Source organism: Ctenopharyngodon idella, chromosome 5 (assembly GCF_019924925.1).
Source record: "Ctenopharyngodon idella isolate HZGC_01 chromosome 5, HZGC01, whole genome shotgun sequence".
Classification (NCBI taxonomy): Eukaryota; Metazoa; Chordata; class Actinopteri; order Cypriniformes; family Xenocyprididae; genus Ctenopharyngodon; species Ctenopharyngodon idella.
Genome location: NC_067224.1, coordinates 41,508,315 through 41,628,350, shown reverse-complemented (window position 1 = coordinate 41,628,350; position 120,036 = coordinate 41,508,315). Strand labels below are relative to the sequence as shown.

The following is a 120,036-nucleotide window of genomic DNA, read 5'->3' as shown; positions in this document are numbered from 1 at the left end:
CACTTCATTTTGATGATTTTTTCAGTCTTAATATCTTCAGTCATTTCTCTTCTCCAGTAAATGTATCTTGATTTAAGAATGTTTAGATATTTGTGCTGGAAAACAAGACAGAAACACTGAGGAAGAACATGATTTTTCCTGTTTATTGCTGACAGTTTTGGTTACTGATTTCTGCTCTTTCTGTAGTTTTAATAAATGTTTTTTAGTTTTATTAGTTCGATGTAAACAGTTCTCAGTCAGAAATTGCTTGTAAATTTCACAAATAATTACAACGAATCTGCAAGTATTAACAGTGAAATTTTGAAGTAGAAAAACTAAACTAGTATTTTCTTGTAAAACGAACTCCAATAATCATGTTTGATTGACAACAATATTTGAGTTTGTCAGCCTAATTGAGACTCCTTGTTATTTATTAGTAATTTTATCACTAGATAATTATCTGATTATAGGTAACACTTTGTAATAATGGTCCGTCATTAATAAGTAACTATGCAGGAAGTAATACAAGACTAATGAGTAACACTACTTTAACACTACTACTATTAACTAATATACAAACAAGCTTAACTGATCAGTAATCAAATTAAAGAGATATATTAGGTAATCAATAATTACTAAATGAGATTAGCCTCATTAATAACTATTAACTAACTGACAAATTATAAAGAACATCATCGTGTGTCTGAGATGTAATCATTCATCATTTTTACTCTGAATATAGTCATACACTGCAAAAAAATGCTTTTCTTAATGAGTATTTTTGTCTTATTTCAAGTACAAATATCTAAAAATTCTTAAATCAAGATATTTAGTCGTTTCCTGGGGGAAAAATCCTAAATTATGTACATTTTGCATAAAACTTGTAAAATTATCTGCCAATGGGGTAGGAAAAATAATCTTAATGCGAACAGAAAACATGATTTATTTTCTTTTTTTCGTCATATGTTATTTTTCTCTAAAATGCATTTAAGAATTTTAGATATTTTGACTGGAAACAAGACAAAAATACCAAGTAAGAAAAGCATTTTTGCAGTGTAAAATGCATCACTAATTACTCAAGTGTTACCTATAGTGCAACACTTATACATGTTTCACTTTAAAATAATGTTCCAGATCACTTCCTGCATAGTAACACTTGAGTAATTAGGGATGGATTTTATGACCACGTCGAGAGTAAAAAAAGGCAATTGCTCACTTCTCAGACACGGTAATATTGTGATTAGTAATCAATTAGTAATTCTTTATAATTTGTCATAGTTACCTATTAGTTCTTAATGATGCCAATCTCATTCAGTAATTATTGATTACCTAATAATGAACTATCTCTTAAAATTGATTACTGATCGGTTAAGCTAGTTTGTATATTAGTTAATAGTAGTAGTGTTAAAGTAGTGTTACTCATTAGTCCTGCATTACTTCCTGCACAGGACCATTATTCTGAAGTGATACCAGATTATATTGTCTGCTTAAATATCTCCCATATACTTGTTAGTAATTTAATTAGTTAATAATGCATTTAGCAATTACTTTAAACTTAAGTTGTTTTGATTTCTGTCTCTTTCACAATCTGTCTTCATGTTCTTATTAACCGATACAATATGTGCCAAATAAATCAGCGAATGAGGAACATTAAAGATGAATTCAGCCTTTCCTGTCTGTATCTCTCAGAGCTCAACATCCGCAGAAGGAAAGAGCGCTGAAACCTGAGAAACACACGCATGAATAAACGAGGCATGTTTCTATAAAGTGTACATCTTAAAGGATTAGTTCACTCCAGAATGAAAATTTCCTGATAATTTACCCCCATGTCATCCAAGATGTTCATGTCTTTCTTTCTTCAGTGGAAAAGAAATGAAGGTTTTTGAGGAAAACATTCCAGGATTTTTCTCCATATAGTGGACTTCACTGGGGTTCAACGGGTTGAAGGTCCAAATGTCAGTTTCAGTGCAGCTTCAAAGAGCTCTACATGATCCCAGACGAGGAATAAGAGTCTTATCTAGAGAAACCATCTGACATTTTCTAAAAAATAATAAAAATTAAGCACAAATGCTCGTCTTGCACTGCTCTGTGATGCTCCACTCATTACGTAATCACGTTGGAAAGGTCACGCGTGACGTAGGTGGAAGTACTGATCCAAAGTGAACGTCAAAGACTAAGTCAAACGGCCTTTACAAAAAAAGGTAAAACAACGATGTTGGACGATTTTGAAGTTGGAGGAGAAAATGAGTTTTTCGCTCTACCGCGGTACTTCAGCCTACGTCACGCGTGACCTTTCCAACGTGATCACGTAATGCGTAAATTATCAGGAAATTTTAATTCTGAACTGAACTAATCCTTTAATCAAATGTATAATATTTTGTAAACCAGGTGAGGAGATATTATGATATGAAATGACCAAAGGCTAAAAACGCAGATGTGTCACTAAACATGAGTTTTGTGGAGCCTGAGCGATTCAGATCATCTGGTAAGAGTGTCCAGAAATACTGTGTGACCCTTCACCTCCTGATAATTAAAGCATCTCGGGCGGCCGGAAAGTGGGGGAAGTGATGCGTAGACCGTGATATCATTCACTGATGTCATCAGTCCACTGGTCTCCGTGGCAATGATGACATCTGCTAATATGTCTGTTGGATAAAATACTGAACCCACGTTGAGCACCAATCACTGGACGTTTTTCTTTGAAAAGTATTGTGAAACATAATATAATTTAGCAGAAATGTCACCAGCGTTATGTTTTGTCCAGTGAGCCGGGGTTGTTTCTTTCCAAGTGTAAATGAAGTTATTTCCGTGGCTGAATCTCGTCGTGTTTTGACGCAGCATGAGGGATATGAAGACTTATTTTAACATTAGTTGGAGTAAATCAATGCAATGCGACCCACTAAACTCTTACATCACATCTGCCGTATGATATTCCGTTCTGCTAAGCAGATGAAAATAATAATCAAAAAGCCTTCCAGACAAACGTTGCTCTGGGCCTTCAAAGATAACATTTGACAGCAGGGATTTATCTCGAAGGCTTCAGCAGAAGCAGAAAGCAGAAGAATAGAGCGGCGTTTCTAAAATAGAAGCACACCAGGGACACGCCGGGGTTGAGGTCGGGGATTCTGGGATTGTGAATTGCTCAGAGCACATTTATGCTGCCACTGATGTTTGTATTAAACCCATAAATGATGAGCGTCTGTCCTGCCTGTTTATTCTCAAACACAGTATAATGCGGCCACGAGAACACTCAGACATTTTGACATGAGGGAGGTTTTTCCTTCCCTTCTGTCCTCACGTGTGTGTGAATCTGTCACGGCCCCCGTAGATCAGTGTTTGTGTCTTACAGTGTTTGTCTGGCTCATCTTCCTCTGGAACGGCTGATTGAAGGAGGAACACGAAACACAGAGAGCAGAAGAGACTCTTTCTGGAGGAAAACACCCGCGTTCGGCCCGTGAGTTCTGCACGTTTTCTTCAGATCTAGTGAAGTTCTCAGGGTCATGAGATCATTTGATTTATACACTCTTAAAAATAAAGGTTCTTTGGGGAACTGAAAATGATTCTTCTGTTGCTTCGCTGCAAAACAAATAGATTTACAACAGTTGCTTTGTTCAGTGTAAGAGTGTATATAACTGAAATCCTGCTGATTTCAGTTTGTCTTCATGGACACACACACAGATTAATAAACGTAAATCATGTTTAACTAGAAATTACCAATACCTGTAAGAAGCATCTCCGTGTCTTTATGCCACATCACGTCCCATAATACCCTGCAGTCCAGATTCTCTGCCACTTTCTTTCTAATTTTCATGAAATCAAAGTCTTGGGCTGAAGGATTTTGACCTCTTTGTGCAAGGCAAGTTTATTTATACAGCACATTTCATACACAATGGTAATTCAAAGTGCTTTACATAGAAAGGAAACAAACACATAAGAATTAAAAGGTTGATATAAAATGCATTAAAACAGTTAAGAAAATACAGTGCAGTTCATAAAAATAGAAATAGCAATAAAAGTGGAGAATAAAAATTGATATTGATAAAAAAATTGATAAAAAACATACATAAATAAAATACAGTGCAGTCAGTTGGGATGTAGCACAGCGTAAACAGAAGTGTTTTGAGTCTGGATGTGAATGTGACTGCTGTTGGAGCACATCTGATCTCTTCTGGAAGCTGGTTCAGCTGCGGCTGGCGTAACAGATAAAAGAAAACTCTTGTTTAGAGCGAACCCTTGATATTTCTGAGTGATCTGTTAGCTTTATATTCTATGAGCATATCTGCAATGTATTGAGGTCCTAGGCCATTGAGTGATTTATACACAAGTAACAGTACTTTAAAATCAATTCTAAATGCAACTGGAAGCCAGTGCAGGGACCTGAGGACTGGTGTGATGTGTTCATGTTTTCTGCTTCTGCTCAGCGTTCTGTACGAGCTGCAGATGTCTTACGGTGTTTTTGGGAAGGCCAGTGAGGAGTCCATCACAATAATCCACCCTGCTGGTGATGAAAGCATGAACAAGTTTCTCTAAGTCTTGACTGGAGACAAAGCATCTAATTCTTGCAATATTTTTGAGATGATAATATGCTGATTTAGTTATTGTCTTTACGTGGCTACTGAAACTCAGGTCTGACTCCAGAATCACACCAAGATTCCTGACTTGATTTTTAGTTTAGATTTTCATTCAAGCTTAAGAATTTGTTCAGCTGATTGAAAACAACTTTTTCAATGATCACACTCTTGAAAAAAGATGTGGGAAGTGTGTCACAGTGTTGTGTGTCCAAACATCCCCACAAAGAGAGTAAAACCTGAAATCGCCTACATTGTGGGGAGCAGCCAGCAGTCCGCATGGGGGAAATGGATTAATAATCATACTAAATTAAGTTTTTTTGAAAATGTAAAAATGCAGACAGTTTCCTGTGATGGGCAGGGTTAGGGGTAGTGTAGGGGGAGAGAATGTACAGTTTGTACAGTATAAAAACCATTACGCCTATGGAGAGTCCCTACAAGGATAGTGAACCAGACGTGTGTGTGTGTGTTTGTGCGTGTGTGTGTGGAGGTGTGGAGGTGTGGTCCTCTAGATGAGTCTATACTCATTTTCAGCCGTGACTAAGTTGGGCAGCGTGACTCAAACGCGCCGTGACATGTTCGGTCTGCACTTGTCTGTCCTCTTTAGCCTGGACATGCGGACAGATACACAAAGAGCAAATACAAACAGCAACACTGAATCACACTCACACACACACACACAGAGAGAGATGAGAACAATTCACAAGTGTGTTTATAGTTTTTCTAGTGCAGAACTCAGACGGGGCTGAAACACACTTCACACTCCATCACATATAAACACAATCTTTGGCTTCTGACAGTCACGAGACGATGATAAAAACAATCTGAAACTCTGTGCCATGAGTGTTGATAGAGTTAATAGAGTTTATCTCTATAAAGCAGCTCAATCTAGTGCTCGCTCACACACACACACATTTCTACTTACTATTAGATTCGTATTAAACTTTTATGTGAATCACACTGCAAAATGTTGTTCTTCCTCAGTGTTTCTGTCTTGTTTTCCAGCACAAATATCTAAACATTCTTAAATCAAAATACATTTACTGGAGAAGAAAAATGACTGAAGATATTAAGACTTGATTAATGAACAATTCATCAAAATGAAGTGAGTTTGTGCTTAAAACAAGAACAAATATCTGCCAATGGAGTCAGAAAAATTCATTTTAATTCAAAGTAAAAACAAGATTATTTTTCAGAGATTTTGATTTGATATACTCTCATGTCATTTCTCTTCTCCAGTAAATGTATCTTGATTTAAGAATGTTTAGATATTTGTGCTGGAAAACAAGACAGAAACACTGAGGAAGAACATCATTTTTGCAGCGCAGTCACTTCTGCAAATGTAAGACATTTTATGGATCAAAACACTGCGGTTAAACGGCACGTTCATCAGATCACTTTCATAATGAGACGGACGACTGCCCTTCCGTGTCTTAATTAGATTTTCTCAGCTGTCATGTGACTAATCATGTGAGGCACGTAAAGGCCATCCGAAGCTCTTCCTCCCTGCAGCACAAACATCTCATCAGAACGCCACAGATTCAGTTTAAATCGCTGTAAAACGACCGTCTGATGTACATTTACAGTCGAAAATCTATATTGAAACGCTTTTAGGATTTAGAAAAATGCGCTATTCTAGGTGCTGTAAATGAGTGTCATTGATCATGTGACTCTTTGTTCGGACGGTCAGAGGTTGTCCTTCATTGAGGCTCAAGATGCTCTTCGATGATGTCATATCCTGCTGGAGAACATGAGCATCAGAGAGACACAAACCAAACACTGACTCATTGATCTTCATCAGTCACTCACATCATCTGTATCATTAACTGCTGAACTGTCAATTAAACAAGAAGAATTCGTTTTTATTGGTTCTGACTGTCTGAATGATTTTGAAGTTGTTACTTCAAGAGACACATAAAGATCAACAAAGTATTAAATGTCCAGATGTCCATTTCACACATTTTGGAACTGTGTAATAAATTAGATGTGTAATGCAAATTAATCTTTTGGAGTTCAATATTTAGCATACTAAATTAAACTTTCTGTGTTTCTATTTTTTATCATTTGTTAATGTTAAACTCATTTAAATTTTCTGACTCCATTGGCAGATATTTGTTCTTGTTTTAAGCACAAACTCACTTAATTTTGATGAATTGTTCATTAATCAAGTCTTAATATCTTCAGTCATTTCTCTTCTCCAGTAAATGTATCTTGATTTAAGAATGTTTAGATATTTGTGCTGGAAAACAAGACAGAAACACTGAGGAAGAACATCATTTTTTGCAGCGCAGCAAGAACGACTCTTTAGTTTCACATCATGCTTTGACTGGTATATATGCACAAATTTAATCATTTAAATTATTCAATGCAATTATACTAAACCTTTCCAGAATACCATCATTTTACATTATTTTTTGGTATAAAAATCTAAAATAATAATAAAAAAACCCCATCAAACACTAATACAGATGTGCATTGAACATAATAGTGAACTATCAAAAACACACAGTGTGCCATAAAATAAATAAGTGTAAAAAATTATAGAAGTTTGTTTACTGTAAAGCAAACGTTTTTTGATTCACACAAAATCTATATTTTATAAAATAATTCGGCTCTAAAATTGCAAGACAATCAAAGCCATGTCTCACCAAATATGAAGTTTATATCACAAAAATTGGATGAATTTTGAGTGTTCAAGCTTTCGAATGAAACCTACTTCATTAAGATGACTAATTTGGGTACGGCTGCTGCTCTCTGAATCTCTCTCACCTTCAGCTCCTCACAGCGGCCCGGAGCTCAGTGTGACAGTGATTGACAGCTCCGCTGATGCCCGCAGCCGTCCCACCGCAGGCCTAAATGCAGCACGACGTCTGCTGGCAAAAAAATTGGCATGTCGCAAACACTTCACAGTGACAAGCTAGTTATCCGCGCTCCCGCGGGCCGCAGACGGATGCCAGATAACGCATCCGGAGCAGAGAGACTTCTGCATGAACAGGTAAAACAGCCGAGGTCACAGATGTGTGTGTTCTGTCAGAGTGAGGGTTAACGGAGTTTATTGATGATTAGCTGAATATGAAAAATAATAGCTACCTCACTGGGATATACCAGAAACGTGTTGTGTGTTTAATTGTTTAACAGCTGGAGGTTTATGTGCTGGAAAAGATGCATCTTTATTTCTTTAGAGATGATCTGAAAGGTTTTCTCCTCTTTAACTCTTGTGGTCAACAGTTAATGTGTTGCATATGAAACACTGGAGAAGGTTTGGAGACTGTACTATTACACATATGGAAAAGGTTACGTAAGAAGTGCTGTTACACCGTCTGCTCACGAGGAGCCGATACCAACACAAACCTGACTGATAAATACTTTTACAGCCACATTACACTGAGTTTAAATGAAGTGAGTTTGTGCTTAAAACAAGAACAAATATCTGCCAGTGGAGACAGAAAAATAATCTTGTTTTCTCTTTGAATTAAGATTATTTTTCTGACTCCATTGGCAGATATTTGTTCTTGTTTTAAGCACAAACTCACTTCATTTTGATGCATTTTTCATTAATCAAGTCTTAATATCTTCAGTCATTTCTCTTCTCCAGTAAATGTATCTTGATTTAAGAATGTTTAGATGTTTGTGCTGGAAAACAAGACAGAAACACTGAGGAAGAACAACATATTTGCAGTGTATTTTATAATTAGGATTTTAAATGGATTTTGAAATTTTTGAGATTTTACATTCAAGACTTTGTTCAAAAGAATTTACACTAATGTACATTTGCAAGAAAAAGTATGTGAACCACTTGCAGAATCTGTGAAAATGTTGATAATTTTAACAAAATAAGGGAGATAATACAAAATGCATGTTATTTTTTATTTAGTACTGTCCTGAGTAAGATATTTTACTTAAAAGATGTTTACATATAATCCACAAGACAAAAAAAAATAGCTGAATTTATTAAAATAACCCCATTCATAAGTATGTGAACCATTGATTCTTAATACTGTGTGTGGTTACCTGGATGATCTACGACTGTTTGTTTGTTTTGTGATGTTGTTCATGAGTCTCTTGTTTGTTCTGAGCAGTTAAACTGAGCTCTGTTCTTCAGAAAAATCCTCCAGCTCCTGCAGATTCTTCAGTTTTCCACCATCTTTTGCATATTTGAACCCTTTCCAGCAGTGACTGAATGATTTTGAGATCCATCTTTTCACACTGAGAACAACTGAGGACTCAAACACAACTATTAAAAAAGGTTCAAACATTCACTGATGCTCCAGAAGGAAACACGACGCATTAAGAGTCAGGGGGTGAAAACTTTTGGAATTTGAAGATCAAGGTAAATTGTATTTAATTTGTCTTCCGGGAAACATGCAAGTATTTTCTGTTGCTTCCGAAAGGCAGTACTAAATGAAAAAAAAATGATATTCAAGCGAAATAAAAATGTGGACCTCTTCATCCTGTTCAAAAGTTTTCACCCCCCGACTCTTAATGCATCGTGTTTCCTTCTGGAGCATCAATGAATGTCTGAACCTTTTTTAATAGTTGTGTTTGAGTCCCTCAGTTGTCCTCAGTGTGAAAAGATGGATCTCAAAATCATTCAGTCACTGCTGGAAAGGGTTCAAATATGCAAAAAATGCTGGAAAACTGAAGAATCTGCAGGACCTGGAGGATTTTTCTGAAGAACAGAGCTCAGTTTAACTGCTCAGAACAAACAAGAGACTCATGAACAACATCACAAAACAAACAAACAGTCGTAGATCATCCAGGTAACCACACACAGTATTAAGAATCAATGGTTCACATACTTATGAACTGGGTCATTTTAATAAATTCAGCTGTCTTATGGATTTTATGTAAACATCTTTTATGTAAAATATCTTGCTCAGGACAGTACTAAATAAAAAATAACATGCATTTTGTATGATCTCTCTTATTTTGTTAAAATTTTGCACATTTTCACAGATTCTGCAAGTGGTTCACATACTTTTTCTTGCAACTGTACATCTGATGATGATATGTCTTTTAGCTAAAATAATTAATGCAATATGATAAAAAAAACAAAACACACACACACACTCGAGCAGTTTGCGTGTCATCGTAACATCATTCAGCACCGGTCGATGACTAACTACTGCTGTTCACAGATTAACCATTCAGCCGTCTAAACAAAACCATTTATAGCAGAGAGCAGCTCTAAAAATACTGCGCTTTTGTTTTAGCGTCATGAAGTGTGTGCTGATGCTCTCAAACACTGATGTGTCACTGCTTTCACAGCAGATGAGCAACTGGTCAAACACACACACACACACACTCAAATCACATGAGTCGGATATGGCCTTACTGATTACAGTATATACACTGTAAAATCTAATTAGCTTAACCTAACCTAACCTTAAACCTTACTTAAAAAAAAACTGCAAACCGATTTACATTAAAAAAAATTAAGTAAAGTGAAATAGCAATAGAATGAGTTCTAGTAACTAAAAAAGACCTTTACAGAGTAGAGTTACTCTTATATAGAAGAGTTATAGCTACTCAGAATTACTTAATCCCAGTGTGCATTGCGGTATGAATAAATTAAGCAAATCCAAATAAAATTGTTATTGTTACAATTAAATAAATAATAAATGAAATGTAATTGTTACCATTGTTGTGTTTTGCATGCTGAATGTTGACATCTGTGTGACTCAAGCGAGATCAGTTGCAAGATATTGTCAATACAGGTGGATTATATGAACCCAATTAAAAGTTTGCTGTTTCACAAAGTGTGTATGACAAGTTTTAGCAATACAATTTTGATCGATCATAATTACATGAAAAGTAGACTAGTCAATGATCTACTTAGAAGTTAGGTCACATTTTAAAAGCAACCTATTTATTACTTCTCGTCTTTTGAAACCACAAATAACTGTGATGTCTTGCTGCATCAATAGGAAGAGAATTCTAGAAACATAATCAAAGCCCAACCAAAATGAACACTGATCACCATAATAGTGATTTCAAACAAAACCATTTTAGGAAAACTACATCAAATTATAAAGTTAACTTATGTGATGTTCTCTCAAAAAAATGTGTTGCATTGACAATTCCACATTCAAGATGACTGGAAAATGAGTGAAGGAGAAGGAAAACTGCAGAAGTGGAGGGAATGAGTGAAAAGTCTATTGAGAATCGCCTCACCTCAAAAACTCTGTTTTGCTTGACAAAATGGTGCTCAAACCAATCAATCTTAACTCTCAGAAATACATTCAGCCGTTTTGCATTTGAATTCTGTGTAAAAACAGTGTGGCCGCAATTAAACCAGTTTAATGACATTTATTATGAGTGTGCATGTGCAGTCATTGAGGCTTTTGTTGCAGAAGTGAGAACATGAAAAAGTGCCGCTCTTCGATCTTGTATGCTGCACTTGATGATAATCGCTCAGGACTGTGTTGGAGTTTCTAAACGGAACGGTTGAGTAATTAAAAGAGATTAAGTGAAATGTGAGAACGTGTTTTACTGCAATCAGCACACAATGTCATCTCCACACACTCATGCACTAACCTGATTACCGTAATCGGATTTGTAATCTGGCTGCAAAAACTGTGTTGTTAAAGAAACCATCTTGGAGGATTTGAAGATGTAAAACAGCTTGTACTACATTTCTTCTGGTTTTACTTTTGCTGATCCAGAGATGGTAACAGGCAGTTTAGACTCTGGTTTGTGATTCGGCCAAAATGACGCTCACGGACCGGCAGATGTGAATACAGGAACTCCAGCCGTTAGCACACTAATTAACGGCTGTTTAATGGAAACACTAGGAAACAGAAGAGCATCCTCATCTTCTCCCTTCCATCCGCGCTTCTCCTGCCAGCCTTTATTTTCAGGCTGCTGTATGAAATTTGAATAAGCCTCTCATATAAATCCAAAAACATCAGTCTGGAGACGCGCGCGGACCGGATTAAACTCAACGTGATGAAAGCGTCACTAATGTGACTGACACAGACAGACAGACCAACATTTCCTTCCTAATTCTAGAATATCTTCACTTTGTTTGAACCTTCTCTGCTGAAAGACGTGCGACGGATCAAACGCAGTGAGACGGTCACATGATCTTCATTCCAGAGAGACAGACAGATGCTGACAGGGAACATTCTTTTTTAATGAAACACTTTAGTTGGATGTTTATGTAATGTTTTATAAATGTTACTACTTGTTTCAGAACGTTCAGAGAACATTCAAAAGTAACGTTCCCATAATGTTTGAAGAATAATACAATCCCTTAACGTTCACATAACTAAGAGAAAACGTTTTTAGAGACAGCGTGTGATGTGATGAACGCAAGCAGCGCTTCACATGTGCCGGTGATTTTTTTCATAGGGTTCGATCAGGATATTTGTTGTGATGTTGCCATAGTATTTTCACAAACAAAGCAACATCTGCTCGCCAGCGTTCAGACAGAGCGACATTGTGTCGGGTTTGTTGGACAGACACTACAGAGCTGCTGATGTCAGATATTTATCTAAAGCTCTCCGTCCTCTGGAGATGCTAGAAGACGCACAGAAACTTGAATTTATTTCATAACAGTTTGAATAACTGTGTGTAATGAAAGTGAGCTGAGACTGAGGTGAGCAGTGATGAACACTCGACATCAGCCTCTGCCAGAGCGTCTGAACACTGTATAAAATACAGCAAAAACAACAGACAGTTAAATCACAGGCTGCCTCTTTCCTGTAAAGATGATGTGATTTTGTTTTCTGGTAACAAAATACAATGATTAGAAAACACTTCTTTGTATTGAATATTGATAGATCAACGTAAACACACACTCTCTCTCTCTCTCTCTCACACACACACACACACACACACACAGATGCTGCAGCGGTGATGGATGGTACGACAGGTGATGTGATGTGATGTCAGTCTGAATCACGGCGTCTGCTGAAGATCGGAGCTGATTGTGTTTGTCAGTGGGCAGTATTTACACACTGAAATCATTCAGGTGTAATATCTGAATGTCATTCATTAAATCACAAAATATCAAATCAAGTCCTATTGAGCTAAAACTATAGATGAGTGATGCAGAAGATGAAGACGGTGTTGTTTGTGGTTAGTGGATCATGATGATAGTTTTGACGTTAGTGAAGATCCTGCAGATTCAGATTCTGATCGATCACATTCACACATTTCTGTTACATGTGTACATTAAAGTGGACCTATAATGACCCTTTCACAAGATGTAATATAAGTCTCTGGTGTCTCCAGAATGTGTCTGTGAAGTTTCAGCTCAAAATACCCCACAGATCATTTATTATAGCTTGTCAAATTTGCCCTTATTTGAGTGTGAGCAAAAACACGCCGTTTTTGTGTGTGTCCCTTTAAATGCAAATGAGCTGCTGCTCCCGGCCCCCTTTCCAGAAGAGGGCGGAGCTTTAACAGCTCGCGCTTCTGTCGCTCAACAACAACAAAGCTGGAGAATCTCACGCAGCAAAATGAGGATTGTCAGTAACGGTGTTCAGCCTTACATTGTTCAAACCGGAGTCGACACTGATGGAGAGACTCAGGAAGAAGTTACAACTTTTAGACGTTTCTGAATGGTTAGTGGATAAATTTATGTAGTTGCTGTGGAGTTGATTCAGCTCATCCACTAGCATGTGCCGTCATGTTAATCTTTTGTGTTGAATTGACCCTCGTTTGTGAAGCAGTCCGGTGTAAAATGACAGCATGTCAACAACACTCTACTACAACAACTCTTCCTCTTCTCTAAAGCAGCCCAACATGGCCCCGCCCCCTTTGTTGTGTGTTCTCGGGGGCGGGGTTTATGTAAATTTTAGATTTAGTGATGTCACCCGGGAAGAAGCTCATTGTAGTCCCTACCAGCCATTTGTTGTAGTCCTTAAAAGAAAATATCTCCCTTTGCATTGAACTTTGAGTGTCGTAACTTTGCAGATGTTGTTTATGATCAAACAGCAACATTACACACTAACTAAAGTTAAAAAAGTCAAACCATAATCAAGGACCCCTTTAACTTGTGTTCACAGCGAACAGGAAACTTGATGTTCTGGCAAGGTTCTCTCAAAGTTACAAACAAACATTCTTCCAGTAACGTTAATAGAAAGTTTGTTCAAAGTTATCTGGTCTTTAATAACGTTCTCAAAGATTTAGCACAAAAACATTATTTATACATTGTTCCTGAGCGTGTTTTTCCTGAAATGTTTTAGTTGGATGTTCATCTAACGTTTTTTAAACGTTACTACTTGTTTCAGGACATTCAGAGAACATTCAAAAGTAACGTTCCCATAATGTTTGAAGAATAATACAATGTAATGTTCCTTTAACGTTCACATAACATTTTTAAAACGTTTAAAAACTGGATGTTTTATATTTTAAGAACTTAATGGGAATGTTAGCAAAACATTCTTAGAACATAATTTTTGTTTGCTGGTTCAAGCAGGAAGATTATTAGGATTAAATTAAGATGATTCATGGATGTGAGCAAATTAAAATAATGCTCAGTAATGTTCTCTGACAGCCCGTTTTCACCGCTGTGTGTCTTTTGTGAAAGCAAACGTATTTACAGTAACAGCAGTGTACAATCTGCTTCTTCTAATGGGGAAATTAGTAGAATGAAGTTACGTAACTTTATAACCATTTTGTCATTTCATAAAGCCATGAGTGCTGGTGTCCATGACAACCACGAAAACACAGGCAAACATTTCCCTCCAAAAGAAAAAAGAAGGAGAGAAAGAAGCAGGATTATGTTGTGTTCTTCACTGCGCTCTCTCAAGGGCAGTTCATCGCTGAACACACTCACGTTTCATGATGTTTGCAACTAATGCAAGGGAGTCATTTGTAACAGTTCAGTCTGATGTGTAAGAGAAGAAATAGAACAGCTCGGATATCTAATGTGTGTGTTTTCAGGGTCAGTGGCTGCCGGACGCTCGTCTTTCTCTCTCTCTCTGTGTCTCTTCTGCATGTGATTCTGTGCCGGAATGATGTGGAAGTGCCTGAGGCTTAAACCAGGCCAAACGAATGATAAACAAACCATTAAAGTGAGTGTGTGTGTGTGTGTGTAATAAGGGTCAAAATGAGACTAATGTGTTTCTTCAGTCTCACCACAGAAACACTCACATGAAGCACGACTTCAGAGGAATTGACACAGTGCAGGTCATACGGACGCCTGTTATAATATTAGCATGGATCTTTTTGGAGATTATGTAAAAGAGCAGCGTGAACATTCTGCTCAGTGACACTGAAAGTAAGTCATACGGGTTTGAACAACATGAGGGCGAGTAAATAATGACAGAATATTTTATTGTGGCTGAACTATCACTGTTGTTGTAGGACGTGATTCCAGCGGCCGTGTTTGTCCGTCTCATTCTGACGTGAGCTTGTAAGCAGGTACGCCTCACCAAAGTCCGGCCATGAAAGTTTCTGCTGTGTTTATTTCATTTCTCACCTCAGACGGATTCTGGCTATTCTCTTTCTCAGGTTCAGTATGTAGGGAACAGCACTAATGAGTGAAGATCATCATGACTCATCAGCAGCTCTGGGGGAGGAACACCAGGCTCATGACAAAACCTCAGCACTGCCAAAACACTCTCCGCCCGCCCGTCCCACAATCACACCACCGACACACACGCTTACTTATGAAACACACACACAATCATTATTAGTTCAAAGTTACTGTCGTCATTGGGTGAAACTCAACGCAGGGTGTGAGGCTCATAATCACACACACACACATGGACGGACGAATGCTGCTTGTGTTTATTCTCTTGTAAAATCAACAGTATTGTGTTGTGCCAAACTCAGCGTTCGTTCGCTCTTCTCAGAGGACATTACCATGGCTGTGCCGCCCAAAACAAAAACACAGCTGACAGCTCCGACTGTATGAGCGCTGTGTGTGTTGAGTGTGTGTGTGTGTGTGAGGGTGTGTTAAGTGTGTAGTCGCTCCAGGATGGTCCCAGATCAACTTCAGTGCATTAGTGGCATGTGTGTGTGTGTGTGTGTGTGCTACAGACACGAGTGTTTCAGCCTCCTCATGAAGACCATCTGAGATGGTTTAAAGTCACCATGAAAGCATGTTTTTTATGGAGTATTGTAGTGTTTATTATAAATGAATTATCCGTGCACATCATTATTGTTTTAAATTTGTGTGCCTCGTAATCTTGAATCAGAATAACTTCCCCTCTTACGTAATTGTGTCCCAAACTCACTGCACTGGCTATTGATATTTTGTTGATATATGGCAAAAAAGTTTCTGATTTTCTATCTCAGTTAGTACTAGCTGCAGATAAATCTTAATTGTTGGTGATTTTAATATCTATGTAGATAATAATAGAGACGCATTGGGATTGGCATTTATAGACATTCTAAACTCTATTGGAGTTATACAACACGTGTCAGGACCCACTCATTGTCGTAATCATATTTTAGATCTAATATTGACACATGGAATCGATGTTGATAGCGTTGAAATTCTGCAGCAGAGCGATGACATCTCAGATATGGATCTCATAAACATGGTAGAACTATCACTTCTACCACTAAAGATTAATAATCAGAAGGATTAAATAATCTTCCTGATCAGTTTTATCTTCTTCGCATACCAGATAGCTTAGAAGAACTCAGTATTGCAACAGAAACTATTGACTCTTTTCCAGCACACTAGAATCAATTGCTCCTTTGCGCTTTAAAGAAAATTAAGAAAATAGGTCCAACACCGTGGTACAACGAACACACCCAGGCCCTTAAGAGAGCAGCCAGAAAAATGGAGTGCAGCTGGAAGAAAACAAAACTAGAGGTTTTTCGCATTTCATGGAAGGACAGTGTTACTGCATACAGAAAGGCTTTAAAAACTGCTAGATCTGCTTACTTTTTGGCTCTCTTTGAAGAAAATAAACACAACCCTAGGTATTTATTTGATACAGTGGCTAAATTAACAAGAAATAAAGCTTCAACTTCTGACGTTTCCAAACAGCACAGCAGTAATGACTTTATGAACTTCTTTACTTGCAAGATTGATAATATTAGAGAGAAAATTATAACCATGCAACCGTCTACTACACTATTGCGTCAGACAGTGCATTGTAGTGTCCCTGAGGAAAAATTCATTTCATTCGCTGCTTTAGGAGAGGAAGAATTGTCTAAACTTGTTAAATCATCAAAGTCAACAACATGTATGTTAGACCCTATACCGACTAAGCTATTAAAAGAGATGCTTCCAGAGGTCATAGATCCTCTTCTTAAAATCATTAATTCATCTTTATCACTAGGATACTTGCCGAAAACTTTTAAGCTGGCTTTTATTAAACCTCTTACTAAAAAAACACAACTTGATCCTAGAGAATTAGTCAATTACAGGCCAATCTCGAATCTACCTTTTCTGTCAAAGATACTAGAAAAGGCAGTATCATCACAGCTATGTTCCTTTTTAGAAAGAAATAGTATCTGTGAGGATTTCCAGTTTCAGGATTTCAGGATTTAGACTGTACCATAGTACTGAGACTGCTCTCATTAGAGTTACTAATGATTTGCTCTTATCATCAGATCGTGGTTGTATCTCTCTATTAGTGTTACTGGATCTTAGTGCTGCATTTGACACTATTGATCACAATATTCTTTTAAATAGACTCGAAAATGATGTTGGCATTAGTGGAATTGCACTGTCATGGTTCAAATCATACTTATCTGACCGTTATCAGTTTGTAGTAGTAAACGAAGACATGTCATATCGATCACAAGTTCAATATGGAGTACCGCAAGGCTCAGTACTAGGACCGTTGCTGTTCACTCTGTACATGCTACCCTTGGGAGATATCATTAGGAAGCATGGCGTTAGTTTTCACTGTTACGCTGATGATACTCAGCTCTATATTTCTTCACGCCCTGATGAAACTTACCAATTCACAAAATTAACGGAATGCATAGCTGACATAAAAAATTGGATGACTAGTAATTTCCTACTACTAAATTCAGAAAAAACAGAGATTCTAATTATTGGACCAAAAACTTCTTCACGTAATAACCTAGAATACTGTCTAACACTTGAAGTCTTCGTCGTCAGTTAGGAACCTGGGTGTGCTCTTTGATACCAATCTTTCATTTGAAGGCCATGTTACTAGCATCTGTAAAACCGCATTCTTCCATCTTAAAAATATATCTAAACTACGACATATGCTCTCAATGAAAAATGCAGAACAGTTAGTTCATGCGTTCATGACCTCAAGGCTAGATTACTGTAACGCTCTACTGGGTGGTTGTTCTGCTCGCCTGATAAATAAACTACAGCTCGTACAAAATGCAGCAGCTAGAGTTCTTACTAGAACCAGGAAGTATGACCATATTAGCCCAGTTCTGTCAACACTGCATTGGCTTCCTGTTAAACATCGTATAGATTTTAAAATCTTGCTAATTACTTACAAAGCACTAAATGGTTTAGCTCCCCAGTACCTGAGCGAGCTCTTAATTCATTATAGTCCTTCACGTCGATTGCGATCTCAGAATTCCCAGCTGATAATACCTGGAATATCAAAATCAACTGCAGATCCTTCTCCTATTTAGCACCTAAACTTTGGAACAGTCTGGAACAGTCTTCCTAGCATTGTTCAGGAAGCAGACACACTCTGTCAGTTTAAATCTAGACTAAAAACACATCTGTTTAACCTGACATACACATAACACGTTATCTACTTCTATAATTCAAATCTGTTAAAGGATTGTTAGACTGCTTGTTTTAAGCATAAACTGACTTAATTTGGATGCATTTTTCTTAATATCTTCAGTCATTTCTCTTCTCCAGTAAATGTATCTCAATTTAAGAATGTTTAGATATTTGTGCTTGAAAACAAGACAGAAATACTGAGGAGGAACATCATTTTTGCAGTGCAGCAGCACACGCTCCTCAACAATACACACGATTTGACTGATGCTTAAAAGACTGATGTGTTTCTCCGTGTGTCGTGTTTGGAGGGACTTCTGTTTAGCATTAAATGCCTCGATGCATTTCATCATATGAGTGCACTGCGAGGGCTTACTTAAAACGTCTTGGTTCCGGCGCTGAAATTACATGCGGTATTAGACGCACGCGTTCGGCCTGCAGTCGCTGGTCTGCTCTCCGCCTGTCCGTCCGCGGGGCTGAATATTGGTGGCGGTTATTAAAATGCCCTCAGAACCTTCATGTCTTCTGACATTCGGCTGGGCTCAAGAAATTATTCGCTTCTGACCCACTTTTGTGTTTTTCAGACCTGCGATGCTGAATACAAAGCAGGAGAATGAATTGTGTGAACAGTGAGGAAAATTTTTGAAGGAAAAGCTGGAAAATCTCAGTTGAGACCAAACGTCAATGTTTGAGAATCGGCCATCGCTGGAGGTCGTGACCCGCTGACGGCCCGGTGAGGAGACATCAACATGAAACATCATTAATGTTATCTAAACCTCAGTTATTAATACTCTCGCAGTGTCGTCTCATCATCCAAAACAGAGCAGCCGGTGCTAATGAATAATTAATTGATATAACACACAGAGTGTTGTGCCAATGTTAATATAACACTGATGTGAAGCGCTCACGCTAAACCACATGACCCACACGCATCACTTTACAGCCCAGAACATAATTTCAGTAAGATCATCATATTAACACAAGAACAGCAGAAACATGCTCTCTTACCTGGCCGTCTCTAAAGAAGAGCAAGCAAAGACTTTTAAACATGCTTTGAGTGAAGCTCAAGCGTCAGTGTGTGAAGCTTCAGCGTTCAGCGGCTCTGTGTGTCTCGCTGCTGCTGATGCCTCTATTTATCTAAATGACTCAGGTGAATCTCACTGGTGATTCAGCAGGTGTCACGTCTTGGCTTTAGAGACAGTAGAGCATGTGTGGGCACACACACACACACACACACACACACTATACACACTCACATTATACACACTCACTCACACTCACTCACACACACACACACACACACTATACACACTCACATTATACACACTCACTCACACACACTCACACACACACACACACACACACACTATACACACTCACATTATACACACTCACTCACACACACTCACACACACACACACACACACAGGTTTGTTTTGCTATCTTAGTGAGGACTCTCCATAGGCGTAATGGTTTTTATACTGTACAAACTGTACATTCTCTCGCCCTACACTACCCCTAACTCTACCCATCACAGGAAACTGTCTGCTTTTTTACATTTTTAATAAAACACTGTTTAGTATGTTTTTAAAGCTATTTTAAATGAGGACTCATGAAATGTCCTCATATTTCATGTTTACGTCGTAATACCAGTGTAATACCAATGTCATTATACACATTTGTGTCCTCATAAATCACAAAAACACGCACACCTGCAAGCACATACACACACACACACACACACACACACTATACACACTCACACACACACATACATTATACACACTCACACATACATACATACACACTTACTCACTATACACACACACATGATTCAGAGCTCTGTCGTCTTGCACTAATTAAAGAGAAATCTCCTCACAATCAGCTGTTCTCCTCATGCTGATCATTTGCACATCATCGCTGTGATTCACAGACGTTCACCAGTTCATCAAGAGTTCAAGGAGTCGATCAGCCTGATGAACATGAGGAAGCGCTCATACCGGCATCACAAACCCTCTGCAAACCCTCTTCAGATCATGTATGACATTATGATTAAAAAAAACTACAAAAGAGGAATGTGTAAAACCATCCGACCCTCTTCATGTGTTTTATGTTGATTTCTAAACATAGATTCAGCTTCTGTAGAACTGAATCATCATGAGAGCGAACAATCGCCCGTAACTCCAGAGTTAATGATAAACTAACATTAACCACTTTGCGTGTGAATTCATCCGAACGCAGAGCTGAGAATGTGTCGATCCGACTCTAAAACAGACCACAAAAGTCAAAACACAGTAATACTGGGAACAGTGTGAGCACGTCCGGTAAGGGCTTCGTCTGCGCTCTAATATCTGCGGTTTAATCTGTGGGAGTTTAGTGCTGACAAACACACTGCTGAAGGTCACTGGGTTAAAGACAAACAGGCTGAATCTCACAAACATGGCCTAAAATAAAAGAAAAAATATCTAACATTATATTTTACTCAAAGACAGTGAGGGGGAAACAGTGAAGAAGCTTCCCGTCTGACGCTTGTTCTTCCCGTGTTTCTGCAACACCAATTTCATAAAAAACTCCTTGTACTACATGCTGACAAAAATCATGTTCTTCCTCAGTGTTTCTGTCTTGTTTTCAGCACAAAAATCTAAACATTCTTAAATCAAGATACATTTACTGGAGAAGAGAAATGACTGAAGATATTAAGACTTTATCTGCCAATGAGGTCAGAAAAATAAACTTAATTTAAAGGGGACCTATAATGCCCCTTTCACAAGATGTAACATAAGTCTCTGGTGTCCCAGAATGTGTCTGTGAAGTTTCAGCTCAAAATACCCCACAGATCATTTATTATAGCTTGTCAAATTTGGGTGTGAGCAAAAACACGCAGTTTATAGTTAATTATTATTACTCAGTACTTATTTGAGTAAGTAAAATGTAAGTACGTCACCTTAATATAAAGTGTTACTGCAGACTGACGGGGTCACAGGGTCACGGCACACGTATGAACCCGAGAGATCTGATGTCTCACACTCATCCGGATTATGTTCATCAGTCATTTTATTCTCTTTGAAAGAAGACTTGACATCAATCATAAATACAGGATAATAAGTAAAGTGACACTTCTAATCTATCACTTCTCATCAAAGACAAAACACACATAAAGCTCTTTGATTGTGACACATGATAATCTGAGAATGAGTAAACGATGATGATGATGATGATGTTTTCTTTGGGAAACTGAGTGACTCTCACTACCACTGAAGAGATCTTTTAGTAGAAAAGTGACAAATGATGATTTATAATGTTTCTTACAAGCACCTGATGGACGTCTCGAGCTGAAGAATTAATATTCTGTCATGATTTTGTTTCAGTGCAGAGCAAGAAAATCTACTGAATGCAATGCAGCTCATTGCTGGTTTTATTAATCAAAATTACTCATTTAGTTTTATGCTGTTGTTAAACCCATTTTCTGTGAAACAAGAAGGAGAAAATGATCAATGAATTGATCAAATGTGTACGTCTCTTAATACATTTAAATAGATGTGGAATATTTAAGAATCTTCTCGCTGATGATGGTCTCCTTCGCTGAGCATTTCTTTCACAAACACGAGAAACAGCTGTTTTTGCATCAAACTTGGTGCTGCAGGTAAATAATGACAGAATGTCTCTCAGAAATTACCCATCAGTCAGTGCTGGAACCACACACTTGTGTCTGAATGAGCTCAACCACTCGTCTGCGGCCTCGACTGGAGGAAGTTACTAGAAAACATTCATTACCTTACAACTGTTGGCCAGAAATGAACTTTCATTTGACCAAACGGATCTGTTTATGTTCCAGAAAATATCATCTAAATTGTGCCAATTGGTTCAGAAAAATAATCTTGTTTTCCCTTTGAATTCCATTGGCAGATATTTGTTCTTGTTTTAAGCAGGAAGTCACTTAATTTTTTTGACACATTCTTCAGAAAACAAGTCTTAATATCTTCAGTCATTTTGCTTCTCCAGTAAATGTATTTTAATTTAAGATATTTACTGGAAAACAAAATATTGAGGAAGAACATCTTTTTTTTTGCGTCATCCTAGCCCTCCTTCATTTTTGCAGACAACACATTTTTGGTTTATTTCTGTTTTTATCTTGTTGCTCCCATCACTCGCCTGGTAATAATGAAAGGTTAAACTTTCACTTTGATGCTCTAATCTTTGTGTTATTATTAGATAATCTGTCAAACTGTTAGAAAATGAAAAGCCCACACGGCATCGCTGCTGAAGTAAACAGAAAGAAAGATGAAAAGTGCCGGACCAGCAGCGAGATGGAGAAATGAAAACGAGTAGCACGCGTCACACAGAAGCGTTTATTGTAAAACTCATCAGTGTTTTCTGTGACTCATCATCAGAATGTTTGCTGTACAGACGTGATTCTCAGAATGAGTTCATATCATCCCGTCTCTGCTGCAGCGCCGCTTCTGGTGAGACTGTGTAACTGACACCGAATACACTCAGAACCTGCAGATGTGTGGACAGAAAAACAAGTGCTTTTAGCTAATGACTGAAGATATGTTTAATGACAAATGTGTTAAAAATAAGTGAGTTTGTGCTTAAAACAAGAACAAATATTGGATCAGAAAAATAATCACGTTTCCCTTTGAATTAAGATTATTTTTCTGACTCCACTGGCAGATTATTTGTTCTTGTTTTAAGCACAGATTCATTTCATTTTGATGATATTTTCAGTCATTTCTCTTCTCCAGTAAATGTATCTCGATTTAAGAATGTTTAGATATTTGTGCTGGAAAACAAGACAGAAATAACATCATTTTTTGCAGTGTAATTTACAGAAATATTTGTGATTGCAAAGTATTTAAGTATTTTATTTTGTTAGAGTACACACATAATTCTGAATGGCTGTGAATGAAAAATGAAGCTTGTCTTTGTTCTTCTCTTGATTTTAAGCCGCTCCACTGCAGAGAAAATTAAAACCATTATTGAGGACGAATTTTCCTCAATAATTTGAACAAACAAATCATCTTGTAAATGAAAACGTGTTTGTTTATCTAAGTAAAACAAGCTGGAAAATGTGGAGATGGACAAAAAGAGCATTTGTCAAATATAAAGAAGTTTGAATGGATTGGACTTTTAATCAGTTTCCATGATGGAAAGTTTTGCAGTGTTTATTAGTGTATGTCTCTAAAGATAATGATCGCGTTGCACTTTTCATCTTACTCTCATTCTTACTTTTATTCTTTTTTGCATGCCTCGTATCTTCCTTTTAACGTATGTCTTCATTTCATGTTAATTGATTTTTTTCAAATGTTGTATTTTTGATTTCTTATGTTGCTTTTTATGGCTACTGTTTTTTCATCGTGTTTATCTAAATCACTGACACAGTCTCGCGCACACACACACACACACACTCACACACACACACGCTCACACACACACACATGCACGCACACACATGCACACACACACACACACACACACACACTCACACACACACACACACACACACACAGGTGTTATTATTGGTGATGTCACTCTGCTCAGCTGTGTTCCAGTGACTGAAGTGTTTCTCATGCTGTTCTGAGCAACGGCTTGATTTTTTTCTCACTGTGTCTTTCTGCTTGATCTTTCAAAATCACCCACTCACACAGAGAAACATGCTGCATTTTCCTACGGCTCCACCCACCTGTGTGTGTGTGTGTGTGTGTGTGTGCGTGTGTATGTGTGTGTGTGTGTGCGTGTGTGTGTGTAAAGTGTAAGTGTGTATAGTGTGTGTGTGTGTGTGTGTGTGTGTGGTGTTTGTGTGTGGTGTGTGTGCATGAGGATTCATCTGGAGTTTGGCTCATGTAAAGTGTAAAGCTCTTGATACAAACAGCTACAGCTCTGTTTAAAACCTAGTTTGCTCCCTATCTAGACAGCAGTTTCGTAGCGTCTCACTAGTGTGCACATCAATCTCCACTGGAATCTATTGTGACTTGAGTCAATAGTATGGGAGGCTGTTCAGGAAGTAATACATATGCATATGTATTGGTTCACTGGTTGAAAGTATGGTTTAATGACAAATGTATTGGTTTATAATACATTGATATAACCAGAATATTCTGGTTTAGATAGAGTGGTTTGATCAAGCACACATGGGTTTGCTTGTTCAAGTAAACATTGGTTTCCTCATCTATGTATTGGTTTAGATGCATTGGTTAGCTCAAGTATATATTGGTCTGATCAAGTATACATTGCTTTGTTCAATTATAGATTGGCTTGATTAATTTTATATTTGTTTGTTCTCTAGGTTTAGATATATCAGTTGACTCAACTATATATTGGTTTGTTTAAATATATATTGGTTTAGATACATCGGTTAGCTCAAGTTTATTGGTTCGTTCAACTATATTTTGGTTTGTTCAACTATATATTGGTTTAGATACATCGGTTGGTTCAAGTATATTGGTTCATCTATATATTGGTTTAGATACATCGGTTGGCTCAAGTATATTGGTTTGTTCAACTATATATTGGTTTAGATACATCGGTTGGCTCAAGTATATTGGTTTGTTCAACTATATATTGGTTTGTTCAACTATATATTGGTTTAGATACATCGGTTGGCTCAAGTATATTGGTTTGTTCAACTGTATATTGGTTTAGATACATCGGTCGGCTCAAGTATATTGGTTTGTTCAACTATATATTGGTTTGTTCAACTATATATTGGTTTAGATACATTGTTGGCTCAAGTATATTGGCTTGTTCAACTATATATTGGTTTGTTCAACTATATATTAGTTTAGATACATTGTTGGCTCAAGTATATTGTTTGTTCAACTATATTTTGGTTTGTTCAACTATATATTGGTTTAGATACATCGGTTGGCTCAAATATATTGGTTTCTTCAACTATATATTGATTTAGATACATAGTTTGGCTCAAGTATATTGGTTTGTTCAACTATATATTGGTTTGTTCAACTATACATTGGTTTAGCTACATTGGTTATCTCAAGCATATATTGGTTTGTTCAACTATATATTGGTTTAGCTACATTGGTTATCTCAAGCATATATTGGTTTGTTCAACTATACATTGGTTTAGCTACATTGGTTATCTCAAGCATATATTGGTTTGTTCAACTATATATTGGTTTAGCTACATTGGTTATCTCAAGCATATATTGGTTTGTTCAACTATACATTGGTTTAGCTACATTGGTTATCTCAAGCATATATTGGTTTGTTCAACTATACATTGGTTTAGCTACATTGGTTATCTCAAGCATATATTGGTTTGTTCAACTATATATTGGTTTAGCTACATTGGTTATCTCAAGTATATATTCGTTTGTTCAACTATATATTGATTTGTTCAAGTATATTGGTTTAGATACATCGGCTGGCTTAAGTATATTGGTTTGTTCAACTATATATTGGTTTGTTCATCTATATATTGGTTTGTTCATCTATATATTGGTTTGTTCAACTATACATTGGTTTAGCTACATTGGTTATCTCAAGCATATATTGGTTTGTTCAACTATATATTGATTTGTTCAAGTATATTGGTTTAGATACATAGGCTGGCTTAAGTATATTGGTTTGTTCAACTATATATTGGTTTGTTCATCTATATATTGGTTTGGATACATTGGTTATCTCAAGTATATATAGGTTTGTTTAAGTATATATTGGTTTGCCCAATTATATATTGGTTTGTTCATCTATATATTGGTTTAGATACATTGGTTATCTCAAGTATATATTGGTTTGTTCAACTATATATTGGTTTGTTCATCTATATATTGGTTTAGATACATTGGTTATCTCAAGTATATATTGGTTTGTTCAACTATATATTGATTTGTTCAAGTATATTGGTTTAGATACATAGGCTGGCTTAAGTATATTGGTTTGTTCAACTATATATTGGTTTGTTCATCTATATATTGGTTTGGATACATTGGTTATCTCAAGTATATATAGGTTTGTTTAAGTATATATTGGTTTGCCCAATTATATATTGGTTTGTTCATCTATATATTGGTTTAGATACATTGGTTATCTCAAGTATATATTGGTTTGTTCAACTATATATTGGTTTGTTCATCTATATATTGGTTTGGATACATTGGTTATCTCAAGTATATATAGGTTTGTTTAAGTATATATTGGTTTGCCCAATTATATATTGGTTTGTTCATCTATATATTGGTTTGGATACATTGGTTATCTCAAGTATATATAGGTTTGTTTAAGTATATATTGGTTTGCCCAATTATATATTGGTTTGTTCATCTATATATTGGTTTAGATACATTGGTTATCTCAAGCATACATTGGTTTGTTCAACTATATATTGATTTGTTCAAGTATATTGGTTTAGATACATAGGCTGGCTTAAGTATATTGGTTTGTTCAACTATATATTGGTTTGTTCATCTATATATTGGTTTGGATACATTGGTTATCTCAAGTATATATAGGTTTGTTTAAGTATATATTGGTTTGCCCAATTATATATTGGTTTGTTCATCTATATATTGGTTTAGATACATTGGTTATCTCAAGTATATATTGGTTTGTTCAACTATATATTGGTTTGTTCATCTATATATTGGTTTAGATACATTGGTTATCTCAAGTATATATTGGTTTGTTCAACTATATATTGATTTGTTCAAGTATATTGGTTTAGATACATCGGCTGGCTTAAGTATATTGGTTTGTTCAACTATATATTGGTTTGTTCATCTATATATTGGTTTGGATACATTGGTTATCTCAAGCATACATTGGTTTGTTCAACTATATATTGATTTGTTCAAGTATATTGGTTTAGATACATAGGCTGGCTTAAGTATATTGGTTTGTTCAACTATATATTGGTTTGTTCATCTATATATTGGTTTGGATACATTGGTTATCTCAAGTATATATAGGTTTGTTTAAGTATATATTGGTTTGCCCAATTATATATTGGTTTGTTCATCTATATATTGGTTTAGATACATTGGTTATCTCAAGTATATATTGGTTTGTTCAACTATATATTGGTTTGTTCATCTATATATTGGTTTAGATACATTGGTTATCTCAAGTATATATTGGTTTGTTCAACTATATATTGATTTGTTCAAGTATATTGGTTTAGATACATCGGCTGGCTTAAGTATATTGGTTTGTTCAACTATATATTGGTTTGTTCATCTATATATTGGTTTAGATACATTGGTTATCTCAAGCATACATTGGTTTGTTCAACTATATATTGATTTGTTCAAGTATATTGGTTTAGATACATAGGCTGGCTTAAGTATATTGGTTTGTTCAACTATATATTGGTTTGTTCATCTATATATTGGTTTGGATACATTGGTTATCTCAAGTATATATAGGTTTGTTTAAGTATATATTGGTTTGCCCAATTATATATTGGTTTGTTCATCTATATATTGGTTTAGATACATTGGTTATCTCAAGTATATATTGGTTTGTTCAACTATATATTGGTTTGTTCATCTATATATTGGTTTGGATACATTGGTTATCTCAAGTATATATAGGTTTGTTTAAGTATATATTGGTTTGCCCAATTATATATTGGTTTGTTCATCTATATATTGGTTTGGATACATTGGTTATCTCAAGTATATATAGGTTTGTTTAAGTATATATTGGTTTGCCCAATTATATATTGGTTTGTTCATCTATATATTGGTTTAGATACATTGGTTATCTTAAGCATATATTGGTTTGTTCAACTATATATTGATTTGTTCAAGTATATTGGTTTAGATACATAGGCTGGCTTAAGTATATTGGTTTGTTCAACTATATATTGGTTTGTTCATCTATATATTGGTTTGGATACATTGGTTATCTCAAGTATATATAGGTTTGTTTAAGTATATATTGGTTTGCCCAATTATATATTGGTTTGTTCATCTATATATTGGTTTAGATACATTGGTTATCTCAAGTATATATTGGTTTGTTCAACTATATATTGGTATATAGTACCAATATCAATACATATTAGAGCCAACCAATGTATTTAAACCAAACTATAGGTGAACAAATAAATATAAAGTTAATCAAGCCAATCTATAATTGAACAAAGCAATGTATACTTGATCAGACTAACATATACTTGAGCTAACCAATGCATCTAAATCAATACATAGTTGAGGAAACCAATGTTTACTTGAACAAACCAATGTATCTAAACCAGAATATATCTGGTTATACCAGTGTTTTATAAACCAATACATTTGTCATTAAACCATACTTTCAACCAGTGAACCAATCCATATTCACACAATACATATGTATTATTTCCTAAAAGGCTTCCCATACAATGGGATCTGTCAGTCTGATGATTGACTGACTGATTCCACACGTGAAAGACTTCATATACTTTATAATGAATCGTGAAATGTTGACTTTGACCCACAATGCACAGCAGAGTTTGTCGCACCCTTGTTAGAGGGCTGCGGTTCATTACATGGGTCAGCATCACAGGAGGTGTCACATATATGACATTACATGCAGATTTACATTCAGTATGCCATTAAAATGCAGATGCATGAACACCCACGAGTCCACGACTGAACGAAGGCTGCGTCTCCATGAACAAACACTAACACACACACATAGTGAGGCATTTGATTAACATAAAAGAAGCCAAATATCGTATAATAATTCAGTGTGTGTGAGACACCAGACAACCCCGATGAGCGATTTCTTGATATGATGTTTATTGGTGTTTACATGAATCAGACATTGGATGCCCAGTGTGAAGACGCACCGTCTGAAATCGATCCCTGTAGCTTCTGTTCTATTTAACCTACTTAGCCGTGACTGTGTGCAAAGCCCCGCGGATTTAACATTTCCAACTGTCACAATGAATTAAGCATCACAAATACTCGTTAAGTCCCCGTGAGTCACTGCTTCTGCCGTACTGTGAAAAGTTTCACTGTTTGATTTTCTGGGTCTCAGTGGCAGGAGGAATGGAGGAAATCCCACGGGAACGACACAGATTTTCTGAAAACGTTTTTGACACTGTTAGACTCACCTGATGTGTGTGTGAGAGAGAGAGAGAGAGAGTGTGTGTGTGTGTGTGTGTGTGTGTGTGTGTGAGTAAGAGAGAGAGAGATTTAAATCTTAAATCAGATATTTGTTCTAGTTTTAAGCACAAACTCACTTCATTTTGACAGTTAAAATTGAAAAAGTCTTAATATCTTCCGTCATTTTGCTTCTTCAGTAAATGTATCTTAATTTGTAACAAAATGTTTAGGTAATTGTGTTTTTTCGCAAAGCTTGTGTTGCACTAATGAATTCAAATTTTTGTATTGTAAATCAGCAAATTCCTCCTTCTTTTATTCCAAGTCGACATAAAGTGTGTCACGGCCAATTCGATTCAAATTTACACTTATGAACTGCTGGATTCTTCAGTTCTATATTTGACTCAGATCCTCATATAGAAATGAACTGAACGAAGGTTCACCCAACTCAAGTTGTTTGAGATGAATTATTAATTTCCCTTTCGGCCCGAGGCTCTTGTGTCTCGAATCAATGAAGCCTGACATTTCATTATTATCAATGGTTGCCTAGGGACGAGGATGGAAGCGCACCAATTGGCGGAGCGCGAATGTGAAACGGGCCTTATGTCAGGCCAGCAGAATGTGACCGTATTAGTTATTTTGTGTTTCTTCTGTAAACATTGGCCTGTTGAGCAATCTCCTTCCTTGAATCACACGTCTTTGCTTTTCACTTCACAGTCTTCACTGGAGTCGATGACGATTGGCCGACGCTTTTACAGACGCCAGCCTTTAATCAAGACATGGCATTGCAGTGCTGTGAGAAAGACTGGCATCTTTAAAGAAAACGATGGAGGAAACCGGCGTTCCAGAGATGTGCTGCTGTTTGACAAACCCTGCAAACGATTCTTCCAGTCATGTGACTCTAACCATCACGGCAGCAACATTTATGAAGGAAAGGAAGGTGTTTTTTCTGCTGACCTGTGCTGGTTGCGTTAGTTCACACGAGCATCTAAAACACAAGATGTGCTGCTCTTTTCTCTCTCGCTCTTTCACTCTTTCCATCTTTAATTCTTTGTTTGCTCACATTCGTCTTCAGATCTGAATTGTTCTCTCTCAGCTATTGTGCAGTCTCTGCTCGTTCTGAAGCTCTTGATGGCTCTAAACCGGCGCAGTGTCCAAACTTGACATTCAACCGATGTTTCTGTGGCAACCAGAAGAGAGTGAATCATGTGGATGATGAGGAGGCCGACTGAACCGAGGAGCCGCTCCACAAGCTGCTTCATCATCTCAGAACGCAAAGATTACACATTTACTCCAGATCCTTCACAGCGTATGTGAAAAATAAGGTAAAAGATATGTTTTTAAAAAGCCTTTGATGAAAAGATATTGATGAACCATTCTTGTAAATTTAATAATGTCAATATATAACAAAATAAATTAAAATAAACACATTTCCTGACTAAAATCTACATAAATGTGTAAATATCTGTGTATTTAAGGCTATATCTAAACATGTCTTGTTTTCCAGCACAAATATCTAAACATTCTTAAATCAAGATACATTTACTGGAGAAGAGAAATGACTGAAGATATTAAGACTTGATTAATGAAAAATACATCAAAATGAAGTGAGTTTGTGTTTAAAACAAGAACAAATATCTGCAGATGGAGTCAGAAAAATATTCTTGTTTTCCTTTTGAATAAAGTTTATTTTTCTGACTCCATTGGCAGATATTAGTTCTTGATTTACATTTTTTCTCGATTGCTTAAACACATTTCTTGAAATTATGCCTCCTTTTCTTAAAACTCTAAACACAAATCCATACACTGGGTTAAAAATAATCCAAGTTGGGTTGAAAATGGACAAACCCAGCTATTGGGTTGTTTTAACCCAGTGGTTGGGTTAAATGTTTGACCAACCTGCTGGTCAGTTTTATTTAACCCAACTATTGATTAAAAATGACTAAATGTCTGGCTTAAAATGAACCCAAAATATGTTGGAAATTAAAATCAGACACATAATTACTAGAGGCAACAATAATAATCAAAAGGTGAACATTTAATAATAAGCAATTTAATGTTTATTGTTTAATTGTTATTCATTAAACTTATTAATAAATGTTCATTTATTAAACATATTAATAAATGTTAATTTCCAACCTATTTTGGGTTCAGTTTAAGCCGGCCATATAGTAATTTTTAAAGAATAGTTGAGTTAAATAAAACTACCCAGCAGGCTGGGCAAACATTTAACCCAACCGCTGGGTTAAAACAACTCAATCTCTGGGTTTGTCCATTTTCAACCCAACTTTGTTTTTAACCCAGCATTTTTAGAGTGTATCTTCTTACCCAATTCCACAAACTTCCAATTTTCATGTCAAAATGAAGCTCTCCATTCAAAACCATTCAATCTTGCTGAAAAACCAAACTTCGCCCTCACACACACACACACACACACACACACACACACACTACAATATAGTCTTACACTCTAGTGAATCAAAACACTGTTACAAAAACCTGCTTTTGCCAATCAGGGATCATTTTACAGCTCACTGTCTATGACATACAACATAAATAGAGCAGATATATGTTTAATATTTCGTCACACAACTGTAAAGACATCTTGCAGTAGATGAAAAGCACTAGAAAAGAAAAGTTGAAATACCCAAACAACTGACCATGAACTTGGAGTTGCTATACAATAGAGTATACTGTCACAGTACAGTAAAAAAATAAATAAATTCAGCATCCTCAGCCAAATAGCATTACATTACAGTAATGACCATATTTGCCATACTATAACAGTTTCTTAGTCTTCTGATAAAAGACTTTCTCTCCCCTCAGTTCTGCAAAAATACCAACTGCAAGAAGGACTTGGCTACAAATCAGTTTAACAATTATGAGTTTGAGGGCGTACGACGTGTGCTACTGTATTTACTGTACACAGAATAGTGAAAGTTCTGTGATGTGAAGTACTGTATGCAGCGGCGCAGCCATCATTTCAGAAGTGAGGGGGACAGAAATGTCAGGTGTAATACCGATTTTTATCTGACCTTTGTCTAATTGACAGATTTTATTTTTTATCTCATCTCTTGCTTTTAATTTGTAAGAAATCAAATACACTGCCGAACAATAACCACTAATGTCAATAATATTTTTTCCCTATATTTTATGACAATTTTATGATTGGTTTATGTACTAAAAAACACTTGTGCGTTACAGTAAGTCCTCATGGATTATATACAATGTAAAAAATGATCACAGAAAATATACAGTACCTGTCAAAAGTTTGGAATTGGAAACATTACAATTGTTTAATGTTTTTGAAAGAGTCTCTTCTGCTCACCAAGACTGTGTTTATTTAATCTAAAATACAGTAAATACAGTAATATTGTGAAATATTATTCCAATGTAAATCAGCTGTTTTCTATGTGAATATATAGTAAAGTGTAATTTATTCCTCTGAATTTTCAGCATCATTACTCCAGTCTTCAGTGTCACATGATCCTTCAGAAATCATTCTGATATGATGATTTGATGCTCAACAAACATTTATGATTATTATCAATGTTGAAAACAGTTGTGCTGCTTCATATTTTTGTGGAAACTGAGATACAATTCAAACATTTGTGGTAAGATTAAAAAAGAGAGAGAAATTAATACTTTTATTCAGCATAAATTGATCAAAAGTGACAGTGAAGACATTTATAATGTTACAAAAGATTATATTTAATAAATGCGTTAATAAATATAATAAATGAATTTAATAAATACAAATAAATGCTGTTCATTGAACTTTCTATTCATCAAAGAATCCTGAAAAATCAAATGTATGACGGTTTCCACAGAAACATGAACTGTTTTCAACATTGATAATAATCATGAATGTTTCTTGAGCAGCAAATCATCATATCAGAATGATTTCTGAAGGATCATGTGACACTGAAGACTGGAGTAATGATGCTGAAAATTCAGAGGAATAAATTACACTTTACTATATATTCACATAGAAAACAGCTGATTTACATTGGAATAATATTTCTCAATATTACTGTATTTACTGTATTTTAGATTAAATAAATACAGTCTTGGTGAGCAGAAGAGACTCTTTCAAAAACATTAAAAAGGCTCTCAATTAGCACTGCATTATTCATATACTTTATTATCATTAAAAAACCTTTGATAGCTTGAAAAACATATATTGTCGCAATATATAGTTTTTTTTTTGTTTGTTTATTTATTTATTTATTTTTGACCCTGTCCCTCTTCATTTTTCTTTTTCTCTCCTCTTCCTCTTTCTCTTTGTCTCCCACCACAACAATTCATTTTCCAAAGCTCATAATCACCTGTAGCCATATTTATATTATCCTGAGATTCTGATCAGTGTGACGTCAGTTTACACACGGATAAACGTGTGCAGTTTGAGTTCACAGTGTGACATTATGTGTTTGTGTTTTCTGAATGAGAACACAGTTAAACCTGTGTAAAACGAGGAAAATGTGTGTGAAAACAGGTGAAATGTGTTTGTTTCTAGAACTGAATGAATGGTTTGGGAAATTGGGCCAACTGAACCAGTTATAGTGAGTTAACAATCGAGAAAAACTGTAAGCACAAACTCGCTTCATTTTAATTAAACAAGTCTTAATATCTTCAGTCATTTTTCTTCTCCAGTAAATGAGAATGTTTAGATATTTGTGCTGGAAAACAAGACGAAATCTCTTCTCACAGAATAAATTCATTTACACTCAGTATGTCCATTGATTGCTTGATAATACTAGATAAACTGGTTAATTTTGCCATTTAAACTGGTTAGAATGCTCGTTTGTGTGACATCCGTTACTCCGTTCATCCATTTCTGAAAGCAAGTGATCGAATGAAGCCCTGCCTGTTCTCACATCCACACATACTGATACCAAGAGCTCTGATCAATGGATCTCTTCCACTGCTGGTTTGACAGATAAATGAAATGAAAAAGACCACAAAGTATGAAATAACACTGCCGCTCTGATTACACCTCAGTCATGTGAATCATCCTGTGACACTTAATGATGAGTCTCAAGAAATTATTACCTACAACCAAAATCTCCCTTCTGCTCTTTAGATCCAGTCAAAACAGGAGAAATTACTGGCAGTTTGAGTCAGCAGCTCTGATCCTATAGTGAGCGTTTGACACCGTGAAGGCAGCGCCATTTGCTTTTGGAGGTCAAGTCAGCTTTATTTCTACAGCACTTTCTACAGTACAGATCGTTTCACAGCAGCTTCACAGTAATAAACAGAATCAATGATGCAAACTTCATCAGATATGAGACAAATTGCTCATGCTGTGAGGTTTAATTTTCATGGTGTTGCCTGAGAAGACTAACAGAGCCGATTAACATGATATTCTTCAGTCAGTAAAACAGCACAAACTACAGGGACAGACCTGCGACTCACACACACACACGGCTGCTCAGAGCTCGACACAAACACATGTTTATTCTGCCGCGTCAGACGCTACATCATGGGCTGTTTGTTCAAAAGACTCTCGCACTGAACACACTCATTTATTCCACTCGAATCTGTGGCGAGCCAAACTGGTAAATAAATACAGGCTGTGAACTGTTTTCCTTTTCCATTATTATTTATGTTGTTATAGCTTGATAGACGTGCTGTAATGGATCTGTGTGGTTACGTTCAGGACACTGAAGTCCTGCTGATGTTTTACTGTGACGACAAACGCCTGATTCTTCTGATGGTCAGGACGATCTGATAACATCAACATCAAAAGTAGTTAACGAATCCCCGGTGTGCGTTTAGTGTCTCTGATGGAAAGAAGCTCATTTGCAGCATTTGAATGTGGTTTTTATGCCCTTTCAAGAACGTCTGCTTTCATTTGAGCCTTTCTGAGGTGGACAACAACATCAAAACATTCGTGATGGTGAAAAGCCGTAGGAGGAAGGGTGAGATATTTTACATGGACTCAAACTGCAAGTTTCAGAGCTCTTTTCACATCAGACGTAAATGGGCCGAAAGATTATTTCATTACGGCTTCACAGCCAATTTATTAGTTTGTGTGTGCCTTTGAAATGCTAAATTTGTGTTCCAAATTTTTTCCTCACATGATTTGGTTAACCAGTTCCTCCCTTTTGCTCTAATCCAGCCAAACAATATCTCATTTTATGGTGACTTAATTTTGCAACACACATAGAAATGAAATATAAAAGCAAAACAGCATTTTTAAAAACATTTGAAACTGAAAACCCAGAGCAGTGGCTGCAAGCATTATTGCCGAAATGAATCAAATGAAACCAAACGAATTGAAAACGAGTTGAACGCTGCAGTTTGACTGCGACACAACACACAGATATAAGATAAAAACTCTTGAAGAATGTATGCATATGCAATCGTTCCTTTTTAAATGAATCCAGGAAAGGTTTGGGTTTAATCTGATGACCTTGAAGCGAACTGCTGTTACACACACACTCTCTCTCTCTCACACACACACACACACACACACACACTCACAAACCCCCTAAACAATCGTCATTAAAAATGCAGTTGTGTGTTTGGTACCCTGGAGCAGATCACCTTTGGACCGGATAACTAATACAGACGGGGAAACGACACTGGAAGTGAAGAGTGGAGTCTGGAGAGCAGGACCAGGCCAAACATGTCAGCGCTCCGGGCTCCGATTCCCTTCGGACCCGCGGCCGAGCTCTTATATCTGGACCTGCAGCAGCCGGAGGCAAACCGACCTACGCTAGAACCGACCTGATCGCTGTAACCTCCCACCGACTTACCTGAGAGCACAGAGAGCGCTAAAAACAGACGTGTGGAGGTCGTGTTATCTGTGTAGGACAGCAGTGTGTGTGTGTGTGTGTGTGTGTGTGTAAATTTACAGTGCCTACACTCTAAAAAATGCTAAATGCTGGGTTAAAACAACCCAAGTTGGGTTGAAAATGGACAAACCCAGCGATTGGGTTGTTTTAACCCAGCAGTTGGGTTAAATGTTTGGGTTAAGTTTTATTTAATTCAACTGTTGTTTAAAAATGACTAAATGTCTGGCTTAAAATGAACCCAAAATATGTTGGAAATTAAAAATCAGAAACATAATTACTAGAGGCAACAATAATAATCAAAAGGTGAACATTTATTAATAAACAATTTGATAAATGTTTATTGTTTCATTATTATTCATTAAACTTATTAATAAATGTTCATTTATTAAACATATTAATAAATATTCATTTCCAACATACTTTGGGTTCATTTTAAGAATTTTAAACAATAGTTGATTTAATAAAACTAAAATAAAACAGACCAATCGCTGACTTTGTCCATTTTCAACCCAACTTGGGCTGTTTTTAACCCAGCACTTTTTAGAGTGTAAGTACCTTAAATTTGATTGATGAATATAATTGGTGTGAAGGAGAACGTTAAAACAGAATATTAAGCAGATGAAGGATTGCCTACGTGTTCTTACAGTGTTTGTTGTTTCAATAAAGAAGAATACTTAACTAGAAAATCAATTTCTGTAGCTACTGAGCAGATGACATCCCGGCTGCCATCTAACAAACCTAAACGTAACATTTACCTTAAAGCGTATATTTGAATAAAACAGCACATATTCTATACCAATCACGTGATCCTTTAACGAAGCGCGCACGGGCTGCGACAGTCGGCGGCGCTCCACCGGCCAATAAACGCGACGCTTCGAGCGGGAGGAGGCGTGTCTGCCTGTCATGTTAGTTTCAGGAACTGAAGAGAACAGAAGGGCGTGTGTTATTAATAATCAGCCGAGCAGAAAGTCCCACAGTCGTTCTGACAGCGAGCAGACGAGGAAACGCAGCGCTCCAGAGAGGACGCGGACGCGCAGTGTGGAGACGCGCGCTGTACATGAGCTGTCTTTGATTCATCGCGTGTCACAGAGCGGTGCGTGGGTAACAGATCCGCGCTCGATGCTGTTTTATGCCGTGACTAATCGGAGCTTTGACGCAGTGGATTGTGTCGTGGGAACCTTCTTTATCGATCTTTTCTTCACAATATATCGACCTACACACAAGTAAGTGACGCTTCTGCCTGTTTATTCACGGGACGCTTCTGTGTGCTTTGGGATTTTGACGGGGGATTTTTCTAAAAGACCATGTGCTGAAATGAATAAGAAAGTGTAAGAGAAGCGCTCAGCTGTGTTTGGATGAAGCCCAGGAAAGTCAACAGTGACGGGAAGAAGGCGAACTGTAACGAAGCTTCCTGGTTTCATCATTTTAATGACAGACTAATCATTTATGTTTGTGTGAACGACTGAAACGGTATGGTTAGTGTTTGTTGAATGTTGTTCAGTGTCCCTATGGAGATCAGTGACGCTGGCTCAGTTGTTGGTCACATCAACTTACCAAGATTGGCTTCATTACAAATTATACAGTGATTGTTTACTTCAAAATCCATTGATTTAATTTCCCTCATCTTTCGTCTCTGTATCTCTACTCTTTTGTAGGTTTACTGACTTTGAACAACTCTCGTTTTTTCAATTGTGGACCGAGCAGATGGCTGAAAACCTACAGCTCTAGCCGTATTATGTCTTGTGAGGAATCTGTCTTGCTGTTTCAATGACGGGTAAGATGGAAACGCCCTTCTATCACGATGATAGCGTTCCAAACTTTGGGCAAATTCCAGATTACGATCGATACCAAGGCCACAAGATAATGAGCAAGAAGAACAACATGCCGCATAATTTCTCCAACAGCGTGGGAAATGCCTCCAGCCTGAAACTGTTGCAGGGACAAGCTGGGAACAACAGCAGCATCAGTCCCAACAGCCTGGCGATGAGCGGCAATCCCAACAGCTCGCTGATGTCCTCGCCGGACATGAACCTGCTCAAGCTGTCCTCTCCGGATCTGGAGCACCTGATTATCCAGTCCAACCAGGGACTGGTTACTACAAGCCCAGCTCCCAACGCGTCTGCTAATCCCTTCATGTACAGAAACCAGGCCACCAACGAGCAGGAAGGATTTGCCGACGGCTTCGTCAAAGCTCTGGCCGACCTGCACAAGCAGAACCAGCTGGTCGGCGCTCCCATGTCTCCGCCGCCGTCCTCCTACCAGAGGAACCTCATGCCTGGCGCGGACATGCCCATCTACACCAACCTGAGCAGCTACAACCCCAACCAGCTGTCGTCCAGCTACCCCGGCGGGCAGATCGCCTACACGTCTGCGGCCCACGCCTCGGTTCACGCCGGTCACCACCCGCAGACACGGGGCCTGGACGCTCCGCAGACGGTGCCCGAGGTCCCGCACCCTCCCGGCGGGGACCCGGCCAGCTCGCCGCCCTCGCTCTCGCCCATCGACCTGGAGACGCAGGAGAGGATCAAGGCAGAGCGCAAGAAGCTCCGGAACCGCATCGCCGCCTCCAAGTGCCGCAAGAGGAAGCTGGAGCGGATCTCGCGGCTGGAGGAGAAGGTGAAGGTGCTGAAGACGCAGAACTCGGACCTGGCCTCCACTGCCAGCATCCTGAGGGAGCAGGTGGCTCAGCTCAAACAGAAAGTTATGAATCACGTCACTAACGGCTGCCAGATTGCCGTCAGCTCAGCCAGTATGGCCAAAAGCGGGGAGAGCACCAGCTGCTGAAACGCTATGACTTTCTCTTTATCTCCTGCCCGCACTCTCTGTCTCTCTCAGCCCCGTCTTACTTCTGCTCTGATGTGAAGAAATGAGACGGGGAAGACCCGTGTGAGAGCGACGCTGTCTGGATCTCCGACTCTTCAGGAATGTCCTCCTGCACGTGTGTTCTTTGACCATTGTTTGGACGCCTGAGAAAAAAGGCCAAAGTGATAGGGATGCAAATGCACTGCGGTTGGGATGATCGTAAAGGGAACAAAAACTCGGAATTCTGCACTTGAATACTTGCGACTTTTCTCTTCAAGAGGATGGAAACTTTGCTCCAAGGATTTTTTCTTTACAATCAGTGTCTCGTTCAACCGCTGGACGAACTTTATATGTTTTAAGGGTTTGTGTTTATATAATTGTTGAACAATATGCAAACATTTTCCAAAGCACCTGACAGAATCGTGCACAAGTGGAATTGAACAAATCCCTTTATACACCTGTGTTTCAAGTGGAAATCTCACCGTGTCTCAATAACAACATTACCGGATATTGTTTGTTTGTTTGTTGGTTGGTTTGATATTGTGCAATTTGTGAATATGAGGAAAAAAATTTTTTTTTATACAAACCAAGACTTTTTAAGAAGTATTACATTACTGCGTAATATCAAAACATTATAAGCAAAGAGACAGGATTGTGGTACTGTGCAAAACTTTAACTGGTACCTTTTGCCGTTTTCGAGTTGGGAAATTTCTGAGCATTCCGAGACCTTTTGCACTGTAATCTCCCATCGGGAGATACGTTCTAATAATGGGTTGATCGTGTGTTTTTGCCATTGTCTAATGAGTATTGATGCTGTGTTAACCTAGAGTAACGGTGTGGAAAAGCTACTCTTGACTGCGACATGTTGATTCAGCCCAAATGCACCAAGTCAAGAGTCAAAACTGACCTGAATTTCAGAACGACACCAAAAGGGCTTTTGATCAATAGTATTTTGCTCTCTTTTTTTCTTTTCTCTTTTTTTTTAGTATTTTATTTTTTGTATGAATTAATTTTATTTATACAGAATTTGTATTTATGTTGTTTTCTGAGGAGAGGAAGAATACTGGTTGGAATACTAGTGTCTTGTTGACACGTTATTGTTTTTTTGGAAACTACACAATTGCACATAAATCAGAAACATTAAATGATGTGTAATATTTATCCTCTGTGTATAGCATGATGGTTTGAATTATAACTACAACTATGCTTTTAGTAGATGAAAAAATAATAAATGATGGAGATTTTGAGAGATTAAGAAGCGTTCAGAAGTCAGCGCTCTACTACAGACGTCGAATCGAATCTACTCGATGAATCGCGGTGATGAAGGCCTTAGAGAATCCTGTACATCTGCTTCTCAGAATTGCTGCCTTTCTTATAGTCGGTGGAGATGCAGATTATTTTATTTATATATCTATATCCATTCATAGGGATACCTGAGACAGGTACTAGAGCTGTCAAATAACCTTGTGCAACAAGAAGATATTTATTTTTTGAAACTTGAATAAGGTTTTTGATGTCATAAACGTAATGTATTTTTGTACAAAATTGTTTGTTTAGAAATAGTGTGTGTACTTTTTATCATTCCCAATGCTTTATTTATTGAAGTGCTTTTACTGAGCAGTGTGGTGTTGTTTTATTTGAGCTTCGCTCCAAGCGTTTCTGTGTCGCTGGTTTGTGTTTCGGACGCACCTGCTGTTGGTACATTCGTTTTTTTCCACTGGCATCAAGTGAAGGTCCTTGGTTTGTTTTGTAACGTGTGTACCTCTATTTTAACCGTAAGCCCGTTCTGATCGCGCTCGTGTTTTTTGTTGTTTCATGGAACTGTGTTTTGATCCAACTCTAAAGACTGATTGCAACGTTCATTTTAAAACGAAGAAAACTTATTTACCACGTGTCATATATACATATACTGAACAATTGTTGAATGAGTTTACCTTGCGTGTACAGAAGGCGGTTTGTACGATTATCTCGCTCATCAAGCCAGTTCTCGGCCTTGATCCCAACAAGTTTGAATATGAATATGTTTCAGCAGAACGGTGCGTCTGGATGTGTATCAGTGTCCGATTTTGACGGCCAGTTCTGGAGACTCATGTACCATTTTTCTAAAGCGACTGGTGGTCAAACTCGGGCCGAAGGAAACGTGTGACTAAGGGGCGACTTGCCTCGTTGTGTTACAAGCTGGTTTATTTGCTTCTAAATAATAGAGTTGTTCGTTGTTCCCTTGTTTTCTTTTATATCAACAATAAAGAAGAGTAGGTTTCTGAACGCTTGTCTTGCTCATGTCAAAACTCATTTCAACAATGTGCTTTTCTTGAGTATCTGAATTCAGGAGTCTCTAACACACTCCAGACATCAAACTAAGTGAGAATTAACGCTGATCAAAGGGAATCTGCTGATTAACAAACCACTTCACACATAATTCTGGCATTTGAGAAATGACAATACAGTCTGAGCAAAAGCCATCAGTCAGTTGTCTTAACAAGGGTCATAAACATCCCTTTGGGCTCGTATGAGACGCTCGGTCGTCCAGTCATCCGCCCACCCTCCAACTCTGAGGCTTTCCCATAAAGATGAGCAGCACTTCCAGTAAAGCACAAGGAACGGCTGTCTGGGTCATTGTGAAAGTAAAAGTTACAGCTGAAGGGTTGAAGGGGAATCTGTACTACTAATGTGAGCGTTTACAGAAAACACTGACCAGGGGCATAAACTCAGTCTCTGTGTCTGAACTAGTCTGAACTAGTCTAGCAGTTAGTCTTGTTTTTCAGATTCAAATGAGAGCAATCTACGTTTTTATGCAACTGACTTAAAAAAGTTAGAAAATTAGATGACTAACTTGTATAGGCCTAACCAGTCTAAGCAGGTTATGTGTCTCCGATGGGAAGGTCAGCCGGTGTCGTTCCAGTGTGTTAGTGTTCGGGGAAATAAAATGGCTGAAAACTATGACAAACTCTCTGATAAAACACCAACGAAAGAAGCAAACCTCAACGGAGAGCTGAAGAGTTGAGCGGCTTCTAAACATCATTTATATATTTATATTTGCTGAAACTTTACAAACTTATGTCTTCAGGCTCTGAGTGAGCAAAATAAGTTTTGTTCTCAGGTTTGCGGATGTGTGTGTGTGTGTGTGTGTGTGTGTGTGTGTGTGTGTGTTCTTCTGTGAGTTATGCGGATGCTCAGTCTTTTGGGAATGACTAACTCTCTCTACTTCCGCCCACCTTGCTTCCCACACACACACACCAGCAGGAAAAGCCAGTTTGGGTCAAAGACTTCCGTCCGTTCTCGGCATGATCGAGCCTCATCGTTCGTCCATCATCACAGACGAGACGCCGTCCCAAAAGAGGGACAATCCTTTCGTGAAAATACCCAAACTTTCTATGCAGTCATCTCTTATGTAATGGTATTGTTGCTTTTATTTATTTATTTCTAAAATAGCAATCCTACAAAGAAATGACTGCTTGTTGACACAAGATTGGTGTGTTCGTGCTCTGCGTAACGTCTGACATCATTCAGTGGTTTGGCAGCTGGAAGTGTGAAGAATTCCAGGGAGGAACTGTGGATTTTTTAACACATTCTGATCACGAGTCATTATCACTGGAACTACAGAAAGAAAGAAAGAAGGAAAGAAAAGATTAGTGTTGTCCTGAAATATTTGCTTTGGGAGGGTCTGGGTGTGTAATCAAGGTTGCAACATGTGAGTAGGAGGGACACACCCCCTCTTATGTGTGTGTGTCTGTGTGTCTGTGTGTGTGTGTGTTGCAGTACTGCTCCGAGAGTCCTTTAATAAAAGATGAGAATGAAACAGAGAGCCATTAGATACACACACACACACACACACACTCACGCGCGCGCAATGGCCGTGATCGCGCCGCACGCACGCGCTGCTATTTCAGGTGAAACTCCCCGCATCACCTAGGCAACAGCCGCTCTCTTTACACACTCCGATCCGCGGAAGATCTGTGAACCGTGAACTCTAGCGAGGAGGAAATTACCTCGACAACACTGTCCTACACACACATCTCTGCTTCTGATTGTACAGTCACAGGCGTGTTAGGAACGTCCTCCTGTAAATATGACTTCCTGTAACTGCTAGATGAAACCATGATTACAGCATCTGCAGGTATTTCCCCTCCCATATCCCACTTCTCTGAGAAATTCTGTTTTTCTTCGTATCATTAATCACAGTTCAGAAGAAGGATGAGCGCGCGTGCTGTATGTCGTGTCATTCTGAAATAGTTCTGATGCGTGAAATCATCCTTTACTTCCCCATCGCGAGCGCTGATCTCAGATAAGTTAGTAGATTATTATAGATCTGGTGAGAGGTTTATGATCGCGTGTTCATCACAGTGACCGATAAGAGCAGCGGTTCTGCGCCTCCTGACCTGTACTCGAAGTCCCGCGGAGTGTCCAAAACTACATTCAAACGCCCCGCAAAGACTGATATTCGCTGTTTCTGCTGTAATTATGACGAAGCGGATTGTTCCCAACAGTTCAAAAGAACAGCATTTATTTGAAACAGAATCTTTTGTAACGTTATTAATGTCTTTACTGACACTTTTGATCAATTTAATGCGTCCTTGATGAAAGTATTCATTTTAATATATATATATATATATATATATAAACTCTAAAAAATGCTGGGTTAAAAACAACCCAAGTTGGGTTGAAAATAGACAAACCCAGCAGTTGGGTAGTTTTATTTAACTCAACTGTTGTTTAAAAATTACTGTATTGCTTGATTAAAATGAACCCAAAATATGTTGGAAATTAACATTTATTAATATGTACAATAAATGAACAGTTATTAATACGTTCAATGAATAATAATTTTAACAATAAACATTTATTCAATTGCTTATTAATAAATGTTCACCTTTTGATTATTATCGTTGCCTCTAGTAATTATGTGTCTGATTTTTAATTTCCAACATATTTTTGTAATTTTTTAACTATAGTAATTTAAACTATAGTTGAGTTAAATAAAACTGCCCAACTGGGTTAAAACAATCCAACTGCTGGGTTTGTCCATTTTTGTTTTTAACCTGGCATTTTTTACAGTACATGCACACAAGCATTATATTTATATGAATAATAATGGATTATTAATAATATATTAATGTAAATAGCTTTAGTAATCCTGTGGCTCAAGTTTCCCTCATGGTTGAGAAGTTGCTTTACATTTCTGAAGCACATACTCACAACACTTCAAATGACAAATGACAGGTAACCTGATACAATATGATTATGATAGTAACCTAAAGAGTTCATCTCCTCATCTTTACAGTATCTTCGTTCCTAAGGCTGAAGATATGAGATGCTCTCATTGAATTGCCATCTTTATCATTCCAACCCCTCTCTGAAATGACTTCTTTTCTGAACAGCTTTTTGTTGCCAGTGTTTTTCCAGCACCAGCTCTCGACACACATCATCCACAGTGATTTCCAGCATGGTGCCGTGGGGCTTCGGAGAGCAGCGGGACAGACTAAACTCAGGGAAAGAGGCAGAAGAAGCTGGAGCTGGCGGCGGAGAAGCCGTCATCTAATGAGAGCTGAAGAGTTCAGAGACTGAGTTCATCCGGGCGACACGCAGCATCAGAGACTTCTGCAGATATACTTCATCTCAAGAAGTCCTTTGAAAGGTAGAGGTAACATTAAAGTTATCTCCAAATATTCACTGCTGAATTATATAATGAAATATTGATATGCTACTTTGTCTTTTACTGCAATTACATTTTAAATTCTTGTAAAAATATATCAAATGTTTTTCTCCCAAATGATACAAAAGTCTCTCTGACTGATTCTGTAATTAAATCCATATTTACGTTCCTGTAGTTCAAACAGTAGAGCAACACAAAGTCATGGGTTCGATTACCAACATGTATAGTTTAAGAAGATAATAAATGATCAATTCAAGCGTAACCTGTGGAGTGTGTTGTATGGTTCATCAGAACTCAATCTCAGGCTGTTTTTGACCTCTGATCCTCACTTGTGGATCTAATTATTCTGATGCGCGTCTCATTTGGTCCAATAGCTGTTCTACGGATCACGTTTCTCACTTTGCTTTCTTTGTTATTGATGGGGAAAGTGATTATATGGAGCTCAAATATCCTCTAAGGTGAACCAGACCTCGAAACTCTCGCTGCAGTTCTGCGTCAGTCATATTCAAATAATGGACCACGGCTTTGGATAATTTTAAACCAATTGACCAATTTGTTTTAATTTGACATGATTTAATTTAAAGGGGTGGTTGATTATAATTTCACTTTTTTAACTTTAGTTAGTGTGTAATGTTGCTGTTTGATCATAAACAACATCTGCAAAGTTACGACGCTCAAAGATCAATGCAAAGAGAGATATTTTCTTTTACAGAAATCCCCATTTAAGGACTACAACAAACGGCTGGTAGGGACTACAACAAGCCTCTTCCTGGGTTAGTGACATCACAAACCAAATTTTTTTTTACATAAACCCCACCCCCAAGAACACACAACAAAGGGGGCGGGGCCATGTTGGGCTGCTTTAGAGAAGAGGAAGAGTTGTTGTAGTAGAGAGTTGTTGTCATGCCGTCATTTTACACCGGACTGCTTCACAAACGAGGGTCAATTCAACACAAAAGATTAACATGACGGCACATGCTAGTGGATGAGCTGAATCAACTCCACAGCAACTACATAAATTTATCCACTAACCATTCAGAAACGTCTAAAAGTTGTAACTCATTCCTGAGTCTCTCCATCAGTGTCGACTCCGGTTTGAACAATGTAAGGCTGAACACCGTTACTGACAATCCTCATTTTGGCTGCGTGAGATTCTCCAGCTTTGTTGTTGTCGAGCGACCGAAGCGCGAGCTGTTAAAGCTCCGCCTTCCTCTGGAAAGGGGGCGGGAGCAGCAGCTCATTTGCATTTAAAGGGACACACACAAAAACGGCGTGTTTTTGCTCACACCCAAATAGGGGCAAATTTGACAAGCTATAATAAATGATCTGTGGGGGATTTTGAGCTGAAACTTCACAGACACATTCTGGGGACACCAGAGACTTATATTACATCTTGTGATATAGGTCCCCTTTAATAGACTGCAATTTAAGGCTTCTCCTTCCCAGATTGTCCATACGGCCGTGTTTACCGCCTCGTTCACTGTGTTTGACCGTCAGCGCAGGAGCGAGAGGTTTCTCTGGAGGATCTGGGAGAGGCTGAATGAAATGATAACAATGAGGACAGCAGTCTGGAGAGGCAATGTTCCTAAGCAGCTCTAATCTAAGATCTAATCCGATTGGTCATGCTGAAAAGTATTAGCCTATGCAAAAGCATCCTGAAGGAAATGCAAAGATAAATCAAGGTCACTGAAGCTCTCGTCTGGTTTCGGCTTGGTTCCACCCAAAGCATTTCACATCAAATCACAGCCAGGCTTGTGCACATATAACAGGGCTTTCCGTTAAACTAGAAAAACCTGTTGGATTAATGAGGGCAACAAGCACAAACTCATTAACATCTTTCTGCATCATGTTTTTAAGTAGGACAGGCTTTACAGAGTCAAACACAATCAATCTTCTGCTCCATCAGAATGAACTGATGATCCATCATCTGCGCTAATATACATCATACCGTTCGCTTTATGTTCATGTTCGAACCAAGAGCTTTCAAAAACCTGATCCTGCTAACAGGACGTGGTGTTTTGGAAAGTAAGCTTGGAAAATGTTTTAAATCACGGAGCCGTGGCAGCAGAACCTCTTTGAAATGTGAAGCACTTCCATTTGTTTGTACAGTATTGATTTGATCGGGTCTCCAGCGATTACCTCACACCGGAGGGTCGCGCTCTCCTGATGAGAGCATCGCCTCTAATGCGAGCGCAGCCCCGTGTCACACTTATCCAAATATTTTCCCGGTATCCATGAGAACGAGTCTGACGAAAGATGAGATTCAGTTTAACAGAAAGATGCTTAGAGCCACTTATTCTATTAAAGAAAGCCTAACAGTAAATAAATCAAGGAATACACTCTTAAAAATAAAGTTTTCACAGCGATGCCATAGAAGAACCATTACTGGTTCCTCAAAAAGAACCTTTCACGAACCTTTTCTCATTTAAAAGAACATTTTAATCTAGAAATTCTTTAAATCTTACGAACCCTTTCCCTCTATAGAGAAGCTTTAGTGTGATGGAAAGATTCCATGGATGTTAAAGGTTCTTCATGGAACCATCGATGCCAAAAAAGAAGCTTTATTATTATTACTACTGTGAAGGCTTATTTGACATCAAACAACAATTGAAAATGATTGTGTTTCTGATGGAAAAGCCACCATAAACAACAGCAGCTGAAATTGAAAGTGATTTTGAAATGTTATCTTGGCAATGAATATCTGTAATGTGATGCACACGTCCTTCTCTTTATGCCGTTTACTCTGTGCTCTTAGTAAAGCGTGTCGGCGGGCGACTCCTTGGCACGGCCTCGCGCTGCTCCACGGCGTCCCGTATAACCCCACACATCCACTGTGACATCACTGCGCGATTATTTGGCACAGGCCTTGATGCCTGTGTAATGTGTAATGGAATAAATCGCCCTTGTGCTGGCCGCAGCGCGCAGAAACACATCTGAAAGCTGTTATCAGCAACAATGACATCAGCCGGCTTGGCCTGGACTGAGCTGAGATCATTCTCTGAGTGTGTGTGTGTGTGTGTGTGTGTGTGGCACGAGTAGCGTAAAGGGAATCGTTTCACAAGGGAAACATCCATCCCACTGGGTGACAAAGAAATCATGATAAAATCATTCTGTATGTTATTTATCCTCTGCGCTGTTATTGTTACTCACACAAACATCATCAGAGCTCGTAAAACACTGTCTGATCTGCAGGTTTTTCAGTTCAGAGAGCAGGAGCGCCGCAAGATTTTGAGCTCATTTTAATTGTTCAGTAAAGTTCAATATTGAGGCATTCGAGAATACAGATTTTGTTGAAAATATTTTCTCTTTAGGAAGCTTATATCATCGCCTCGCTGGACTGGAAAGAAAAGACAGTAAATGATGACCTTCTGGCAAATCCTTGCGATTAGAAGATTGCAGCATGTACTGAAGCTCATGACAGAAACCACAGACAGAGCAGGTGCTCATTACAGCTGATCAGAAGAGCTGCTTTACCTTCAGAACCTCAGTTTGTTTAACATACAGAACCCTGCTTGTTTAACAAAACTCTTTTCCTTTCTAATTTCTTTTATTCTAATTTGAAATGCGTTTGCCTTGAAGCCAGGGGAATGTTGTTGCTAATCAAATTAAGCATTTGTAAATTCTCTGCCAGCCTCGAATGAGCCGCGAGCGCAGGGAATCATTACAGCACCGTGTGTCTGGATCCGCTCAGCCGTTTCTCCAGCAGCGGTTCAGAGGGATTTGTGGCCCGGCGTGTCAGCGCGTGTTTCAGCCTCCATTATCATTCATCACATTCGGTGGCTTCTCATGCAGATGAAGGGTAAAACCCTGTTCCCACAACCCAGACAAAATGACTGTCTTCGTATAGAGTTGCTCGCTTAGTCAATCATCACTATAGTAGTGATAGTGATGAACAATCCAAATATTTTCTCAGATTCACAAATTTACTTTGCACACATGCATGTGTCATAATGTTTATGTCGATCACTGGAGGAGACTCAATATTTACTAAATGTTTGCTAAAAACCTCTTCTGCTTTAGTCATCAAAATATAAATCATACTCACGGTCAGAGTATGAAGTCTTGTTCACAACACATCTAATGCACATGAAATGAATGTGTGAATCAGATTGAAACATTAAGGGTTAATATAAACAACTTTATATTGAGGAAAATTGATGCATGTAAACAAACCTACAGAGACACAACACTATTAAAAATTCTGGGTTAAAAACAACCCAAGTTGGGTTAAATATGGACAAACACAGTGACTGGGTTGTTTTGACCCTGCAGTTGGGTTAAATCTTTGACCCAACCTGCTGGGCAGTTTTCAACTATTGTTTAAAAATGACTATATGTCTGGCTTAAAATGAACCTAAAATAGGTCGGAAATTAAAAATCAGACACATAATTACTAGAGGCAACAATAATAATCAAAAGGTGAACATTTATTAATAATCAATGTAATAAATGTTTATTGTTTAATTATTATTCATTAAACTTATGATTGCATGTTCATTTATAAAAACGTATTAATGAATGTTAATATTTTGGGTTCATTTTAAGCCAACAATACAGTCATTTTTAAACAATAGTTGAGTTAAATAAAACTATCTAGCAGGTTTGGCAAACATTTAACCCAACTGCTGAGTTAAAACAACCCAATCACTGGATTTGTCCATTTTTAGCCCAGCATTTTTTAGCGTGAAGGAGGAAAAACGCCAAACTGGCAACATCCAGAACACCCTAGCAACTGCTAAACCACTCCAAACCCTTAGCAACTGCAGTTCAGATGCAACAGTTTTATATTTTATATTTTTTAAAAAATTGTAGAAATGTAGTTAGGTGACACACTACACAGACAGAACAGGCAATGACCTCTTGAAATAATGCGCGCAGTATGGAGAACCTTAAGAAAACCTTGAGGTTGATACAATAGCAGTCATATATATAATGTCGTCAAATCAAATGCAGCTGACAGAAGCAATGAAACCCCAGAGATCTGTTTTATCTCGACACAATTCCTCTCGCGGATCTGAGCGCGTCTTCAGATGCAGGGAAGCAGTTAAAGCAGTGGGCGTCTGACAAGAGCTTCTGGATCCCAGCGAGCGCATCTCCATGGCCACGGGCCAATCAATCAAACCTCAGCCTCACACACACACACACTGCAACTTCTGCATGCATTTGATAGAGGCCCAGAACACCATCAAACATGTCTGTTTTCCCCTCGTGCTTCATGTAGATCTTGTAATCGAGTGTTTCTGAGAACTGAGCTCGGCTCTATATCTGCACACCAACACGGCGGTTCTGCTCGAGCGTCTGACAGTAATAGCTGCCATCTGAACGCGTTATCTGCTGTAATTCCTGGTGTAGGTGGGTATTACTGTAATTAGATGTCAATAGCGACGTGCATATATATGAGACACCTGAAATAGCCCCGGTGAGAAGCCAAGCGTCCTAATTTCCACACTTTGATTTCAAACGATGTGGATTTGGAGACTTTGTACATTTTTAGTTCAGATTAAAAACTGAAGTACTTGGAAAGAAACCGGTTTTCTGAGCGTGTGTTTATGCCCGCAGGAAACAGACTTCTGTGTGTCACGAATGTTGGATCTGGTTAGAGTGACACTTCTTATGTCATGCCACTTCTTTGACTTAGTGCTCTAGGTCTAGCGTGTATAAATGTTAGAAATGATATAAATTAAATATACATCACATTTAACGAGCTATAAATTCTATACCATATTAACTTTCCTGGTGTCATGAACCACAGTCTGGAGATCTGAACAGGCCGACAGTGCTAGATCAGAGGAACATACAGGCTTTACTGCCCTCTTCTGGTACAACAACAGACCACATCTGATCATATCATGACAGTTCACACTCATTTAAGTATTTTTATCAAGTGTATAAAAGCCTTTCAGAAATATTGCATGTAAATAAAAAGCCAAAAGTTCCTCATGAACAACTTTGTCTTCATTCTCATATTTTAACCATCTCTGGAAATGCTGATATTATAGACAGTGTGTTCAGGACACACATATAATCATGAGACACACTGCAAGAGAATTTTTCATTCACTTGACACACACACACACACACACACACACACACACACAGAGAGTGTTGGGGAAAGTTTATTTTAAAAGTAACGCATTACAATCATGGACCCTATTTTAACTTTCATGGTCTGAAGCTCACGGCGCAGGTGCACTTAGAGCATGTCCGAATCCACTTTTGCTAGTCTAACGACAGGAAGAAAGGTCATCGCCAGGCACATGGTCTAAAAGGGTTGTCCCTGTTCTCTTAATGAGTCATGGGTGTGTTTTGGGTGTAACGTGCAATAAACCCATCAGAGTCTCGTCTCTCATTCCCTTTAAAAGCCAGTTCGCTATTTACATGGCAGAATTTGTAAGCGGAAAAACTGAACGCTTCTCTAGCGAGGAAACAGATCTGCTCGTGCACAAGGTTAAAGCGTGCGAACAGATCATCTACAGGACAAGCCGGATTCCACCAAAGCATTTTTTTCTTTATGCACACAATAATAATCTTTTACATTGTAATCCTTTTATTTTTTAATATTTGGCATGTTTGTGTGCTGCTGCACATATCTTTTGTGTGTAATAAGCAGAGTGTGCACTTGTTGTGCACCCGCCTATAGGCGCATATCACTAACGGTTTCAGTTGGTCAATGCCGCAGTCGTTTTCAGCTCCTCTAAATAGCAATACGCCAACAATGCACCTGAACACACCTCGTTTTCAGACCAGCACACCCATGGGCGAACAGATGGCCAGGAATGCATTTGATATTTAAACAACGTGGCGCTGGACGTGAAAATGATAACTGCGTCAGGCTGAAACTAGCAAAAAACACTTGAGTCACACCTGGCGTCGCATTGCGCCGAGTGTATGATAAGGCACATTGAGTTACTCCCTAAAAAAGTAACTAATTGCATTACTTAGTTACTTTTTTATGAAAAGTAATGCGTTACATTACTTTTGCATTATTTTTTCTCACCTGGGTTTGCTTGTTTGTTTTTGGAAAATGTTAAGGCCCTTTTACACCAACAGTGAAATGAATAAGCCTCAGGCTGAAGGAAACGTATATTTACACCTGTACAGTAGAGGGCGCAGCTCAAACAAACCTTTCAGCTGTGCTGCCATTCTGGATTAAAGAAGACCAGAATACAGAAGAAGGAAGTTCAACACTCTTATTTCTAAATCTAATCTAAAGTAATTTTTGCTCATTAGTTTGGTTGAATTAGATCATTGAAGGTCAGCAGCAAGGACATTGGTTAATAAAGTGAGATTAAATACATAAAGTATATTTGTGTAATTTAATATAGTTAATTATTACAGGTTTGCATGTAAATCTGAGATTGCATTTCACAGTTTTTTATTAATTCTGAGGAATACTGAATGTTTTCGTGCAAGCGAGATGAGTAAATGCATGTTCACATTTGGTCTAGAACTACAATAACCATCATGTTCACACACAGCGCACAACACCTCTGTGCTTTATTTCTCTCAACATGGAGACAGAAGAGCTGTCCGTCAATAAATGTGAAAAAGTAACTTTAAAAGTAATATTATATTTTATAATATAAAAATATAAAGTAATATTTTGTTCAGCCGTTACTTTGCGTTACTTTACTAGTTACTTGAAAAAGTAATTCGATTACATAACTCAAGTTACTTGTAATGCGTTAACCCCAACACTGTTCACACACACACACACACACACACACACATACATTAAACTGCATTGTGACAACAAACACACACTCATTTGTGTCAAAGCACTGAAACAAATTGTTGAATTTAAATACTCGTCATGCCTGTGAATCAAGTTGTTTGATAGAAACGCTGACGTACCTTACAGACGGGTTGATTCAGACAGCTAGCGTGTGTTTCACTCGTTCCATGTGAGTAAACAAAGCGTCTGCTATCTGTCACATGCATCGTAACTCACCAGGTTTCCTGTTCTAGTGTGTATCTGTATTTCCTGTTTACACCACAAACACAAACCCACCACGTATGATGCAGAGTAAATACAAGACAACAAGCTTTGAATCCAAATGATGTTCAAGGCCGATGAGATTAATGAAGGTTAATGAAATACAAATTAATGGAGTGTCTGAACTACAGGGACATTTATAAATGTGCCATAATGATGGATTTGACTGCGGCTCTTCATTCATGATTAAACGCTTATAATGATTACAGTCTATATGAGATTTTTACATTGACTTACTATATTGGCAAATCAATGTTTGTGTCTGGAAAGATAACACGTCATTAATTATCAATACTATTTTAAGATATCCAGGAAATATCATCTGTGTATAGGAGCATAATTATTAGTATATATAAAAAATGAAACCTAATGCAAAGTTTGGTTCAATCAATATTATGTCAGTAATCAAACAGATCTCATAGCCCATTGACTTCCACAGTATTTATTTTCCTACTATTGTAGTCAATGGGGGACGAGATCTGTTTGGTTACTGACATTCTTCCAAATCTTCCTTTGTGTTCAGCAGAACAAAGACATTCATACAGGTTTGGAAAAACCTGAGGGTGAGTAAATGATGACAGAATTTTCACTTTTGGGTGAACTAACCCTTCTCTCGGAATTGTCGTAAATACGAGTTTCCTAGGTAAAAAACTGCACACGAACGCCCTGCCATTTCGAAACTTGAATGCGATGAGCTCGTATTTACGACTTCAGAAGTGGGAATTATCAAATTTCCGATAGCACGTGAAGGCTGCATAATTTACATATCAGCGCCACAGCATCATCAGATACGTGCATTTATTTACAATCGCAGCCAATGACCTGACGAGCTCCTGGTGTCGTCATAGAAAGAGGCGTGCCTCTTTACCATCAACAGCCAATCAGATTTGAAGAATTCTCACGTAGCCTCAGCACCGAAATAAAACAAGCGTGTTGAACTTGAATGGAAACGATCGTGAAGTAGATTTGGAAAGGGCGGGGCTTGGCGGCCCAGGTAAGATAGGTCTAAATAATAATGATCTTATTTTGAATTTCTGTTTTAAATTATTACTGTGTGTAAAGTAGGAATTATAAAGTATAAAGTATTAATAATGTGTAAATTACTGTCCAGACCGCACACATGGGCAGCGCTGTCACCTGATACCTGTTACTTTTCTCAGCGCTCCTCAGGATCGCTCAATCACAGTCGACTGCGATCACTGGATATGGAGTTCTAAAAAGAATCTCACAGCGATTGCTGGGGAAGATTTGCGTGTCTTTTTTTAGGTACTGGGCTTCATATATTTAAAAGATGATAGCATTTTGAGTCTAAATGTCTACAGCGAGATGGAAGCCGCCGTGAGATGTGAATGTCTCTCAATGGAAACGTCTACTCTATGAGCCGCTGAGCGCCTCCTGCCGGACAAACACAGAATCACACAGACACACAGTCATCGAGCGCGTCTGTCTGTCAGCCATGAGAAGCGTAGATCTGCTTCCCACAGAAGATCGAGAGTGAATATTATTCCTGATCATCATATTTCAGATCGCAGCTAAACATGGTTCAGTCCTGCTCGGCGTACGGATGCAAAAACAGATACCAGAAAGATAAAAACATCTCCTTTCATAAGTGAGCTGAACTGTTTCGATCGAGTCACAACTGAAGCACGATGTTGTTTTATTTCCACAGTTCTCTGATCGCGTGGCTTGTGTTTGTGTGTTAATGTGCGACTTTAGTCGATCAGCTGCAGCTTCAGACAGTGTTTGTTTACTTTAGTTCAGTTCTGTTCTCATTCTGCTGGCACTGCAAACTTTACAGCAACACTGATTTGTTTGTTTTTTAGTAAAGATTAGTTGTGAAACAGTCAGTTTGAGGAACAGGAATTTTCATTGATATGCTGATGATGTAAATGATCATCATGTCGTTCAAACCTGCATGACTTTCTTTCTTCTGTAGAAAATAAAAGAAGATATTTTGAGAAATATCTCTCAGTGCTTTTGTCAATAAAACTCTTCAGAATAGCATCTTTTTTGTTTCACAGAGCAACTAAAGTCATACAGGTTTGACAGAATGATCATTTCTGGGTGACCTTTTCAATGACAACAGAAGTGAACTCTTATTTTACACAACATTTACTTTGATGTAATTAAAAACACAATAATTATTGCTGTTATTTGTGTTGTTTCCGCAGGTTTCCTCTGGCCCGGCCGGACGTCTGTGGGAAATGGGTGGCCGCCATGAAGAGAAGAAACTTCAAACCCACCAAGTACAGTAACATCTGCTCTCAGCACTTCACCAGAGACTGTTTCAAGCGCGAGTGCAACAACCGCGTGCTGAAGGACAACGCCGTGCCCTCGCTCTTCAGCTTCAGCAAAATACAGATGCAGGTGACTTCAGTGACCTCATTGAATCCACTGGTGTCTTTCTCTTTCCCACACAGCGAGGCCAGAAAAAAATCCCATCCTCTAATGTTCATTCAATATATGTGTGTTAAATTTGACGGCGCATAATAGAATGTGCTTTTGATACTAAAAAAACAAACACCAGGAGATTCACACCTGATTTATGATGTCATGTCATCGTTTCAGTCATTTCCAGTTTACCAAAACATCAACATCTATCACTAGGGGTGTGACGAGACACGAGAATGTGAGAATTTTACACAGTATTTTTAAGAAATCCTCATATATGACGAAATACATGACTAGAAAAATTGTCTGCAGGTGCATTTGAAATGGTTTAACTAATCATCTTGTAATGAATGTCATTTCAGTTCTACTTTCTGAGTATGAATTATCATATAAAAGAAAACAGTACTCAAAAGGTTTTGCCACAAACTCAACTGACTGGCTTCTCTTCATTTGAGTCTCTTCAGACCTTACTGTACATGACTTATGAACTTTCTCCTAGTCTTAATAAGTTCAAACAAGTGCAACCATAATCAAAGTACTTTATTCAGTGCAAACAGAGACCAAATTTTTCTTCAAGCATGATAAAGAGCCCCGCCTGAGATCGCTTTCATATTGAGAGATATTAGAATTATTGAAATCACGTTTGAATGCGTTTTACTTTCACAACCGTGCGTACTCTGTGAAGGGTGAGCACACGTTCTACAAGATCAGACATTTATCAGACACTTAGGATCTGTTGTGCAACGAATCCTCCGCCATGGTCTCGTCACGTGATCAGTGAACTCTGATTCCTGCTGCGCTGTACGGCGCTGCTGCTCGTGTCGGATGAGCTGGATGGGATTGAAGCGACCGTTATCCAACTGAATTAAATGTTTTTATTTCTATAAAAAGCAAAATGAAAGTGGAGGCGTAATGTAAATGCAGTGGTGGATATTCTATCCTAATTTCACCCTCACACTCCGTCAATATGGCAATATCGTGAGGCAGCTTTTTCTTTTTTGAGTTGGGCCGTTCACTGCTGCAGCAAAGGCTCTTCTGAAAGTAGTTGAGAATGTTTTCAAAGTATTTCAAGCTCTTTTCTTTTCAAAGTTCAGGAAATATATGGCCCTGTCCCGACTGCATTCATTTAGGACAGGGCTTTGATTTCTCCTCATGTGACCCGTGTCCATCCGTTGTTCACAGGCAGCGTCTCTGGAGGACGCCTTCAGCCCGGACATGGACTTTCCTCTGAGTCTCCCTCTCTCTGATGCCGAAGAGACGGCAGTGGTGCGGCCGTCTGAAACGGAGCCGGAGCCGAACCCGGACCTCCACGCCAGCGCCTGCGTGTCCTGCGACCACAACTACACGGTGGAGGACACGGTGCAGCAGAAGAGACGCATCGAGCAGCTGCAGGAACAGCTGGAGAAGCTGCGCAAGAGACTGAAGACGGTGCAGCAGAAGTGCCGGCGTCAGGAGCGGCAGCTGGAGCGCTACAGAGCCATGAGCCAGATCCGGAAGACCGGGAAGAAGGACGTGACGCCGGGAGAGAGCTACGTTATCTTGCCCAGAGAGATCTACGACGTGCTGAAAGGAATAGAGACCATCGGCGCATTGTGAGGGTTTACGCCTGTCTTAGGTAGTCGATTCGAGCTTCTCTTTCTCTTTTTCTTCTGTCAATCATGACTTGTGTTCTGAATGTCAGACGTCTGCTGACTTACACTGGGCTTTATACTGCTGACGTGTGTTCGGTGTCTGACGGATCGCAGAACACAATGTGCTTTCAGGAGCTGAACGTGCAGTAACGTCTGAGAGGATTCTGGACCGTTTACTTCTGAGTAACTAAACCCTTTAGCACTTGTTAAGATGAGAAACAACTCAACGAACACTGGAGAAAGATACTGACAGATGTGTTGGAATGGCTGCAGATCAGTGTTTGTTCAGTTATTAAATGTTTTTCTAATTTAAACGTCTGGAATTTTATTGAATAGTTTATTTTTATTTGATTTAATGTACTAAGATGACCAAACTGGACTTGACTAAACTCATTTTCAGTAGCCATATAGTCACGTATCAAAGGGCTTTGAGATTGTTTTGTGTTTGTTTGTGTTTTGATTCTTGCTGATTAATTTATTGCTCACAAAACAGTAATAATTGTGGAATCAATTTAAGCCATATTTGGGGGGAAAGTTCGATCATAGTTGCCTTACGCTGCAGTTCTTCATGTGGTTTGACTGTTTTAATTCACGATTCATTTATAATCAGGCTTCTAAATGATGAATGTCACTGTCTTGTACGTGTACGAAACACATCCTTACAAAACTTTACCACAGTACAGAAAGTTTCCAATGTGAATTACTACAGTCATATAGTAATAAATGAATATGGTATATGCTTCAAACCATGGAAGAGGCTTTCAGAATCTGTTATTTTAATTTCTTTGTCATTTGATTTGTTATGAAAGGGTGGCTAATAATAAGTTTATCACAGTATTACTGTAGTAACTACTATGGTAAATGTTTGTATGGGTAAACTGGGAACAGACAGCATAAACTCACGTATGTTCACATGCTCTGTTTCTTGTAACCTTGAAAGTCCATGTAAAATGCAAATCCAGTTTGTCCGATGTTTTTCCACCATCAGATCAAACTAATATCCCCATCACCACCTTTTTTAATAAAAACTGAGAAACCAGTATGCATAGCGTTTTTACATTAGGGTAATTTCATTTAAATTGATAGATCTGTTCAAAATTATATTTTAAAAGGATTTAAATGCAATTAAAATGGATTCGAATTCAAATTATGTTATTCAATTTTTAATTTGATCAAGTTACCTTTACTTATGTATCGCAGCTTTACAGTAATAAACTTTATTTCATTTAAAGGTGAGTGCACTAAAACAGAATATAGGCCTCAGTGTATCATAAACCCTGAACTGATCCTGAAGCGGCCACTAGAGGGCAGCGCTGCTGTTATTCACCTGCGTTACTTGTTGCAAAAAAGACATTTGTATTTCATGAAGATATTCCATATAGGAAATTCATATTGCTGAGAGTATGTGTGCATATTTCGTGAGCAGATACGATCGATCAAAGTACTGTAATGTGACAGATTGTGATGTCAGCGGCAGTGTGAATCTCCGTGTGACCGCTAGATGTCGCCGCTGCTCGCGTATTAATCTGCCTTTGGCTGCTTAAGCCGCTTTTCTTTTTGCATCAGTAAAATCACTCGCACACGTATTTGAGTTCACGAACATCATGTGTAGAGAATATGAGTAAAGCGATTTGACTTTGTTTTGATCAGTAATATGTAGTGAATCTGTTGTTGTCTCTCTTGCGGCCTGTGTGTGTTTGAGTGGGAGGAGAAGCGGGACTCTCTCTCTCTCTATCTCTCTCTCTCTCACACACACACACACACACACATTACATGAGGACATTAGGATCAACAGCACTGGTGAGTGCGACTCAATATTGTTTTGGTTTATGGTTTATGGTTTGTTTCCTCAGTGCCGTTTTGTTTTGTGTTCATCTCGTTTAAAGTGTGTTGGGATAGTGTTGGGATAGTGGGATCCTCACTAACGGCATCTGGATTACACGAATGTAACATTTGCTCACATGAAACAGTTAACAAGTTCTGTATGCTGGATGTATTATGATTCAATGTGATTATCTGCTAGAGTTACCTTTGAAGAGCTTTGCTCTATTGAGAATTTTGATTGACATTCGTAAAAAAAAGTGTGAATATAACTGTAGTAACAAGTCTCTAATATGCGAAACTGTGTGGATAGCTCAGTTTAATAGTTAATCTAGTCAGACTATAAACATGGCTTTTATATGCCGATTTTGCATTGGTTAGTGTGCAATTCATGACTAGAGGAATGAGTTTAGATGTAGATGGTTGTTTTGGGTTTGTTTTGCACAAATGAGCAGAAGTAAGACTGAAGGACAGAGCAGCTGTAGCCGAGACCAGTTTACAGCAGACAGACTGATAGATGTTGTGTTTATGTAACCTGGTCCTGGGTTCAGAAGAAGAACCGTCTCTGATGAGATAGATCAGGAGAAGAAATCAGTATTAAAGGCCTGGTTTGATTGAAGAGTGTGTTAGTTATTGACTGTCAAACACTGAGAAAGACAGAAACCAAACTGTAAAGACAATGTAAAACTAAAATATTTTAAACGGGACATATAATGCCCCTTTTCAGAAGATGTAATATAAAGAGGCTTTCGCACCGAATAGTTTTAGGAACTCAGTTATAGGAGCTAGCCACTACGATAGTTCCCAGAGAACTACTTTCTCCCCCGGGCCATGTTCCTGGTGACATTCGCACCGGCAATAAGAACTCTGAAGCGTCCGACAGCAGCATCTTTACAAATGCTAAAAACCGGTGGATGGAGGACGCCGTGATCGGAGCTGTGTTTGTTGTGTGTCGTGGGTTTCGTGATAACGGAGATGGAATGAAAACGCATAATTTATGCGACTTGGGCTAAGAGACAAAATCTCTTACGACAACTTTCAGTATTACATATCATCGAGGCGGAGAAAAGAACATAACCCTGCAGACAACAGGTAAATGCTGTTATCACTGTTTTCCATGTTCATGAAGTAAATATGTTTACATGAAAAATGTCGGGTGCCGGTGTTTGACATGCATTTCACCAATCAACGTACACTCATGTCACTGATAGTTCCTATAGTGCTGGTTTAGACCCTACTCTGAAGTAGGAGTCAATTTAGTTCCCCCAAAAAGAGTTCCTAGAACTAAAATTGTTCCTAGTTTCTGCGGTGCGAACACGGCAAAATCCGGGTACTTCCGTAGGAACTATAAAAAGGTTCTTTGGTGCAAAAGCCCCTTAAGTCTCTGGTGTCCCCAGAATGTGACGGCATGACAACAACACTCTACTACAACAACTCTTCCTCTTCTCTAAAGCAGCCCAACATGGCCCCGCCCCCTTTGTTGTGTGTTCTCGGGGGCGGGGTTTATGTACATTTTAGGGTTTGTGATGTCACAAACCCAGGAAGAAGCTCGTTGTAGTCCCTACCAGCCGTTTGTTGTAGTCCTTAAAAAGTGATTTCTGTAAAAGAAAATATCTCTCTTTGCATTGAACTTTGAGCGTTGTAACTTTGCAGATGTTGTTTATGATCAAACAGCAACATTACACACTAACTAAAGTTAAAAAAAAGTCAAATCATAATCAACCACACCTTTAATTCCGCCTGTGTACTGTTTAAAATCTGCATGTTTTTTGGCCGACACAATTAATGGTACTTCTAACTAATTTTGTACGATAAATCTCCCGGTGTTGAGTCTCTGCTTGATGTCCATCGTAAATCTTGGTCCTGAAGCAAAACCAGTTGAGATCCACTGAAACAGGCCGTGATGTTCATGTTCTGACATGCGTGTGATCTTGTAGGAAAAGAGCTGCATGTTTTTCTGCTCACACATGCCTCTTCATGAATCACTGTCAGACTATCTTCTGTTCTTTTTCCCCTAGAAAACAATCGTTATGCATTTTTACTGATCATAACTGATTGATATTACACCCTTTTCATAATGTATTTCCTTTTCTTGATCATGCCGTTATTCCACACATCAGATTAGATTAGATGATACACACACACACACTCGTAGATCTGACCGTCTGTCATAGCACTTGAAACACGAAGGCCTGAACTGATAAAACATTTATCTTGAATGTAGTGTGTATAAAAGCATCTGCAATTGCATTAAACTGAGTATTTATGGATACTTTTTATCCAAAGGTATTAACCCTCGATAGATCTAATTGTCTGATGTGTTGTTCTTTCTGCACAGTGACTCAGATCAGAAGAATGTGCCGTTAGTTATCTGCTGTTTGAAAACTAGGGCACATATTGAGAGTTAAACATTGACTAGATAGAAAACTGACTGACTCATTCGTAACAAAGATTTACAGGTAAAACCCAAAACCATCCCGCTTGAAGCCAACGCCTTCTCTTCTCGATGTAAAAGCTGCGTTGAGCGACAGCAGTTACAGCGCTGTGATATTCTGCTGAGGGCCGAAAGGTCAGTGTGATTTTACTTTCCTCCTCTTTGTAAAACAGCGGCGGAGTGATGATCTGACACAGCGTGATGCTTCTGTCCCTGTGGAAGCGCAGAGTTTGTGGAGTTTGGATGCGTTCGGCTCTGTGTCCAGGACCTTCTGTGGCTCCGGTCGTCTTGGGTAGAAACTGGACCATTTGTTTCTCCAGCGTTTTAACAGGCTGGTTTCAGAAACAGACGGTTCCTTTTTTTTGTAAGAAATGACTGAATCCCATCATTTCTTCTACTTTATAATGTCCTGTTGGAAGACTATTGAGCTTATGAAATGTGGTGTGAAGGACTGAGTCTTGAGTCAGAATGTTAATGATGGACAACTAATTGTAAAATTGCAGTGTGTTTGGGATTACAGCCACATGAGCTTTAAATTTGATGTCAAAGCAATATGACTTTTGGTGTAAAAGTCTCAAACCCTTTCACACCTCAAGACATCCAGATGTGTGGTTTGGTTTAGATCGACTGGATGTTTTACAGGGTGTTAAACATGAGAGTCTCTTCAGAATGATGTCACTACACAGCTATTGGCCTCGTGCGAAGCAGATGCAACAGATTCACTGGCGCTCATGATTTATGTCTGCAGTGTTATATAGTGTTGTTAGGATTATATCTGCAGTACTAGTCTAGTCTTTCACCCGCGTTTAAAGGATTAGTTCACTTTGAAATGAAAATTACCCCAAGCTTTACTCACCCTCAAGCCATCCTAGGTATAAATGACTTTCTTTTTTCTGATGAACACAATCAGAATTAGCTTTATTAATAAATATCCTGACGCATCCAAGCTTTATAATGGCAGTGAATTGGAAACAACGAGTATAAAGAAAGCGCCTCCATCCATCATGAATGGCTCCGGGGGTTAATAAAGGCCTTCTGAAGCGAAACGATGCGTTTGTGTTAAAAATATCCATTTTTAACAAGTTATGAAGTAAAATATCTAGCTTCCGCCAGACCGTCTTCCGTATTCAAGTTACGAAGAAAGTGTAAAACTCTTGCAGTTCCAAAAGCTTATTCTACGTCCTACGCCTTCCCTGTTCAACTTACGAAACAAGCGTAACTGACGTTCCAAAATTAGTTTCAAGCTTTTAAGCATAAGAGTTTTTAGGACCACAAGAAACACAAATTCAGTCAAGTGTGTCCAAACGTTTGACTAACCGTGGTTCATTTGTTTTCCAGGAGAGCATGTGATAACGCAGAGGAGCGAGACTCTTCCTCAGTGCTTGATTCTCTCACCTGACTGAAAGTCTGTTCTCCTAGACATCATGTCCATCGCACTCAAACAAGTGTTTAACAAAGACAAGACGTTCCGGCCCAAGCGCAGGTTCGAGCCGGGCACTCAGCGTTTCGAGCTGCACAAGCGGGCGCAGGCGTCACTCAACTCCGCCGTGGACCTGAAAGCGTCCGTCCAGCTGCCGCTCGGCGAGGATATGAACGACTGGGTGGCCGTGCACGTGGTGGACTTCTTCAACCGGATCAACCTCATCTATGGGACGGTGTGCGAGTTCTGCACGGAGAAGAGCTGCCCGGTGATGTCTGGCGGCCCGCGGTACGAGTACCGATGGCAAGACGAGCACAAATATAAGAAGCCCACGCCGCTGCCTGCGCCGCAGTACATGAACCTGCTGATGGACTGGATCGAGATGCAGATCAATAACGAGCACATTTTCCCCACCAGCATCGGTGAGTGTTTCCGTGTTTCTGTTACACACTCATGGTCAGTTTGTGAGTTTGGAATAATTACAGGCTTTTTAATTGGGATTTTTGTTATGTTTTTGAAAGAATTCTCTTTTGCTCAATGTATCATTATATTAGACAATATATTCACTTAGAAAACAGCTATTTAAAAGGCACCTATAATGCCCCTTTCACAAGATGTAATATAAGTCTCTGGTGTCTCCAGAATGTGTCTGTGAAGTTTCAGCTCAAAATACCCCACAGATCATTTATTATAGCTTGTCAAATTTGTCCCTATTTGGGTGTGAGCCGTTCTTGTGTGTGTCCCTTTAAATGCAAATGAGCTGCTGCTCCCGCCCCCCTTTCCAGAAGAGGGCGGAGCTTTAACAGCTCAACAACAACAAAGCTGGAGAATCTCACGCAGCCAAAATGAGGATTGTCAGTAACGGTGTTCAGCCTTACATTGTTCAAACCGGAGTCGACACTGATGGAGAGACTCAGGAAGAAGTTACAACTTTTAGAATTAATCTGGACGTTTCTGAATGGTTAGTGGATAAATTTATGTAGTTGCTGTGGAGTTGATTCAACTCATCCACTAGCATGTGCCGTCATGTTAATCTTTTGTGTTGAATTGACCCTCGTTTGTGAAGCAGTCCGGCGTAAAATGACGGCATGACAACAACACTCTACTACAACAACTCTTCCTCTTCTCTAAAGCAGCCCAACATGGCCCCGCCCCCTTTGTTGTGTGTTCTTGGGGGCGGAGTTTATGTAAATGTTAGGGTTAGTGATGTCACCAACCCAAGAAGAAGCTCGTTGTAGTCCCTACCAGCCGTTTGTTGTAGTCCTTAAAAAGTGATTTCTGTAAAAGAAAATATCTCTCTTTGCATTGAACTTTGAGTGTTGTAACTTTGCAGATGTTGTTTATGATCAAACAGCAACATTACACACTAACTAAAGTGAAAAAAAGTCAAATCATAATCAAGGACCCCTTTAAAATTGTAATAATATTTTACTGCTTTAACTGTATTTTTGATCAAATAAATGTAGATTTGGTGAACAGAAGAGACTTCTTTCAAAAACATTACAAAAATCTTAATTATTCCAAACTTTTGACCACCAGTGTGTGTGTGTGTGTGTGTGTGTGTGTGTGTGTGTGTGTGTTTGTTTGATTTGACTCACAGTTTTGCTGAAAATGTAGTTTTCTGCATGCAGCAGATTTGTCTACACACGCCTAAACCGCTCCCATTACAATCGGTGAAACGGCTTCTTGTTTCTGATGGTGTCAGATTTGTTAATGTACCAGCACATGGCTTAGTTATAGTTTCATCTCGTTGATGAGTTAACATTACTTTAAAAGTTAGTTTTACTAAACTTTGGTTTGTACGTGACCAGATTGAGTTGTTAACTCTGTAATTAGTCCATTTATTTCCATTGAGTTTTCTGAGGGGCCGCTGCCTCCCTTTCCCTCCATGGCTTTCATCATCACTCATCTCAGCGAGATGGTCTCGTTCACTGGGAACTAGGGGTGGGCGATATGAGCTAAAATTCATATCACGATATTTTCCACTGTCCAGACGATATCGATATTATATCGCGATATGAGAAAAAAAAATTGGAATCACATTTTAGTAGACTTTAGTTAAATTACAGACAATATATGTATCTTATCTAGGGGGTGGGAAATGGAATCTTTAGGCACCTCACGATCCGATCCAATTCCGATTCAAGGAGTCACGATCCGATTCCAAAAGGATTCTTGATACTTTTTTTCCCTTATTAATTAATTTGCTTATTAATTTTTTTTTAATTACATATGGAATTATAAGTAGCTTACTTTGTAAATAATTAAAAGTTAAAAAATACATTAATACAACTGTATGTTAAGAATTTTATATAGGGACATATATAAAGTTACAAAACAAGCAAGTCGCCTAGTAAATAATAAAGAGGAACAACGAAACATTACAAGCAATAAACAAAGAGTGCTTTCAGAACATTTTCCTTTCAAGAGCTGTGAGTGATTTTTCACTTTCTCTGCTTTACGTTGTTTGATTATTGATGCCATAGCGGGAGGTCTAATAAGCTGCATCCAGACTATGCACAGATCTCTTTTGAAATATAAGAAGTTTCTGTCCTGTATGTTTAATACTTTAAGACAGAACTGACTGTGTTTATATCAATTTCGCATCATAAAAGCATTTTGAGAAGCCAGTACATTTAAGCACTAGTCGCACACAGCCGCACGCGCGAGCGCGCTTCACAAAGCGAACGTGAGAATTTGAAATCGAAAGCAGCCTTCTGTCAGTGAATTTCATATTTTAATATATAAGCCAACAGCATTCCAAACAACATAAATGATGCCTTCATAGAGCATTAGTAAGGAAAATAGGCCTACTGGCGGCGAAACCACAAACCGCAAACGTAACATCAAGCAAAGTGCGCGTTTCTCACAGCTCTCTCATACCCTGTGCTTGCAATGAATCCCAAAAGATCTCAAAAGATGCTCTAGTGACTGATGCTAGAGGTTGCAGCCTTTAGTCTCCTTGTTATAGCGTCCGACTCCCACGCCGGAGACCCGGGTTCGAGGCCCACGCAGAGCAGGGTGAGTAGGACTAGAGGGGTTACATTGGTGCCGTGACACGGATGGGAGTGAGGTTTAGGGGGGTGAGTGTAACGGAGGCCAGCTAGTAGTCGCTGTGAAAGTAAACCTCACTCCTCTGATCTCAAGAGATGCTCTAGCGACTGATGCCGGTTGTCACTTTCATCGGTATAGCGCCCACCTCTACAGGGAACACTATCACCTACATGCGGTCAATAATTCAAGGCCGTCAGATGCCCTGAAGGCCGGTCAGCTCTCAGTGTAGCGCGATCTGCCTGTAACCGAACCCCGTCGAGCTCCATGAAACCCTGAAACACAGAAATACTGAGATCCTCTCAGCGCGCAGCTTCACTGTTCTTTACTGGCATGATAGACATTCATATTGCTGAAGCGTTTATACTGATTCAGACAGATAAAACAGTTCAGAACTGATGATGTTAAATAATGAAGATGAAGTTACACATAAAAGAAAAAAGGAAACACTACTAATAAAAGAAGAAGAGGAAAGAGTGGTGGTGAAGTGTGGCACACACATGCTCTCTGATACCGAAGCAAATGTGTGCCGTCTCGTGTTCATCTCAAAAGAACAGCAGCTTGGACTCACCTCCAGAATCTGAAGGCCCATTTCTACTCTGCGTGAATGATTTGTTGTGTGTCTGTGGATATTTTGCAGAATTCAGCATGTTTGATGGTGAATTCTTGATTTGGATTTATCATTCCTCACTGCCATACAGGCAATCGCCTCAAACACTCAATGTAATATTTCCAGTCAGATTCAGTCGGGATCTCTGTGGGACATTGTGGTTTTAGCTTCATTCACTTCAGTGTTAAAGTTTACCGTGGATGTGATGTTTAGTCATGAGTGAGTTATCTGGTTAGTGAATATGCGCTGTGTTCCCTGCAATCTAGATCTTTTCTGGAAGCTTGTGATCATAGTTTTCTTCAGGTTGTGTGTCAGGGTTCAGGTCTGACCGCATTGATCCAGCAGGTCCAGTTCTAGTTCCTCCAGTTGTTTGCTTGTTTTTGCTTTCAATCTGTGCCAGTTGCTTCTTCATTAAATATTGTTTGGAAATAAGTTTCTCATATTTCTCCATCTTGGTTTGCCTGTTTTTTATGGCCTTTTTTTAAATAGTTTGTTCTAATTCTGACTGATTTCTCAATTATTGTCCATTGATTTAGGGTTTACTGTGGTTTTTTGTAAAGAAGGCGAATCTCTGTGTTCTTCAGGTCTCGTTCTGATGTGCTTGTGAGTTGTGCTGTTTGTGCTGTTGAGATAAAGATGTAAGGAGCTTAATATTTTACAACTGTTTTACAAAAAAAAATTGTCAAACACCCATATCCAGTGATGAAAACTACTTGAAGTTTTTGTCAAATTTTGCCATTTTGAATTGGAAATTAAGGCTGTAATTTGCATGATTCATGTAATTCATAACTGAATGTGGCAACACAAGAAACATGAACGAGCTGTTTGCATAAAGTTAGTGATCATGTTTGCATATTTTAAAATACTAATAGTTCAAATTGATTACTCCATTGTCTGTACACCATGTTTCCCTGCCACTTTGCTGGCTTGTTCGTTACCATGGACACTCATTGGCCACGCCCCCTTGTTAGCTTGTTACCTCATTAGCTCATCAGCCTTGTTAATTCTGCCTATATAAGCCTGGTTCACTCATCCTTTTGCTGCGAAGTATTGTTTAGTGTAACAGCTGCAATTCTGAGCGTTTTCCCGGTTTTCGGTATCTTGGTTTCTTGTTCTCTGCCCGTTTGTAGGATTTGCCTGTTTTGCCTGGTTGTTTGTTTGGACTGCCTTTCTGTGTTTTTGACCTGTTGCCTGTACTTTGGTTTTTGTTTGTGGATTATCCCTCAATAAAACTGCGTTTGGATCTTCAACCTTCGAGTCTCGGAGCAGTTACGTTACAGCAATATGTTCAATTTATTTGGACTTTTCTTCTTTCTTTACCCTTAAATCCTTTTAAATGTTTAACTCCTTTAAATAAAGAGACCAGTTTGTGCTCATTGTTGTCTCTGTTTGTCCTCCTCACTCTCTGATTTGACATACATTGTTTTAGTGATTATATTCTGTATGATTGTTGGGACGGTGAGTTAGGGATTGGGAACGTCGCTCCACATCCAGAGAGAAGCCTCTTTGAGTTTGAGGTAGAGGGAGGAAGAGGAAGATCCTGTCCACAGCATTTGACATCCTGTGTCAGATTTTATGGTCATTTGCTCTTTTATAATCTACTGGATTATAATGTGTTATGATGGGAAGCTGAGGGCTGGACAATTGATTGAAATAAAATCACGACTAGTATTCAGACAGTGTAAAGGGAGTATTTTTGGCACTAAACCCAGATTATGTTGTAAACCCATTTGGCACTTTCGTCCATATATTTTGCGTCCGCTAGAATTATTAGTACAGTAAAGCAGCTCAGGGATGAAGGTTCATCGAGCCACTGCACATGAATGTTCAGGGTTCTTTGTTTTTCAGGCCGTATTATGAGCAGATTAAGATGGCGATGATCTACAGTACAAACACAGTCTGATCACATGACTAAGAGACTAAACAGGTCAGCAGCTCCACTAATCCTGCGTCCGCCGGGCTGTACGGACAGTCTTATGAAGACATCATCGTTCTGTGGATAATTAAATGACACACAGCCGTACACATACTGGACAGCAGCTTTAAAGATGACTCATATCATTTCCAGAATTTTCCACAATTTCCAGCTCAAATACCTATATTATGATCCAGTATATGATTGTTAGTGTTATATGGAATGACAGGTGTCTGTGTGACCATCTTGAAAACAGGGACGTGACTGAAAAGAGGATCATGGGAACTCAGACTCGGCTCTTCAGAGCACTGAATGCTTGTGCGAGTCTGTTGTAACACTGTATTCATTCACATTGATTCATAAGAGCCGCTCATCTGTGATCTGAATGCTGTTCGGCAGTTTGAACACAAGAGCGTTTCATTCGGCCATCAGCAGAACAGAATGAGCTTTTGTTAGGAAACAAAGACTCTAATTCAGTCTCTCACACACAAACTCATTTACGCTTACACAACACACACACTCAGTCTTTACACAAATACACATACATTCTTTCACAGAAGAATAACTGCCACAAATGCAAAATTAATTGATCTCATGAGGCCTGAACCCATTCACACCCTCGAAAGGGCTTTTTATTTTTAATTTGTTCAGCTGCTGTAGAGAAGGGCACTTCCTGTAGGTGTTCAGGTGATTTCCTGTTTTGCAGACAGATATGTGTGTGTGACAGCTTGTGATGTTTCATGTTCATTCTTCCTCTTTGCTCTTGTTGTCTTTCAGGAATTCCCTTCCCTAAGAACTTCATCCAGATCTGTAAGAAGATCCTGTGTCGTCTCTTCCGCGTGTTTGTGCACGTCTACATTCATCATTTCGATCGGATCCTGCTGATGGGAGCTGAAGCTCACGTCAACACCTGCTACAAGCACTTCTACTACTTTGCCACTGAACTCAACCTGATAGACCGCAAAGAGCTGGAGCCGCTGGTGAGACACACAACACACACAACGACTGCACGAAAACAGCATCAAATGTCCAGGATGTGAGGCAGATTTACTCGGATCTCTCTCATTCACACACACATTTGATCAGTTCGACTCTGCTCCAGTCAGCGCTCAGTAATCTCTAACGGCTGAATGTGATTACAGCTTCACTGTTACTCACTGAACTCGCTCCTGCCCCCTGCTGTCTGTCCTTTACTGTCGCAGCAGCCGTTAGTTCAGTGGTCTTTAGCGTGATGATTCTGAGCAGCAGATGCAACTTCTTCAGTCACATCTGACTTTTAAAACTCATGTTTTCCAGATTTTTCTGTCCGCTAGACATTTTTGTAAAGATGTATTTTCAGTATTTTGTTGGTCGTCAAGATACACAACAGAACAACCCACTGAACACGTATACGTCTGTCCCACACAATCTTGCTTTCACTCATGTCAAATTAAACAGCGCTGACTCAAACTGAAGCCCATAAATACAATAAAACGTCAATTTTTCCCACAGCTTTCCTTCTGAAACACTGAGACCTGAGAGAAACCACCTCACAATGTTCTTGATGATGATTGTTTTTTGTTTGTAGTTTTGATGATGTTGTTCCGAAGGGTGTGTGTGTGTGTGTGTGTGTGTGTGTGTGTTTGTGTGAGGGTGTGTGTTTGTGTGTGTGTGAGGGTGTGTTTGTGTGTGTGTTTGTGTTTGTGTGTGTTTTTTTGTGACATATTAGGACACAAATGTGTATAATGTCATGGGTATTACACTGGTATTACAAGGAGAGGGTGACTTATGAGGACATTACTCCATGTCCCCATTTTTCAAAAGGCTTATAAATCACAGAGTTTTTTTGAGAAAGTAAAAATGTGCACAGTTTCCTGTGATGGGTAGGTTTAGGGGTAGTGTATGGGGAGAGAAAATACGGTTTGTACAGTATAAAAACCATTACGCCTATGGAACGTCCCCACAATTCACAAAAACAAACCTGTGTGTGTGTGTGTGTGTGTGTGTGTGTGTGATAATCTACTGATGTAATTCTCTCTGGGTTTTCAGAAAGAAATGAGCTCAAGAATGTGTCTGTGAGCAGCAGACGTCTGAACGTTTCCAAACACTCACACCTGAGAGGCTTTTCTGAGGAGCTTTAATCCCATGAACTGGACGTTGCCGTGGAGATGAGGTCGTCACCGGGGTGATTCCAGAGCCTCGTGACATCATCACCGCAGCAGACCGAACTCTAAGGATGATGCTGAGAGAAACTGACAGTGAGCGCTAATGCTGCGCTAGCAGTCGCACTGTGCTAACAGAGGTCAAGAGGTCAAATCCATCACTCAGTAGTGTTTCATACAGACATCAGCTCACACACTATGAAGTGGGCGCCTAAATAACTTTCTGCTGCGTGAGGTTTGGATGAGCTGCTTTCATTTACTGTCTCTACAACGTTTATTTTTGCAATGAAATTTTGGGTTTAGATTGACTCAGTGGATCATTTCATGAAGTTGTTTTATGTCTGATGCAGCGACAGTAATGAACGGGAGTTAGTGCGAACACAGAACTGAACTCAAACGCTGAATCTGTTCAAGTCTCTGGTCAGCATCATGAGTTACTAAACTACTAATACAAATTAAGTTTACTTGATGTGTGAGTTCCATTTTCCAGCTCCCGTCCATCTTGTTTGTTTGAATCTTGTACATCCTACCCTGTGAATTACACAATTAAAGCAATAAAGAATATTTTGATTGTATTGAACTGTATTTCTCCCACATTTATGAGAACATTTAGGATAAATGTTTGATTACAAGGGTGTTTTTGATTCATGCTGAAGTCGGCCTCTGTTTGTAATACTACTTTGGGTTGCATTGAAGTATCTCTGGTTGACCTCAAAAACACTAACTTACGATCTATAAGCGCTTTATCAGTAGCACTTACCTTAATTACATGAAAGCTGCAAGTCAGCATAATTGAAACGAGTGTTTCTTAAACGCTTCACATCTTAATTCCCAGTGAGAGGCTGAAGACCGCCGCAGGATTAGACACGAGCGCTTCGAGGGTCTTTCTGCTTTCTTTAATCTAAGATCTGTGAGCGTATATAACACCCAGCGCTCGCCTCTCTGCTCTCAGTTCTGCGCCGGAGCTCATGACAGACAGACATCGTGTATTTGTGCTCTTCATGTTTTCGTCATGACACAGACTTGTGTATATTTCACTGCTCAGGGATTCCCCATCAAGCCGATCTTCCTCTCAGGTCTGTCTCCTAGAGCGTGAGATCTTCTCGCTGGAGTTCATCATGGGCGAGAAACACGCGTCCTCCGGCCCACCGTTGTGCGTGCAGCTCTTCTCCGCTCTGGCCCTGGTGTGTTTCGGCCTCTACTGCATCGTGAAAGGAGTTTCCTTCGGCCTCTTTAACTGGTGGTACATCCTGGGTGCCGCCTGTCTGCTGGCCACCGCCTTCGCTGCCTTCCGCGTCTATGAGGTGTGTGTGATCATGGCGCAGAGGGAGATGGCGGAGGGAGACCCGTGTGGGACGCTGCCGTAAGTCCTGCTCAGGATGTCCTGCCATGGGCGAGCCATGAGTGAAGTTGCTCTAATTGGAACTGAAGGTTCCTCGTGTCTATGGACTTGATAATGCATCTGTGAGGAGAATCTGGTTCAATCACTTGTGTATTTTACAATTAAAGGTTCCCAAAGCGCTCATAATTATTAATCTTTATTATATCACAAAACATCTAGGAAATATCAGGGACCAAAAAGTATAAGAAAAGATGTATTGTGCAGAAATATGATATGAAGAAATCAATTCAGTTGTTGTTCGCCTTTTTTGACAAATGTCCCCTTTTAGATAAGTTAACCAAAACTAATGCAAAAATAACCCTTAGTGTTGTTTTTATCATTAATTCAGGAAAAATCAAACCGTATATGTGAATGATGTTTGTGCTGGCAGATTTATTGGATGGTATTTGTCAGATTGAAACTCTTCACTGGGATTTAAGAGAGTGAAGGAAGTTTCATGATTTAATGCAAGACTCTCTGTTCATTAGACCCAAATAGTGTATCATTAAAACATGTGTTTTCTCCAAAGCTGCTTTGAAACGCACTATACAAATAAATGTGAACTGAAACACTGATTTCAGCTCTTATGTACAGCATGTCTTCAGTCAGAATATACACACAAAGTGGCTTTGCTTAAAAAAAAAAAATGTAATAGTGATGTGGGATGTGAATTTAATCAAAGAGGTGAATTAAAAAGATTAGTGACAGATCAGTGGAAATTTTACCATGATAACTTTAGCTAGACAAACGTTACTCCTGTCATAGAGACTAATGATGGATGTTCAAAACAGTTTCATGGCCAATGATTTCCTCATTTGATCACCCAGTCACAGCCAATGTTTGTGTACCCTTTAAAATTACATTTAACCACTTTCTGTAAACTGTGCACATAACAACACACTGAACTGCAGCGGTCGAGGGTTCTGCATCTGTAATCCTGGATTGTCTTAAGAAATGGTTACAAGTTATTTATTTTGGTCACAAAAATAGAAGCTTTTCCAGAGGTTTATTGGGCTTGAAGCTGCCGAAGTCTTTTTTTTTTTACACAAAACAATATGTACATTCAGAAACAAAAGGGGCTCGCAGTATCAGAGTTTTATTAAAAACAATGAAATATACAAACGTCACACATCTGTCAGAATCTGCACTCAACATCTCACACACCAATAAACACTTCACAACAAACAGAAATATGATCCGATAGTCATTTACTAATGAAACACAATGTGTGTAAAACTCTAGTCTGTGAATCCTGCTCAGAGGATCATATTAACCGTAATGAATCGCTCTGAGATCAGCCAGCTTCCTCCGCAGAACAGTCAATGCCAGCATAGGTGAATTTCTCATAGAGCGTCGTGTTGACGTACGTCTGGACAGAATGAGAGGAGAGTGTCATCAGCAAAACAACATGCAATGATCTCTTCATCAGAACTGAAAGAGTAATAATCTCCATATATCTGGCTCTGATACCTTCCTCTCCTCCAGCATACGATTGAGTGACATCAAGATCTGAGCGAATGACGGTCTCTCGTAAGGCTTCTCCTTCCAGCACTGTTTCATCAGCTCATACCTGTAGGGCGAGACAGAGAAACAGCCTCATTTCCAGTTCTCTCGCACATGTGTGGCTGACACATGAGCTTCAGACTTACACCTCGTCATCGCAGTTCAGCGGTTTCTCCAGCCGGAAGCCCAGTGGGAGTTTCTCGTAGAGCTCTGCACACGTCAGACCGCAGTACGGTGTTCCACCTGCCAATCAAGAGCCAACCAATCACATCATGTCAGCAGGAACACCTCAGACACACAACTGACCTCCAATACTGTAGTTGTGTCCCAAATGATGCACTATACATTCTTTAATGTCTTTTATAAGGTTATTTTGTCATTCAGTATCAGAGTCCATATGTGCATGAAGTGTCCACACTTTGTCTTTCATCTGGGTATTTGAAGTACTCTTTTTATTTTTAAAACCCTATTATTTTTATTACCCTAACCCTATTTATGCTAAAACAGTGCAAAATAAAATAGTGCACAAGCACATGAATTGGAACGCAGTGAATACTGAGTGCAGTGTTCACAGACCTAAGCTGACGACCTCCCAGAGCAGCACGCCGTACGACCACCTGCGCAGACACACACACACACGTTACTCTCAGTGCAGACACACACACACACACACACACACACACACACACACACACACACACACAACACACACACACACACACACACACACACACACACACACACACACACGTTACTCTCAGTGCAGACACACACACACACACACACACACACACACACGTTACTCTCAGTGCACACACACACACACACACACACACACACACACACACACGTTACTCTCAGTGCAGACACACACACACACACACACGTTACTCTCAGTGCAGACACACACACACACACACACACACACACACGTTACTCTCAGTGCACACACACACACACACACACACACACACACACACACACACACACGTTACTCTCAGTGCAGACACACACACACACACACGTTACTCTCAGTGCAGACACACACACACACACACACACACACACACGTTACTCTCAGTGCACACACACACACACACACACACACACACACACACACACACACACACACGTTACTCTCAGTGCAGACACACACGCGCACACACACACACACACACGTTACTCTCAGTGCAGACACACACGCGCACACACACACACACACACGTTACTCTCAGTGCAGACACACACGCACACACACACACACACGTTACTCTCAGTGCAGACACAGACACACACACACACACACGTTACTCTCAGTGCAGACACACACACACACACACGTTACTCTCAGTGCAGACACACACGCGCACACACACACACACACACGTTACTCTCAGTGCAGACACACACGCACACACACACACACACGTTACTCTCAGTGCAGACACACACACACACACACACACACACACGTTACTCTCAGTGCAGACACACACGCACACACACACACACACACGTTACTCTCAGTGCAGACACACACACACACACACACACACACGTTACTCTCAGTGCAGACACACACACACACACACACACGTTACTCTCAGTGCAGACACACACACACACACACGTTACTCTCAGTGCAGACACACACGCGCACACACACACACACACACACACGTTACTCTCAGTGCAGACACACACGCACACACACACACACACACACGTTACTCTCAGTGCAGACACAGACACAGACACACACACACACGTTACTCTCAGTACAGACACAGACACACACACACACACACACACACTACTCTCAGTGCAGACACACACACACACACACACGTTACTCTCAGTGCAGACACACACACACACACACACGTTACTCTCAGTGCAGACACACACACACACACACACACACACACGTTACTCTCAGTGCAGACACAGACACACACACACACACACACACGTTACTCTCAGTGCAGACACACACGTACACACACACACACACACGTTACTCTCAGTGCAGACACAGACACACACACACACACGTTACTCTCAGTACAGACACACACACACACACACACACGTTACTCTCAGTGCAGACACAGACACACACACACACACACACGTTACTCTCAGTGCAGACACACACACACACACACACACACACACACGTTACTCTCAGTGCAGACACACACACACACACGTTACTCTCAGTGCAGACACACACACACACACACACACACACACACACACGTTACTCTCAGTGCAGACACAGACACACACACACACACACACACGTACGTTACTCTTAGCGCAGACACGCACGTTACTCTCAGTGCAAACACACACACGTTACTCTCAGTTCAGACACACACACACACACATATTACTCTCAGCGCAGACACACTCCACACAACACAAACAGACTGCCAGACTCTTACACGTCACTGTTGGTGGTATAAACACTGTAGTTGAGAGATTCGATGGCCATCCACCTCACCGGCAGACGGCCCTGCGGAGAAACGCGCATGTTAAAATCACACGTTCATTTACGGATGACAAGAACAGCAGCCTTCAGATCTTTACCATGGTCTTCTTCACGTAAACCTCCTGACCTCTGGACAGGCCAAAATCAGCAATTTTTGCCACAAAGTTTTCTCCTACCAGGATGTTTCTGGCTGCTAGATCTCTGTGAATAAACTGCAAAAGAAAAATATTCATGGTGAAGCAGCTTATTGCAGAGACACACTGCACCATTTGGACGGTGGACAGCGTGTTTCTTGCACTCACATGTTTCTGGCTCAGGTAGTCCATGCCACGTGCCACGTCTGCAGCGAAGTGCAGTAACTGCTGCGAGGAGAGCGTGGACGCGGTGCTGTTAGCGATGGCGAAGGCCGGGTCCGTCTCTAACACTCGGCTTTTACGCAGGAAGTCCAGCAGGTTTCCATGAGGAGCGTATTCAATGGCCAAATACAGGTAACCTGGAGTAGAAGCAGACAGTGCAAATGAGATCTAGCATGCAGTAGTGCCCTATCAGAGAAGATCAGAGCCCGTCTGAGGCGCACACCTCTGTGTTCACACGCTCCCAGGAGGTTAATGATGTTCGGATGGTGACCCAGCTTACACAAGACCTCCAGTTCCCCCGCAAAGTCTCTGTGGTCATCCTTAGATGCATATTCTATTAACCAGACAGAGGATAAGATGTCATGAGAAAAACTGAGCAATCTCTAACACACATAATGACTCTAACGAAGAATTCCTCTTGCCTTTCATTCTCTTGATGGCCGCATCCATCCTCAGCCCGTCTTTCTTAATGCGAGCTTTCAGCACCTGTCCAAAGTTTCCCTCTCCGATCACGTCCTGGAACTTTATGTCACTCCACTCCAGGGTCGGATAGGCCACGGATTGGCTGGAGTTGGGAACTTTCTTCGGCATGTTCAGAGGCACAGAGCTAAACTGGGCCACAGGCTCCTCTCTCTGTGCGCACAGGAAAGACAGATGTTTACAGACGGTCCAGCAGACCTGAAGCAGCTAATAAAGGTCTTCAGGACCACTAGAAACCTCCAGGCAAGCTCTCTGAACTTGGCTGTATGGAGCAGGTTTGAACAGCCCTGCTATATAGACAAAGCTGTGACTGAATTCAGTTGATTTTTTATTGTGATCTCACCACTATGTTGTGAAAGGCCTGCACCATGCGTCTCTGGAAGGTGGCTCTCTTCAGCTGTAATACGATGCAGAAGGCCAGCAGGATTGTGATGCACGTCATGCCAGCGGAGCCCAGTATCGCGTAGAAGAGCATTTTACTATGAGCCTGGAGGCCGTGCAGCTCTGAAACACACAACAGCCAGGAATACAGTCTAGAATAAGGCATTAAAATCGCATTTATAATGCTGAACATTACCTGTCAAGTGTTAAAGTGCCCCTGTTATGGATTTTTTGAAAATTACCTTTCATGCAGTGTGTAATGTAGCTGTATGTGAATGTAAACGGTTGTAAAGTGTTTGTTTCCAAGCTGTAAGCAGTAGACCAATCACGATCAGAGCAGAAGCAGGCTTGCGGAAAGGAGGGATTTAGAGAGACTGATTCCGTGAAATTATTTGCTATTGATCCGTTCAAATAGTATAATAGGGGCATTTTAAATAATGTAACATGTAAAATAAAATGTTAATAATGTAACATCAAATAATGTAATGTGATTTGAACAGCCTTAGCATATTTTTGTTTGTTTTTTGCACATTTGTACCCATTTTGTATCTGCTTCTCTACATATTTTCCATATCTTTCATTATTTTCCATTTACTTTCATTATATTTTATATTATATTATATTATGGTCATCATTTATAAACAGTAAGTGATCCGTGCCTGTAGAGGGCAGTGTTACTTCAGCCAGAAATTATCATTCTGCCATCATTTACTTCCCCTTTTTCACAGTCAGAAGAAAGCCATACAGGTTTTGCTCTTTAAGAGCACCTGGCAGCAGTCCGTACAGCGTAACATCGTAAATTTGACGGAGAATATATTCAAGCACAAATACACTGTTTTACTTAAATACCTGACTCCTACTGGAAGCTTTTTGAGATGCACTGGATTTAGGTTCAAGCACAGACTCACGTGAGCTCTCCTGCGGGGTCAGTGTCTGGAGGCTGATCTGTGGCCGCTCCGTACTCTCTCCCATGTTGTTGACGGTCCAGAGCTCCAGCTGGTAGGTGCTGTCGGCCCTCAGACCCCGGAGCTGGAAGTGCATGCTGGTCTGGTCCGGCTGCACGCTGAGGTTCACCTGCTGGCTGTAGTCCGTCTGCTCGGTCAGCTGGTAGCGGATGAGGGCTCTAAAGATGGAGTGACCCTCGGCCACCGACCAGGTGATGATGGCTGAGCTGTCACTGATGTTGCAGGTGGAGATGTTGGCAGGAGGAGGAGGAAGCTCTGAAGGATCACCGCAAAACCAATGAATAACTCCCACTAATTTGCTACAAGTACAAGTGCTACTTATGCACATATATTTAACGGACGTAGGCCGGTAAGAGCTGTGCGTGTAAACCTCACTCCCCTGTTCTCAGAGGCGCTCTAGAGACTGACACTAGATACTGCAGTCTTCGACCTCTTTGTTAGAGCACCCGACTCCCATGGCAGCGGACCAGGGTTCGATTCCTGCTTAGAGCAGGTGGTTCAACCAGGAGGGGTTACACATGACTGTTTACATCACCTGTAAGTGTTAACTATCCTATCGCCCAGCTCTAAACTGCACAATGATTTTCTGTGAAGTTGCTATCAAACAGTGTGTATTGTGAACAGAACTGTAGGAATAAATTGACTTGGGTGGATGAGAGACATTAAAAGAGCTTTCAGAGGAGATTTAGATATATCAGTCCATGAAGTATCCAGGTAATCAATACACAGCTGCTTATAAGGATACATAATATCATGCTTACGGTCGCTCAGCGTCCAGGCGCTGACGTTGGGACAGGGCAGATCTGTGGCGCTGCTGGTCGTCCTCACCCTGCACTGGTATTTGTGTCTGGGTTTCAGCTCGCTCAGATGCACACCGGAGGAGTTTGACGTGAGCTGAAACTTCCTCACGGTTCCTGAAGCTCCAACCTGCTGACACGTGACCTCGTAACCCCAGGCATCCTCGGCAGAAGCCATGTCCCACGACAGGGCCAGCGAGGTCTGATTGATGGGGGTCAGTTTCACACCCACGGGCAGCTCTGAGGACAGACCACAGGCACTTTAATGTCTCACCATTTGGTGAATGTTAGACGTGGTTGAGCGTGAGCTTTCTTACCAAGCACCTGTGTGGAGAAATTGGCTTCAGGTCCGGGCTGGCCGGTTCCTCCCGGTCCGTGGCGACTGAGCTGCACCCGTGTGGTGTAGCTCGTCATGGGAGAAAGATTGTCCAGCCTTACCAGAGAGCCGCTCGCTGTTCAACACAGCCAAATGTGTCATATATAAATACATATCTGGTATCTAATCAAACATCCAACAACAGATCCACAGACTCCACATATTCAGTCCATTCAGCAAGAATAATGAGCCAAAGACACAAATGTGTTCATGACAGCTGTTTTCTTATGCAGAACTAAACAACTTTTCGATCTTTGTGGGGTTTTTTTAACTTCTTCCTCCCTTTGCTTGTATCACACCACACACACACACACACACACACACACACACACACACACACACACACACACACTTTGTATACTGTATTTATTTAGTCAATACATATCTGCAAAGATTATTTTTCCAGTACCTGTTATTTGCATTGTTTTCGCTTTTAAAAATAACAAACTTATGAAACGCTAGTTATACCGTCCTTCTCTTTGTGCCAGCACCAATAAACGCATTAGGTAATAAGGAAAAATCCCCCTCTACACGTAGTGAAACACAAACATCCCTGATTCTGGACTTTTCCTCCAGTATGAAATGAAAAGGCCCTTCCGGAGCAATGACTTCAACCACATTCTTCTGACTAGTCATAATAAGTTCTGTATATGACAACCAACAGAAATGTGTTCAGTTCATCAGATTTCCATCACCTTTTTGTAATCTATTGCACAATGGAAATATTTATTACACTAGACAGTTTGCCAAGAGCAACACAGTCACCTATAACCTCGGATATGAAATGTTCCAGCTGTTTTACGCAGAAACAGACACCATAAAAACACATACATTGTGACACTACGAGCACATTAAGCTCCGTTACCCTCAACACTTTTCCATGTAGATGTGCCAGCCTGCTTGTAGATGACCTTGACTGAAGTGAGAGGTCCATCTCCAGTGTAGGGATCTTTATTGACCAGCAGCAGCAGGTGATGCAGACCGCTGCCGTTCAGGACGGGTGGTTTCTGAGGCTGTGGCGGAACTGAAACAAGACAAGAGTTCTGATTTACATATTTTACAGTTTAACCCAATGCAGTGCTTTTGCCTGAATTAATGGATAAGAAATCCATTTCTATCAGTTTGAATAACAAAATAAAGGCATAGATCCAGTTCATTTATAGTGCACTGACAACATAGTTAGTTTAATAATTAGGTTAATAAAAATATAAAAAGAATTTAAGATACTTATTATGGGCTTACACAATTTTGAGCTGCAAATAACTTCACACTCATTTGAAGTGACCTATAACATCCTCTGACATAAAATTCATCTAAATTTAAATGATCTCATGGATGTAGTTGTTGTGGTTCATGGCCATAGTAGCACCAGCTGGCTGCAGTAAATGTGGCATTTTTGAAAGATTTTGATGTAGTTCTTTTACATTTACCCACTTTAAATGCATATTGCCCGCCATGCACAGTTGTCCTAAAGCCACCGGGGTGGTGGTAGGGCTTGGGCCCATCATCGCTGCTTGCAGCTATATTTGTTTTTTACTTTTACAAGGTATTATGGCTGCCAGCCACATTAAATAGTTCCCATAAATATTCCCACAATAGACATTGCTAATTTCAAAGCCAATACAACTTTTTGGCTTTTTGGAACTTTGCTGGGAAGGAAATGGAGTCAGTTGAAGAATCTCACCTTTGACAATCACCATGAATTCTTTCTCCTCCTGAAAGTGTTTGATTTTCACCTGACACAACCAGCGGCCAGCAGCAGATACAGTGATTTTCTCCACCCTGAATGTGGATGTCGTCTGATTCTTTTCTGTCTGTGTGTCCACTGCCTGTGAATAATAAAAGAGGAGGCATTTCCTTTTGAATAACGCAGCTGTTGAAGCAGATTAGAGGAGAGAAACTTGTGCTGAAACAGTGTAAGGATGATCTCACTGCGCTCCAACTCACATAGACAGTGGTTTTGTCTGGTTTGACCAGGGTTATTTCCCCATGTAAAGGAGCAGGCTGGCCTGACGCAGAGCAGTTGACGGTGTATGTGACGCCTGAGTTGAGCTCGATGTCTCTCAGACTGCTCACGATCACAGGTCTTGTGTCTTTCAAAGAAACATGGATATGGATTCAGCCCAGAGATCTCCCAGAAACACAGGACGGTTTCACTCACTTTGAAATAAAATGAAATTTTCACCTGGGCTCTCACAGCGAGCTCCATGCCTGCCTGCACACTCACATCCTCTGAAGCGATTGCATTTGATCTGTTCACACTCACATTTCTGTTTACAGTCGGCACCATAATAACCAGACGGACAGACTGAAATCAGACCACATTGTGTCCTCAATATATCTGACATATATTTAAATAAGTCATCATAATAATACAGAAATATCACTTCTTATCAGATTAAGGTTGCAATAAAATACAATTCACATTATATTTAATCAAAATGAACATCTTTAACCAAACCAGTTCACAGTACTACTATTAACAGCATTTATAGAGTAAAATGAGGGATATTAAATTAAACCTACATAAAGAAAATTCGTCCTGTGTTAAACTCACCCTCGTTGCAGTTGAGGCCCCTCCATCCGGACGCACAGGAGCAGCCGTACGGGTCTCTGAGACAGAAGACCAGAGAGCGGCAGGATCCGTCCACACAGCGCTCCTTACAGCTGCTGCCAAAGCGGCCCTCGCCACACACTGTACACGAGAGAACACACAACCACACACTTCATCCTCATCCCACATTTAAAAGTGATCCATTTCCATTTGTACTTTTCCAAGTAACATATTGGCACATATTTTGAGCACAAATGCACAGTGTTCGCATTTGTTTTAAAAATTTAAGAACCTAGCTCAAAATAGAGTCATATTCATAGACAGATCACGTAAATTATAGAAATAAATATGTCCCTTGTAATAAATGGGACCACTCTGAGTATATTGGCGAAGAATATGAGTGTTACCGGTTTGACAGGTGGGTCCTTTAAAGCCTGGAGGGCAGATGCATTCTCCCGTCCCGTCATGACACACGCCTCCGTTAGCACAGGGCAGACACGATTTGGTACAATTCACTCCCCATAAACCAGCCTTACAACCTGTTAGCATAACAACTGACCATTACACAACATGAGCTTACATTCTGCTGAAAACACGTGAGCTTTTTATCTTTGTGACAGAAACTTGTGCACTAAATTAAGGCATTCAATCGACTGCATGAAAATAAAATGAACATGATACTTTTCTGCACATTCACAAACACTTTAAAGCAGCCTAATCATGCAAAGACAAATGTATCAGTGTTCCTCCAACAAATTCCTAAATGAATACTTAATCAGTAAAGACCTTTTATAGTGTAACTTACAGTGAGGAGCAGTATTATGAATCTTTATGATCATGACACATTCAATCTCAAATATCTCACAGTCATCACTTAATTTAAACATCAAGTTTGCACCATTACTAGAAAGAGTGTTTAATGATTGTGGCGTTTGGTAAGAAAGCATGAACTGAAGGACTTACTCCTGACGATCAGTCGGGTTATTGCGGAGCTGAATGTAGCTCCAGAAATGTAACGGATTGCATATAATCCAGCATGACTTTGAGCTTCTGCATTGGTTATTGGGTAATGCATTTTTTCCTTAATTTCATCTTTGGGTACTGTGTGTACAAAACATCCTGAAAATAAAAGAAAAAGAGAGAGAAAAAAAAAAAAACAGCTAGAACAGCAAAAAGTATACAAAAGTATTCTTGAAAAAAATTTTTGCCAGGAAAACAAGGAATACAGTATGTGGTAAATGTTGTACACATGTAAATGTTATTTAAAATAAATAAATAAATAAAGTAAATAAAAAATTATAAAAGTTATCTTTATAGAGACTATATTATTTTCTCAAGGCAATAAACACAATAAAACAACGCACAGATGTCTGTTCATTTTGAGTGTTCAGAGTTCCCACCGTTTCTATCGATGACTACGTCCTCTGGTAAATCCGTCTTTTTCGTGAATGTGATGTTTAAGTCTTCACCTTCATTAAGAGTGATTGTCAGAGATTCAGGGAGGAATGGAGCTGAAGAAAGAGGAAACAGTTAACCCTGTCTGCTAAAAACAACATATGATCAGTTTATAAAGGCAGTGTATGTCTGGCCTGTGCCATTACAAACAAGTATTTCTTTTCAAAGAAGCCAAAGCTCTGCTGTCAGATTTACTACCTTCATGGAGCATCTTGTAGGTGTAGATTTTACTTCCATTAGAGTTCTTGACTTGGCAGTAAAAAGCTCCAAAGGTGTGATTGCGAGACATCCACGTGACTTTAGCAGCAGAGTGATGGCTTCGGTCCGGTTCAGTGCTCAAAACATGAGGGTTCGGATCAGGATACTCATGGCCCAAACTCAGCAAACTGGTGCCAGAGCCCGTCCAGTCACTGCTCACACATAGGAGCGACGGCAGGTTCGCCGAAGACACAACCGGGTCTGGATTTATCAGAGTCACGTCTGAGATGTCAAGAGCGCTGCCTGCAGAAATAGGACAGGAATGATTATCATTGGATCTGAAAGGAAAACTACTCCAGTAGATTTCATTTCAGCAACATCTCCACCTACTGCCACAGTATATGTACATTCAAATATACACCGAACAGGCATAACATTATGACCATCTTCCTAATATTGTGTTGGTCCCCCTTTTGCTGCTAAAACAGCCCTGACCCATCGAGGCATGGACTCCTCTAGACCCCTGAAGGTGTACTGTGGTAAGATGTTAGATGTTAGACCAAGATGTTAGCAGCAGATCCTTTAAGTCCTGTAAGATGCGAGGTGGAGCCTCCATGGATCGGACTTGTTTGTTCAGCACATCCCACAGATGCTCGATTGCATTGAGATCTGGTTGTTGTGCTCCTCAAACCATTCCTGGACCATTTTTGCTTTGTGACAGGAGCATTATCCTGCTGAAAGAGGCCACAGCCACCAGGGAATACCGTTTCCATGAAAGGGTGTACATGGTCTGCAACAATGCTTAGGTAGGTGGTACGTGTCAAAGTAACATCCACATGGATGGCAGGACCCAAGGTTTCCCAGCAGAACATTGCCCAAAGCATCACACTGCCTCCGCCGGCTTGCCTTCTTCCCATAGTGCATCCTGGTGTCATGTGTTCCCCAGGTAAGCGACACACACGCACCCGGCCATCCACGTGATGTGATTCATCAGACCAGGCCACCTTCTTCCATTGCTCCGTGGTCCAGTTCTGATGCTCACGTGTCCACTGTTGGCCCTTTCGGCGGTGGACAGGGGTCAGCATGGGCACCCTGACTGGTCTGTGTCTATGCAGCTCCATACGCAACAAACTGATGCACTGTGTATTCTGACACCTTTCTATCAGAACCAGCATTAACTTCTTGAGCAATTTGAGCTACAGTAGCTCGTCTGTTGGATCGGACCACACGGGCCAGCCTTCGCTCCCCACGTGCATCAATGAGTCTTGGCCGCCCATGACCCTGTCACCGGTTCACCACTGTTCCTTCCTTGGAGCACTTTTGATAGATACTGACCATTGCAGACCGGGAACACCCCACAAGAGCTGCAGTTTTGGAGATGCTCTGACCCAGTCGTCTAGCCATCACAATTTGGCCCTTGTCAAACTCGCTCAATCCTTACGCTTGCCCATTTTTCCTGCTTCTAACACATCAACTTTGAGGACAAAATGTTCACTTGCTGCCTAATACAACTCACCCACTAACAGGTGCCGTGATGAAGAGACGATCAGTGTTATTCACTTCACCGGTCAGTGCTCATAATGTCATGCCTGATCTGTGTATATTAGCTTTATAATCCCCTTGATGTGCATCTCAGTTTGTTCTCTCTGCACATCCCTGCATCTAACTAATCTCTGTACATTTACTACTCATATTATTGTATTTGTTTTATTCTGTAAATGTGATCTTCTGTAATTCTGTGGCTGGATGTTGTATTTCAGTTAATGAATTATCCTCCTGCTACCAAGCCAAATATGGCCAATAAAACTCTTTCTAATTTAGAAACACAGCTGATGCGATTCTGAATCACACAAATCAACATCAACAACAGTTCTTAATCTTTTTTCCAGGTAATGTGCAAACAAATTTATTATGGCATTAAAATGAGGAGACGATACACTTGATTTATGTGGCATGAACATTATGAGACTCAAACTGACTCTAACTTCCTGTTGCAGAAACTCTGAGTGTGTTATGAGGCCCTGTGAAACACTCCAGGACTGAAATACTTCAGCAATTCAACTCTGACCTCATAAAACACTGAATGTAGCAACACTCTGAAATACAGCCATAAAACTACTGGTCCATGGCAGAGACACAAATACAGCCGACTTCAGGCTCAGAAACAGAAACACACAGAAGAGTTTTAATCACTAGCCGTGTTTCCACTGTCAGGCCAGAAGAGTGCTAGTGTGTATCAAGAACAGTCACGTGTACACTGTCACTTACAGGGCTTGATCGGGGCCAGCGGCTAGTGGTTTTCAGTCCGAAGAATACTTTGGTCTAAAGCCACCAACTGGGGCTTGAGGAGAGGTCATGAACAAAGACAGAGTTTACTCAGGAGAGGGTCGACACCGCTGCTCATTTCCCATGTTATCATACCAGGCTACCAGCATAAACATTTAAGACATCAAAACAATTTTCAGCTCAGAACTCACTTTCAGACACCAGCGTTTTAAATAACTTCTAATTGCGATCCAATGGGCTTTCTGATCACTATGAGGAAATATATTTATATGCCATGCTAACGGCTACTTATGCCAACCATTGCAATAATAAATATACATATGATTATGGAAAATACAAGAGACTGCTAGAAGACAAAACATATATGACTATATTTCATATGTCTCTTGCCTGTGCCTTTGTTGAGGCATAGTTTGCACAATGAATAGAAATGCTTATTCTTTCTAAAGAAATGTGACTTAAACATATGATGTTTTATCAGTATTTTTAAGTGCCTTTGGGCTTAAAAGCCTTAATGGAGTTGTTTTGTGCATTCCTGTGATTACAAAAAATGGAAGCATATATGTTTCTCTCTTTATGTGAGATAATGATAAATACATTTGATTCAGAATTACTGATGTGCACTCCTGACACAAATTAATAAATGACTATCACTGTAACATTATTTATCATAATTCATCAAATATTGAAGCTGGAATCTTTAAGTAAAGACCAAGCGTCCGCTTCTGTCATGTTCATTTTGTGATCTAGCTAGTTTTCATTCAGTCATTGATTCAATCAAACCCTTTCTCACCTGTTTCTCGCACACATCTTCACAGTTAAAACGTTACAGACATACAGAAGGCAAGGTCAGCTAAACTCACCGGTGACTGTTACTCGTGGTGTTGGAAAGCGATTTCTGTTTGAGAAGGGTTATGAAAACCTCACCCTGTTATTGTTACTGTACGCCTGTGCAGATGAGATCTTGTATCTGGGGCCATAAATAAGACTGAAACTAATCAGGGCGAGTAAAGAATCTGTGTGTATGTGTGAGTGTAAAGAGTGTTTGGCTTTAAACCAGCTCTTTAAACAGGCAACCAAACAAGGCTGTCAGGATGAATGATGACTTCTTTCTTATCTTTGGGTGTAGTAGTACAACACTGGCTTGATATTATTGTTCTGCTTTAATGATTAGTGAGGGAACATGAACATACGCGTCTGAAATCACTTTATTCTCAGCGCAGACCCGATGGCCAGCTTCGACTTCCCCATCATATGCTGATCTTCAAGCAGAAGGAACTGGATGAAATATTCTGAATGACATCAATCAACAATCTGACTTATGACACCGTCTGAATCATAATCACACCGTGGTTGTTTGTTGGCCAGAGGAGTACTAAGCGACTGAGTCTGGTTTCTCTCAAGGATTTTTTCTCCATTCTATCACCTGAAGAAGTTTGGGATCTTGCCGCTGTCGCCTCTGGCTTGCTTAGTCGGGGACACTTAATATTCAACAATAGTATTGAATTGACTGTACTGACACTATTGGATGAGAACTGAACTGAGCTGGACGATGACGTGCCTGTTTTCACCAGAGATGCTGTATAGATAAATGAACTCATTTCATATTTGATGGACTTTACACAGTCATTGAACTGAATCAACACTGAACTGATTTTCTGAATTGATTTTTTGTATAAAGTGCTATATAAATAAAGATGACTTGGCTTTATTCTACTACATATACATGCCTTGCACTTCATGGTTGTTTCATATTTAAAGGGTTAGTTCACCCAAAAATGAAAATTCTGTCATTAATTCCTCACCCTCATGTCGTTCCACACCCGTAAGACCTTCGTTCATCTTCAGAACACAAATGAAGATATTTTTGATGAAGTCTGAGAGCTTTCTGTCCCTCCATAGAGATCCAGCGCAACTACCACTCCAAGTCCAGAAAGGTAGGAATGACATCATTAAAGTACTCCATGCGACTGGCTTAAACTCAATTTTATGAAGCGTCGCAAGTGCTTTGTTTGCGCAAAAAAACATAATTTACCACTCATTTACAAAACAATATTATCCAAAGTGTGTTCCCGCAACAATGCCAGCTGTAGCTCAAATTCTATTTGATCATTTTTGTATTCGTTCTTTCTCTCTGCCAGCATCAGCTGAAAGAATCTGTATGAATCTGGCAAATTGACAGCTCTTTTCATGTTAATTTTCAAAACATGTTCCTCATAAATGTCTCATGTGTCAGCCGGGCTCACTCTCATGCACTACTTCATATGTTCTGATTGCTGGTGATGGGAATATTTTTGCCCAAAGGGCAGTGAAGGTTTGGCAGTGTAATAGTGGGGTGTGGAGCTGTGAGTGAACAGAGAGGAGAGGAATGAACTGGTCAGCCGCTGAAACTCAAATTCCTGCATTAAGGGGATTACTGAATTAAACTTACTTTATTCTTATTTGTTTATTGAAGCTGGAGCCAGCAGAGTATTGAATGTACTCAGCGCAAAAGATTGTTTATTATAATTGGACAGGGGCCACAGTGCAAGAAACAGCCAAAGAGTTATTGTAGGTGGTTACAACACACACACACACACACACACACACACACACACTTTGGGTGCAAGGACCATCTCAACCATCTGAAGGACCTATGAGCAGTTCAATTCAATAATAAAAAGTTCATAAACTCAAATTTTCAGTCCACTAGTTTGGTAAAATCTGCAAATAAAGATGTCAATGTATAAACCATCTCACTAACCAAAATAATACATAATCTAAATTTAAACAAAATATTACCTCTATAACTTTCTGTCATTTATATCCTTCATTTACTTTGTTTTTATCTTAATGATCAGAGCCACCAATATAGAACAAATGCAGACAAACCACAAACCCCTCGAGTCCCATAAACCAGAAAACACAGAGAAACAGAGTGAACGAAGCACAGCATTACCTGTGAGCAAGCAGCCAATCAGACACAGCGTGACAGAGGACAGGTGACTCATGGTCCCCGTGAGGCACAGCCGACCAGTTCGTCCACATCCACAGAGAAGAAGGTTCAGTCTCAGAGACCGAGTGTCTGTCAGAAACTCCGGTCCGCACACATCCCTCGATTCTGACACAAATGAACTCTCCCTTTCTTTTCCTCCAGCGTCTCCACCCCTCTCGTCTGCTCTGTTCAGGCACAGGGAGTTGAAGTTCCTTTTCCTGTTTCCTCTCTGTGCGTTGTGAGGATGGGAAAGGCCGCAGCTTAAACAATCGCATGTCATTAATTGCAGCTCCTGAAGGGAGGCTCCCGCTTTGAGACGAGAGAGATATTCCGCAGCAGAATTGCCTGTGCAGCCCTTCCTGAGAGAATAAATCAAACCTCTTAATCTGGCATTTCATACAGGTTTTCAGTGTGCTGATTTTGTTCATGACCAACTAATCATTCAAGTCAAGCTGTTGAGCACTTGTGTGTTTTACTGCAATTAGCATTTTATGTTATTTTTTTGAAACACCTCCACTGAAAGAGCTTCAGAGGCCTCCACTATCAGACATCAGAACAGCAGCATGTTGATCATGAATGCCTTATTGTTATAATCTACTGCATGAACCGTTTCAATGTTGTGCTTGGGTTTTCAGAAGAAGTACCATGAAGCCCAAATAATTCACAGGTATGCAAACATGGAGATGATGTAATGGCGGGAAAAGAGCCAGAAGACATTTCTATTATTCAACGGTTTCTCACGGAAATCAACAAACACACTGCGTGTCTCTTCCCTTTAGCTAATGGAAATAAAAGTGGACTGTTTCTCCAGTTTAGTTTTGTATTGTCAAGTTCAAGTAGTGCTAACTAACACAACCGGTGATTGGTAATTTTCTTAATGGATAGTCTGTAAATGTGGCTACATAAAACTGAACTCCGTGATTCATGCAACAACCAACCTGAAACTAAAGTACTGTGAAAAGTTTTAACCTCTTGTGAAAAAATTCTGTGTGGATGTTTTTAAAAATAATTCCATGAATAGTTATTATCTATCTATTAACTTAAATCAATCACAGTTCTTCTGTGGATTTAGGCTTTAGTCTGAACTGTTTCTGTAATCCCAGACTGAGGTCAGATTTCTGTGTTGATCACTGTAATATAACAAGATTTGCAAAAGGAATGTTTAAAAATTTATATTTCCTACTGGCACAATAAAGCAAAAGATATAAAGATGACTGAGTTTTCTGTGGATCTTCACAAGAATCAGATATGAGTTTAGTCATAGTTACAGCATTCTCCCCCAAAATTACAAAGTGATGAGTTTGTTTTCATCACAAGCTAAAACAATGATCAAACTATTTATGCTCTTGCCACTTACCTACACGTGGTAGGAAAAATATTCTCACAGCCCTTTGACTGTAGGCAGGAACAGCTTGAGGAATGAATGTTTAGACAAGAGGTTAGTTTTTCTTCCTTTGTGTGTGTGTGAATCAACACTCAGTTACAGATCTTTACTTTCGAATGAGCTTTAATTGTAAAGCTCACACACTCCACTGTGCATCCATCTTATCAGCGTGTAACAGTGAGCAGCGTCTTTTCAATTCAATTCACATTTATTTGTATAGCGGTTTTCACAATACATATCGTTTCAAAGCAGCTTTACAGAGAATGCATGTCAACACTACAATTTAGAGAATGCAGTTAGCTAATAATGTAATAATTTAGGCAATTAATTTACAATCACTGTTAGCAGTTTAATTGAAGGTAGAAGCAAAGAGCTCCTGGAAAAATGAATTGCATATTAACAATAATTAGGATATATAGAAATTTGGGAATGTGCATGTTGATCCAGATGTTGCGTCTTCTGAAGTCCTTTTCAGTGATAGGAAACTAGAAACTGCAAACACAGAGGAAATGATAAAGGAGGATTCTTCAGGCTGTATGAGGTCAGTCACTGGAGCAGGGTGGACTTCCTTTCTGAGGCCTCACACCCAGAACAGGCTCAGAGCCAGACCTGACCAGACCAGAACAGATCAGGACGGGCTCAGAACCACAAAAGACTAACCCCTGATTGCATTAAAAACATTGTTAGAGTTTCTCTTTCTTCATTCTGATCCCATTTGTCCCTCTATTCACCAACAGTCTGTTATCCGTGCTCCACACACACGTTTGTTTTTGTTTCTTAGTGGGACTTTCCACTGACTTCTACTGTTTTTATGATATGTTCTATCCCCTACTCCTAACCCTCACAGAAAGCTTTTTTGCATTTTTACATACTAATTAAAACATTATTTAGTATGTTTATTAATCTGTTTTCCTATTGAGGAATGTTGGCTGATCTCCACAATGTAGATGATTTTAGGTTTTATCCTTGTGGGGACATTTGGAGTCCACAATGTATGTTAAACCTGTATACACACGCACGCACGCACGCACGCACACAGTTATCTAGAGAGTTGGTGCAGTGATGCTCACAGAATGGACAACAAGAGGAGTGAAAGAAGTCTTTTAATGTAGAAAAACACAAATCACATGAATTACACACTACAAATCACACAAAGTCAGAAAGCTGAACGCAGGGGTCACCTTGAACAGGAAGTGAGTTTGCGAGCTGTAGTCTGAGCAGACAGGAAGTCAGTTTCTTGTCCCCTGTAGGGTATCAACCAGTATCCTATTGTACTCCTGCAGTTGTTTGTTGACATTCTTCACCACTGGGCGGTAATCGCTCTCTACACCTTTTGAGGCGATGACTGTATATAGAGTTAGGGATCATTACACATCACCTGTACCTACACTTCTGATAGAAAACCACTCATGATAAAAGGATACATTCTTTCATCACAAAGTTGTTCTGCTCAAGATGTTGCCATTTCCTCTCCATATTGGTCAGCTGGAAAGTGAACAGTCACATTAGAGAGCAATACATCAAACACAACACCAGACATGACACCAGAAAGCGGCATATTGTGAGAAAGCGTTGTTCTCGTTTACATGCATGTGTAAGTGTTGTGCTCTTAACCCATATACATGCAGCTTTCTCTTTCTGCTCCGGACCCCAACTTACGTCAAGTCAAATTTATCTTTATAGCGCTTTTCACAATACACAGTGTTTCAATGGAGCTTTACAAAAAGTCACACTGTTATGTATATAATGCCTTATAAAGCCTTAGGTGAAGCTGCTTTGAAACAAAGTGCATTGTGAAAAACACTATACAAATAAAAATGGACTTGACTTAATGCTTTAACGGCGTTTTTAAGGCTGGGAGATATGATGATACATATAACAATGGTATTAATGATCCGATGAAATTAGATCAACTATATAGTATTTATTTTGTGTAGCAGATATAACAGCTGCGATGAACCAGAGGTAGAAGAACAGAAGTTCTCCAGCCTTGAGAACCGAACCGGTCTGATTCATGACAAGGAATGAATGAATTCCATTCAATCGTTGCTTTAGGAGAGGAAGAATTGTCTAAACTTAATAAATCAACAAAAACAACAACATGTATGTTAGACCCTATACCGACTAAGCTATTGAAAGAGATGCTTCCAGAGGTCATAGATCCTCTTCTTAATATCGTCAATTAATCTTTATCACTAGGATATGTACCAAAAACTTTTAAGCTGGCTATTATTAAACCTCTTATTAAAAAACCACAACTTGATCCTAGAGAATTAGTCAATTACAGGCCAATCTCGAATCTACCTTTTCTGTCAAAGATACTAGAAAAGGCAGTATCATCACAACTATGTTCCCTCTTGGAAAGAAATGGTATCTGTGAGGATTTCCAGTCAGGATTTAGACCGTACCATAGTACTGAGACTGCTCTCATTAGAGTTACTAATGATTTGCTCTCATCATCAGATCGTGGTTGTATCTCTCTATTAGTGTTACTGGATCTTAGTGCAGCATTTGACACTATTGATCACAATATTCTTTTAAATAGACTCGAAAATATGTTGGCATTAGTGGAATTGCATTGTCATGGTTCAAATCATACTTATCTGACCGTTATCAGTTTGTAGTAGTAAACGAAGACATGTCATATCGATCACAAGTTCAATATGGAGTACCGCAAGGCTACTAGGACCGTTGCTGTTCACTCTGTACATGCTACCCTTGGGAGATATCATTAGGAAGCATGGCGTTAGTTTTCACTGTTACGCTGATGATACTCAGCTCTATATTTCTTCACGCCCTGACGAAACTTATCAGTTAGGAACCTGGGTGTGCTCTTTGATACCAATCTCTCATTTGAAGGCCATGTTTCTAGCATCTGTAAAATCGCATTCTTCCATCTTAAAAATATATCTAAACTACGACATATGCTCTCAATGACAAATGCAGAACAGTTAATTCATGCGTTCATGACCTCAAGGCTAGATTACTGTAACGCTCTACTGGGTGGTTGTTCTGCTCGCCTGTTAAACAAACTCCAGCTGGTCCAAAATGTAGCAGCTAGAGTTCTTACTAGAACCAGGAAGTATGACCATATTAGCCCAGTTCTGTCAACACTGCATTGGCTCCCAATTAAACATTGCTACTTGCTACTTACTTACAAAGCACTAAATGGTTTAGCTCCCCAGTACCTGAGCGAGCTCTTAATGCATTATAGTCCTTCACGTCGATTGCGATCTCAGAATTCAGGCCAGCTGATAATACCTAGAATAACAAAATCAACTGCAGGCAGTAGATCCTTCTCCTATTTGGCACCTAAACTCTGGAACAATCTTCCTATCACTGTTCGGGAAGCAGACACACTCTGTCAGTTTAAATCTTGACTAAAAACACATCTGTTTAAACTTGCATACACATAAACCATTATCTACTTCTATAATTCAAATCATGTAAATTGTTAGGCTGCATAGATTAGGTCAGCCGGAACCGGGAACACTTCCCATAACACCTGATGTACTCGCTACATCATAAGAAGAATGGCGTCTACGCTAATATTAGTCTGTTTATCCCAAGGTTTGCCGCAGCCTGCCAGATCCAGGCCGTATCCAGATGAGATGAAGGACCTGCATCTAGACATGATGATAACGCAGCCCTGACGTTTCAACTAATCTATCTCCTGCGAAGGCCTACTTCCCTTTCCTTTCCCTATGTACAGATGAAACGTTATCAAATTATTCCAGTTCTCATAGATCCACGGACACAACTAATTTTTCTGTATTATGCGGACCAGACAAGTAATTTGGCAAATAACACTTTTTTAAAAAAGACCAAGCTTCTGCGCACACACACACACTCAAACACGCAAACCTATAGACTAAACACGTAAATGAACGGCAAGAATGCATTAAAGGTATTCGTTTTTCGGTAGGAAAGGTGTCATTTAAAGCGGCCCCTAAAGTAATAATTAACAATTTTTACAACTCAAGTGATTCAATCATAAAACAACTTTAGCTCGATAAGAATTTTCCTATTGTCACTATGAAGCTGCTTTGAAACAATATGTATTGTGAAGAGCGCTATATAAGTGAAGATGACTTGACAAGGGTTCCATAAATTAGGGGAATGTCCCGTATTTAAAGATTAAATAAGGAAAATTGCATTTACATGACATTTCAGAATGCTACTTTCTCCAAAAACTCTGGAATAAGCCGTTTTCTTGAGTGCGTGTAAACATAGTCACTGTGAGAGGACTGGGAATGACCCAAACCACACGGTCAACTTTGATGTTGAAGTTCACCCACTAAATTAAATCTCTGACTTTTACTTTTCTTTACATTTTGTGTAGGTTGAGTGAGTCATTATTGCAATAAAAGAGCTCAAAATGAGGGAACTCTTGCTATTAAAAGCATGGGCATTGTGGGAGAAGATGAAAAGATGATGTCTGGATATAACCATCTCCTCTGTTAGACAGAAACGTCATAAGATCCAGTCCACCGACATACTGAAGCCTACAGAGCGGCAACAGAAATATCACATCTGAAATTGAAGTTACTGTGTATTTTGACATGAGTGTTTCTTACCTCTACATGGGTCTCGTTCTCTTGTAACTGGTTTTTAAGAGACTCAAACTCCTCGTTCATTTTATGTAGCATCTTCTTAAATGTGTCCTTCCTCTGAGTGAGTGTCACTCGATCCTCCTGCAGTCTCTGATGGGACAAAAACCACATAAGACTATTCACCATAAGAGTGAATAAACTGCCAAATGTGATATAACCACAGCATATACAGTATATTAACTATATCAGCCTTTACACTGACAAACAAATGCTGCATGCATTTGATGCTTTTCATTTCTTTTGTGAAGGTTTGTATCTGTGCTTATATTTAAGTGTAGAGGACAATAGAGCAAAGAGTAGATCGACTGAATCATGTTGTATTGAAGGAGTTGATTTAGTCTCACAGAACATCATCATACATTTCTTACAAGACTAACGATTTTACAGCTGAACTCAAAGACATACAGTACATCAGCCATTCATCAAATACACAGAAAACGTTGTTAGACTTGTCCAGTTGCTGCGTGTGTAAACTGGAGTGGTTACCTTCTTCCTGTCCTCTCCGGCTGCTTTGAGAGCATCCAGATCTCTGTATGTGTCTAGCTCTCGTGTCATGAGTTCGAGCTGATCTCTCAGCGTTTGCAGCTCTGTGCTGACCTTTCCTTCCAACTGCTCCACTTTCAACAGGTCCTGCTGTAGACGCTCACTTTCTAAAACATACAAGAACAGAGAGAACATCAGCATTTCAATTATAAACAAACCGTCCGAAGCTTTATTTAATTGGACTGTGCAGAGCCACTGTTTATCCTACAGGTGTCACTAAAAACACAGCAAATGTGTGAAACGTATGAACATCATGTAGCTTCACCCATTAGATGTTCTTTTAACCTGAAGATTTCGGCTACTTTTAATGATCATTTTTGTGAAGCACATCAACTTTTTGCCACATGTACATGTGTAACTACTGTGTCGCCCACAGCATATGAGCAGGAAGCAGTAGAGGGTTCAGAGGTCATGATCTCTAACCTTTGGCAACAATTACAGGCAAATCTGGCTACTCCGTGACAGAGATTCATGACACAGTTAAAGCTGCTCTGCTGTAGATGGAAGGGTCTGCTGGTCATGCTGCAATGTGGATGTAGAAACCCTGAAACTAATCTGTTGAAATGCCGTCCTCGGGGACACAGAGCGCTAATCTGTGTGTGTGTGTGTGTGTGTGTGTGTGTGTGTGTGTGCGCATGTGTGCGGCCCGTCCCGCTGGAGACCTGCTGATCTGTGTGCGGGACCATGGGAGGCGTTAGAGGGGGGCATGTACAGGAAGGAAGTGGAAGAGAGCCGCTTCCCACTGATAGGCAGACGGCCCAGCTCAGTGTTTAGAGAGAGACTGTCTGTGTGTGTGTGTGTGTGTGTGTGTGTGTGTGTGTGTGTGTGTGTGTGTGTGTGTGTCTGTCTGTGTGTAGCAGTCAAAAAACCCTGTCAGCACTTCTGAGCATTCTGGACTGCTTCCTTCTCTAGGGGTCTTTCACCAACGAGCTCCACACTGACCATCAACACACACACACACACACACACACACATTTGTTTTTGTGAATTGTGGGGTCATTCCATAGGCGTAATGGTTTTATACTGTACAAACCGTATTTTCTCTCCCCCTACACTACCCCTAACCCTACCCATCACAGGAAACTGTGCACATTTTTACTTTCTCACAAAAACTCATTCTGTGATTTATAAGCCTTTTGAAAAATGGGGACATGGAGTAATGTCCTCATAAGTCACCCTCTCCTTGTAATACCAGTGTAATACCCATGACATTATACACATTTGTGTCCTAATATGTCACAAAAACATGCACACAAACTCACACACACACACACACACACACACACTCACACACACTCACACACACACACACACACACACACACACACACAGCAAATGCTTTCAAAACCTTCTGCAGGACCGCAAAGTGAAATAGTACAAGATCAACAAATAGAGGAGAGACGAACAATGTCAGACTGCTATGAAAAGAGACACTCAGAGGAAGTTGTGTGGCACGTTTCTCAACAGCTCTGAGAAGATAAGACAATGTTTGGAAATTAGAGGAGAACGCAGAGGAGTTTCATACAAAAGAAGGAAAGACCCTTCAGTGGGCAGCAGATATACATTAGAAGAGGAAAGAGAGACGGAGTCATACAGACAGAGAGAGAGAGAGAGGAAGTAGAAGGCCCATAAAATTGGCATAGTAAAAGATGTTTAATTTAGATTACCATTAGTCTAACGTATCAAGGCAAGCCAAAGTATTATATTTTATGAGCCTTTGTAAAATGCCAGAGAAACAGTGCTTTACATCTCTGTTATGGGAACAACACGTTATGGAAGTGTCACTTTATTCAAGATAGAACAGAAAAGAATCAATAAGTAGCTGACTAATGAATAACTGGATTCAACCTCGTGATAAACATGCGAGTTTGTGTAATAGGTGAAATTACTGTCACACAACAGCGTTTTCCACTTCTTCAGTCAAGCAGTTTTAATGACGCATATGAGCAGCTCTGTGGATCTAACCATCTATAGAGCATTATAAATAGTATTTTAAACATTAAATACATGTATTACGATTCCCATTGTTTGGAGAGAAGATACAGGTGCGTGCATTTAAAAGTGAAATGCCCCGCAGACAAGCGATATAGTTATTTATCAATTAAAACATTTGATCACACAAATAATATTTCATATGAATCGGACTTAATAGTTTTTGATTGTAAAGTTACCAACAGCATCCAAAATAAATGAAAAGATATATTTTTCAGCATTGCATGATTTTTATTATTTATTTATTATTTATTTGCATTTTCCATTCACAAAACCACAGTACAGCTGCAGTGATGCTGAGGCTCATACTGTTACATCACCGATGGTCATTTGGGCTCATATTTGGTATTATACATGATATTATTGGTCACTGCGATTGTGCTTTAAGGCGAGACACTACAGGTGAATAGGGATTTTTTTTTAAATTAGAAGATATCACTGTGAAACTTCTCCAGTTTATTACTGGCATAAACGTAAGAAAAAAATGTATTACAAGTTTTGAATAAATGTATGTTTTAATATGCAAATGAGGCCTTATATACTTAAATATATGCTAATTTGCATACATTTCCAAAAACAAAATCTGGAAATTGGAAAGGTCCAGGTTTAAAATTCTTGGTTCTATTTGTTGACATATTAGATGAAAGGGCTTTTACAGAGGGGATTCTGGATATCTTATTTTGTGCTTTAGTAAATTAGAGAATACTGACAATAGCCTTAAAAAAATCTATTTTCGCCATGTTTTTTTGAGTAAAAGGACCTATAACTCAGGATAGGAATGATATATCAACAAATCCCTCTGTAAAAGCCTTCAGAATATAGATAGGAATAAAACTGTAAAGTTTGGTGTATATAAGTTCTGCTGAAGTGGAGATTTCGGACTCAGAGCATGAGAAAAAACTCATTTTGAGAAAACGGCCTTTAAAGATATTTACTGTAATTGAAATCTATAGACGCAAATAGATAAAGTGCTATAAGATATACACTTAAAAATGTATTTTGGATGTTTTCTTTCCACCAGTCTGAAAAAACACTTTATGAAAAGCCAAAAAGTGCAAAATCTCAAAATTGACAGGTGCCTGAAAAAACAGTGTTTTTGCCTGTAGTGTCTCCCCTTAAAAGGCAAAACCAAGTTCATTGAAGTTCAAGTTCATTTATTTAGCCACAAGACTGACCAAAGTGCTGTACATTAAAATCAAACCGTAAACACATAAAAAATAAAGAATAAAACATATGAATTTAAAACCAAAGAAATGACCGATAAACAAGACCATGATACAATATAATAAGAATGGGATATTAGTAGGCCAGATCAAACAAGTGTGTTTTTAAAAGAGACTTAAAAATGGATAGGGAAGGTGCCACTCTAATCTCAAGTGGCAGATTGTTCCATAATCGAGGCCCAGCCACAGAAAAAGCTCGATCCCCTCTATGTTTTAGTCTGGACCGAGGAACTAAAAGGAGATTCTGATCACTGGATCTTAGACTTCTAGTGGGAGTATAAAAATGCAACAGCTCTGAGAGATAACTAGGGGCTTGATTATGAAAAGATTTATATACCAGTAAGAGAACTTTAAAATCGATTCTAAATTGAATAGGCAGCCAATGGAAGGCCCTCAGTATGGGGGTGATGTGGTCACATTTGCGACTATTTAAACCAGCCATTGTGCCATGTCTTACATCGTGTCTACCCCGTTCAAGGCTGTCAGGACGCGTCAAAGCCAATCTTTTTTCTTCATGTAAATTAGTGCAAGTGCTTATAGTACTTCAGAAGCAGAACGGGCATCGATTTACTGTCTGTGAATCATCACTGCCCAGTGTAGACAGTATCACAGATTATTTAATATAATGGGTACTATTTGCATTTGACACGCCGCTTGCGTCCGCTTGTAGAGAGGGGGTTACTGATCATGATGCTCAGGATCTGTGATGATCAGAATTTGTGTATAATCCTGAGTTTATCCTGATTCACTGATCCTGATGGAAATATAAAGAAGCCTTAAACTCCAATAATCTTAACCACACAAACAGCACTTCAGCTCAGTTTGAATGAAGTGCCCATAGAATACAGTTCCTTTCAAGGGTGCAAAATGGATCTGTTCCCGCCCCGAGTGTAAAGCCAAAATGTGATTGGTTGTAGCGAGAACGTGCTATGATTGGTCAGCACAATGTGGCTTGAGTAAATGGTGGGTGGAGTCCACTTATTTGTGGATTTGTCTGCACGTCTTTACACTAGAAATGTTTCAAAATCCACAAACGTGTGCGGGGATCTACATGGGAAGCGATTCACAAATGAACATCTACTGAACAGATGTGCTCCAGACTGATGACATAACCTGCATTACTCACACACATTTTTATATATATATGTATCAGTGCTTCCCACAGGTTTGAAATATACTTGCGGTGGTAGCCAGGTGGAAAATCCTCCTGTTACCCACGGCACAAAAATGATCTACTACATGTGACAAACATCAAATAATGCCTAACTTTTAAAAATATTTTTTTTTATTGAAATTCATTTTGATACAGATGCTGTGTTTTGGGGGATATGAGTACTTTTTTATCCATTTACCACAAAATTTCTCAACTACACCATGTGCATGCATATGAAATATTACTTATTATTAAAAAACACTTTAATGATGATCAAAATTAATTATGAGTTGTTTCTGGATATTGATCTGGGTGTTAGAGGCAGAATTCTGTAATCTGCTGGTTAGACAAATCTGTAGGAAATACATTTTTAGTGTAATTACCATATACATCCAGCAGAGGACCCATAGAGATCCATTAATTTTTCTGGATGTGGCCAACTGCTCTTATAAATGCAATGTGGAAGGAACATGATCACGCGCACACACACACGCGTGCGCGCGCACCAGGCCTTTATTTGTGAAATATCCACCGTGTGTCTTTGCAGCACATGTGGGATTGTCAGTGGGAGTAAACAGTTCTCGCGCACACTGAACGAGCAGGTACGAAACGCGTAGAGCGAGGAGAGACTTTCCAGTACCTAGTTAGGGGCCGTTCACATGTCGCGTCTTTTGCGCGCTCAAGTTCGTTATTTTAAACGTAGACGCGGGACGAATGTGCTCAAATAGAGATCGAAAGCTCTGCCAAGATGGACTAACAGCTGATCATACCTGTACAGGGTGGGTTTTTTATTTCTTATCTCCATAAGTAGTAGTATAATCTAGTAGTAAAGCTAATGCAAGGTCTGGAAATCCATTAATCCTTTGCTGAAACTTATTCGTCTTCATGGAGAATGCGGCTCATGGTTGCTTAGCAACGAGTGCTTTTGAAAAGAGGAGAAAGTGCCGCGGCTAGCGTTTTCCATGCGCTTTTAGACGTGACGTGAACGGCCTCGAAATCGAATGCGGATGGTTTCATTATCTCGGGCGGATAAAAAAGAAAAAGTGGATAAAAACAATAAAAGCAAAAATGTGTCACCAAATATACTTGGGCGGCTGTTAATATACCTGGGCAGGCCAAAGTCTATATGTGGGAAGCACTGTGTATACATACACAGTGAACACAGCAGTCAGAGATGGACGGTGCTGGAGAAAGACACTGACCTGAGGAAAGGCCTCTGGCTGTGCTTTGAGACTTCTGCATCTCTGTCTCTTTGAAACTCAGATCGTCCTGCATGGACCGGAGCTCCTGCGCAGTGACCGCTGACAGCTGCTGCAGACGACTGATGTTCTGAGAGAAACAAAACACAGCGGTCTGATGTCAGGACTGAAAACAACAGCTCAATCTCTACAACTGATCCAGTCATGTGAGAGATGGGATGTGCCGTACCCTGCTGGAGTGCTCCAGTAGAGCCACGACGCTGCTCTGAGTGTCTCTGATCAGCTGCTGCTCCTGACATTTATTCTCCTCAAATGTGTTCAAATATGCTGTAGGAACACATGACCAGCCCATCAATCAAATGATCAAGATGGGCATCTGTTTAGACATGCAGTGTTTGTGTGGATGTGACAAAGACTCACAGTCGATTTCCTCTTCTCTCTTCTGCAGCTCCTTGTACTTTTGAGTTCGTTCCCCTGCGCAGATGGTAAAAGATGTATTTTAACTCCAGATTCAGTTTATTGTAGTTGGTGCATTAAAGGGGACATAAGAGAAATCCATTTCCCAATTAAAACGTTTGATGTACTATAAAAACATACTGTAACTTTGTAACTCTGAGTCCTAAAATATAATCTCCAGTCCAAAAATACCACTGAACAACTGAAAATAACACATGACCACACACACACACACACATACATTTACACACTAATAAAGCCTATTCTGTGTCCAGAAATTTGTTCTGCCCAGTCATGCTGAGAAAGAAGTATTATTATTATTATTATTACTAAATGTCAGAAGTCTTCAGTTTGTATAGAACTAACAATCATATCTGAAGAATTCTATGAGCAACAATGCTGTTTGTTGTTAAATAGGTTTACAATGAACAATATTTAACTGAAATGCATAACATACATTAGAAACTGAAATAAGTATTGTCATTGTAAGTAGTCTCATTAACATTAAAATGTCACATGGCATGGTTAGTGTGCATGTGCTCCTGAATCACGCTTGTATCATCACTTTTTTCCCCTTTCACCATTAATTTCTCTCTAAATCAACCCAGTCTATGATCATCTCAAAATGAAAACATTTTTATATTTAGTGAAAAAAGCACCTTGATGTTCCTCCATGTCAGCATCTAGTTGTCGCATCTCTTCGGTGAGATGGCTGATTTTCTCACGTATCTCTGACAGTCTACACAAAAACAGGACATTAATTTTAGTCTTTTTTTATGTACTGATCATAAGACACACAGTGTATAAGTAAATACAATAATTGCATACAACACCACAAAGACTGCACTTTTTAGTGCAACTGGGAGTGTATACTCAAGTGAACATACAAGGTTGAACAAAACAAACATGCATTTGGATTATAAATACATACTGTCGCTCCATGCTGGCTATTTCCTGGTTGTTTTCTTTCACCTAAAACCAGCAAAAGAGCAATCATGTTCCAGTCCCTTGAAATCATTGAATGTGCTAAAAATAAATCAAATATAAATGATTCATGGGAGAGACCTGTTTAAAGAGGCGTTCTCTCTCCTCTTGTGGAGAGCCCATGTTCCTGTCTTCAGCCAGCATGGCGTCTCTGCGGTTCTCCAGCTCCAGGAGTTTCTCGTGCAGCATGACTGCTTCCTGTTTGGCCTGAGAGTGAAGCAGATCCTGCAAACACAGATGGTACAAGAGGGTGAATGTTTGTAGCAGCACTGATTGAAAATGTGAAATACAGTGAGCAAATGAGGCAGTCCACTCTACTTCATTAAAGGGATAGTTCACCCAAAAATGAAAATTCTGTCATCATTTACTCACCCTCAAGTTGTTCCTAACCTGTATGAGTTTCTTCTTCTGCTGAACATAAAGGAAGATATTTTAAAGAAAGTTTGTAACCAGGCTGCTTTGGGGCACCATTGACTTCCATAGTAGGAAAAAAAAAATACTATGGAAGTCAATGGTGCCCCAGAACTGTTCAGTTTCCCATATTCTTCAAAATATCTTCTGTTATGTTCAGCAAAAGAAAGAAATGTATAGAGGTTTGGAACAACTTGAGGGTGAGTAAATGATGACAGAATTTTCATTTTTGGGTGAACTATCCCTTTTAGGCTCCATAAGCGAGCTAATTTTATATGGCTGCCATAAAAGGATTTGACAATAGCACTGAATAAAGTCTACTGCCACTCTGTCAGTCAGAGGTTTTGTTTCTACTTATAAAGTGTGTGAAGAAGTTGTGTACTGCAAACTATAACAAACATGTCCATTGAGTGTATGAATGTAGTTGCATAAAGTAGTACAGTGTTCCTTTACACGAAACACACTCTGTCCTGATTCATCAAGAGTTCACTGGTGTGTACTGGGTGTCAATTTTTATGATAAGAAAGAAAGGACGGACAGTGTTGTGTGTGTGTACATGTGTGTGTCCACTCACCGCCTCAAACGCCTCCTTCCTGCTCATCAGAGCGTCCAGTTCCTCTTGATGGGAATACAGCTCCTGGACGCAGATGAGAGGAGTCACGGCAGATCCATTACGCCAGTGAACAGTGAACTTCAAATCACCCTCACAAATCATTCACAGACTTCAATTTGAAGCTTAGAGCCCACTGAAGCTATTATATATTACATATACCTGCTGCACTTATTTATTTTTTGTTTTCAGTATTTACATCTTTTTGGCATACACTTTTATCCAAAGTGACTTGAAATGGCATTCAAGGTATACGTTATTTTTCCAGTTCTCGTGTTGTCTGGGAATCTAACACCATGACATCAGGGTTGCACCATGCTTTACTTTTTACACTTTATATGACACATCAGGGTTGTTACTTGGATTCTGCTAATAAAATCAGCACACCAGTTTCTAGCGTGGTATTCTGGGGTGGAATGAGATGACCAACCTGCAGTAGCTCTTCATTGGTGGCCTTCATCTCAGTGTACTTGGCCTGTTTATCAGCAGACATCTTTTTGATGATGTCTTGGGCAGCCTGTTTCTCCTGGACTATATCATCCTCCACGGCTCGGATCATGTCCTCTTTCCTGACAAAGACAGAGAAAGTTAAAGTCATTACACCATAATCATCCATCCTCATTCCACTGAATCTGTCTGCATCTCTTAACGTCATTCAAGTCGAGTCAGCTTTATTTCTATAGTGCTTTATACAATACAGATGGTTTCAATCATTGTAATTATTGTTAATAATGATCCAGTATGAATTAAATAGAACATTTCTGGTTTGTGTGGGGGTACATTGCTTAAAAGAGTCTTTCCTGTGGTGCTGGGATTGAATTAAACATGACAAAACTGAAACTAAAGATTACTTTGAGATATTTGAGATATCAAAATTTAACATAGACACTTCTATACAAAGCAGCTTACATTGCATTCAAGGTATAGATATTTTATCAGTTCAAGCATTCCCTGGGAATCAAACCCATGACCTTAGGGTTGCTAGCGCCATGAGCTACAGGAACAACACGATAACAGTCATAGTCCACCTTCTTAAGTTAAATGACTGAATGTGGTCAATCTTTAGCCAAAGTCTTTTTATTACACAGAGCGAAGGTCTGTTTCTGTCTGAGCCTGTTAACATATACTATCACACACGACTCAAGGGTAAGTGACTCTAACATTCATATCTATAAAAGGGTTTTTTTCTTAAAGAAAACATTCTAATTCAGTTCACCTTAAGCAGTGCATAAACGTGATATAATAATGTTGATAATGTTCGGTCAGGTTCAGGAGATATTATCCATGTTTATCATTTCAAACAAGTAATCAAAATCAAAGTTCTAAAATAATTTTGACTATAATTTTAATTAAAAGCTGATGTTTAATGCTGATTATGATATTAGGCAAAAATCCCAAGAGTTTGGCTGAAATGATCCATTCAATGCAATTTCATTTCCATATATGAAGCATTAACTGTATCCAAAAAACAAAAAAGTGTTTGATATTTCATTTTCATAATCAATTCAGTATGACACTGACATAATTTGAAATATAACTGAACACGTAATAAATCAAATGCAGATGATACGCTATGCCAGTCGTGTCAATCAAGACGGATGGGTGGAGCTTTATTTTATAGCACTCTATCAAATACAGACTTTTCAAAGCAGCTTCACAGTAATAAATAGGCATCTACAAATCAATGAGACAAATTCAAATTCTGCTGTAAAGTCAGTAGTGTCATTATTCAGCTTAGTGTTGGTTCAGTTCAGTTCAATAACTGTAAAGTTCAGCAATATGAATTGAGTTGAATTCAGCTATAAGATGCTGTACTGAAAACAATAATGTCATTATTCAATGCAACTGAGTGATGCATCACGGCAAGAAAACAGCCCTCGCTCCTCTAGAGAACACTGGGAGACTTTGTGCCCCATGCCAGCTAGGACAGACCATGAGTATCTCTGTAGCTGATGGCAGATAACATAATAAAACGCCAAACACAAGCAGAGAGACACGGGACGGCAGCATGCTGATAGGAGAGTGACTTGTCTGCACAAAGATCCTCTTTGTGTGACGCTCATGAAGAGGGTTTTTACTCTCAAGAAACTTCTTCATGACAACATCTCACGACAGACAGGATAATTTAGCAAGCATTCTCTTTCCTCTTATGGACAGGGCACAGGTTTGTTTGGTTGATGCAGTGCTGTTATCGCAGGTGACAGAGAGATCATGGCCGGGACAGGGGTGCATGTGGTCTGGATGGCAGCAGTTCTAATGAGCTCAGGGGCGATCGCACAGCGGGTGAGTGCTTCATGTTTTCTTTTGGTTTGTTTTTTACAGTGAATTATGTAAATGTTTTCTATATCAAAGTCACTGCCTAACAACAAAGGTGATGATACACGGGGCAACTTTTTGAGCAATGTTGCAGAGAGATGTTGCTTGGACAGTTTCCCATTGAGAATAGGGCAACAAATTTCGATCTAAGAATTTTTTTGCCCATTCTCAATGAAAAAGAGCCCAAGCAACATCGCTCGGCATTGCTCAAAAAGTTGCCCTGTGTATCATCACCTTACAGCATAGACAAATCATAGACTAAACTGACTGTCAGTGGAGAATTACAAGTAAAATACAATGAAAAGAGAAGATCTGCAGTGAACTCCAAGTATTACACTCCAACGTTCAAACAAACTCTAACCTTGTGTGTTCAGGTGGACAGGAACAACGCTTCTCTAACAAGAATTCCTACAAGCGAACCTACAAACCTCACCGAACTGATCCTGAGCCATAACTCTCTTGTGATGTCTGAATCGGATATAAACACCTTACTGAAGTATCCCAGGATTAGGGTGCTAGACCTTTCCTACAACCTCATACAGTCACTGCCTGCGGGAGCTTTTGACAGTCTCACAAACCTGGAGACACTTAACCTGAAGGGAAATGGACTGCAAATCCTTGACAAAGACATTTTTAAAGGACTGACAAAACTGAAGAGTTTGGATTTGGAGGAAAATCCATGGAACTGCTCCTGCTCGCTCACAAGTCTCATCAAACAGCTGAATGACTCTGGCGTATCAACAGGTGAGAATGAGAGCTTAAGCTCAATTTCATATATGGTGTATGTGCTCTGGTCTACTTAAAGATTTAGTTGACTTCAGAATTAAAATTTCCTGATAATTTACTCACCCACATGTCATCCAAGATGTTCATGTCTTTCTTTCTTCAGTGGAAAAGAAATGAAGGTTTTTGAGGAAAACATTCCAGGATTTTTCTCTATATAGTGGACTTCACTGGGGTTCAACGGGCTGAAGGTCCAAATGTCAGTTTCAGTGCAGCTTCAAAGAGCTCTACATGATCCCAGACGAGGAATAAGAGTCTTATCTAGAGAAACCATCAGCCATTTTAAAATTTTTTTTTAAAAATGTATATACTTTTTAACCACAAATGCTCGTCTTGCACTGCTCTGTGATGCTCTCAAAAACCTTCATTTCTTTTCCACTGAAGAAAGAAAGACATAAAAAGTCTTGTTTTGTTAGATTTATTCATCTGCAAAATGTTGTTTGTTTTGCAGGCAGAGAAGTCACTTGTTACATGCCCCAGAAAACAGCTATCCTTGATGGAAACCCTTTCTGCTTAAATCAAGCCACAACAGTGAAAACTAGTTCAGCACCGCTGCCAACCACAGAGCCAAGCAACAGCAGTCATGTCTACAACTCCAGCAAAGGTAAATACATGAGAAATAATGTGCCTACTATGACCTGCACTGAGCTCAAATAGCGTATGAACCGTAAACAAAATTAGACAAAGCCGCCACTGTTACAGTATTCTGGTGTGGATTCTCTGATTGGACACAAACAAGGTAAATAACAGTGCTGCCAATGAGAAAAACACTTTCCACAAAACATTATGAAATAAAAGCTGATGTGTCAGTGGAATTAAGCCATGGAAAGGAACTAACTCTATAGAGCCTGATGCCAACATGTGTCTCTTCTCAGGGTTCATTGCGAGTGATGGAGGGACGGCGAAAGGAAGCAACAGCTGGAAGTTCCTGCTTGGTGTAGTGACTCTAACTCTCAGCACTTCCATGCTCATTGTATGCGCTGTCAAGTCACCCTCTTGGTACAAACTTCTGTTCAATTATCGGCACCAGAGGCTCCGTGAGGATGTGGAGCCTAGTGTCTTCAATACCGGACGCTTTTCCAACTTTAGCTTGGACACGCAGCAGACGGAGACGAGCGCTCAGGATCTGGACGAGGGCATGGACCATGGGCTGAGCATGGAGCCTTTTGAAGATGATGATGGCTTCATAGAGGACGGTTATATTGAGCCAGGAACTACAACGAACATTCGGATGCTAACCATGAGTCGTGAGCAGATCTCTGGCCTCTATGGATCTCAGGGTTCGGCACATTGGTGGACAAATTAAGCTTTTTTTTTTAAAAAAGAGTTTTTGCATGAACAAACTGTAAGGATCCTTTTTCCCCAGTGCAGTAGTGCAATATGAAACACAAAGATCACTGAACTGGAATTACAAATGCATGTATCTCAGCATGTTAAAACGTTGTGTGTAAACACTGCAAAAAAATGATGTTCTTCCTCAGTGTTTCTGTCTTGTTTTCCAGCACAAATATCTAAACACTCTTAAAGCAAGATACATTTACTGGAGAAGAGAAATGACTGAGAATATTGCAATTTATCCAAATTAACTGACGTCATACTTGGAAAACAAGTTTATTTTTAGCAGATTTAGTTTTTTTCTTGCTTTAAGCACACAATTAATTTTGTCTTAATATCTTCAGTAATTTCTCTTCTCCAGTAAATGTATCTTGATTTAAGAATGTTTAGTTATTTGTGTTGGAAAACAAGATTTTTTTTTTTTGCAGTGAATGCTGTCATTGCACTTTATAACATAGTAATTCAAAACCTTATTTAAAATTTTCACAATATTTTGTCCCAAATTTCCTAGAAATATTTTGCATGTAGTTTTGCTGCAATATGTAAAATTGCTCATTTAAAAGGAGGTTTTGGCGTGATTTATCTAACTCTTGTAGCTCCAGTTTGATGAGGAGGGTTAAAACACAGATCAGCTGCTGCCCTCTAGAGCACAAACTCTGCAAATTACTTACTTGTGAAGAAACAAAAGCACTTACTCTCGTCTCTCAGTGAATATCACGTCCATACTTTGAGCTTCTCTGTCATTCTGCGCTTTCAGCTAATGAGACAAACAAAGATAAAATGAGCAGGAATACAAGAAGAGTAAAGAAGAAGAAACAATGTGAACTAACCATGATGATGTCATTTATGACTTCATCCATCTCAGTGTTCGTGTTCAGCTTGTCAACCAGCTGGTAATTTAAAAAGACACAGCTTGTTTAAATAATGACATCACACATCTCAAAATTACAAATACAAGCTGCAATTCTGTACAACTTCTAACTCCGATGGTTTTATTGATTCAAAATATAAACACCTGCAGCACTTCTACTAACTGGTTTAAAATAATGTACCATGTTGTAATCTGCCAGCTGCCCTTGAAGATCTTTAATTTCTCCAGCCAGGACTTCTGCTCTGTTCACATAAAAAGTTTTAAAACATGAAATTAATTACTCATGACATCAAAACTAAAGACAAAAATATAAATATAAAAGTTAAACCTACATTTATGCATCAAAATATTTACATTTTGTGACCCTGGACCACAAAAGCAGTCATAAGAAGCTGAATAAATAATCTTTCCATTGATGTACGGTTTGTTAGGATTGGACAATATTTGGACGAGATACAACTATTTGAAAATCTGGAATCTGAGGGTGCAAAAAAATCTAAATATTGAGAAAATCGGCTTTAAAGTTGTCCAAATATAGTCTTTGGCAATGCATATCCACTCACAAAAATACATTTTTAATATATTTACGATAGGAAATTTACAAAATATCTTCATGGAACATGATCTTTACTTAATATCCTAATGATTTTTGGCATAAAAGAAAAATCGATAATTTTGACCCATACAATGTATAGTTGGCTATTGCTACAAATATACCGGTGCGACTTATGACTGCTTTTGTGGTCCAGGGTCAAATTTAAGAATAATATTATTATATTATAATTGTTTCTTTGTCTATAGGTACTATTAAGACAATTCTGGTGGCTCTGAAGGTTAACTTACCGTTTTTCATAAGAAAGAAAGACTGAATTCTCCTGACTGAAGGTGTCAATGTCCTTCTGTAGTTTGCTAGACTCCATCGTCAGCTCATTTATTTTACTCCTGAAGCAAACAAACTAATTAATTATCAGTCCATTTTATCTGAGAGATGATGAAATATTCAATAAACAACACATAGACTCTTTACCGTAATAACCCAAGGTAATATGACTTATCCAGAATTTGCCTCTGAGGTCCTTAAGGAGTGAAAATAAACGGGTGAGTGTGCAGATCTCACATAACATTTTGAGAAAGATGGAAAGTTCACCTTTCATGCCCGTCTTCATTCCGCTGAGGCCCTGTTGAGTCACTGGCCGATCGGCCACTTTAATCTGAGCTGATAAAACACCAGGACTGGCCATGGGTCCCCCTCTGGTGCCGGGACGGCCGGTCCCCGGGGCCATCTGTGACCCGTAAGAACACAGACAGCTCATCACCGCAATCTTCTCACTCAGCATAACTATAATAAGTGCTGATCAGATCGCTCACCGCAGTACTGACTCTGACGGCTGTCTGTGGGGGTCGGATGGCTGTCGGTGGTCTTCCAGCGCCCGGCCCAAATGATCCACGGCTCACAGGTCTCTGACCTGCCATTGTGCTCTGAAAGTGTAGAGTTCAAAACAATAAACATGTTAGAGTTGAGCAAAACTGTAATACAGGACAGTAGCATAGAGTGCAGTTTTTTTTTGTACTTTATTATTTACTCCTGTGATCAAAGCTGAATTTTCAGCATCATTACTCCAGTCTTCAGTGTCACATGATCCTTCAGAAATCATTCTGATATGATGATTTGATGATCAAGAAACATTTAAGAATTACAGGCGTTGAAACGCGGTCATCCTGTCACACTGTGACCCAAAACACAAAACATGAGGGATAAAATAAAGCGTCGTGCAAACAAGCGTTTAAAGTTCTGGCCTTTCAGCTACAAAACCACAATAAATATATGGAAAGACGTAAAGAAACTGATAATAAAACAGGCAGAAGATCTTTAATCAGCTAGCAGCGAATTAGCAACAAAGCAGTTTCCTCTGTTCTTGCTCTAAAGAAGAACCTCTGTTAAACTAACAAAATGACCACACGACGACCTACAAAAACAAACATAAAGTGATCGCTTACCTTCAGCTGCGAATCTGCAGTTTTGATTTAGCTCCTTTTCCAGGCGAACCAAACGCTCGCCTCTGAGTTGCTTAGCAACCAAGAAGTCATCGCGAGATCTCATGTGAGAACAGCGCTGTGACGCGGCAGCGCAGAGACTGTGCAGTTTCCTCATTTTATATAAAATGTTCCAAATAGAATACAGTTTTACAGCACGGCACTGTTTCATGCCCAGTTATAATTGTGTATCAGATGAAGCATAAGGAAGTCACGTATTGTTATTGTTTTATTTATTTCATGATCTCGTTTTTGGGTTCTAATTTTCTTTTCATTCCAAACTCAGAGAACTCTCCACAACAGTCAGTCATTGGTAATTTAAGCACATTAAATTAGACAGTTTTGAAAGGAGTCGATACAGCTCTGGAAAAATTAAGAGAAAAAATTAGATTTATTATTTATATGTATCTGTTTGAGTAAAATATATTCTACAAACCACTGACACCATTTCTTCCAAATTTCAAATAAAGATATTATCATTTAGAGCATTTATTTGCAGAAAATGACAACTGGTCAAAAAAAAAAAAAAAAAAAAGATGTGTTCAGACATCGAATAATGCAAAGAAAACAATTTTATATTCAGTTTTTAAACAAAACAACACTAATGTTTTAACTTAAGAAGAGTTCAGAAATCAATATTTGGTGGAATAATCCCGATACACAATCCTCCCCATCATACCCGTGCTCGGGGGCTGGAGCACCCACGGAAAATTACGAGATATTCTCCATTGATTTTAACCAATAAAAAATCGATTGCATCTATCAGAAACGATCTTCACTTTTTATAGTTTATTTAAGGCAGTTTCTATGACGTCATTTTAATAGCAAACGGCGAGAGCGCATCCAGTTGACCCTTCGCCGGGAGTTTGATTGACAAGCGATCTAACCAATCATAACGCCGAATTCGCCATTTTGTCCGACAAAGCAGTCAAGAGTTAGAAGATTAACCTCGGTGGACTTGAAAAATTGTGTGTACTGACATCTTTCCGCGTTTGAAACAACATTCCTTCTCAGGTTCATTCATGTTTATTTGATGTTATAAATTAACTAGAAAAGAGATGATCGGCTCACGAGCGGCTTGAGCTGAGGCGCTACAGCAATCTGTCACGACACATTAAAGAGCCACAAAACGGTTTTTATTGTTCGAATTTCTTAAAAAATTACACAATTTGGGACTTTGTTTAATATCAAAAGTAACCTGCTCTGTCTTGTCTGTCGACGTGTTGTCAGTGTCCTCTTTGCTCCGCGATGTATTTTTCACTCTGTGTGGCGTGACAGCTCAGGGCTTGTCGGACAAAGCAACAGTAACTAAGGGGGGCAGGTCTTTGCGAAGGGTCAATTGTTGCGCGAGCACAAATCTCTCAACTCTCAGGAATACTGTCTAGTCCTGTAAGCTACTCAATGCAAAATAAAAGTATTTTTCATAGCTGACAGCACATCACACTGGCCGTCGCAAGCCACCGGTTACACTAAGAAAGAAACATTATATTTACATTTACTTTTATCCAAAGCAACTTACAAATGAGTAGAGCAATAGAAGCAATCAAACTAACAATAAGGCAACAATATGCAAGTGATGTGACCAGTCCCAGTCAGTCCAGCACAGTACGTTTTTTTTTTTTACAGTACTTTTTTTTTTTTTTTTATAGATATAGAATAGTAAGTGTTAGTATTAAAGGTGGGGTAAGCCATATTTCAAAAAGACTGTTGGAGATTGTTGATATTTGCAATCAACCCAAACAAACACACCCCTCTCTTCATTGCTCCGCCTCCAAAACTCACCCTCCAATCCTAACCACCCTGCTCTGAGTTGATCTCGAACCCCGGCTCGATCGCTGCTGGCAGGCGAGATGAGAGCACTAACAATGACGCTAAACACTGCATTCTCTAGCGGTTGTCAGTTTGCAGTGGTTTACCTGCCTGGCCTCTGTTACTAACTGGCCTCTGTTACACACGCAGTGGGAGAGTGGTTGTCTGTTTATCACAGCTGACAAAATAATGCTTCATGAAAAATAAAGCGCAGATGATGAACGAATGACAAGGAAGCACAAAAAATGAACGTACAGTACACAAGAGTAAATACAAACAAGAGTTTGTTGTTAGTCGCCAACAGCACAGCAGCTCCAGATGATCATGACACGCAAACCCAGTGTTACTGATATGTGAAGAGGAGTCAAAGCTCCTCCGCGTCTGTTTTCAGGCATTCCCTCTTAGCTCTCTCCAGCGCTGGAAAGCTTTTCTAATATTAATGCAGGTCCTAAAGGTCTTGCCTACTCATAAACCTCCATTGCAATGATATTCTTTTGAGCTCTTTTGTATTGTGTCTCATCTCTCTTTCTTCAAATCTCCCTCTTGCTCGTTCTGTCTCTTCCACCGTCATACACCCCCTAATGCTGATTGGTTACATGTTTGTTGTTGGTGTTTATGAAATATGGCTTACCCCACTTTTAATGGGTCAAGTGTTGCTGAAAAAGATGCGTCTATAGACGTTTCTTGAAAATTAGTTAGTTGAATTGAGTTAGGCAGGTCAATCCACCAGCAGGGAACAGTCCAGAGTGATTTTGTGCCTCCTCGTGATAGGGTTTCTGTAAATCCAATCAACATGTCCAGAGGACCTGAAGACGGTTGTGCACTGTCCATCCGTTCAACTGACCGTTTTGAAACAGTGTGGGATCAGGGAGGGTCCCATCACAGACCCACCCATGCTCTGTATATGTTTTTATATTTTATATAAATTTATTAATGTATTTATTGGCCTCACTTGTAGTCATTTACAACTTCAGCACTTACCTAGGTAAGCCTTCAGAATTAAGCTCTTCTACCCTCATTTGCTTTTTGAACTTTGGGAATGTGGAGAGCTCTTTTTTATTTCATTTTTTTTTTTTTTTAATCTTTGAATTTGACTCCAGGTATTAATTTGTTCCTACTCACCTCTTTATTGGGTTGAGCCATGTTCCTTAAGAGCTTTGGAGAATATGGTTATTCTGCAAGGCAGCCTCTGATCAGCCAATGTTAGATATACTACTTGGTAAGGAACAGAACAGCGTAGAGTCAATCACCTGCAGGTGCATATCCAAAGCACAAGCTCAGATATCAGAGGGGTCCCCCAAACTTGGTTATAAGCAAATTTGGCAGCAAAGATGTATTTAACATTATGCACATAAAAAAGTTTGAGGGAAGGTCGACCATTTGTGCGTTTATCTATTAAACCAATGATAACAAGCTGTTAATGGTTTGTTTGCTTGCATGTTTGCAAAGGCTCTCCACATTTCTGAAGTGCTACTTTTTCCTTTATGTTCAGTCATCAAGCCCTTTTACACTTAATTTATTCAAACAGCTTTAAGTCACGATAATGTAACTCAACTGTTATCCACCTTTTTTATGGCTCTTTCTATTGTTTTATTGTAAAACTACTTGTCTAACATAATTATAATTGATCTGAGAATATGTGCTTTTTTGTATTTCCATTTATGTATGATTTTGTCTTGTGCATTCCCTTTTATTGCCTCTCTGTATTTTAAACTGTGTTTGTCCCTTGTATTTGTGCACTTGTCTTTACTCCTTTATTTTGTGCTGTTTGTATTATACCATTTTTGTTTATACCTTTTACACTTTTGCTTGAGTATTTGTTTTACTTCATCCCCCTCTTATTCCAGTTTCTGGAACAAAAAGGGGGCATTTCCCCATTTTGGGGTGTTTTCAGACAGGGATTAGGCGTTTTTAACAATCCAATCAACAAAGTATGGAAGCCCTGAAAAGCCATACATCATTTTTTTTTCTTTCGCGTTTTCTTGCGATCAATGATTTATGTACAGAAATTATATATATATTATATTATATATATATATATATATATTAGAAATAAAAAAGAATGCTGCATGTCACTTTTTCCGAGTGCCTAAGTGCAGACATATGGAAACATATTACTCATTGATACAACATTTTCTTTACGAATACTTAGCCTAAAGGAAATGTGTGACAGATCATTTTAAGCCCAGTCAAACCTCAGATCAGTTACTGCTGAAAGGGAAGGCTAACCCTAACCCTAACCCTAACTACTTTTCAGTATTATTGTAATTCAGTCAGACAGATAAAACATGTAAAAGGCTTTAAACTATTTATTGTGACAAAATAAAAAAATAAAAAAAGAAATATTCAGCATAGTCTATTCAAAGAAAACTATGATCTTTAATCATTCATAACCATGTTTCATCCATCATGCCTTAACAGTAAGTATTATATTGTTGCGCTTCAAAATATTTAAATAGCACAGAAAACGAGCAACAGAGAGCGAGAGGACTATGTATTTTATTTATGTTAAGCAAACGCATGGCAAATCCTGTACAGGGTTCTGAAGTTCTCACTAAATGCCTTCCAGTTCACCACACCTGATAAATGTATACAAAAATCCAGCTGATCTCATTCCCAGGCAACTGCCTTTAAAGTGCAACAATGTACTGACCAATGTTATATGTAAATTGTGAAAGAAACAAACAGAGCTGGCATTTACCTAACAATGATATCAAGAAAGATGGGAAGGGTAATAAGACACTAATAAAACCTACTGTCCAACCACCGAAAGTAAGCCTCTCGCCGGAAACTTTCCATGCACACAATGTTGTAGAAGCAACTGTATGTGAGGGCAAAAGGGTGCGGATTGCAACATCACCATCATGAACCACAACTTCCAGCAAGATTGCTCCAAGAACTAGCAGAGGAAGCTGTAGAGGAACAAATGTTGTGGTCATAATAATCCAACTGCAGTTTAAAGATTGAATAAAATGGCAAATACATGCCTGCTGTATGTTCAGGGGTGTGTCACTGGTTGCAACTACAAGGAACAGATAATAGAACATCAGTAATTCAGGAAAAACAAACAAACAAACAAACAAACATCTATCATCAATAATGGAGCCCCTCAAACAAAGTAAACAATACCAGTGTCTTGTCCCTTGTCAGCCCTGATTCGCCTCTTTTTTCTTTGCTGGCTTTTTGTGAATGATCTTGATGAATTTGTGACATAAAAATACATTACTAATACAGAATATCAAGATTGACTGTATGCAGGTAAGACAAATTTAAAATATCACCAATTGTAAATACATTTCACCATCTTTATTTTCAGAAAGGGATGAATACCAGGGTGGAAAATGCATACCTCGGTGGGAACATCTCCAGCAAAAGGGCAGACCACCATCTTCTAATACTTGGCATGTCTGACTATAGTTTGGAAAAGCACAAGTTTATCAAAACAAATAAATCGCAAACTTACAGAATGTCTTTTAATATGGTTGGTAAACCCACCTCTGAGAAGTCAAACGTTCCCCCCAGGGTGATATAGAGAGCATACTGTAACATGAATGAAGTATTAATTACTGCACATGTGGGCTAAATTTTGCCATGACATCTGCAGAACCAAAAGAACCAATTACTCCTACCATTAGTGTGAAGACTCCACAGCTACAAGACAGCTCTTGTCGAGGAACATCCTAGACATAGGTATAAATGTTTGTACATTAAAATGTATGAATTAAGGATTTGTAACCACACAACAATCTGAAATAATTTATTTATTCTAAAGCCTTCCCTAAAGACTGGTAAAAACATTTTTAATTACTTTTAGTGCAAAATACAGCATACCTCAAGGTCCTCAGAGAAGAATTCGGTCCATGGCCCAGGACAGAGGCTCTGAGCAATTTCTCTGTCAAAACACGTTTGAAAGAAGAAAAAAAAGTTAAGATTTTCCCTACATACAGCTAAACAGTAAACAGGGTTTTAAAGAACTACTCCGCAAAACTAAATTTGATAGGGTGAAGGAAATTTAAAACAGAAAATAATAAAGGCAGGTTTAACGGGAACTGTCCAACCTTTACTTTTTCCACGGCTTTTTTCTCATTGCAAATATTCACAAAATTTTGATAAATATAGAATTGTTTCAAGTAAAGTGTGTTTCTTAAATTGTATAGGATGAGAACAAAGTCAATAGAAATAGAAAAAAAAAAAAAAGAACAGAACTGAATGCAGAACCAGGCTGAACCATAATATAACATTTTTTTAGACAAAGCACTCTAGGCAAATCCTGTATATGGCAATGTTAGTGCCATCACCAAAACCTGGGCTTCTCAGTGAATTGAGAAAATACAATTCACTCAATTTTGGCTTCATGATCTGAAAAGTATATCAAGGAATAACATGCAAAATGTAGCTTTTTTCTCTTTGTACGACAACTGGTAGGTTAAAGTAATGCAACATCTGAGCAGACTCACACACAGCATCCAGTGTCCTGGCACATAAGATGGGAAGACCACAGCATCCTTGCTGCTAATTTCAGGCTATAAGTATAGTGAAAATATTTTACACAAAAAAGCGACTTAATGTATGCAACATATTTAAAGACATTCCAGACCTGCTTAAAACTTACATACAGGTAAGCTGTCCAGGGGATGTGCACAAATAGGAGGTAACCGTGTCACAACTGGATAGATGCCCACATTCTGGAAACAAAAAAGGAAAATGTTAGTTTTGAGTATTTTATCAAAATGCCTTTATTTCTGCTCTTTAGACTTTGAGGTTAAACCTGTGAGAGGGCAATCTGTTGCAGAACACAAAAGCAGGAATTCAGCACCTGTGGGGAGGGGGTGGATATCAATTCTACCTTAACTTCTGTCTGTGAAACAAAATGAAACTTAACACATAAACACAAACGCTTAACATTAATGACTTCCATCTCTGAAGTATGAATTCTACTTCCAAAACTAGAGGGGAAGCCCTACATCTGGAAGGGGCCCCTCTAAGCGTGGACCAAAATCTCTGACTGCATAAAATCAGAGCTGTCCACATAGAAAAAACAGGCATAAATTCCCAGATGTGGTCAATTTCAGTTTCTCAAACTTACATGAATAGGAAAGTTCGCCTGGTCTCATATTACCTCCTGGAAATACGGACCGATGAAGACATATGATAGGCTACGCTCTTACCAGGCGGTCTTTTCAAAAGTTACTCAGTTACTCATGGCGCCTTCGTTTCGTCGAAATCCCTTTAGTTTCTCCTGGATGTGTTTCATACGTGCCTCCCAGTGACGACGTGATGTACCACCTGCCGTTTCCCAGGAAGGTTGTCTCTGTCTCGTCGCGGGTGTAGCACAATCTTCCGCCGGGGTCCCGGCCCCGTCGTTCGGCATCAATCCCCTTTTCTTCAGGTCATCCATCGCCTCTGACGCGCTGTTGTAGATAACTGCACTGGTGTCAAGAAACACTCTAAGTTTTGCTCGGTGAAGAGTCTGAAAACGGAGCCCCTGTTCTTTAAGTGCCTTTCTGATGGTGGAGTAAGCCTTTCTTTTCATAACTATTTCGGTTGGGTAGTCTTGCTTGAAGAACACTCTTCTTCCGTCGCATTGGATGTTATTCTTTTTCCAGGCGGTGCAGAGCACCAGCTCTTTGGTTTTATACTCCAGGAAATAGACAACCATAGACCTCGGGTTAGCACCTTGCGGTGGTTTAGCTCCAAGGGATCGGTGACAGCGTTGTATACATGGTCTCCCTCGGCCCCCTCTGGGATTCCATGGATGTGTATCTGTTGTTTCTGCGTGAACGCGACTCCAAGTCTGTCAGCCGAGCTTGTAATTTGTCTTGGAGCTCCAAAGTGTGGGAGAGCAACTCACTGTTTTCTGCACCCTGCTCCTCCATGTCAGCCACTCTCTGCTCCGTCTCCTCGACTCTGTCGGTTATTTCTTTTAAATCCGTAACGATAGCACTTAGCTTCTGGCTAACATCTTCCCTGAAGTCCACCAGTTCTTTCTTTAGTGGCCCCATTGTTTCAATAAATTATTTTTTCAAGTCCAAACGGACCGCCTTTATCTCGGCAATAATGTTAGCCTGGATAGCGTCCATGCCCTCGTGGTCAGCTTGCTTGCTAGCACCATCCTCAGTATCTCCACTTTCAATCGGGGATTTATCGTCTATCTTCGGGTTTTGTTGCGATTTTCCTTTTGTCATTCTCCTGTTTCCCCCTCTCATGCTATAAATGACAACTTTTCCTATCTGGATAACCAGTATTTATTTCGGGGAAGTAAGACCATCTGGGAGCCTCTAACTTATGCTGCCGACCGCGTCTGACAACAGTGTTTTAAAACCTCTGACTATACTGGGAACATTCAAAACCACTCCATATGTTGAAGCTTAATTTGCTCAGAAAACTATGCAGGTAAAAAAAATCATTTCTGTAAATACCTTGCTTCTCCATGGCCAGTCAGAATCCCCGTAGTTATCCGTTATCTCCTCCCCGGGACTGATGTCCTTTACTGCGAATGAGCAGAGATGGGGCTTCCGGTCCACAGTGATCATTCTCATTTTACTGTTGGGGTTCTTGTGGTCATCATTCACAAGTCTGCCCAAAGAATCATCATCTCTGGCAGCATCAATCCTGAAACAGCAAGAACACAACACTAACTGCATGCTGTAATAACACTGACTGAATCTCATAAGTCATCGCAGGTTTCACTGAATAATTACATCATGTTTCCGGCCAGTCTTCATCCTAGTTCATCATTACTGCTACTGGAATAGAGTCAGAAAAAGCTGACTTTGTATCTCTGGTTGACCTACAGCTTTGTACATTTTCCAAGACATTGTAAATGAGGTACTGTAATATACTTACCATATTATAGCGCAATTCAAAGAAAAATACTTCAAGTGCACGATGATAAACTCTGTGCCTTCTTTCATATTGTTGTTTATTAAGGAATTCTCCTCTGTATTCAACAAGGAAGTCCCCTTTTTGGAAGTGGCGACAACTGAACACTCCTTGACCTATCAAAGGACACGTTAGTCAGGAAAAGGGGCAAATTTAAAACAATACTTAAACATGGGACTGTGTTACCTTTAAATGCATTTATATATTTTATTTCAAATCCATCCTTATCTTTAAGGATGGATGAAAATATGCTGCTTCTTCTTTGGGTTTCAGTTTGGTCCTCCGGGACGCTGTAGCTGCCGTCTCCTGCAAAGGCCACATGATGTTTTTAATCACTTTACAACATGACTTTTAGATTTCACTGACCTAATCAACTGTTTTACACCTTTATTTGTTATAACAGTAAAATTAGCAGGATGTAATACCAGGAAGTATCACTAGTTAAACAGTAAAAACATGGACCTTGTGTGTGTTTTAATCATGCTGCTTTCCTCTTTCTCAAACACACTGCAGCTGTCACTAATTGATCAATTTTACTAACATACACACACTCTACAGACACCTACGCAACATTACTAACAGCAAACTAAAAAGGGTAATTAAAGCTTAAACTAGGACTAGTTAGTTACAAATAATGACCATGCTTCGGGCTGCTGAATAATCGTCAGGCCTGAATTGCACAGGGACTGGATTATTGTGAGCCACAGACACACACTACCACATAACGAGTATCAACTATACTGATTCACACGCCAACCTCATTAACGTTACCATCATTACACTGCCCAAATGTTGACGGCAATAACGTGATTAATCAGTTTAATAATAAATTAAATCTTCACGCGTTGTGAATAATACAGACACGTGTCACCAAAGCTAACTTATAACTGCTAATGCAAATTCATTTGATAATCGTCAAATGAACTGTAGAATATTTCAAACTACTACTAACGTAATATAAAATTAATATTAAACCCGTTTTTAGACTTGAAGTGTAGCTGGTGCTTGTAATTTGATCTCAGTTCTCACCTGATGTTTGTTCTCCTGGATGATCCGCGTGTCTCTGTCTCAGCAACAGGGAGTGGCGCGAAGAACAGATCATCAAAGAAGGCGTGGTGTTGTGTAATTATTCCTTTTTATTCGATTTATTTTAGTTTTTATTGTTGTTGTTGTTATTTTTTCAGGCAGTGTTATTTGTTATGTGGCAATTAGATTAACACACAGTGGTTTGACAAAACCCGAAATTATGAGGACTTCTCGCGATCAGCCAATCAAAAGCCTCGATTCCATACACTTTACCGTTTCATGTCAAGGAAAAGTTCCATGTTTACCACAG

At 39.4% G+C, this 120,036-nt stretch overlaps 6 protein-coding genes and 2 long non-coding RNA genes across 18 annotated transcripts; 4 read left to right on the top strand and 4 right to left on the bottom strand.

Annotated features, from left to right (window-relative positions):
* Positions 1-3,808: 3,808 nt before the first annotated feature.
* Positions 3,809-52,416, bottom strand: LOC127513693 (uncharacterized). 4 transcript variants are annotated; one of them, XR_007930468.1, is made up of 2 exons: positions 52,344-52,416; positions 3,809-4,474 (listed from the first exon to the last, which is right to left on the bottom strand). It is a non-coding gene; the product is annotated as an uncharacterized LOC127513693 (long non-coding RNA). The 4 variants fall into 4 exon arrangements; XR_007930466.1 differs by having other exon boundaries at positions 3,809-4,477; positions 52,344-52,398; XR_007930465.1 differs by lacking the exon at positions 52,344-52,416 and adding an exon at positions 19,192-21,151 and having other exon boundaries at positions 3,809-4,477.
* Positions 36,886-41,101, top strand: june (JunE proto-oncogene, AP-1 transcription factor subunit). Its single transcript, XM_051895774.1, has 2 exons — positions 36,886-37,257; positions 37,690-41,101. Exon 2 carries the CDS (start codon positions 37,802-37,804, stop codon positions 38,816-38,818), a length of 1,017 nt encoding a protein of 338 aa, XP_051751734.1. The 5' UTR covers positions 36,886-37,257; positions 37,690-37,801; the 3' UTR covers positions 38,819-41,101.
* A 958-nt stretch (positions 52,417-53,374) lies between the features above and the next one.
* thap1 (THAP domain containing, apoptosis associated protein 1) lies at positions 53,375-57,547 on the top strand. 3 transcript variants are annotated; one of them, XM_051892768.1, is made up of 3 exons: positions 53,375-53,479; positions 54,657-54,852; positions 56,059-57,547. In XM_051892768.1, exons 2-3 carry the CDS (start codon positions 54,703-54,705, stop codon positions 56,470-56,472), a joined length of 564 nt encoding a protein of 187 aa, XP_051748728.1. In that variant the 5' UTR covers positions 53,375-53,479; positions 54,657-54,702; the 3' UTR covers positions 56,473-57,547. The 3 variants fall into 3 exon arrangements, with proteins under 3 accessions (XP_051748728.1, XP_051748729.1, XP_051748727.1); XM_051892769.1 differs by lacking the exon at positions 53,375-53,479 and adding an exon at positions 53,672-53,751; XM_051892767.1 differs by lacking the exon at positions 53,375-53,479 and adding an exon at positions 53,903-54,094.
* Positions 57,548-58,033: 486 nt separating this feature from the next.
* LOC127512134 (MOB kinase activator 3B) lies at positions 58,034-70,474 on the top strand. 4 transcript variants are annotated; one of them, XM_051892772.1, is made up of 5 exons: positions 58,034-58,307; positions 60,780-60,897; positions 62,101-62,604; positions 68,536-68,738; positions 69,787-70,474. In XM_051892772.1, the coding sequence occupies exons 3-5, from the start codon at positions 62,187-62,189 to the stop codon at positions 69,814-69,816; spliced, it is 651 nt and encodes a 216-aa protein (XP_051748732.1). In that variant the 5' UTR covers positions 58,034-58,307; positions 60,780-60,897; positions 62,101-62,186; the 3' UTR covers positions 69,817-70,474. The 4 variants fall into 4 exon arrangements, with proteins under 4 accessions (XP_051748732.1, XP_051748731.1, XP_051748734.1 ...); XM_051892774.1 differs by lacking the exon at positions 58,034-58,307 and adding an exon at positions 58,340-59,420; XM_051892771.1 differs by lacking the exon at positions 60,780-60,897 and having other exon boundaries at positions 58,035-58,307.
* Positions 70,475-72,360: 1,886 nt separating this feature from the next.
* Positions 72,361-88,290, bottom strand: tek (TEK tyrosine kinase, endothelial). The gene is made up of 23 exons (XM_051892734.1): positions 88,067-88,290; positions 82,843-83,145; positions 82,590-82,700; positions 82,153-82,308; positions 81,597-81,728; positions 81,193-81,330; positions 80,821-80,943; positions 80,583-80,728; positions 80,320-80,464; positions 79,501-79,659; positions 78,577-78,711; positions 78,224-78,499; positions 77,406-77,717; positions 76,460-76,620; positions 76,059-76,269; positions 75,860-75,970; positions 75,583-75,773; positions 75,379-75,492; positions 75,234-75,304; positions 73,360-73,400; positions 72,930-73,026; positions 72,751-72,850; positions 72,361-72,649 (listed from the first exon to the last, which is right to left on the bottom strand). Exons 1-23 carry the CDS (start codon positions 88,116-88,118, stop codon positions 72,575-72,577), a joined length of 3,360 nt encoding a protein of 1,119 aa, XP_051748694.1. The 5' UTR covers positions 88,119-88,290; the 3' UTR covers positions 72,361-72,574.
* Positions 88,291-90,576: 2,286 nt separating this feature from the next.
* Positions 90,577-110,114, bottom strand: ift74 (intraflagellar transport 74). Its single transcript, XM_051892752.1, has 20 exons — positions 109,974-110,114; positions 109,344-109,454; positions 109,123-109,258; positions 109,003-109,051; positions 108,819-108,917; positions 108,157-108,217; positions 107,935-107,994; positions 107,800-107,861; positions 103,101-103,239; positions 102,635-102,697; positions 101,731-101,874; positions 101,597-101,637; positions 101,325-101,404; positions 100,630-100,683; positions 100,439-100,536; positions 100,213-100,339; positions 94,586-94,749; positions 94,064-94,189; positions 90,911-90,971; positions 90,577-90,831 (listed from the first exon to the last, which is right to left on the bottom strand). Exons 2-20 carry the CDS (start codon positions 109,446-109,448, stop codon positions 90,716-90,718), a joined length of 1,785 nt encoding a protein of 594 aa, XP_051748712.1. The 5' UTR covers positions 109,449-109,454; positions 109,974-110,114; the 3' UTR covers positions 90,577-90,715.
* On the top strand, positions 103,669-107,666 carry LOC127512126 (leucine-rich repeat-containing protein 19-like). Of its 2 annotated transcripts, none has more exons than XM_051892761.1 (5): positions 103,669-103,816; positions 104,828-104,953; positions 105,361-105,730; positions 106,221-106,373; positions 106,645-107,666. In XM_051892761.1, exons 2-5 carry the CDS (start codon positions 104,882-104,884, stop codon positions 107,073-107,075), a joined length of 1,026 nt encoding a protein of 341 aa, XP_051748721.1. In that variant the 5' UTR covers positions 103,669-103,816; positions 104,828-104,881; the 3' UTR covers positions 107,076-107,666. The 2 variants fall into 2 exon arrangements, with proteins under 2 accessions (XP_051748721.1, XP_051748720.1); XM_051892760.1 differs by having other exon boundaries at positions 103,705-103,816; positions 104,868-104,953.
* Positions 110,115-114,071: 3,957 nt separating the features above from the next.
* Positions 114,072-119,069, bottom strand: LOC127512145 (uncharacterized). 2 transcript variants are annotated; one of them, XR_007930136.1, is made up of 10 exons: positions 118,238-119,069; positions 116,587-116,634; positions 116,431-116,503; positions 116,276-116,341; positions 115,650-115,710; positions 115,448-115,498; positions 115,314-115,358; positions 115,168-115,229; positions 114,948-115,012; positions 114,072-114,840 (listed from the first exon to the last, which is right to left on the bottom strand). It is a non-coding gene; the product is annotated as an uncharacterized LOC127512145 (long non-coding RNA). The 2 variants fall into 2 exon arrangements; XR_007930137.1 differs by lacking the exon at positions 116,587-116,634.
* Positions 119,070-120,036: the final 967 nt, after the last annotated feature.

Excerpts from the sequence above, each read along its gene's own strand:
- june (XM_051895774.1), top strand. The coding sequence starts at position 37,802 with ATGACGGGTAAGATGGAAACGCCCTTCTATCACGATGATAGCGTTCCA.
- thap1 (XM_051892767.1), top strand. The coding sequence starts at position 54,024 with ATGGTTCAGTCCTGCTCGGCGTACGGATGCAAAAACAGATACCAGAAA. Across the intron at positions 54,095-54,656 it reads AAAAACATCTCCTTTCATAA|GTTTCCTCTGGCCCGGCCGG; the intron begins GTGAGCTGAACT and ends TTGTTTCCGCAG. Across the intron at positions 54,853-56,058 it reads TCAGCAAAATACAGATGCAG|GCAGCGTCTCTGGAGGACGC; the intron begins GTGACTTCAGTG and ends CGTTGTTCACAG.
- LOC127512134 (XM_051892772.1), top strand. The coding sequence starts at position 62,187 with ATGTCCATCGCACTCAAACAAGTGTTTAACAAAGACAAGACGTTCCGG. Across the intron at positions 62,605-68,535 it reads CATTTTCCCCACCAGCATCG|GAATTCCCTTCCCTAAGAAC; the intron begins GTGAGTGTTTCC and ends GTTGTCTTTCAG. Across the intron at positions 68,739-69,786 it reads GCAAAGAGCTGGAGCCGCTG|AAAGAAATGAGCTCAAGAAT; the intron begins GTGAGACACACA and ends CTGGGTTTTCAG.
- tek (XM_051892734.1), bottom strand. The coding sequence starts at position 88,118 with ATGAGTCACCTGTCCTCTGTCACGCTGTGTCTGATTGGCTGCTTGCTC. Across the intron at positions 82,701-82,842 it reads CTACAAGATGCTCCATGAAG|CTCCATTCCTCCCTGAATCT; the intron begins GTAGTAAATCTG and ends CTCTTTCTTCAG. Across the intron at positions 73,027-73,359 it reads CTGGGAGGTCGTCAGCTTAG|GTGGAACACCGTACTGCGGT; the intron begins GTCTGTGAACAC and ends CTTGATTGGCAG.
- LOC127512126 (XM_051892760.1), top strand. The coding sequence starts at position 103,720 with ATGTGGTCAATCTTTAGCCAAAGTCTTTTTATTACACAGAGCGAAGGT. Across the intron at positions 103,817-104,867 it reads CTATCACACACGACTCAAGG|GTGACAGAGAGATCATGGCC; the intron begins GTAAGTGACTCT and ends CTGTTATCGCAG. Across the intron at positions 106,374-106,644 it reads TGTCTACAACTCCAGCAAAG|GGTTCATTGCGAGTGATGGA; the intron begins GTAAATACATGA and ends GTCTCTTCTCAG.
- ift74 (XM_051892752.1), bottom strand. The coding sequence starts at position 109,448 with ATGGCAGGTCAGAGACCTGTGAGCCGTGGATCATTTGGGCCGGGCGCT. Across the intron at positions 101,875-102,634 it reads GGAAGGAGGCGTTTGAGGCG|GATCTGCTTCACTCTCAGGC; the intron begins GTGAGTGGACAC and ends CTGTGTTTGCAG. Across the intron at positions 100,340-100,438 it reads TACTGGAGCACTCCAGCAGG|AACATCAGTCGTCTGCAGCA; the intron begins GTACGGCACATC and ends TGTTTCTCTCAG.